Consider the following 136,757-nt stretch of genomic DNA (forward strand, 5'->3'; position numbering starts at 1 on the left):
AGGTCTAGTGCCACTTTTGCTATAGCTTAAATATTAAAAAAAAATTAAACAAAGCGTTTGAATCAATTTTAAACTAATAACGAAATTATTGCTTTAAAATTAAAAATAATAATAATAAAAACTGCGCCAGATAAGAGTAATTGAAGTAGTTGCTTTATGTAGCTCATGTACGGAAAAAATTTTTAAAAAAAATTATCCAGGTGCATCTAAAAGTGGATGAATATCCCAAGACACCTATCATCTGAAACATACATGACATCCTTATTTATCCAGCTGTTTTCGAAATTGGCATTGCTGATTATTTTTCTGTTATTTGTATATTGTCATCAGTAATAATGTATCAAGCATAATAATTTTTTATTTATTTCTGAAATTGGTAATGATGCTGCATGCAATTTCTATTTACTTATTCATTCAAATCTGATTTTGTTAAGATTTGATAATTTGTGTGAAAATTTCTTGTTTTAAACTCATACCATTGTTAATAGCTTTAAATCTAATTGTAGTATTAAAAAATTGAAACTTAAACTAAAAACTGGACAAATGAAGAAAAATTAAATTTGATTACAACAAAATAAAAATTATATTGAAAACGCAAAAGATTTCCTATCGATAACGTAATCAAACAAAATTAAAAAATACTAAGACTACTTAAAGAAACTATTAAATTTGCTAAATCAAATTAATTCATTAAGAAATTTTCTGAATGTATTGTGAAAAAGCAATGGAATTTTTTATATGATTTAACTCACTTAGGAATTGAGCACCCACAAACTTTTGTTACGTGCATATTGAAAATAGCGTTAATTAATATTTCATTTCAGTTGGATTGAAAAATAAATGTACTTACATTGACAATTTTAAACTTTTCTTATTTTATCGATTCTGTTTAATTTCACGAGACTGATATTTAGGAATTTAAGAAAATCATCTTTAAGATTAATGATAATGAATCACTTGACTATGATGATATATCTGCTAAAATAAAAATACTAGAAACTGGTTTTTAAACATCATAGTCACATTTTAGAAAGCGTCATAAATCTTTCTTTGAATAAAGGAATTTTTTCTGCCTGGTTCAAACTTTTGAACTTTATTCCAATGCATAAATTTGGTGATACCAAACTCTTTAATAACTATCGTCCTATTTCATTATTGTCTTGATTTTTTTTAAATTTTTGAATCAGTTGTAGATTCTAAAATATAAAATTTTTTTAATTCAAAGAATTTGAAATTTATTAATCAATTTAGTTTTCTGCCTGGACTAAGTGTTGAAAATGTTTTTTAGAAGTTTTCAAACTTTTAAAAGTACTGACAATAGAATTCTGAATTAAGCTAAAGTTAATATAAATGTTCCCTCTTTTTGAGAAGTATTGTAATAGTAATCACAGAAATTATGATCTTTTCTCCTTAAACTAATTTAAATGTAAATAAACAAATATAAAATTTTTCAGCATTATTAGTTTTATTTTTCAACAAGTAAATTAGCAACAATAGTTTCCGTGAACATTTATAATAAATTTTTTTTTGTATCAAAACATTTATAAATATTGTACATATCAAAGATAACTATCATCATTGATATTTTCAACAACACACAACGAGGTACAATAAATCATAGTTTTATTATTTAAAAAAAAATTTAGCTTATAATATCAATATTGTTAAATAATAGGATAGAAGGTAACAATACTTAGCAAGTTAGAAGCATAAGATTCTATAAACATTTTTATTAGCACTGCGTCTGGAATATTTTTTAATCTCTATTCAATAGTCAAGCACTAAAGGTAATTAATGTTTGAAAAATATTACAGTTTGCATTTTATAAAAAATTTTCACATATAAATATGTTTTAGACCCTGTTTACTCACTTTAGTACAAAAAAATTATAAGTCGAAAAGCTTATCAAAGAACAATTCCTATTAGCATAACTCTTTATATAGCCTTTGAAGAAAGAGCATTCTAAAATTTCTTTATTACATTTAATCAATTACTAGAAAAAGTAAAAGAATGTAAAAACAACATATCCCTCACATAATTTTCTCATTCTTTCAGGTTTTTATAAATTTCTATTTATATTTTCATTATTTTATTTTTGGACTTCCGATTTTCGGTAACTCTAATTTTGAGAGTTACTTTGAAACATTTAATATATACAATTCTCTTACGTGGCTCCCAAATTTTGGCTGTATTTCTTTTCCGCCGGTGGCAATGTTTGCTTTGTTTTGTTTACGTTACTATTTCTCTTACACGGCGACAAAAAAAGCCTCATTACAACTCCCGAATGGCAACGCTCGAAAATCGACCAATGATTGCCGCTAAAAATGTCACATGCCAAATCTAGCTGAGGTGGCTCAACATATAGTGCTTTTAAAAACGGAAACTGAAATAACCAGAGAGCATCAGCTGCGACAATCTCGTATTATTAAGATAGGCAGAAGTGCCGGCAAAGGCAGACAGCCTTTGCCGATAGATCTCTATTTTAGTATTTTGTCGAAAGCGCTTTTTTTCACGAATTTATATATTACGAATTTATTTGACGATTTTTGATTTATATCACGAATTATACTATAGCACATTTCTAATAGGTTTAACAAATTACATGTCATTTATTTGAATTCAAATTTATTTTAATGACTAAAAAGATGCAATTTTTTTTTAAAAAAAGTTTTTATATGGATTTGAATGATTGTTTTGAATTTTTAGAATTTTGTGCATTTGCTATGTACCTAAGTTAGTAGCGAGCGAAGCGAGCTTGGTTTGCGAAGCAAACCATATAAGATTGCGTAGCAATTTTCGGGAGTTGGCGAGCGTTCTTGAGCAGGGGGCGCAGCCCACTAGTTAGAGAGATTTTACATAGCGTTATGGTTTTCCTTAACTCTGCCACTATTTCAGAATTACTGCGCATGCGCGAATATTTACCTACAAATTGCTGTCACGAAGAGGGTTGAAAGTGAGGTTAGTGTTACGGTTAATGTTAGACAAAACTCTTTGCAAAATATCGCTCTTCTTGTTTCAAATGATAGATTAACCGTTTACTTTTTAACCTTTAGCCTTTTAAAACTTTCTTTACTCCCAGTAATTTTGTATATTTATAAACTCTGTTGTTACTTAACAAAAATATACAAAATAACTACTACTTAGAACAAAAGCTTTTTCAAAAAATAGATATGCTCATAGATATTCCCAAGATGGCTTTTTAAAATGGTGAAAAGTTACAATTAAAGTGAGCGAACACTTTATTTACGTCTACTTTCAGTTTATGTTTCCTATAGAGTCGAGGACATTCTTCCAATGCCTGGCAGCCGATTTTTCTCAACATCGCACTCGCAGCCACATTACTTGAAATGGTCATCATCGAAAAACCTTCGTTGCGTGGATACTCGATGATGAGTCGCCTGAGAATCACCTCGGCCACATCTGCGTCATCAGCATACAAAGGTCCAACCAGTCCCAAATTAAGACAAGTTAATTTGATTGTTCCCCATCCGATGCAAGCGCCATCTTTCATTGCTACGACAGTTTGACTGTCCTTCTCCTTACAGTTGAGTTCAACCGCGATGTCTCTTTTGTAGCCCATTAAAGAATAATCATACTCTAGCATGGATGGCAAAAAGGAATCTTGGAAAGGTAGAATCTCAACGCCTTCTGGGATGATATCGGATAAGGCTTCTGGGTTGAAAGCTACATTAAATTGAGTTTCATTTACCACGCATTTCCATTCTGTTTCCACCACAGGAAAGCCTCCTTTGTCACGGTATAGTTCGAATTTATCAGGAACAGCATTTATGCAGACATCCATAGATCCAATGTGGTCCATGCATGCACTCCACACCTACAAAAAAGAAAAAAAAAGAACAAATTAGCTTTTTTATCTTCATTAAAATTGAGACATATGATGGTCTAAAAGAAGAACAAATTTTTTTAATCTATTTTGATAATGGCGATCGAAATGGGCTACGGGTGGCATAGAGCAGAACTCTCTACCTATGGTAATACTTTACATACTTTCACAATTAGCGTGTGGGGAGTCATAGGAGAAGGAAGTAGTTTGGTTTCTGTCTTGATTTACAAGTAGAGTAAAAACTTTTAAGTTAGGAAACTATATGGAAATCAAAATTACATTGAACATAGTTCTATAAAAGAATGCATCGTAGAAATTTATAAAAATATTACTTAATATATACAATATTACGCACTTTATATAATTCATATTGTACGCACAATTATATACATTATATTCAAGTATATATGTATATAAATTAGGTTGATTAGATAGCGGGATACTCTGTTTATCATTAGACTTTCAAAGGAGGAAAAAAATATGGTTAAAAAATAACAAATTTAAGTCGTGAACAAAGCGACAAATCTTTTATGTTTCTTGTCTGTCACACATGTGCTATGATATACAATCATATTACATATGATTATATGGTGTTATTTTATGCAGTAGAAGTAATCGTGTATTAATTACTTAACCCCTTCCTTCTCTCTCCCGTGAAATTTTCGGGATGGAGTGTTCAGTAGTAACGCGCCAATAAGAATAAAATTAATTCATTTCTTTTGCCCGGAAAACATTTTATTTCTCTTTTTGAGCACTAGATGGCAGTACCAGGATATTTTGAAGATAACTGTAGATAGTTTACTTATTTTAAACTAGATGTCAGCACTAATCAAATACGTGTATTTGACAAAATGGCACTTTTACGACCGTTTTCTTTAAAATTATCCGATCGTTAAAGGATTAACAGAGATTTCATAGCATTTATTACCTTATATCCTACTCCTTTCCCACGGTATTTCTCCCGAACAGCATAGATACCCACAAATGCCAAGTCTTCATGATGAATGAGACCGGAGCACACACCGATCACTTCTCCTGAAAAAGTGATGATATCAAATTAAATGACATGCATGACAGATGCAAAATGTAACAAATTGCTCAAAACAACATACATTTAATATAACCGTATAATAATTTGGAATTCCGTTAATACTTTCTGCATTACTGAAGAGTTAAATTTACGCAACGTCAGAGAAGAATGGTTCATCAGTGTTACGTCAAAAGTATGTGTGATAAAATATAGACTGTTCCGTAATGATCAACTTTGAGGCATGTTTTTCTGAATGCTTTTCAAAAATGAATTTGAAAAGAGAAGCACATAATTTTCACTCGATGAGGAAACAGAAACGCTATAGAATCACTTGTGAGGAAACATGAATTAAAAAACACTTCAGTTTTGATTACCTGATAAAATTGAAGTTGTTTAAAAAAAATCAATGTTCAAATCTTAGTTTTCGACGGCAATCAAACGAGTTCTGATGTTTTTAGTCCTTTTATCTTCAGTGGTGATTCGTTATATTTTTAAATTGGTTTTGTTTTTTTCTTCGCTTAAATACTATTTTGCTACCCTACAATGCATATTTACTTTATTGTTGATGGCGATTCTAAAAATATAAGTTAAGAGTGGGCATTACGAAGCACTCTCAAATTTATTAAACGACAATTAATCAAATAAAAGTAATAGAAATTTTACGAACACTCGAATTAAATTAGCTTATATTTTGTGTAATAATATTTCTACCTGATAATTCTCCTGGATTTTCCAAAAGAATTTTTTTTAAATATTTAAAGCGATATTGGTTTTTATATTTAAAGCGAGCTTGCACTTTTCCATTTCATTTTTTCATTTATTAATTGAACTTAGAAGTTTATTTTAATATCACTTCACGCAAATTAATTTAACATCGACATAAATGCAGGAAAATCAAACGATATTTTGTGTACATTTGATTTTCGTAATCTGACTTTACCACCACTTGTGAAAAGAGTCAAAGAGTACATGTATGAATATTCTGTCTTGCGTTATTCTTATATTGTTTCTTAAAAGACATACATTGTTTTAAATTCTCTCATGAAGTTCCTCTTTAGAACATCTCGTAAAGTGGCAAAAAATGAAAAGATTTATGGTCATGCTGGAGAGTTGAAATTACCGCTTTTGTATTGTGTTGGAGATGCACTTCAACTTATTCATTATAAAGGCTATTTTGTCCTTCAAAAGCAACAATTGATAATCTCTTCTTGTAACACATAAAGTGAGATATATTTCTTTATTTTATCTTTAATAAGTTTTATTCATTGTGCGAGGAAGCGATTTTTTCCAGGAGTAAGTTTTATTTTATTTTTGGGGTTTACGACTGCTTATGTTCAACTCCGGAGCCTTGTAATTTTGAACCCAATCCAGAAGACAAGGGAATTCCTGTATCAAGTATTGGGATAAATTTGCCTTCGAGGACTTTTTTGATGGAACTAACCCGCATTTGTGTTACATAGAGAAAAAACCACGAAAACCTCCCACGGTTTGCCTGACAGCAGGTGACTCTAACCCATAATCCGTCTACCATTGAGGACATTTTACGTCAGCACTGTGGTCGGGGAGAGCCGGGTGCGGAATTCGTTTCGACCAGACATCGATTGGATTCGAACACGTGTTAACTCATTGGTAGGCGAGAGCTCTATCTCCTCAGCCACTAAGGCTCTCGTGATGATATTGTCTGCAAACGATGTGTATTCGTTAATATGAAGTGACTCAAACTTTTCCATCTCAAATTTGTAGCTAAAGTGACAACATTCCAGCTACCTTGCTACCATCATTTCTTTTTTCCCCTACAACATTAGGACAAGGAGTAGTGAAAAAATTGCTTTTATAACTTAATTAGTTTTTGGAGAATTCCATGACTAAGTTATAAAAAATTGAGGAATATATTTATATTGAGGCAAACTAAATTATACCAATTTTAAGAGAAATTGCTAGCATAAAGAATCACAATAGCACTCTTCAAATTATTAATAACCACTCAGAATTTTAAGAGTGATTTGTCAGACATAACTGCAACTCCAGAAAATTACAGGTTTGAAAATAACTTTTGCTTCAAGAATCAGATATGCTTGTAGTTATGTTTAGAATAACACCTATCTTCAATCATATGTATTGCGGATGAGCAAAATTATGGATATTGAAAATTTTTTACACTAACTCCATGAAAACTAATTTTCTTTTAATAGCAAATGTTCTGATAGTTTTACACGACAAAATTATTGGTACGGTTTGACAGCTTTTTTAGTACAGTTTGATAGTTGTTGGTATTTGAAGCTTTTAGAAATCTTGTCATATTTGCACTTGCAAAATTTTGATCGACCAAAATGAGTTGAGGAAGTTATAACTTCATTCTAGTTTTAATCCTTTGACGCAGATACTAAAATATAAAATCCAAAAAAGTAGTTAGAAAAAAAAATCAGTCATAATCAAATATCAACCAATAATTTATTTTTAAAATGAAAGAAATTTCAATGGTGTATAACTGTTTCTCATGGATTTAAATAACTGCAAATGAGTGTAAATTTGAAAAGTTATTGTCTGGAAGTACTTAGTATAGAAATATTTTCTTTTCAAAATGCCATATAGTGCTGGTCTCAACCGATGAAGATTTGTCTTCTTTTCATAACCAATATCAAATTTTTTGAGTACCAGGTGAACCCTGTCATTCTCTCCAAATAACAGACAAAGCCGCGATGGTTCAGGGGATAGAGCGTTCGCTTCCCTATTCTGCGAACCGGGTTTGAATCCCAGTCGATACAAATTCCGCATCCGGCTAGCCCCGACCACAGGGTCGGGAAATATCCTCAGTAGTAGACGGATCATGGGTTAGAGTCCCCTTGCCGTCAAGCTAACCGTGGGAGGTTCTCGTGTTCTTCCTCTCCATGGAACGCAAATGCGGGTTAGCTCCATCTAAAAGTCCTCCACGAAGGCAAATTTCTCCCAATATTTGATCCAGGAGTTCCCTTGTCTTCTGGATTGGGTTCAAAATTACAAGGCTACGGATGTCGAACATTAGTAGTCGTAAACCCATAAAATTGGATCGGCTGTTCAACAGCGGTTATAAAAAAAATTTGAAAAAATAATAGCAGACAAAATAAACAAACTGAAAGGAACTACGAAAGCAATTTCGGGTGCAGTATTGGTGCCCCCTAGATTATGTTGAATTTTTTTTACAGTACAGGAGATCTACTGTTTTAAAATCACTGAGAAATCTACAGTGACATAAATTGGTTTTCATTATTCCTTAAAATAGAACATCCGGGGCATTTCAGTCATTCATAACATCATAACTTAGTAAATAAACACAATGTAATTACGTAAAAAATGACATTTCCGGTTTGTTTAAACGTTTCCGTTGGACAAAAATGAGACATAATTCTCAGCAAATAATAACGAGACGCATTTACGGTGTCCTTAAGCTATATAATAATGCTGTTGTCACTTCACAAATTGGTAGTTTTAATTGCAATGACAACTAAAGCTTATTGTTCTTAAGTTATTTATTAGGTCATTATTTTTCGTTTAAAGAATATTATTACGTCGCTGACAGAAATTACGGTAAGTGCGAAGGCTGCTCTTCAACGGCTCTGTTATCTTATGAGATATAGCATTTTTTTAGATAATAATATTCTATTTTTGAAACTGCTGTATGCTTGTTACAATTTTGATTAATACGTTCGATTTTGACAATCTTTAAGGCATCCGATTGGATAAAAATCAGCTATTTTGACGAAAATTAGGATTTTTTTTTTAACCATCCATATTTAAACTCTAGTTCATTACCTTTCCAAAATCCTTTAGAATTATTATCTCCGATTTGCAGAAATGAATTTACGATTGTTTTTTCGTATGTAAATTTAGGTAAGTAAATGCACGAAAAAGTAACAAAAATGTTTTTTGTTTTGTTTCAAAATTTGATCCCTCATTTACTTAAATAAATTATAGTTTTAGAACAAATAAGATTCATTGTCAGAAAGTAATTTTAAAATTATAAATTTTTTGTTGTCAGTTTTTAGCTTACACACATTAGGAAAAAAAGTTATTCGCAGAATTCTTTGAAATGTTGAATGTATACTTAGTATAATGTAAACGACATTTTGAACAGAAAGCTAAGATCAAAGTTTAAATTTGTTATTATTTTTAGTTTCATTTCGAACATTTATTTCATTTAGAACATTAGTTTCATTTAAAACATTATCAGAAAATTTCGAATTTTTTTTTAAAAATTCGATATTAAACAATGTATTTAGATCTATTTAATTATTTCTTAAAATTTTTTTCAAGATTTTGGTTTAAAACAAAGGTAACCATTTTATAGATCTAGAAAAAAAATTTATTCTGAAATTTATGCGTTACAATTTGTAGTAGATCTGCATGCTTGACTTGAAAAATAAGGAAATTAGGAGACTTGAAAATTATATCAGTTGAAGTTCAAATTTAGCCATTTGTGAAAAATATTACGCAAATTTTTAAACTTGGCAATAAATTTATAATTTTAGGGCCCGTTCTTACCAAATATAAAATTAAAATTTTAAGTTTTGAGAAAATGAAAAATTTTGCTAATTAATTTTTTTTAATGTTTAAAAAGTTTCTCCAACTATGCATAGTTTGCACTCAGAAAAATATACAAAAATTTTGAATTTTCATAAGGGAACAATATTTTCCAGACAACATTTTGAAAAACAAATCAGTTCCAAACTGTAGTAGCAGTTGTTGCGACTTGACAATTTTTTCAAGAAATTAGCTTCAACAGAAGTTCTGGGACTGATTAGATATTAGCCAATTCCATCGTAAAACATTTATATTCATTTATAAAAATGGCATCATTTCGTAAAAAAATACGTTAAAATAACGTGACCTGACTTCGTGAAATCTTGAGAACAGTCCTCAAATTTCAGTGATTGTCTTCGAAAACTTCAAATTCTTTGAGGACAGAAAATGTCAGCAAATATTAATCTGGTACTCAAATGTCCTCGAATTTCTCGGAAAACATATAATCTTTTTTTTTCACATGCAGTAAAATATATTTCATTTTATAACCATCGTTGAAAAGTAGACCCAATTTTTTGGGTTTGCGACTACTAATGTTCAACTCCGTAGCCTTGTAATTTTGAACCCAATTTAGAAGACCAGGGAACGTCTGGATAAAGTATTGGGAGAAATTTGCCTTCGTGAAAAACCTTTGGATGGAACTAACCCGCATTTGCGTTACATGGAGAGGAAGACCACGAGAATATCCCACGGTTACCTGACAGCAAAGAAACTCTAACCCATGATCTGTCTACCACTGAGGACATTTCACGTCAGCACTGTGGTCGGTGCAAGCCGGATGCGGATTCGTATCGACCAGCCATCACTGGAATTCGAACCCGGTTTACCTCATTGGAAGGCGAATGCTCTATCCCCTGAGCCATCACGACTCAATGCAGTAAAATATTAAAAAACAAATATCGAAGGTGCGCATGTTTTTTTGTTGATAAAAATACGTATAAAAATATCGATGCGCGAAATATCGTGATCGTTTATTGAGGTCGGTGTTCAATTTCGCGACGGCTTGGAAAAGCAATAGCCAATGCATGGTCAGTATGACCGATGAGTGTCTAAAAATAATGTATTTTATTCCATAAAAATTCAGAATTCTTTCTTTCGTTAAAGTTAATTGCTACCACAATTTAAACTAAAGAAAAGAAAATCCTTATATGCAACAAACCTGCAGCTATGAAAACATAATTTTTTTTCTCACATTATTTAGCAAATACTATAACTGATATAGTGTAATTTGCTATATTGCTTATTTGCCAAATGTAACTGTAATTCGAAATTAATTATGTTGTGTAATTTTTCAAATGTTATTACCTGATTCTGTGACCGCAATGTAAAATGCTTCTGGGTCTACTTCAAACCAAGTGTAAAGTGTTTGTGTACCTTCCTGTAGTTTTGTTTCTTTCCACACTTCCAGAACCTGCGGTATGTCTTCTCTTTGCATGACACGTACGCTGTACTCTAAATCACACATTATTCCTGTTCTCGCAACTAAAAAGAAAAAAAGAAATCTGGTATAGAATCACTGGTCATTGACTTACAATCTGTATGGTTGAAGATGTACGGTATTTTCAGGAGTTAGCTCTTTGCATTCGAACGGTAGGTCTCAGGCCGCCGTTCGAAGAGGAAGATCATTGATACACAGACACCTGACCTATGATCTCAGCTCCGGCTCATTCTTCATAAATAAGATGTCGAGTAAATATTCCGGATATTGCTGGCTAACGTGCAGTTATGTTTCTCCGCATAAGTTAGAATGTTAATGAACATGACTTTAATTAAATACAACTCCGAATCGCATGATTAATTTGTTAAAGTATAATTCTTTATTGTCTACATCTTTTATTTAACCTAGATTTATTATTTGTTTATGTTATTTTATTATAAACGTGATTATTGTTGTTTAGTGTATCTAGCAATTTCATTGCACAATTTGTTTATGTTTTGCATAACTTTGTGCCTGTCTTTCTGTTAAGTAAGAAATTTACCAAATCTTTATTTGTTGTTGTTGTTGTAGTTCATTTACGTCGCACTAGAGCTGCACAATGGGTTATTGGCGACGGTCTGGAAAACATCCCTGAGGATGATCCGAAGACATGCCATCACAATTTTGATCCTCTGCAGAGGGGATGGCACCCCCACTTCGGTAGCCCGACGACCTGCGCGTGAAGTCAAGCACTTTACGGTAGCACAGTTTAACGAGGACCAATACCGCACACCCTCGGTCTCTACGCAGACTGATCCAAGTGGTCACCCACCCGCACACTGATCGCAGCCAGTGATGCTTAACTTCGGTGATCTGCTAGGAGCCGTGTCTTATCGATCAGTCCACTGCGGGACCCAAATCTTTATTTGTAAGAGAATATAAAACGTGTCACTTTAGAGAATTCATATTTGACGGGCTAGTTTTCCTCGAAATAGAATGGAAAGAACAGTTGCAATAGACAAATGCCACGTTTCAACACCCAATTAGGATCGTTACACACGCTGATGTCATTTGCTGATATCTAATTGTAACATTTTCGATATTATTCTGATAAATGTCGTAAACAGGGTATAACTGGGAAAGGTTTTAAAGAGTGGAAAAGTTTTTTTTAATTACTTTCATTTAAAGTACATTTGTAAATTAAATGAAATATATCAAGATGTAAAAGCTTCCCAACTTAATTATTTAAATTAAAATGAAATTAAAACCACTTAAACTTCCAACCGCCATGCGAAATATCTGCATCTAACAACTTTCATTCTTTCCGAGGATGAATTTTCCAAGAATTAGTAAAACAACTTCCGAAAAACAATCTTACTCAAAAATGTATTTATATTTTGACCAGGTTAGAATTCGATATCGTAAAAACTATTATGCTAATATTTGTTGTAATTATTTATATGTAGTGGGGGTTAAAATTTTGTTTTATCAGTTTTTTTGAAATTCTATTTTAGCGTTCATAGGATTAGCAATAGGAGGAAAATAGTTGTTAGCCACTTTTTTCGGAATCAATCGAAACGCACTTAGGTTGTTTTTTCAATTGTACGGCAGTGTATTAGTTAGTAAGACGCTTTTGTTGTGAACTTATAGAGCTAATTATATTATTTAAATGACAGCGAGAAGACCGGGATAACCTGGCTGGATGGTAGAGCGCTGGACTCATGTTGGTGAGAACGGGAGTTCGTATCCACCTCGCCGAAGACGCCCCGGGTGCATGTTAAGTCTGTTGGGTCACAAAGTCATCCATGTTCCTATGACAAATTATTCCTCTGGGGGGTGCTGGATTGTAGATGAATCGTTCTCTGGTTCACGTCATAATTACGATCTGTGGATGAATGAATGAATATATGAATGGGTTCGCCCCATAATTGGATGTAACGAATGGGTTTGGCAGAAGTCGAATTCTTGGTCATAGATGGCGCCACTGCAAAACAAAAATCATCGCGCCCCCAGTGCCTTAATGAACTACGACAACAGCAACAACAATAGACAGCGAAGATGTTTAGTTTAAGTTATGTTCGTGTTAATTTCTCTTAGCTTTTCTGAATTTGGAATTAACTTAGATATTATATAGATTTAATTTATCCTTTTATTTATTAGTTTATTTTGCTAATAGTGGTAAAGTTTAATTTTAAAATAGCAGCAAAGCTTAATTTTCAAATGTTAATTTAAATAAACTTTAAAAAAGTTTCACTTCTAAAAGTAAATAAATCATTCTGAAGGCAACAAAAAATTCATATCAATCAATCATTTCAGATACTAACGAGCACGACAATTAAATTATGTTTTTTACTAATAATTTCTTTTGATGTCTGCGGAAATCACGACAATTTGTGAGATCTCAGGGAGTGTACACAAGCTTTGCATAAAATAGTAATTTGTCCCAATAATGCCCAGCCTCAAATGATGGCTTATATTTTTTAATATTTTACAACTGCCGTTTAACAGACGACCAAATTTTCGGATTTACGACTACTAATGTTTAACTCCAAAGTCTTGTAATTTTGAACCCAATCCAGAAGACAAGGGAACTTCTGGATCATGTATTAGAAGAAATTTACCTTTGAGGGGGACTTTTTGATGGAACTAACTTGCATTTGCGTTACATGGAGAGGAAAACATCCAATGGGGAGCCTGACGGCAAGGGGACTCTAACCCATGATCTGTCTACCACTGACTATATTTTTCGTCAGCACTGTGATAGGTGCAAGCCGGATGCAGAATACGTATCAACCAGCGATCTCTGGGTTTGAACCCGGTTCACCTCATTGGAAAGCAAACGCTCTATCAACTGAGCCATCACGGCAAGTATTTTTATATATAGTATAGTATTTTTTATATATAGTATAGTTACCCCCCTTTTAAACAGTTATTATGAAAGTGAAACCTGAACTTAGACAAATAAAAAAAAATAAATAAATATATATTTCATAAAAAATGGAAATATTTTTGAGGAGAATTACGGTGGAATATCGACCTATAGTGACAAATTATAGTGGATTTTTTTCGCATTGTATTTCGGCCCTCATTACTCTACTGGTTGAAAGGATATTGTTTATTCTAATTTTGAATGATCCGTTTTTTAGCTAGTTGTATAAGAGAATAAATAAGTCTATAGGGATATTAAATTTTATGAAATCATTTATTAGAAATGTCACAAACACGTACAGGCAAGAAATGTTATTAGTCTGGATTAAAAAAAATAAAACTGGTAACCCAACAAATTCTTTTAGTAGTTTATTTGTTTGCGGGGTTAGATTTATTTAATTCACCACCACTTAGTTTGAAACAAAAATTATATAATCACTCTTTGAACTAACCTTGAATCAAATTTAGATAGTAATTATTGTTGTAAATATAGACTTATGCCAACTACCGCTTCTGCATTTCTCTAGCCATTATCTGCTCACTGTCATATTCCAGTCGCCCAAGGGCATAATCATAGATGAAGGAGTCAGTTGTGTGCTTCGCGGACAGGCACTCCGGATCAACACTTAGTCCAAGTCCAACATTGATTAGATATGTGATTAGACTAACAATGATTAAAGTAAAGGCAAAATAAGTCTTTCAAATTAGCATTGCTACATTTTAAGCGACAGCTTTTTATTTATTTCCATTTTGATTTTGTACGAATCCTCTTATGAATCACCCGTGCCAGCAGGGTTAAATTGAAAACCAATAAACTCAAAGCCCAGGGAAGCACCCCAAAAAGAGATGATTAGGCGATATTAAAACAAAAGATCTAATTACTACGAACATTACAAATTGACGCTATGCATTAGCGTAAATGAATATTACAAACTTAGGAAGCCTAGGCCCACTTAGGGCTGTAGAGCTATAAAAGAAGAAAAAAATGCCTTTTATCACTGCTCTGAATTTGCCAATTAGATGTTGGAATACACTGCATTTTTTTAAAATCTCTTTTTTGCTTCTTAGATCTTGAATTTATCCATTGCATATCAATTTGTTCCATGCCCGTTTTCATGAACAAAAATATTTTTTGTTAGTTTTAACTATTTTTGGAGTATAAAACTATGTAAATAATAATAATAATATAAACCTACAGAAAAAAAAACTATAGGTTAATAAAAATTTGATCATAGAAAAAATCACGCTTTTTATTTTCTCTGCTTTTTATTTTCTTGTCAGACATAGTCTCCAGAACCGTATGCATTTTCTATCTTGAGAAGATATCATAATGACTTCCTTTACCTTGATTTAGATGCAACATAGCCGTATCGGTTTTAGTGATATTTACTATAGATTCAGCCATGCAAAGTCACCCAAGAGTGCATCAATTCAATATTATACGAATAAATGTATATAAATTTTTGCTACGATAATAATTTTATTTTATTACTTAGTATATAGTAAATTAAAACGGAAGAATATTTGGTAAGTGTATATTTTTAAATTGGTAATGTTTTTAAATAAGGCAATAGAAAAGATACATCTATAATGTTTATTTTTCATTTTATTATATTATTTTTTTTAAAGTTATTTTGTAAGTTGTATTTTATTGTACAAATACAACAATACTTTTCAAAAAAAGCTGGTAAATTCATGATTAAATTTTAATATTTTGTAATATAAGTCTTCTCGATTTTAATCCAATAACAAGCAGTATTAATTAGTAAGTAGTGCTTTTAGAAACTGATTAAGATTAAAAAATTTGTCACGGATTTTAATTTTAAATTTCATTTTCTTAAATAGGGCAAAAAAATTTTGTGCGTATTTGTAGCATGCCACAGTGCAATAACAAGCGCTTCAGTTTCTTACAATAATAAAAAAATTTAGTTTAAAAATTAAATATTTTATTGCAATGCAAATTGTAATATAAATTAAATAAATATTGGTACGCAATGCAAAGTCCATCTTTCAAATATTCAAAATAATAAACATCTAATATCCAAAGAAACAAAAAAAAAATGTATTATAAATTATAAAGTTTCAATTTATATTTAAACACACCAATTTACACTCATGAAAAATCCACCCTGAAATATTAAATTTAAACTGTTCTCATCAGTTGAAAATGGCGCATAAAAGAAAAAATAAATAAATAAATACCTGTAAACCTATTCTTATGCAAGGTGATAAATTTCTCACGTGTGACTCCAAAAAATATAGCCCCGACTATTTCTGCAACTTACAACTATTTATTCCTTAGCAAGCACAATAATGCAGTTTTTGTTCGGTCCGTTTTCAGGAGAGCTCATTTGTGAAACTAAAGCACCTAGTAATAAAAATCTCTCCGCTCAACGGGATGTCAAGTGCAATAATGAGAAAAGGATATCATTTCCCTGCAGTGGATAATATATCTGATAACATTTGACTCTCTCGGAAGGAAAACCCAGGGATGCGATGTTAACTAGACTCAATGATAATCCTGCGTTGCCTAGCAACCACGCATGCCAAACGGGGAGGCGGTGGTCAAACAAGCTCTCAACTTCCTCTCTCTGGGATGCTGTTGCGTAGGTGCAGTATGTTATCCTGGGAAGAAGAAAAAAAACGTTTAATGACAGACTGATGACTAACTGAGCAAAAGCACGATTTTGAAAACATACATGACAGTTTATAATTTTTCCTAGGATGACTTTTTCCAAGTGACACAATTGGCCTTATTTTTGTTAAATTGAAATTCAATAATTACAATAGTAGAGAGAAATAATATTTTTTAGATGGTCAAAGCTCTGAAGCAAGCCTTATATATGCACACATGTTAAAATCATTTTTCTGTTATTTATGTGTATATGATTTATAATTTATTTATTGCATGCAAACTTTTACTCTTCCCTCATAGGATAATTTACCAATTTTTCCCAATTGCTAGTAAAATGTCACATTTGGCTTGATTTTTGTCTTGAATTGTAATTCAATAATAAAAATAATGAACAGAAATAATTTTTTTTTCCAGTTGGCCAGAACTCAAACACGCCATTATGTGGGTGCTTGTTTTATTGGTCTTATTTTTTCGCATATGTTAATTAATATAATTGTTTTACAATATTGAAGACATACATAACAATTTTTAATTTTTCCTAAGATGATTTTTTCTAAGTACTAAGAAAAGGTTAGAATTGACTTTATTTTTTGCATAAAATTATATTTCAGTAATTGCAGTAGTAAGTAGAAATATTACTTTTTTTAGTTGGACAGAACTTAAACAAACTAATATTATGTGTGTTTAATTTATTTGTGTTATTTACGAGAATATGCTATTTTATTCAGTTTATTGTATTACGATGAATACATGCATGCCTGACTTTTTATATTTCCTGGGAGGATTTTTTCCTAGTGGTAATGAAATGATACAATTTTATTTTATTTTACAACCGGCGTTGACCCAATTCAGAGTTTGCGACTAAAACGATTCAACTATCTAGCCTTGGAATTTTTAACCCAATCCAGAAGACAAGGGAACTCCTGGAGCAAGCATTGATGCAAATTAGCCTTCGTGGAGGACGTTTTGATGGAACTAATCCGCTTTTGCATTACATGGAGAGGAGAACTAGGGAAACTCCCCGGTTAGCCCGATGGTAAGGGGACTCTAACCAACGACCCGTCTACCACTGAAGATACTTTACGTCAGCAATGTGGTCGGTGCGAGCCCCGAGCAGAATTCGTATCAACTCCGCTGAGATTCGAACTCGGGTCATCTCATTCGGAGGCGAGTGCTTAATCACTCTATGAAGAACCATAGGTAATCTCAAAATGATACTATTGTCGTTTTTTTAATCTACAATTGTAATTTAAAAATTGGGCAGAATAATTTTCTTCAGTTGGTTAGAGCTTAAACACGCCGTTTGTTTAACTTATTTATTTATGTGTTGTGATGATCAGAGTTGTCTATTATAATAAAATGAAGAATTCGTGTCTCTCTTTCAGTCTCTTATAACACCAGAACCGTGTATGCAAAGGTCCTCAGATTTTGACTCAGTGGGTGGAAGGGGTAAATTCAGCCCCGATTCTAAAAATCGTGCAAAAATTCCAATTTGATGATTCGGGAGAGATGTTTGAAAAAATAAATTATCTCATATTATTGCAATTGCCATTGGTATAAATTTTACTGTTGACGAATCTACTCTCATTAGTTTCAGTTTTTTTCCCTCTGGAACTTAAAAGATAATGCAAAGGATGTTTGCTTTCTTGTAACTTTTTTCAGGAGAAGTACGTACCCCCTTCGCCCGATGGCAAGGGAATTCTAACCCTTTATCCATCTACCACAGAAGATATTTTAAGTCAGTATTGTGGTCGGACAATACGGGAGCAGAACTCGTATCACCCAGCCACAGCTGGGATTCGAACCGAGATCGCCTCATTTGGAGGATAATGCTTTATCCCCTGAGCCAACACGGTTTGCACTACTATCATAGTAATAAGTGCTATTTTAATGGTTACCAGACATATACCACTATAGTTATTTAATACAGGTAACATGATAATAAGTTTTTTGTGTCCCCGGAAGTGATTAGTCGTGGATGAACTACTTGATTGTAACAAATAGTGATTATTATGAGTTGGGTGCGAGCAATAGCCATGATGAATGATACTGAACATAATTAATATTTATTTTAATGGGGTGAACTTTAAAATGCTTGTTTGGATTAATTTAATTAGCATAAAGTCACCTGGAATTTCAACAAATGATAAATAAATAAATATTAATAATTATTTAATTGTTTTTTAATCGTGTCGGTACATGCTTTTCAGTTTTGGGTATGATTTCGTAGTATTGATTAATAACGATATCTCGAATATTTACTTTTACCCCTTGTGAACAACTATTTTCCTAGTTTTAAATGAAAATTTATAAATTCCAAAAATAAAAAGAAATCAAACATTTAATAGAAAAAAATATCATATATTTTTGTTATAACTATAAAATAAAATCTTATGGAGAATGTGTTAAAAATTGTTACTGCATTATAATTTAGTTACCATATCCTTTTAACAGCAAAAGATTTTTGTCATATGCTTAAAATGAAAAAAAAAAGTTATGCTTTGCTGATTTTTCTAGAATTTAATAGATTTCAATTTAGCCCATTTACGTCTAACCACGAAAAACAGTGTTTCCAACTTATATGCTTTTGGCAGAATGGAGTGGTATCCAATCAAAAGCTAAAGTTTTTGGAATTTGGGCTAATTGAGTAAGCATCACGTCGAGAAAATCTGTACAAAGTGGATTTTAATAATGGTTCAAAAGTAAACTTTTGAGCCACTCACATTTTTTTCAGTTACTGTTACAATTTGTACTGGTGCACAGACCAATGAAGTTTCTGAAGTGAAACATTTTAATGTGAGTTTGAAAATTATTAATTACGAAATAGCATAGCGATGAGAAATATCTCTTTACATTTTTGCATTATCTAAAAATGTTGCTCCACAATTAAGGATCAATGCGGTTTTTGTTATGTTGTTGTATAATAATTTTATCTTATTTTATAACCATCGTTGAACAGGAGACCCAATTTTGTGTTTACGGCTACTAATGTTCAACTCCATAGCCTTAAAATTTTGAACCCTGTCCAGAAAACTCCTGGATCAAGTTTTAGGAGAAATTTACCCTCGTGGAGGACTTTTTGGTTGGACTAGCCGGCATTACACAGAGAAGAAAACCACGAAAACCTCTCACGGTTAGCCTGACATCAAGGGGACTTTAACCCATGCTGATGACTACCACTGCTGATATTTTACGTCAGCACTGTGGTCGGTGCTATCCGTGTGCGAAATTCGGCTCACTCATTCGACCGCGACCTCGAAAAAACTATAATCGTTCACTTTGAGATTTTTAATGTACTTACTATTGTTTCCCCAGACAATCTGCGAAAAAAAGGAGAAATTTTCCAAATTTTAGACGCTTAAGTCTAAATACGAACACTTGTTTTTTATAGAAATGACATTATGGTGATAGGTATCTGGACACAAAGTTGCGACATCTTACCAATTTGCGAGCGGTGTTACAAAAAAGTCTTTGAGGATTTGTGATTAATATCGCCTCCTAATTATTCTTTGCTCTATGGTGAAAACACGCGGAACCAATCAGCATGCATATTACTAGATGCCGAATCAAATCGCTCACAAATAGTCGACGACAAATAATCATATATATTATCCAAAAAACAAATCGATAAACTCTCAAAATCTGATAAAAAACAATGGATACCCAACTAAAGTAATAAAATTTTATATAAAATCATTGAATTAATCGTATATTTTTGTGGATATATTTACTAAACATTTTCTTTGTTAATTTATATTATTTTCCCATGTGCAAATCCATTTCGGGCAAATCCGGGGTCAAAATTATCTACTAAAATAATTTTTCTTTGTTAATTTTTATAATCTTTCCATGCGCAAATCAATTTCGGGCAAATCCGTTGGTAATATTATTTACTAAAAATTTCTGTATTAATTTTTCCATGTGCAAACCCATTTCGGGCAAATCCGTGGCTGAAATTATTTGCAAAACAGGCAATTTATGTTTCTCTTTTCCATTTTATATTTTTTCTTAAATAAATATTTATTTTCTAATCTTATTTATGGTCAGCCTTTTAAATTATCCAGTATAATATTACCTTGCGCACATCCATTTCGAACCCATCCTTGGTAACTAACAAATCAATGCACAGCATAACAAATCACTTCAGCAATGCAGTAAGAACGGTACTTTAAATTCCTCCAGTTACACTCAATTTGCGCTTTTGTTTTCATATTTTGTAATCCGGCAATCTTGTTACGAAAATATTTTTAAATCCTTCTTGAAAAATTTCCCGTTTATGTAAGTACATCTGATTTCGCTACTCGCTTTATAGTTTTTGTTTTGTTTTATACTTTATTTTATTTTTTTAAAATTTTATTTTCTGTTTTTACGTGTTATTTTTACTTATTGTGTTCTATTTTATTTGTAATAATTTTTGTAAAAATGTTCCTTTGAGTGCTCCTCACACTATTGTATTGATATATTTTTCTTTGGCTATATTGATACAATATCAGAAAGCACTCTTTTTTGCGGATATAATCGTGAGGGGTGATGAAAAGAATATATATTTTACTTCCGGTTTTTTTTAAATATCATCCTTTTTTATATTTTTTATTTTTATAATCAGTTTTTTTTTCATTAGTTATTATTCCCCCCCCCCCCTTTTGCATATGTTTATAATTTTTCTTTGTTTTATCTTCTTTTTGAACTTTTTTTGAATATATATATATATATATATATATATATATATATATATATATATATATATATATATATATATATGGGTCATTCTCACGAAAATTGTCATTTTTCAGTTCATAAAATCCCAAAAAAGTAAAGTGAATAAAAAGCTCTGAAACTTTCCATATTAATAGAAATATGTAATGGCATTATAAAGAAAGTATATATCCTATAAATTATGCTTAATATTTAAATTAATTAATTTTTTAAATAATTAATTTATAATTATTAATTTACAATAATTAATAATTAATTAATTCAATAAATAAAATAATTAGTTTAATAAATCAATTTATTAATTTATTTTTCAAATTAATTAATAAGTAAATTAATTATTTTCACTATTTAAAAAGTGAGGGACTGACACTAATAGTGAGGGAATGATATTTTATTTTAATACATGTTTTTATCTAGGTTACATTTACCTAAAGTTTGAAAATGATAACATACTAAGTATATCTAATATTTATTATAATTTAGTCTTATATATTTAATAGTTTTTACAGGTTTGGGAAATAAAATTGGCTGGCACGATTGAACAAAAAAAAATTTAATAATATACTCATCTTGAATCATTCCCTCACTTCAGCGTCATTCCCTCACTTTATACACTAGTGAGGGAATGATGAATTCAATAAAATTTAAAAATAACAGTTAGGCTTTATTAATTTCTGAAGTCAATCACATACAATTATATTCATACAAGAAAGCAACATATAATTATCCACTTTCTCGATGAAGTTGTATTTTATTTTACTCTAAAAAACGACATGAGGGAATGACAAATGTAAAAAATTTTACCTGCTTTGATTCATTCAAATTTATTCCACAGCAAAGCTTCTTTAAGTTGAAGATGGAAACATACTGCAATTTTGTTCTATGATGCCAGTTGTTAACTTCTGAAGTTTTTATTAAAATATTTTTATTCTAAGATGATTGCAGGTGATAAGAACATTGTTGTGAGGGAATGACGCGAAACACTGGGGACAAAGTTTAAAATAGTGCTGTGTTAATATTTTTATCAGAAATTAAATTTAAAATTTATTTTCTGAATTCTATATTTCAATATTCTCAAATAAAAAACACAAATTTGTAAAAAAAAAAATTTTATTTCAGAAACAATTTTTTTCTTTTTTTAAATCAGCAGTGGGGACAAGTGAGGGAATGACATATTGGTATATTTTTATTACCTAAAATTAATAAAAAATAAAAATTGATAATTTTATTTTTATTCTTTTGTTAGCTTGCATTCTGAAGGACACTTTCCCTGAAATTTTTTTTTTCGTAAGTTGTAAAACAAACATAAAATATACTGGGGACATGAAAATGACTGTTTTTGTGAGAATGACCCATATATATATATATATATATATATATATATATATATATATATATATATATATATATATATATATATATACCCCCTCCAAACATACAATAAAACTACGCAATTGTATGGGATTGACTACTAAATACGCGTTTTGCTGAATCTAATAACGTAAAGTCACAGAAAAGGGCAACAAATAATAATAAATGAAAGAAAAAACAGCATTGCAATTATTTTACCTTGATTATTTGTATCATCATCATCATGATAAATTATAAGCTCAAGGAATGCGACATTCAACAGGAAGCTAAATAAGTAAAATTGTAAACAAGTTACGAAGTCCGATATTAAATTTTTCTTTATCATATTTCTAATTCAGCGATATTTAAGAAATGGAATTTTCTCATTAGTTTAGAGCAGGGTTTCTTAAGCTTTGGTTCATGGACCCCTTAGAGATCCATTGGTCATATTTTGGGGGTCCATCGACTACTCCTAATTTTTTAAACGTTTGTATCAATAATATTTAAATAATAATTTTTTTTTCTTCTAAAACGTGAAAATACATACATGTTTGAAACTAGGTGATCGAGATACCCCGAAATCAGTGCGACTGCACACCACCCTCTAATTTCCCTGCATATTTTTAACAACCTCCACTAACCGGCTTTCAGTTTGTACCATCAGTGGGAACCCCCTGATGACATCCGCTGTGCTATTTTTATCAACCTACGCACAATTGACACCTTGTCTAAATCACTAGATCTAGAACTTTTTACTAAGAAGAAAGCCCAGTTTTTGAAATCTGGAACATTAACCGAACTTGAATTTGGTATTCCACAAAAACCTCTGGTTGAGGCATCTCTCAGAGTTGCACATCGTATTGCCAAAAGCAAGAAACCGCTTACTATTGGGGAAACGTTAATGAAGCTATGTGCGCTGGAAATGGTTGAAATAGTTTGTGGACTGGAACGGAGAAAAAAACTGGAAGCTATTCCATTGTCAAATGATGTGATACATTCAAGAACAGTTGAAATTTCTTGCAATATCATGAAACAGACCATCAATGAATTGAAAGCATCACCATTTCCCTTTAGTATGCCACTGGATGAAACTACAGACGTCTCAAATTGTAGTCAACTTCTTGTTTTTGTTCGTTACGTTACATGTGTCTTGATACTATCAAAGAGGAATTCTTATTTTGTGAGTCTCTTTAGCAAACTACAAAGGCAGTTGGTGTTTTAGCAATGTTAAATGTTTTCTTTACCAAACACGATTTCGATTGGAAAGAAAAACTTCATTCACTTTGTACAGATGGAGCACCTGCGATGCTTGGCAATAAATCTCGTTTTGCCCTGTTGGTAAAAAAAAGAAAGAGTTTTATAATATTCTCGTTACTCATTGTTTCACGCATAGACATGTACTGGCTACAAAAACTCTTCCAACCAGCTTAAAAGAAGTATTATCAATAGTTATTAAAACTGTGAATTTTATTAGAAGTAGAGCTCTTAATCATCGTTTTTTCAGAACACTGTGTCAAGAAATGGACGCAGAACATGAGGTACTTCTGTACCACATGGAAATGCGCTGGCTGGAGTAGGTTTTGAAGCGAATTTTTATGTCGAAGACAGAAGTATCACTTTTTCTAGAAGAAAAAGATAACCCACTCTTCGAATATTAAAAAAAAATTAAAAAAAGATTTTACATCCACATGAGACAAAAAAGATTTTTTTAACCATATGAACAATATAAGTCTCTTAATTCAAAGGCCTGATATTACCATTATGGATGCACCTGAGAATTTACAAGCATTCTTATTGAAAATGCAGCCTTGAAAAAATAGAATTCAAAATGAGATCTATGATCTATGCAAACTTTCAAATGTTGGAAGAAATTCTTTCTGAAAATGGATCTCGGCAAGATAATTTGTTACTGAATAACTTAAAAAATGAAATCTGTGAACACCTAGAAGTACTTCAAGTTTCATTTCAAAAATATTTTAATTTGGATGAGATAAATATAAAAGATGAATTGGTGATTCGTAATCCTTTTCTTTGTGATATTGACTGTATTGATGATATGAACTTTGCCAAAGATGAGCTTATTCATCTTAGAACTTAGAAGTCCTTGCTAAAAATGGATTTCGATTCAAAAACACTCAGGAAGCAGTGGCGTATCTAGGGTATGGCAGGTATGGCTTGAGCCATGGGCGCATTATTTGAAAAAGGCGCAAAATCAACCAACACCGTCTTTCTTTTTTTCAATTTTTCAAAATATTTTGATATTTTGCTTGTTTAAAAAAATTAATTTAACATACATACAAATTTTAAAAACAATAATGCAAATTTCAAAAAAATAAATAAAACATTGAAAAGAATCATTTAGAAAACTCTCCAGAATGCAGAATAAAAACTTCCAATGATCCCATCCTCAGATAAATCTTTCTTTTTCCAGTACCACAAGGAAAAAGACAAGATAAACATCTCTTCATATCACATTACCAGGATGTAAAAGGCCAATTATCTGGGGGTGAATAGAACACCTGCAGGCATAGAGAATGGCCCTTTGGTGGTGACAGAGGGCAAAGAGATGTGAAAACCATGGGGTGTCGGTGTCCCTGTCCAGTTTAGCCCAATTATCATACCCTAAAATGCTTGTAGATCTTAAATTTTATCAGGGGTGAAAATCACTTTGAAAAGCGGCTTTCGAATTTATGGAATATATACAAATAGAACCCTTGCTGTAAATTCGCGTAAATCCTTTCAAAAAGGGAGTTTTTGCCACACATGGTGGGAATCACTGTCACAAAACATTTAAATAGTACTAAAAGCAGGAGGTGCCTCTGCCTTGCTTAAACCAATGGTAATACTCAACAATGAATAAACCCCATCTATTCTTTTTTTATGAAGAAAAAAAGACAGCCATAAGTGTAATTTAAACGAAGTATTAGGATTTTCTTAAAATCAAGGATTAAATTGTAAGTAATCATTTCTTATTTATTGAAATCATGCTCACTTTATTATTTCACGTTATATTTTGTAGCGATCGATATACTTTCTAGCAATGCCAACTGCTCCACTTTCTTTAAAATATTTTATTCAGTGGTAGTTAAAAACGAAACCATGCAGAATTTAAGATAATTCTGGTAAAATTTATAATTCTCACCTGGAACAAAATTATGTTTCACATGATTTTTTTCAATTATTTATATGTAGAAAGGGAAAATGGTTTTACATTAAATAAACAAAGAATCATACAATAAATGTAACTTTTGCACTCATTAAAAAATATTTTTCTATATGGAGCAGAGAAAGTTTGCATCTCTGTAGATTGAGAGGGGCGTTTACTACATTAGAATATTTTGTTTTTGTATAGAATTATTTTTATAAAACAAAGTAATTTAATATGCACAATGATATTTTGGTAATAAAAAGTGAACTTCGTGTAATTAAATGCTCGTTATTTTATTATTATTAAAAACAATGTCTTAATGGTAAGAAAAAACGAATGTTAAAATTTGAAATGTTGGAAACATAATTTTTCAAGTTTCCTGAAAAATTATTGCAATAAGTAAATATTTTTGTGTAAATTACGTAGCATTGGCTCAGTTAAACGTACCAACTATGGGGAAATAGATTTCTTTTCATTCATTAAAAGATAGATTTTAGGTTTAAACACTCATAAAAGTTTTATTTTTAATTGATTAATTTATTTATTGAATGAATAGATTAAGGAACAAGGATTCAGAGTATAACAGCTTTGGTTATACCTATCATTTCAATTAATGTTATTATAATGCTTTTTTAAATTTATTGTTGTGTTTTTGTCGGAGATAATAGTAACTTCGGTAAGTCATGACAACTTCTTGGAATTATTGATGGAAAGTCAGGGATTTGAAAATCTAAAATGTCGCAGATACCCTGTATATATCAAAATGAAAAGCAATCCATAGCTGAATATGTCCCAACTTTGCAACATATTTTAATTTATGTGATTCTTAAGTCAAATATGGCTGTGATAAGTGTTTTAATGGTATAGGTATTTCTCCGCACACAATTTATGCATAGAATTCGTGATAATTGGATTCGTAAACATACAATCTGATACTGCAATGTTTATTATGTTTATGCGAAGGCCATTGCTTTGGAAGCTTCTCATATACAAAGTAAAGAACTAATGCAAGAACTCTTTTAGAGAATAAAGTGACTGAAATAATATACGAGTATTATAAAAATGAAAAATTTAGATAATTACTTTCTTCAGCAATCCCATGTCCGTTTTACATGTATGGTCTTAATTAATGATAAAATATGAGATACATTTTGTAATGGTTATTAAAACATTATATATGTATATATTTTTTTTCTTCTTTCAGATATGTTATTTTGAAACGATCTGTAAAGGCTATCCATGCTCTTTTACTTCAGCACCATCTTGGAATTGGCGATGACGTATTGTAAATTAAAATGAAAAGGGAAACAGTGTTTTGAAAGCCTCTCAGCTGTTACAAACGCCATCTTGGGTAATTTTATAGACATAGAATTTTAAAATTTGTAATAAGACTTTACTTTTTCATGAGTCATTATCTTGCACTAAAATGGATCAGTTATTCCTTAAATTAATTACCCTGGTCCTTCCTGTTTTATTTTGTTTAGTTTGTATTCTAAACTCTAATACTTTTACATTTTACAGCATTGTATGTTTCAAAGGTTAGCCACTCTTAAAGTTTTGTAAAAGTTGGCGTCTTTTCTCAACTACTAGCTATCAGGGTTTGTTGATTTAAATTAGCTTGATTCAAATCATGATTTAATACATGATTTAAATCAAATGATTTTTTTTTAAATCATTGATTTTGAAAGTTAAAAAACAGTGTTTTAAATTATTGATACTTTTATTGTTTTCTTTTATTAGTTTTAAAATTTATTTAATTAATTTTAGTTATTGAAATTACTTTCTTTCTTGGTGTATGTTAAATTCCAACACATTTGAAATTACATTTTTAAAAGTCTTTTTGATTCTTGAGATTGATTGGATAGCATTAAATGTGTACAGATTAAAGTACACATTTAATGCTGTCTTAATATAGACTTGCATAGCTGTAGAAAGTAATTAATAAACATGAATTTTTAAAAAAAAATGCAAATGTTAATTAAAATTCTACCTTTTGATTGAAAAAGCATGGAATTAAAATCTACATTATATTTTATTGGATGAAAATGTCTATTTCTAAAGCTTGAGGTTATATTAGAAGGGATAAAAAGGGGGCTGATGAATTCAGATGTTTTTTCCTGATATAGTGTCATTCTTTCCTTTTAAAGTCTATTTGAAGCAGTAGAGTTATTAACTGGTATTTTTTTCCTCATAATATGTTTATAGTATCTTTGACATTATCAGATTTTCTATAAAGAAATTTTGTGAAAAAAAAATTCCAATGAGTACATATTTTTAAAAAAATTTTTTTTTAGCTTAACTTATCTATTTTGATATAAGATTAAAAATGAATATTTTAATATGAAAATGATTAAATATTTATTTACTTATTGATGAATCTATCATATTAAAAATCAAGAGAAAAAATCTCACTTTTTAAATAAAATTATGGTTTGCTAATTGAAACTTTGTTTTAATAGTTAAAGAACAGGAATCTGTGTCCAAGCCAAATTTATTACCACTTAGCGGTACCTTTACAAAATACTTCACTATATCTGAATCAGCACTGTGGTAAGCACATGTTAGATGTGGAATTCATATTGACCCAGCCGGGTTCCAATCCCTGCCGATACTGGGATTGGAACCCGGATCACCTCATCGAAAGGTGACCAAATAATTTTTAAAAATTATTCAAAGAAAAACTTTTTTCCATCTATTATATTATAAAATATAATATTTTCCATATGTTATAAACTTACTCGTAAAGGGTCGTAAGGTTCTTACTGTAAACTTACTCATATTCCATATGTTATAAACTTACTGAAAACATAAAAACTGCTCTGATTCTATACAAAAAAATTGTCAACCTAGGGATTAGCATAAACGCTGCTAGTAGTACTTGCGTTATGCTTATGTCCACTTTAGTTCATGTAATGTTTTCAATATAACTATTTGTCTTTTAATTTAAAAATATTAAAATTAACCCCAGTTCATGTCATGTCTTATTTTTTTTCCAGCTGCTACCTTCAGACTGTTTGAAGAAACTAGCTGACTAGAAAAAGCTGAAAAATTTGGTGAAGTTCTTGCCACCGCCAACGACCGGGAAGGCAGGAAGACTAAGTTTGTCTCAACTGACAGTTTTGTTTTAGAAACAATTGATTGTATTAAAGAATATAATAAATTACAGAAATTAGTATATTATTCTTTACTGTTTAATAAAAACTATATTTCATTTACAGATTTGACAACCGTAGAGAATAGATAATAAGATAACCGAATAGATATTTTGGCAACACTTTAATGGACAAAGGCTATAAGTAAATTAAATCACAGCTTATTCTGCCATGCTTACCCTTCTTTAAATCAGAAATCTGAGGAAGTGACTCCTGTTATTTTATTATGACAATATCAGTGTAAATATTGCTTTTTTTTTCTTTTTAATCAGTTTTCTTAAAATCAAACCTGATGCTTTGAAGATAAGGAATTTTGTTTTCCATACATACTATTTAAGTAAAATACAGATTATATAGTACTAAAACGTCACAGCAAAAAAGTTTATCGTTTTAAATTAAACATATTGTAATTTTAATCTACATTGTAAAATATAGATGCTGTGAAAATTATTGCACAAATCACTTAAAATATTAAAATTATTTCTCAGTATAAATGGCTGCTTGTACCCTGAAAAAGAGAAGAAATATCTTAACAAAACTATTTACTTTCTAGCTTATTTTCTAGAATATTAGTAAAATATACCTGCCTACCCAAACTTATTAGATATTAATAACTAAGCTGCAGACTTTAAAATTCTATAAGTTTTGGTAATGTCAAATAATTTAATTTTAAACAAGCTAGAATGGTTTTGTTATCAGCTTTTTCCAGGTTACAAACAGGCATGAATATTTTCAAAAGCTAATTTTTACTTTCTCAAACAACGTAATTTTGGCGATTGTCGGCATTCCACAGCATTCGTTTTTTGAATATCGTGTTGACGATGTCGGTTGACATAGTACAGCGTTTGTAAATGCAGAGAGATGTCGATCGACGTTCCCCAACGTTTTTACAATATCGTTTTGCAATATTGAATATACGTTATAAAAGGGGTCCATTTTTATATAGTATAATATTTCGCTACGATATTGTACAATGTTCAAAGCTAAGTTTTTACGATATCGTTTTTGTGAATTGTGCTACTTGGGAAAGGCGTGTGACTAAATTGTGTGACTAAATTAGCTTTTCTAAGATTGCCTGATATCTCATGTTTAGTTTGTTTATAGTTATGCTTTTAAAACATGTTATTAAATAATTAAAATTTAACATAAAAGTTTTGTACAGAATATCAAAACGGATGGAGAAATGGTATCTACTAATCCGTTGAGGATAAAGGTAACCCCAATATTTTTGTATGCGTCAATGATAATTAATTTTAGTAATAGTTAATAATTGAAGTAAAATAATAATATATGTTCTAAAAGGCAAAATAAAAGGAGAAATGCTGCCAATTCGCTTAAAAGTGCGTAAACAATCGGAGATTAATTATTGGTGTCAATGATGCTTAATCAATTTTGGTAATAAGCCCTAAATGAAATAAGAACAATCTGTAAAGAAAGTGCACTTCTTCGTTTCGGAGAGCCGCAAAAAGCCACCATAATGTTATTGACACCAATAATGCTTAATTTTAGTAGTAGGTACTACTGCGATCATGATAAATGGTGCAGTTTTAATGGGCACCAAATATATGAATATTGATGCTGATAACAACTGCCAATATTGTACATTTCACGATGCATTTTTTACAGCCCCTCGAAGATATAAGTACAGGGGAAAGTTAGCTCGTTTGTGGTAAATTTTAAATAACATAAGTTGTTTCCAGTCAAAATCAAAACTATTAAATACGTTCTTTGATTAACATAATAACGTAAAGGCACCGAGAAGGGCGACAAATAATAAATGAACAAAAAACTGAACAAAAAGCAAACAAACATTGGAATTATTTTAGCTTTATCATTTGTGTAGCTATTTGATTTCTAGTTTTGTGCCCAATTTATTTTTAAATTCTGAACGAAGATGGGGGACTCAACTAAAAAAAATAAAAAAATTTTTCTCTTTATAATAATTAAAAATACGAATTCTATCGGAAAAAAGTCTGAAGCTGAATTAATCTCATCTTTTATTGAAAATGAAGGAGAAAAAAATATTATGAGGCACCATCCTAAAGAAAGTTGTTGCTTTAATTTTTTATTTCGCAATCGCAACGCTCGAATACGCCATCTGGGGAGAAGACCGGTTTCTTGACCCCTTTCCAACTCCTCCCCTTCTCAGTTGTATAGGAATGTACTGCAAAATTTTCCCCTTTCTTAATGCTTTTCATATTTACTTGTCAAAAATATTTGTTAAAGTTTCTACAAACTATGCGCAGATAGCTCGGGGGGGGGGGGTTCAAAGTTCGCGTAAAACGGTTTCTATTTCCAATTGCTTTTAGTGTTTAAGCTGGAAAAAAGCGCACCATTAAATTTTATTATACTTGTAATGCTTTCAATATAACACGTTTTTTCAATTTATGTTCCAACGAAACAAATAAAAAATACATTCGAAAGACTCCTCAAACTGGCTGTAATACTACCCAAGATATAACAAACAGTGCTATTTTACACAAATAGCCAAATAAGAGATTACACTGAAAATATGGCAAACCTCACGCTTTATTTATGCTGTGATAGTAATTTTGCTAAATTTTTTTAGGCTCACGATCTATTAGAATTTATAAATTAAAGAAATATCTTATGAATGGTAAAATCTAGTTCAAATATAGAATACAAATCACAGTAATAAAACTTCCTGGAATACACGTATTTGCCTAGTAAGCATAACGTGTCCCGCAGTGGACTGATCGTTAAGACACAGTTCCCAGCAGATCACCGACGTCAAGCATCACTGGCTGTGGTCAGTGAGCGGGTGGGTAACCACTTGGATCAGTCTGCGTAGGGAACGAGAGTGTGCGGTATTGGTCTTCGTTAAACTGTCCTACCGTAAAGTGCGCGACTTCGCGCGCAGGTCGTCGGGCTACCGAAGCGGGGGTGCCATCCCCTCCGCAGAGGATCAAAATTGTGATGGCATGTCTTCGGATCATCCTCCGGGATGTTTCCCAGACCGTTGCCAATAGCCTATTGTGCAGCTTTTGCGCGACGTAAATTAAGAACAACAACAAGTAAGCATAACGTAAGCGGAGTGTAGTTTCTTCAAATGACGTCATGCTGAAGATATCCATTTGCTTTAGAAAGTGTAAAAAAATATGAAAGCTGTAAGCTGAATCATTATTATTTTAAAACTTACTTTAGATCTTTCATATTAGTAGAAATAGGTATTTGTAAGCGTTAAAAAGAGCGCTTTGTTGTTGTTACATCTGCTGTTTTATAATTATGAAAAAATTGTTTCTTTCTGATTCTCAATAAGTTAATATTATGGATATAAATTTTTCTGAAACTTTAAAATACAAGTGTCATTTGAATAAATTTGTTAAAGTTCAGACTGTTGATCGTATTTGCCATGAAGGATGGATGAAGGCTCTTGACCCACTAAGTGGAAACATTATTCTTGTCACTCTTAATAATGATAAATCGAAAATAACTAAGTCTACACTGATCATAAGTGAAGCCTGTGTAAGTGTAAATGTTGACGAATCAGTTCCAGGAACTTTACCTGATTTATCTCTTGGTAATAACATTTCTTTATCACCAGCAGAATTAGAAGAATTGAAAGGACGTTTGGTTACTTGGATTAAAAAGCATCGACTACCTGTAACAGAAGATGAAGATGGCTCTCTGATAGTTTGTGATTCAGTGACTATTCGTCCTCCATATCGACCCGAAAACTGCATCAGTAAAAATGTTCGCATTTTGCAAAAAACGTCAGAAATTATTGAAAGTCTGCCTGCAGAGATCGAAACTGTTGAAACTCAACTCAAAAATGCTGTAGAGGAAGTAGTTACCGCCTGATATTTTTCGGGTGCTTTTATTCGTATTTATTTGTTCTGCTTTTTTTTTTTTTAAAATTTTTCTATCATTTTCACATTTATCTGTTATTAAAAAACAAATAAATTGTAGTTGGTATTTCGAAATTTCTCTTTATTTTTCGTAATTTATTACAAAAATAAAATTTTTAAATTTTCACTATTTGCAAAAAGCTTGAAATATTAAAGTGTCCCCCCAGGAATCAAAACTGTTGAAACCCCCCAAAATGTTATAGATTAAAATTTTTTATCAGCATTTTGCTGTAAATGAGCATTTTTTAGCAGCATTTTGTTGTGGATGAACCAGGGTTGGCAATATTTTAGCAGAATTGGAAAAAACCATGGTAAATTCCGGTAAAAACCGTCCTGGCAAAAACAGGTTTTTGCCAAGTAAATTGTCAAAAAGTGGCAAAAACCTATATTTTTCAAGATGAGAGGACAAAAACACATTTTTTATACAAAATTATTCCTAAAATTGAAATATATACTATAAATATGAATAATTACAAAAAAATTAACAAAATTATTATTCCATAATTAAATTATAATGTAATAATATATCATTTTAGTAGTTTAAAACATTATTGATTGGAAAACTTGTGATTATTCTTTTTTTTCCAGTGAAACGAACTTATTTTAAATTAATATAACTCTAATTTAAAACATAAAATATCTATCAATATGTGTAGTTAATTATTGTACAAATAATAATTTTTTATAATAAATAATAATATTATGCAAATAATAATATTTATTTATTTGTAAAAAAAAACATTTATTTTAGGATTATTACATTATTATTAGGACATTATTATGCAAATAATAATATTTATTTGTAAAAAAACATTTATTTTAGGATTCTAAAATGAAAAGAGATCACAAACTTTCAATCTTTTAAAATTTATTACCATTATATTAATTATTAATATGTTAAAAATAATTTTTTCATGTAATGTATCAAAATTATTATTCCTTATGATTGATTTAAATTTGTTTCAAGTATTTTGTAATAATATTTAATCAGCAATTTAGATAATTTGGTTTTTGCCGGCAAAAACTCCAACCCTGGGATGAACATTTTTAAGTAGAGTGATGTAGTTGCTGACTGATGTAACTTGGATGTTTTTATACTGTTTAGATGTTTTTTTTTTTTACTTTATTCATCTCTTTTACTCTTGAAAACAAACAAATTATACTTGAATTTTTTTTATTTATTTTTATTATTTATTGGACAAATACAAAAAATTGTTAATGAGTTTATTAAAAATTACAATACTGAGCTGTACAACCAATGGTCAAAACTGGACCAGAAAGTTTATGACTTGGTTTCTGAACAGTTTTAGTGGTTTACAGATTTTCAGCATTGGAAAAGATAAAAGTAGTGGTATTAGCAAGTTCATTTTTTCCCCCAAATATTTTTACTGGTCGTAATTTGCTTATTCTGTTATCACTGCATAACTGAACTTGATTGTAACTTGTGTGAGTTAGTATAACTGTCAACAAAAGGGAGGTTATAACATCTAGTCTGGTAGGCATTTAAATAAGAATATATTGAAAAATAATAATTTGCTATATCACCATTTCTTACTACAAATAATTAGAAAAATTACATTATTTTTTAGCTTACTATAACTACTTTGTTATAAATGTAGTTAATTACAAAGAGAATTACTATTTTTTTAATACAATGACTGCAAACTACTATTAAAATGTTGTAACTACTTCAGTATTTTAAGAAGACAAACTTTACATGGAAACTTATTTTACACCTATATTCAATTTGGTTTTGAATAATAGATGGGCTTATATTAAACATGAGGAATTCAGAAATATTTCAGCCAAGCAGGGAGAGCCAGCCATCCTTCCAAAAATGTTTAGGGAGAGAGCTAATGCAGCACACTTTTAAAAGTTTAAATAGAGTTTTACGATTAAAAATTTTTATTAATTTGTTCGAGATCACTGGCGTTTACTTTGAATGCAGATAAATTTATCCTCACGTTTGGACATTATTCTAGGTCTCCCTGATAGTTGGTGGCTCTTATTTTGGTCAGTTTCTTTCTTCTTTTGCAAAGTTCTAACAACAGTGGTGTGGGAAACATCAGTTTTTAAGGGTAATTTGTCTACTTGAATAGCCTTCTCCATGAAGTGCAATAACTACTCCTGTTTATACACTTATATCTTGCATTGATCCATATTTCTCTGTAATAAATTATATTGAAAAATTTTAACTTTGGTTTTTAATATTTCCAAGTTATTCATGCAAAATAAGGCTGTTATAACAATATTTTAAATGTGTTATGTACATGAAATTAACTTATAATGAACTTTACAAAAGATGAAAAGTAAATTGTTTATAAACTAAAAATTAATGAATTTTTAAAATAAATTACACTTTTTTTAGAATAAGTATTTATGTGCACTTTCGTACTCAACTACAAAATAGATACAAAAGGAAAAAATAATTAACAGTTTTATAAATAATTAATAGCATTTTGTGAAGTTTGTTGATGTTCGTGTTTTATACATTACATGTTTAAGCCAGAAATATATAATTATTTTTTAAAGTTTTGAACAAGTAAGTCTAAACTTTTGACCGGTACTGTAAAACTAATTATTGACTAACCTTATTTTATTATTAACCTTACACTTGAAGTTCTTTGTATATCTGAAATCTAAGTCACTCACAAACATTTCATTTCTGGGAGGATGGCGAATTTTCCATTTGCGTATATAATGCATATCTGTCATTAATAAATTCGTTATCTGAAGAGTTATTAAAATCAGGATGGCTCCTGATTTTTTTAAGAATTGAATTCCAATCTTTAAAACTGCTTGGCACAAAATCAAGAGTATCAATTTTATTAGTCAGGTATATCTAGATTACTGGCATGGTATGAACCGTGATAGCACGAGCTTCAACAATCCAACTTTGTACAAAAAGATTCCTACTGGGTACATCAACTTTCCTAAAAAGTATAGGCACTACTCTACAATTATCACAAAACATTTTTATGAACCTCTTAAGTATGTAAGCAATTTTAGCTGACTCATATTCAGAATTGAGTGGTAGCGCTTTGCGCTCCTGTGCCACAGGTCCTGGGTACGATCCTCGGGCCGGGCAAGGTTGACTCAGCCTTTCATCCCTTCAGTGGCTCGATAAATTAGTACCAAGCATGCTTGGGAACTAAACACTGGGGATTCCGCACCCTAGAGCCCAAGGTCAAGAAAACTGAGATGGGCACAGTAGACCTTGGCCCTCTATGGGCTGTCGCGCCTCTGAGTTTAGTTTTCATATTAAGAATACTTTTACTACAGAACTGAGAAATGTATCTAGTTGTTAAATCAAGAAGGGATTGGCTAAAGAACTTGTTAAAATTACAGAATTGCTTATTGTTACAGTAATTCATGACAAAAATATCTTGGGAAGAATTATTATTTTTTTGTAGAAAGCTTTGTCATGTTGTAATAAAGAATTGCTGAGAACTCCCCTACTCTTAAAAATATAACTAGTCGTTTAAGAGGGGAATTGGGAGTGACTTGAGGAAGAGAAAGGCATATCATTTACACAGGCAAGTATAGGTATTGTTTCCTATGTATTTTTTCATGCTGATTCTCACAAGATGATCGGATCAATAGTTTAGAAGTTAAAAGGTTTTTGTACTTGCACCTATTTGTGCAGATGAAATTGTTATGTAAAAAGAAAGGCATTGTTTCCTATTTTTTCCCCTCTTAATTGAATAAGACTAAACACGAGTCAATAGATGTAATAGTTAAGAAAATAGTAGAAGTAATAGTTAGAAAAGAGTTTTTATGTATAAAAAGTATTTTTGAGATGTACTTAAATACACACTTTACATTACTGTTTAGGAACTATCTGAAAATGAAAGTTACTGTTCCTGGTGCAATTTTTTGAGTTGAACTGAATGCAAACAATTCCGGGATGATGACTAACAGTTTAGAAGTTATAAGTGTTTCATACACATGCACTTTTCACATCTTACATTTCTATGCAGACAAGTGAGGTATTGTTTCCTATGTAATTTTAATTGATTAAGACCAAACTTGAGTCGATGAGTGTCAAAATAATAATATATCATAAAAAAGTTGAAATGATTTTTGAATTGCACTTTTTATGAAAAAACTCCTTATAATTTCAAAAGTGTTATTTCTATTCAGTATAGTTTCAGGAGTTTCTAATTCAATTCAGTATAAAAACTTTTATTTGAAAATATATCTTGCATGTTCAGATAGCCCTTAGATGGAAGTAAAATTAGTATTCGAGTTATGTTAAAAATAGTACTTTTAATACATGAAAACGATTACAACTCCTGAAATATTATTTTTATTAATTCCTGTAAAGTTTCATTTGATTCAACGTGAAAAAACTCATCATAAAAAATGTCGTTTGTCTAGAAGAAATACAATTCTCCCCATCAAGTGACTCCTCATTTCCCTCAAAAAGGGAAATCGTACAGAATAGAGTAAAGGAGATTTCAGGTATCATTTATGTTTTTATTTATTATGCGAAGCCTAATTTCACTGGATTATAAGCTTAATAAATTTTTTTGCACATATTTTTAAATGTTTAGTTTTTTATATTTTTAGAGTAAAAGAAATTTATTTTAAAATAGAAAAAGAATTTATATATTTAGAACTTTAAATATTGAGTTTTAATAGCAACTGTAGAGTTCTCACCTTTTCATAACAAAAATTAAGAACCATAAAAATATAATTGGTTATCATCAAATATATCTATACCATCAGTTACAGCATTGAAAAAAAAAATTGTTCTTTAAAAAAATGACTTAATTTATATTGTGAGAAATTCTGTTTCAGGGTGCGTAGCGTTTGTAAAAAGTACTTAAAGGTGCTTTTTTGGGGATTTCGTTTTTAAAAGCTTTTAAAGGTGCATTTTTCAGCTGGTGTTTTTAAAAAGTGCTTTTTTTTCCCTTCAGTGATATCTGGTGGATCCCATGCATTTCACGAAAAATGGGGTGTTTGCTACGTAATCATTGACGCGGACTTCATGTCGTACCCACGTTATGACTTGCGCATGCACGCACACTTGAAACAGAAACCCGAGTGCTCGAATTCGGATGGAGAATATCAAATCCTTATGAAATGTTTTTCTTTTTAATTTATTTTAATTTTATTATTGTTTATTTTATTTTACTTCTAACACTTTTTTGACGTAGGGGGTACGGGTACTTTTGTTCTGAGTTCAGGGTCAAGTTGAAATCACTCGATGATGTGGGAAAGTACTGATTGTTTCGATTTACGTCTGTTTCTTTTTGGGTTGTTTTTTTTTAACGCTAAAACTGTTTATAAAAAGTTTTTGTTTTTCAATGATATCACTGATTGAATATGAATTTTTTGAGTGCTTGAAAATTTTTGTGCAGTGCTTGAAAAGTTTTTAAAAAGTGCTTATTTTTGATTCAAAGATATTGCTACGCACCCTGTGTTTAGCTTAGTTGTGCATTTAAAAAAATGCTAATGCTTTTTAAAACTTCAAAATTGCTTAAAAAGTTAATAATTTTTTGTAATTACAAATTGAAGTACCTATGGCTTTTTAGAATTTTTTTTCTTCTAAAAATACCCTTCAAGCTTAAAAAGATTTTTTTTTGCTACTTCTTTTTTTTAAAGCATTTGATTTAAGAAAGAGTGAAATGTTTTTTTCTTCTCTTTTTCATTGCAAGATATTCAGAATATTGTTGCCTAATTTTTACTCACACTTTGAAACATTTTTTTCCCTAGCTTGTTTTAAGCTCGTTTCCATCTCCCAGAATGCTCAAGTTTCTGTGCAGGGTCTTATTATAAGTGAAAGGAAGACAAAATGGATGGAATCAACTAGCAATAGTGGAAATAAAGAAATTTTAAAGGCCCTTAATTTTCAAAATTAAAATTAAGGACTATGTGAACCCTGAAACAAACTTCTTATTTTACAATGTGGGAAACCAAATGTTGAGAATAGTCTTTCCAATCCTCCCATTGAGCATATAGTTGTAAACAACTGTTAAATAATAACAAGGACATTTTCTTCAATATTTTAACTATCCAGATAATGAAGAAATGCCAGCATACTTGATTTTTCAAATTCATTTGAAAAAAGATTAGCATATGCAGTTTCAGTGGTTCCTAGTTCAACAGTCCTAGAGTTCCCTTCAAACATATATGAAGAGAATGGTGCTAACTTGGCTTGGTTATTTATAATTATGACATTATTTCAGAATGCAGCATAGACCATTGCATTTTTTCTTTTGGCTAAAGCCATAATTTAAGTAATGCTTACGTTGCCATTAGTAGGCCAAAGAAAAATCAGGACATTTTGTGGAAAGGAATACATATAGTAGACTTCTTTGAAAAAGGGCTAACACTAAATTAAAATAAAATTATAATTTACACTACTAATCAAATTTAAGAAAGGCAAATTTTATTGCAAAAGGACTATAAAATGTGCTATTTTTAATTTCAGAATTCAGTTTCCAGTATAATTTTATAAATGGGGCCACTGAACTCATTATAATTTGAGATCAATACGTAGAAAACTTTTATATTACAATTGCATTAAAGAAAAATAATAACCAGTATCAATTAGTTAATATTCTCTAATAATACGAATGCAATTTAAAGTTCGTAATCGAATTCAAGGCTATTTTAATCAAATAATTTTTTAATGGATTTCACCAAACTCAAATACACTTATCAATAATTGTGAAACTACAGAACTCCATCCTACAAGATTTGCTATTGCATTAGCTGAAAATATAAACCAACCAATAAATAAATCTAAATATATTTAAGTATTCTTATTATTTTTGAATTAAATATTACATAAAGTAATCAGGAACAATAAAAGTATTTATTTTTTTAATGCTTTACAAATTTTATTTATAACCAGTGTTACAATTTACTTCTACACTATACGTCCAAGACAATTACACAATAAATGCATTTTTTCCCATGTACACATACAAATAAAAGGCATGGACCTTATTGAGGCAGTCTAATTTTGTTACAAAACATTAAATATTTTAAACTCAACATGCATAACTATACATACAAGTTGTAGTTTCTTTCCTTCTTTTCGATTAAATAAAACATCACATTTGCAAATTTTAAAAACTATTTGCGTCAGAAGTTTTATAAATACCAGTTCAGAACTGTTTAAATATATTCATACTCCGTTTCTCAAGGTATTCGGATGTGTTTAAATTTGCCAACTTCTCAGACATACTCAACGAATAAACAGGTAACCAATAAATTCCCAAATAGCATTAAATTATTAATATTAAAATCTACACACATCAGATATTTATTTTTTTTACAGAAAGCACAGAAAAGGCATCAAAATAGGAACAATTTCAAATATTTTCAATTTAATAAATTAGTATTTTATTAAAATGCAAACTATCACTTGGGAAATCAATAGTCTCAAAAGTGTTACTATTAACAGTTCATAACGGCTTAAATATATTCACGTTCCCTCGTAGACTTACTTAAAAAAAAACAATGAATAAGAAGGGCATGAAATTCATGAATCGGTATAAATTGCTGATAATGAATAGTATATATTGAGTATTTTTTTATTATCACAAAGTATAGAAAAGGAATAAAAATAGAAACAGTTTTAAATGAAAAAATAGAAAATCTTACAATCAATAAATTATATTTTCATTAAAATGCAAACCATTACTTGATTTGTATTGTTGTGAATAAATACCATTAAACAGGATAATATCAATATATGTAACACTCAATATACGCATAAGCGTGAAAATGGAATAAAACAATTAAATATAAAATTTTTTAATCAGTTTATTTTTGATACAAGGTCAAATAAAACAATTTTAAATATATTTATGGTTAAGAAAAATTATCTTTATTTTTCAATTCATCTGAGTTTAACAATAATTAAATTATTCAATTACTATAGTACTAAAATCTAATTTTGAAGTAATTAAACATACAACTTAGCTTTTTAATAAAGAATAGTAATAATTGTGCAAAAATTTTCATTTTAAGAGCAATGGTATTAAGTAGTGGGCCATACTTTTGAAACATCTGACTTCAATTATTGTTTGACTAGAACATAATTAGTTACAAATAATATGACTAGTTCTGAAAAGTTATAAAACACACTTAATAAATGCAATTTCAAAATTGAATACTACTGTAAAAGAATTTTAATATAACAAGGTACTGAAATACATGAAAGAAAGGTAATTTTCGAACAAAAGGAGAAACAAACATTCAGAAGCAAACAAGTAACAGAAAAAGCATAATGAAACTGTTATTTTTTTTCTCATATCAACTATGTTGGTCGAGGAAGGAATCCATATTTCTCTGGCTTAATCCAGTTTGAAGTCATAGCCTCAACCATATCATCTAGAGTTGCATCGACCTTTTTCCAGTCACTGCAAAGGAAAGAGTTGAAAAGTTACAATAATTTAATTCCTGTAATTAATAACAATAAAGACTAAAACCTGAATTCTGGTTACCTAAATGCCCTTAACACAAAAAAAAAAAAAAAAAGAAAAGATCTTTAACAATACCCGATAGTAAAAACAAAAATTAAAGCAATGTTCTAATTTCATCTAAGTTTAAAATTAATGTCATGTATGTAAATATGCTAAAATAACAAATAAATAAATAAAATAAAAATAATTTTAAGATTTTTGTTATCATTATTCTAATTTTAAATGGAGATAAATGCAAACTTACCTTTCAGAAGCATTCTCAATCATTTCAGTATAGTATTTCAATTTAGGTTCAGTACCGCTGCCTCTTATGGTCATCTCACACCCATTAGTGAAGTAAAATGTGATCATTTGAACACTCTTGCTGGCTGGCAACAGCTAATTAGAAAAAAATAGATATTAATTTTTTTTTTTTTTTTACACTTGCGATTTGTTAAAAAAAAAACGTGCAGGGGATTTCTCCGTTTTTCTATTAATTTCCGCTTTTTTATAATTTTTTCACAGTTTTCCGATTTTTATTTCAATTTTATCAGATTTCCACTATAATATGAAAATAAAATCAAAATCATATAAACAAAATTTCTCATATCACTACAGAGCAAAAAAATTGCGTATTTTGTCTCATATCTCGTGTAAGAAGATTATTACCGCCAAAAATTTCATACTCAATTTCAGGGTGCGCAAAAATTTCAAATTTTGAAGAATTTGAGATGAAAGAAATTGAATGAGAATTTTGAAAATTCGAGGAGGATTTTAGATGAAATTGTCATGGCTAAAGCGTGTTGTAAAGTGAAATTTTAAAAACTACACAGAAATCCCAAACTGTTAAAAATACGATTGAATAATAAAATGTGAATAGTAATATTGTCACAAATCAAGAGCATTAAAAAGTAATTCTTCCAAAGCTTGATTCGAAATTTCCCATGTTGGATAATGTGGCATTAAAAAACCATGAAAATCAGTAGCAATAATTGACAAAAATGCAATCGTAAATCCACATGGGATTGGGGGTAAATAGTCAATAATTGAGTGCAAAATGCGTAATAGTTTGCTAAATGAAATAAAATTAATATGAAAACATTAAGATTTAAAAAACAAAAGTAAAAAAGTGATTACTAAAATACAAAATTCACTAGTCATAATATCATATTAACTATATCCGAGTTAGAAAAACCATTGGAAATTGCAGCCAAATGACAAACACCTGTTGAAAAAATGACCCATAAACGACGTGAATTTACAATAGAAACAATATGAATAGAACATGAGTGACCATGTTTTTACATGTTCACTTGTGTAAGTGACAACTTAAATTTGAAATACATGCTGTCATAATAAAATTGTATAAAAATATTAAAAAAAAAAAAAAAAAAAAAAAAAAAAAAAAAAAAAAAAACAGGTGGAAATGACTGAAAAAGTGTTTGGTAAGCAACACGGATTAACATTAGATTTGTTGTGAATAGAACATGTGAAAAACTCAAACTTCCCGATTTGTAATAACATATTAAAAATATAAGAATTTAAAAAAAGCAATGGCAAAGGCTGAAAAAAATTATAAATAACTGCCGGAAATTTAATCATCCAACAATATGGAATTATGTTGGAATCGTCATAAAAACTCAAATTCTAAATTTGAACGTCATAGTAACATCCTATTAAAAAAATGGGAAATTGAAAAACCATGTGAAAAGATCCTACAAAGATGAATCTAAGGAAAAAAAATTTCATTTAAAGATTCAGCAAAAGAAAAAATCTCATCCTTGCTTATAGTTTAAAAACAAAGTTCTGCATCTTTAATTTTAAAAATATTAAGACAGGTTTATTATAGTCATAAATCACAGAACATGTTAAGGGAAACAATTTGGATATAATAAATAAATTTAGAGGCTAAAGAATTCTCTTGAAGATCTAAAAATATCTCAATGTTAGAAACATAATCTGATGATTCCATTGAATCTATTTGAAACAAAGATATTTTTTAGAGGGTAATTTTTAAAAAGATGACTTTCATTAATTTGACAAAATTTCTTAGATTAGTTTAACCTAAATAAAGTATAAAGTGCTACATATTTTCAAACATAAGCATAGAATGTTTGGAAAACTTTTAAGAGCTAAAGAAGTAGAAAGTAGAAGTCAGCTAATTTGATCCTCAAACTTGGCTAAATTTTATGTGAACATTTCCAACCAAATTACTTTCCTGCCGGTCAAACTTAAGTGATTAATAAAAAAAAAAAAAACTCAACAAATATGTAAGCACAAAAGTTGAGATGGCTGAAAAGTTGAAAGTTATTCACTTAGAATTTTGCAATCTCTTACATATTGTTTTTTAAATTTGAATAAATTTTCTAAGTAAAAGCACTTTTTTGGCTTACATACGGATGGGATTATAATTGGAAAAAGAGTAGGCATTAAACTTAACAACTAATTCTTCTTGAATACTACCTGAACATTAAACTATTCATTCTGTTTATAATATTTTAAATGCATATGAATATAAGGTTCTGAATTCAAAACGTGCAGATTACATTAGAATAGTACTTTAATGATTCAAAAATAAATACTATAATTACTGATTTTTGGTTAGGTTGAGAACTATCATATCCTGTAGTAAGGTCTCTCACATTCTTAACTTCATACGTCATTGTTTTCGATTTCAGAGAACTTGGGTACTAAAAATATAATTTACATCTATAATACATTATAAAGAAATAAATTTTTAAATACAAAAACCCTGTCTTTTTACAACACAAAAAAGATAATGAGCAAGATAAAAAATATAAAGTATAATAAACAAAATTAGAGGAATGGAACTGATGGATATAGACTGTGACTCTGCTGAAAATTTTGATCTTGATTAGGGAACTTGCTCACTGATGTTTCTGCAGAATTGCTAACTGCAAATTACAATGCTAAAAAGTTAGTTCATACATATAGCCCACCTTACAAAGAAACTATCTGGTATCTTAACACACTGTATCTTAACACAGTTAACACTAATTCTGCCACCGCAAAGATTGCAAAAATTCTTACTAAAGACTTTAATTGCAATTTAAATGCCATCCGTCTTACAAACGGAAGATACAGTGAATCAGGGGAAGAGGCTCTTGGAGAATTACTAGAAGCACACTTCCCTGGATCTCATCCTGTAGAGAATGAAAACCTAAATATTACTACCACAACTACTTGTAGTAGGAATGACTGGGAGGCCGCCAAAATGGTGGTCTCCTATGAGAAGGTTGTATGGGCCATAAAGTCTTGTAAGCCCTACAAGTCACCAGGCATGGACAACATCATACCAATGATGTTTGTCCAGGAGGTGAATACACTGGCCCCTATTCTATGTAGGATTTTTCGATCCTGCATAGCATTTGGGTATATACCTCTCTCTTGGAGGAATACCAGGGTGATTTTCATACCAAAACCAGGTAAGGATAATTACTTTGAGGCTAAATCATTCAGACCAGTCAGCCTAACTTCCTGTCTGTTGAAAGCGATCGAAAAGCTAATTGACAGACACTTCAGAGACACTGTGCTCATAGAAAGGCTACTGTCCTCCATACAGCATGCCTATCAACCAGGCAAGTCTACAGACACCGCTCTGTATGAGCTCTCCTACCTGCTTGAGAAATCTATCACAGATAAGGAGATGGCTCTCGCGGTATTCATTGATATTGAAGGTGCGTTTGATAAAGTCCCTGTTGAAACTATCATCAATGCACTTAGGAATAGAGGCATAAACTCAATAATTACCAGATGGATAGCGAATTTGCTATCCTCTAGGTATGTTTGTTCCTCTCTATTGGGTGCAAGCATGAAAGTGCATGCAACTGCAGGATGCCCCCAGGGAGGGGTTCTGTCCCCTATCCTATGGTGTATGGTAATGGACTCCCTGTTAGTTCGGTTAAATGCTCTTGGCATTCCCTGTATCGGGTACGCTGATGACGGTGTTATTGTTGTCAGAGGCAAACATGGAAAAACTGTCTCTGATATCATGAATAATGCACTCCTAGAAGTAGCTAGATGGTGTTTTGAATCAGGCTTATCTGTCAATCCATCCAAGATAAGTTATGTAGCCTTCACACGGAAAAGGCAACTTGATCTTGGTAATGTATACTACCTGGACCATAAATTGGAACTCACGGAGAAAGTCAAGTTTCTCGGGGTTTATTTTGACTCCTAACTAAATTGGGGTCTTCAACTTGAATACTGAACCAAAAGGGCCAGAAAAATTTTCTGGTCTTGTAGAAACGCTATTGGTAGAACATGGGGACTGTCCCCCAAAATAGTCTACTGGATATACTCAATGATTATTAGTCCTATCATCACTTATGGCGCAATCGTCTGGTGGTCAAGGACTAGATTGAGATCCGCAAGGTCTAATCTTAACAGACTGCAAAGAATGGTCTGTGTAGCCCTGTCAGGCTGTCTCAGGACCACTCCTACAGCTGCTCTAGAGAGCTTACCTGGGCTTCTTCCATTGAACTTACGCATTGAAGTTGAAGCTCAGACAGGCGTAAAGCGTCTTATGTACCTTGGCCTATGGAAAGAGAATTCCAAACACTTGTCATGGGGACATCTTGTTTCACAAGTGACGGATTTATCCTCTTTTATTATGCCTAGTGATTATATGTCACTAAGATATGCTTTTCACAAGCCCTTCAAGATCCATTTTCCTACTAGAGATTAATGGTTTAATTCTCCTCAGTGGTTTAAAGGCAAATGCCTGATATGGTACACTGATGGTTCAAAGATTGGTGCCAAATCAGGAGCAGGAATTTATTGCTCCAATGATGGTACCAAACTTCACTTTCCCCTGGGAAATTATGCCACCGTTTTTCAGGCTGAGGTCTATGCCATTATCTTGTGCTGCAAGTTATGCCTAGACAAAGGATATCAAAATACGACTATCCGCATCTGTTCTGACAGTTAGGCTGCTCTCCTATCACTGTCAAGGTGTAAATTCACCTCTTTGTTAGTGTGGGAATGCTTCACGGCCCTCTGTGACCTGTCCGCTCATAACAAGGTATCCCTGCATTGGGTACCAGGACATATGGGTATCGGTGGAAATGAGCTAGCTGACGAAGCAGCACAGGCTGGCTCTAATGCAATTTTCTGGGGCCCTGAACCTGCGCTGGGAATTTCTCCCTCCTCATTTAGGGCAACCATATTCAAGCGCTACGGCAAGATCGCCCATGAGCAGTGGCGCGCTGCTGATGGTCAGAGACAAGCTAAGGAGCTGAATCGAGACTGTCCTAGTGTACGTCAAAAGGAGCTCTTAAAGCTTAATAGAAACAGTATAAGGAAGATCATAGGTCTTCTTACTGGTCACTGTATCCTCAGGAGACACCTAAACATTATGGGAATAGAATCCGATTCTCTTTGTCGGGGATGTCATCTAGAAGAAGAGACATCACGACACATACTCTGTGATTGTGAGGTCTATTCTGCTCAAAGATTTGAGCATTTAGGGCAGCATATTGTCAATGCCTGGGAACTGCAAGATGTTCCTGTAAGGTGCTTGCTGAATTTTATTTCAGCCATAGGGCTTTCATGCTAATCATGATTTTAGGGTTTGGGTACAATAGACCTCTGGTCGATGTACCCTGCTCGTCAGAGCTGCCCAACCTCTAAGTCTAATCTTAACACAGTTGGGATTTGCAAACTAGCAGTTAAGTTTAACAACGAGTTTTGAGAGTTTCAACTCAAGACCATTAAGATTTTACCCATGTATGAAAAAGAAGTTTCTGGAAACAGTTAAAAAAAAAATGTTGGTCCCAAAAATGACTTTTTTTATGCCAATGGCAACATTGAGACAAATGTAAAAATAAATAAATAAAAGAAAGAGAGAAATGAAAGAAGTGTAAAAATTGTAACTGCAATTAAAACAAATAAACAGTCGCCTTGAAAATAAGAGTTAATTTTACGAGTTTCAATTAAATTAAGGCATTAATAATTCTAATTGGAATACTAGCAAATTAGAAAATTAATATTTTTATTACTATATAATACTCTATTAAAATTTTACATAACCCATCAATATTTTAGAGTTTAGATGAAGTACAATTTATCCACTTTAAATAAAGAATATTGCCATAGTGTTAAAGGTAACTATACTTTGAAGAACTTAGTGAAAGATGTGTAATGAATGTGAAATGAGCAAAGAAACAATTTGGTCAGAGTTGTCTCAAACATTTTCTTGTTAAAGAATGAAGTAGGATTAAAGTATCATCAAGGCCGGAAACAGCAATTAATTGCTATATCAAAATCCCCACATTTCATTAAGTTGTTGCGTTCTTTTCTTTCATACTGACAAACAAATTAAAGGACGAAATAATTAATAAACTGAGAGACCTAAAAACAATGAATTTAAAGAACATAACAATATATAAAAAGCTCAAAAACTGTATTGCCAGGCATGACTGGGGTATGTAAAAATTCCTATCAACCATATATTTATCCAATTTACATGACATGTAAATATTTAATTAGAATTATCCTATAATACCATTTAAGCATATCCTCAAAATTCTATTATATTCTGAGCCCAGATATATAAATAATAAAGAAAAAAATCAGTATTTTTGTTATATTTAGTACAATTGCAATAGAAACCATAGAAAAAATATCGCAATAACCATTTGTGACACACATAGAGCATAAATTTTTTTTGAGAAGGAGTTTTTTTCAAAAAATAAAACAACTATTATCAAAGAGCATAATACATACATCACTTTTCTCGGGCACATCCTTAGCTTTACCACCTTTAAAGTTTCTCAAGTTAGCAAACATTTTGAACATATTTTCTTCTTGATAACACAAAAAGTAGGAATTTTTGCTAGTGTGGTATCCATATCTAAAGTTAGTGAAATGAAATTAGGAATTTGGAATAAATAACACTAAGATAAGTTCAAATATTGAATAATATAAAAACATAAATATGCTTGAAATCTTAATAACTAATTGAACATTTAAAATGTGAAGTTAAGTATTCTGGAATTTTGATGAAATATAAGAGCAAAATGTACAAATTCATTTAAATAATGCTTGTCGTAAAATAAATAAAAAAATAAATTATTAACTTTTTAAAAAAAGCAAATTTTGTTACAGTTCAATAATTTTTCAAAGTATTACATTCTCTAATAAATATGTAATTTTTGGTAGCTACGTATAGTTACCGATTTTCTTTTTTGTCATCAGTAAATCTTTTATTAATTTGCTAAGCATTACGAGTTTTAGTTTTCTAATTAATTTAAAATTGTTAACATTTAACTGAAGAACTAAATAAAATGCTGCTTAAGAATTCAAAGTAAAGTTATAATATTAAATTACAATAAATAAAACATTCAGTAATATGATACAAGCTTACTCTAAATATATATCCCGCAATAAATGATGTAAAGTTTTCTGTTCTTTATAAGCAACTGTGGCCATTTTAGACAAATGCATCGCAGCTTGAATTCCATCTTTATCCATCACATGAGATCCACACATATAACCTTAATAAAACGTGATAATCATGCAAATTAATCAAAACAAATTATAACACTGTACTTTAGTACAGTTATATCGGACACTGTGTTTTAATTGTCTCTAAACAGACTAAAAGTCCCTGATTATACACAAAAAATATATTTTAAAACACTTTAAAAAAATATAACAAGAATAAATTTAACAGCTGTTATGTGAAAAGATTCAGGTAAATAACAGTAAAGAGATATAATGGACAGCAGACAACGCCGATAACAACAAAGACATTTTATTTCAATTTGCTGTTATAAATAACATAATTAAGTAACTGTGAGAGTAACCTTAAGAAACATTTGTTGTCAGTTAGCATAAATATCTATCATAAAATACTGTTTTTTTTAAACACTGAAGACTAAAATTCCTGATTTTTATAGTGCAATATTTTTGATAACTGTTAAATTAGCCTTTTCTTTAAAGAAAAATATAAAATTTTTTGCGTGACTTTATAATTTTAATAAATATAAATGCATTAATAAGGCAAAAGAAAAGAAAAAAAAACACTTCCAGAAGATATCAATTTATTGATAGAGCATCAGAAAATTTCTTTGAAAATTTGTAGCAAATGTTTTGTAAATAATATTGAAGGTAAGTATCTCAAAGTAATTCCTATTCTGAGATTTTTAAGAGTATTTTAATAAATTTCTCTGATTTTTCCAAATTTATAAAATATTCCCTTTCTTTAGCCACCTTGCATTCATTCATATGATAAAGTAAGCAGGGTTAAAATACAAACCACAATAAATTAAATAAACCATAATACATACCAATAGCTTCTTCAAATGCTAATACAAAATGCTTATTCTGTTTCATCATTTCATCAGCACGATTTGCCATCCATTTAAAACCAGTCAAAGTTTCCTGAAAAATTGCACATTGGGAGACAAGTGTCAATGATGTTAATCAAAAATTGTTAAAATCACATCTGAATAATTTAACATTAAGATTTTTTTATTAATTAGGCTTATGCGAATTCTGAAGAATATGTATGATAGGTCAATTTTCTCTTAGATTATTCAATGGAAAAAAATTATATAGAGTAGAAAATTTTATGCTAACTTATCCAGAAACTTTATGTTTGGACTGTAAAACAGAATGACTATGACACATTGCAGAAATTTGCAAATTGAAAAATAACTGATTATCATAAAATTTTTGAGGTACATTTAATTTATTTTGCAACATTCTAAGAAATCTGAAAAATTAGTAACATTTTCAAAACATGAATTATATTGTTTTTAAATCAAAACATAAGTTTTATGTAACGTTTTAAACTGTTTTTAAAATATTGGTGATACTTTCTGTAACAATCAGTATTTGAGGCTTATTGTATTGATTTTTATTATTAATATCAAGTAAAATTAGGAATCAAGTAAAATTAAGAGTTAAATACAGTCAAACATGATAAAGAAGATAAGAATAAAGTTCCTCTCTAGATAGATGGCAATGCATTAACTAAATTGTCAGTGAGAAAAGAATGTCACATTAGAGAAAATATGTAACAACATCATGTAGTTGTAAGCCTGAAAGTTTAACATTAAGCTGGATTCAAATGCTTGTTACTTACAACAAAAAGAAATCCTTCCTTTTCAGAAATACTTCTTAAAATTTTTGACGATACAGCACTGGAAATCATAAAACAGGATTCTAAACAAACAAAGAAAATAATGTTTTATCAACAGATTATGCACAAAATGTTTTTTACAGACGTAATCTGTTATATAAAGTTTGATTAAGAAAGATATGAAAATAATAACAATAGAAGTTTTAAAGGCAATATTTTTAATGATGAAAAGAACTTGTGAGTTGATAACATTATAAGAACATAACTAAGCTTAAGACCTATTGTAGTCAGTCATGCCTTCAGTTTTTAATCAATATGGTGAAGAATAAAAATAAATAATTAAAAAAAATTATGAAAAAAACTTTTCTATTAGTCTGCATGAAAAAGTAAGAAATAAATATTCTGTGCAAAGTTTATACATTCTAAGTCAATTTTTCAGGCATTATGCTCATTTTATAAAAAGTTAAACTTAAAATGTGTTACAAGATTTTTGTATAAACTTTTTAAAGAATTCAAATAAAAAGTCAGTGGTTTATTTGGTGCTATTATTGTAATTTGAAAACCATTGACTTTTTATTTGAATTCTTTAAAAATTTTATAAGAACAACAACACATTTTAAGATAAACTTTATATTATATGAATATACCTTAAAAATTAGCCAAGATTATATAACCTCAATTTTTATAAGTTACAAGCAATATTTTATTTAAAACTTGTTTAAGACTTTGTTTTTCAAATTATTTTCATTTCTTATTATTTTGTCTTAGGATTCATCAAGTCTTTGAAAAAAATTGCACTTTATTTTTTTTTACCACTAACATGTTTTAAAAGCATAACTATAAGCAAAATAAACATGTGGTTTCAAATAACTTTAGAAATGCTAATTTGGTGAGATAGCCCTGATCCACATTCTATTCCCATTGATGACTGAACTTTCAAAAATATAATTAAGCATCAAGAAACGTCCAATAAAATCTCTAACACAATTGTTTACAATTTTATTTATAACAATGGCTAATGTTGAACTAATGTAAAAAAAAAATAAATATTTTTCACACATGTCTCCCTAACGGAATGTTTTAAGTTTTTAAACAATTTTTTAGATCATGGGCTAAAATTGCAACTCTTAGTTGATGCTTAAATTTCAAAATTTTGGTACCAATGGTCATGTAGCATTCAAAATATTCTTACAAAGACACACAAAATACCGAGAACACAAAAGAAGAGTTGAAAAATAAATATATTAAGTAAACACTAACATGCATGTATTTTGTCACCAAACTAATGAAATGAGTGTTGACAATAAAGAATTTAAATATCAAACACAAGTGAGGTGTCATATGCATGAACACCATCTATTACGCCCTTTCAACTTTAAGCTCAACCTATTCATTTAGCTTTTTTAATGTTAAGCAACAAAATGCTTAAACGAGCTGAGCTCCATGTAGAAATAAAAGGATAAAAGCAAACAGTTTATGTAAAAAAAAAAAAACTGTTCTATATTTTTGTTTTAATCATGTTTATTAATTTATGCAAGTTACATAATAATTTAGAGTTGGATTTCAATTTATGTATGTTAAAATAAAAACTTCAAACTTTTGCGGTTCCAAACTCTGAAATTTGTAATTGCGTATTCAGAAAAATTTTATTAATTATTTGTTTCCAGCATAACTTCTTCCAAGTAACATTTAAAGAACTGAATTCTAATCGTAATACACTTATAATATACATAAACGCTATTATATACATAATATAATTACTTGTTTCCAGTACGACTTCCTCCAAGTAACATTGGAAGTATATAATTTTAATCATAATATTAATAGATTGAATGAAATGTTTAAAAAACAGGGATACGTCATAGGATATAACATCATACAATATATACATTAAAGGATACATCATAAGATATAAACATTACATATTTTTAGATCTTTATTTTTTAAAATGGTACCAACATACACACCAACCAAGATTAAGATACTACAGTGAATTCGCGATAACTCGAATCTGATAGGACTGACGAAAAACTTCGACATATCGGAAGTTCGACTTACCGTTAGTTTCGGTTTTGGACTTTCAAAATATTGTCGGATTATTTAATTAATGCTTATTAATTACAAACTTTCTAAATGTTTACAATATTTAAGATCATTTTTCTGACAAACCATTTACGATAAGACTGTTTGAAGCACTTTATGATACCCTGGTCCATCGGCTGCAACTTTACTGCTGTGTTTGGCGGGAGAAACTGCAAATTTACTGCTTTCAAATTAGGTAGATCACTATGCGCTGTACATTTATCCATAAAGAGTATCACTTTTCTTTTTTTAGCGAAGAATTTCCGATCCAATTTTCTTACATAGTCTTCAAATAAAACTGATGTCATCCAAAACTTTTTGTTAGACTTGTAATCCAAGGGATATGTTTTTGCATTCTTGAAATATCGGTGATTTCGGTATTTTCCGATAACAAGTAAGGGCAATTTTTCTGTCCCAGACGCATTTCCTCCAACTAGGACAGTCAAACGTTCCTTGCTCATTTTACCCCCTGAGCAGTTTTCATCCTTAAATATCATAGTCTTATTTGGAAGACATTTAAAAAATAAACTGATTTCATCAATATTGAAAACATCATTTTAACTGTATCCTTGAAGTAAATTTGGTAACGTTTAATTTAACCACTGTTCACACACTTCAAGAGCGACAGCTTTAGTTTCTCCATGAAGAGAGCGAATGACATTGTGAGTGTGTGTTGCAAAGGAAGGGGCAAGATATCAGCTCGTAAGTTTTTTTTCTTGCTTTAAAAGATTAAAAAAAAATCGAGTTAAAGGAAGTAAAATTCGAGTAATCGAGAATAATTAACATGAAATCGAAGATAAACGGGTCGGGACCTCATAAAAAATTGAGTTATAGTAATATTCGAGTTATCATACTTCGAGTTATAGCGAATTGACTGTATAAGGCACAGACAACTAATGAAGTAATATATAAAGGGAGAGAGACATAAAAATACTGACCAGGATTTTTTTTAAGATCACTAGGATAATTTTTCCACAACCAGGAACCAAGCAATGCTCCTACTTGATTTCCACTGAAAGTATGCCACTCACCACTAAAACAAAATTAATTGAATCAACATATAGTCAAACAATGTTAAATGGAAAAACACTTAACATAAATTTTAGTTAAAAGGAAAAAAAGGTTTTTCCCTCATATTATCTTGGAAAACAATACCTAATAATTGCATAATTTATTAGAAATATAAAAACTAACTTCTTCCCTTTAAGACAAAGTAAATATTGCACCTCATGAAAACAAACTTCTCATTTCGACTTTTGCAGCAACTTTTCAGGTAGAAATAATTTTTTTTTAAAGTGCAGAAATGAGGATAGCACATTTGTCGTTGGGACTGAGATAAAGGATCATTCTTTGTTCACAAAAATCTGCTATTGGTGAGATCATGTGAGGAAGCATGGATCCTTGAGGATGAGGTAGGTCGTGCCAATCTGGGGTGAGAGGGATTTCATGTTTTCCAAGATGATGGAGAAATTATTTTTTAATTGTCATGCTTTAACGAGGGTTTCATTGGCTGCTAGCACATTTTTGATTCTAGAATGCTGTGATAGAAGCTTAAAAAACAGGAATTTCCTTTGAAGATTATATTCAAATTAATGACTCTGGTTTTTGACTTCACAATCCATTACATTCTGGCTGTTTTTAACTTGAAAGGGATATAAACTGGAGGCAGATGTAGAAGTTAAAATGCCTTTTGTGTCTTTCAATGAGCCAACAGTTGCTTTAAAATCTGCTCAGTGGTTCCTACTTCAGCAAAAAATTACCAATTGCATTGAAAAAGTAGATTCTATTGGAAATAAATCTGGGATACAAAACATCTAAGAAAAGTCTATTAAATATTTTTTTTGCAAGTCTAACTTAAAGAGATAAATATATTTTCAAACTTTAATTCTCCTGAGTCATTTATTTTGCATAAGAATATTATAATATATAGACAATCATTATGTGTATATCTGTCTGAGCATAGGCTTATGTGTTTGTAGGGCTAATTAAGAATGTATCTTTTTGCATAAAAATACTGATCAACTTAATATAACCATAAAACTTTCATCTACGCACATTATTTAAACTTTTTGAAAATTTTAGTTATTTGTTGTTTAAAATAAGCCTAAATGGGTTTTGTTGTTTTGACAATTAATGCCAATTTAGGTTAATACAAATTAGGTTAATACCTTTCGATTAACAAGGTTCGAAAACATAAAAGTTTGCTGTATATAAAACATACATAATGAATGCACATTTTATAAATTTATGACAAGTGAGGGGGAAAAAGAAAAAGTCAATAAATATAGCGTGGGCATGCTTCTAAAAAAAAAAAAAAAAAAATTATGCATATTCAGGAAGAAATTTTTTGAAATGTATAGGAAAGAAAATTTTTTTGTTGGCCTTTTAAGAACACATCTTAAAAGGTTTCGTTATAAAGTGGTATGTCAGATAGGAAAAAGTATGCAAAAAGAGATGAAAATAAATACATCTAACCAATATATACAAAAAAACAAAAGGAATTTGAAAAAATAGATTTTTTAATTTCTAGAAATAAATATATCAATGAAATAAAATTTAAAAGAAGGAATACAATTGTAGTGTAAATGACTCTTTCAAATATGAGCAGAAATGCACAATACAATAATTACATATAATACATTATGACATTTTTAAGTGGTTAACATCAGATAAATAGAATATATGCAATGCAAAGAAATTGGTGATTTAAGAAAGAAATCATAAATAATGATAACATTAAAAACCTTAATATAATCCATTTGAGCTCTAAATAACAGTGGGGAAAATTTTTTAAATTATTTTTTGTTGCATAAGATTTTTTAATAGAATTTGAAGATTTTCTCGTAATGTTGATTTCAAATCTGCAAGCAATTTCTCTAAAAAGTATTTTTTTTTAAAGTAACAGTCTTATCTTCAAGATCTTATGTATAACAGGGGGCCAGGCAAATATTGCGACTAACTTTAAGGGGAGTTAGGGCACATCAGCAGGACTAAAATTGCATAGGAATTCATGCCCTGAAATGTCGCACTGCTTAGAGCGCTTCGCTATTTTGAACCAGTTGTTCATGTGCTTCTTAGCAGGTCATAATAGGAAAGCGCTCAGGTACGTTATTGCAAGGCATGGGTTTCAATACAGTTTTAATTCTGATAATGTGCTCTAACTCTTTTAAAAGCTAGTCTTAACATTTGCACCATACCCTTATATATACATTTTTTAAATTTGAACAATTCGACAAAATTTTGACAAAAAATATCATTTTAAAAATAATCTATAGCTTCAGGAGCAAAACTAATTTCATATTTGAAATCGCTAATATCAAGTAACACATGGATCAATAAGTCCCGAGACTAACAATGTAAACAACATTTTTTTTGCAAAATTTTTTTTTTATTCATCAACATAATCACCTTTTAGGGTGATACAATCGTTCCAACGCTTTTCCAATTTTTCAATACCATGTTTATAAAAAAATTATCTTTCGCTTCAAAATAAGCTTCAGTTTCAGCGATGACCTCCTCATTTGAGCCAAATCTTTTTCCCTGGAGCACTTTTTTAAGATCAGCAAAAAGCCAGTAGTCACTGGGGGCTAAATCTGGCGAGTATGGGGGGTAGGGAAGCAGATCAAAGCCCAATTCGTTAAATTTTGCCATTGTTTTCATCGGCTTGTGGCAGGGTGCATTGTCTTGGTGAAAAAGGATTTTTTTTCTCTGCATGTGCGGTCGTTTTTTTGCGATTTCCTCCTTCAAACGCACCAGCAAGTCAATATAATAATCACTGTTGATCGATTTACCTTTTTCGAGGTAGTCAATGAAAATCACGCCATGCGTATCCCAAAAAACTGACGCCATGACTTTGCCAGCTGACTGCTGCGTTTTCGGACGCTTCGGACGGCTTTCGCCAGCTGTGCGCCACTCAGATGACTGCCGCTTCGACTCTGGAGTGTAGTGATGTAACCATGTTTCGTCCATGGTCACGTAACGACGAAAGAAATCTTTTTTGTAGCGAGTAAATAGCGATAAACAGCTTTCTGAATCATCGACTCGTTGCTGTTTTTGTTCCATCGAAAGCAATCGCGGCACCCACTTGGAAAAAACCTTTTTCATGAAGGATAGTAAATACACTTCCATATGATATCTGTGTCATCTCAGCAATCTCACGGAGCTTCACTTTACGATCTTTCATTATAATTTTTGTCACTTCACTCACATTTTCCGGTGTAACGGCTTCCACAGGTCTACCCGAGCGTTCCGCGTCATTTGTGTCGGTACGATCACGTTTAAACTCGGCAAACCACCGACAAATCGTTGCTTTTGATGGACAAGAGTCCGGGTAAAATTTGTCAATCCATTGTTTCGCTTGCACGGTGTTTTTACCCATTAAAAAACAATGTTTTATCAGAACACGAAACTCTGTTTTTTCCATTTTTTAAACAAACTACAAAACGACTTTACTCCAACCTCGATAACTCAGCTGTTTCTGGTCCGATCGACTTAAAATTTTGACACGTTTCAAGCAAAGGTAAGTACTCTAGAAAGACCTGGTTACTGGTTTACTACGAGCACCATCTCTGGGTTAGTCTCGGAACTTATTGATCCATGTGTTATTTGTATGAATGCAACAAAAATTTTGTTCCCCATTGTAGTTAAAGTATAAAATATATAAAAGAGCTTGTAGCTGAAATAATACAAATTAGTGAGACAATTCTTAAATATTTTCGGATTTGTCAACAAATAGCATAATTGCAACAAAAATTTTGTTCCCTTATATAATTAAAGTATAAAATATATAGAAGAACTTGTTGCTGAAATAATGCAAATTGGTGAGACAATTCTCCTTTAAATATTTTCGATTTTGTCAACAAATAGCACATAGGTATACTCACTCCACTTTTTTTTCAGCAACTGCCAGACGATCAGCATCAGGATCATTAGCTACAATCAGCTGACTGTTGTATCTATCAGCAGTTTGAATGGATAAATCCTAATCAAGAAAATAACAAAAGCAATCATTTTATACAAATCTATTTTGGTTTATCAAACAATTCAATATTATTTTTAAAGGTTCTAAGATTACTAAACACACTATCGCACAGTTTTGGGGCTATATGCAAAGTGTACCCAGGTTTTACAATTTATTCAGTTATTCAGAAAAAAGCCTGAGAAAATATTTTGTCGGCCTAAGGTCCTGAGATTGGACACAAATGCACGAGAATTAGCAGGACTGAAAGAGCTAAAGTATGTCGCTTCACTTAGAATGTACTGTCCAAGATTACACTTGCTAATGTCCTGTCTGACTAAAATTTTCAACTGAAATTAACTGTTCTGGAAAGGGTTAAAGTAGATTAATGGCGGTAAAGTTTTTTAAAACATACATAAAATTTAAAAAACATGAAACAAATTTGTATTCATGTAAATTTATCTATATGTTTTAGCCACCAGAAAGGGATAGTATATATCAGTGTTTCCCAAACTTATGACTTTTGTGTACCCTTTCTAAATTTTTCGTAACGCTGTGTATCACTAATAAAACACTGAATATTTTTTACAATAAAAATTTTTCACAAAAGATAAAAATCACAACTGGCTGTTGACACCACTAATTATTAACTGTTAACTCGTCAAAAAATAGCCAATAGAAAAATATGTAATCGTAAATTTAAATGGCTAGCTTTGTTTTTTAATAAAAAATTTTGAAATTTTCGTTTGATGCAAGATATTTCGCATAAGAATGTGTATCCCAGCTAAACTGTTCCCCTACCCCTGGGGGTACGCATACCACACTTTGGGAAACACTGGTATATATAAATATATAACAGAAAAAAATACCAGGAAATTTAAACTAACCATGCAATTTCCTTCTTCCGGATTCGGAAAATAGACAGTTGGGAAATCAGGATCAGGTACCATTTGTTCCTCAACAGCTACATAATCATCAAAATGCACCTTTTGAAAAGCCTTCTTCATGTAAGTGTGCGAAACGCCATGTAGAGCTGTGAATGTTATTTTTAAAGGAGGATCTAGCCCATCACTAAAGAAAATAATAAACGTAGTGATGTATTTACAACTCCATCAAGATAAATATCAAAAACAGCATAAAACGCTTGAGAATGTTAAACATTTAATACATCAGAAATACATGTTGTTGTTGTTACTAATGCCACTTGCCAAACGCGCAAGCCTGCTTGGTGAAACCGAGCAAATTTAAGGCAGAGTGTGCATTTCTTGCTTTTCAGTGGCACCATCTATGGCCAAGAATTCAACTTCTGCCACACCCGTTTATAGGGCGGACCCATTCATACATCCACAGATCCTAATTTTGATCTGAATCAGAAAATGATTGATCTCCAATCCAGTAATTCCAGAGGTATTGACTTGTTATGGGAACATGGAGGACTTTTGCGACTCGATAGATTTAATGTGCATCAGTCACTTTACTACACGGGGAGTCTCTGGCCGGCGGGGTTCGAGCCCACGAACTCTCGGACATGGGCCCAGCGCCCCACCGACCAGGTCATGTTATCAAAAATAATTTTGATTGTAAAACTTCTGTGGTATTATAGACAAAATAGATAATATATTAAAGTCTTAAGAAAATTTTAGTGAACTAGTAAAATAAGAGAGTTAGTAATATTAGTAACTTTTACATTTAAATTTGACATTTTAGTTACTTTTTAACATAAATCATGAATTGATCTCTACAAACTAATAAGGAGGTTTTACACATCACTTGAGGCTTGAACAATGGAAAACTATTATAAACAGATAACTTAATTCAAACAATTTTGAAGTTAAAACAATCATTAATTTGTTTTTTGCAAATCCAATTAGGCATTATAATAATTTTTTTTTACCAGTTTATAGTAACTTACAAGTTTTTTTAAAAACATTTTAATCATTAAAATTAAGAATTGTTTATAACAAAACTGTATATGCTAAACCGCATATATATAATTTTTTGACAATCAATATCATAGTCAAAATTATGCTAACCTTTTGTTTGTAAATTTAGTAATTAAAATAAAAATAAGTATACAAAACATTGGCAATTACAGAAGCTTTATGCTTCACGTATATTAAAAAATTATACGCAACACACATAAGTGGTAATTCTATAATATACTATTCTTATGTGTATTCATTTTAATAACTTTGCAGCAAAATACTGCATAAATAAAAATGTTAATAATAAATTATTTATTTTAAGTATAATTACTTGGACATGCACAAATTTTATTTCAGTAATCTATATAGTAATGTGTTATATATTTTCATTTAATTGTTTGAAAAGTTCATTAAAAAACATTATAAACACATAAAAATGAGCTTACTTTGATCCCTTAAATGACTCAACATTCATATCTCTGTAGTACATGCATTGAATTTCAGGTAAAGGATCAAAGCACAATGGTGATGTCCATACTAAAGAGGTACGACTAGAAAGTGACCAAGGTTTCAAGTTTTTCAATATACTGGCTTCAATGTTTTTATCAATAGGAGACAATATCTGAAATATATTTTGAAAATTAAGCAGCAATACAAAACAAATGAATGAAACATATTTGCATAAACAATATAATTTAATGAAATAGCTTACCTGTGCACTATTTTTCCAGTATACCTGGAAATTAAAAAAAAATATCATAGTCAAATCTAATATTAAATCTAAATAAAAATTTTATAAATAAATAAATATTATTAACTATAATAACAAACAGTATACTAATTTTCGGTAAACTTAAAAAGCAACCATTCCAGTAAGTTTGTATGCAGATTTTTTTTAAAGCCTTCCCATAGCTTCATTAAGTTTTTAAATGTCTGAAAATTAAATCTATCAGAAAGAATAAGTAAAATTTCTATAATAATAATAAATATAATAAGTGAACTTTTTATAAACTTTTAAAGAAATCCTATAGAGAAAGTTTGCATTTCTTTAAACATTTAAAAACCTTTATTTATAAAGTTTTAATTCTTTTATTTAACAAATGTAATGAGTTCACAGAAGGGATAAAAGATTATTAAATAATTGTATTTAAATGACAGGTTCATCTTTTTTGGTCGAATATTTATAAAATGTACAAAAAAAAAAAAAAAAAAAAAAACTGTGCTAGTAGCCTACATATTGGTATTGCATTTAACATTTAAATGATGTCATTGTTTTCCCCCTGTTTTTTCTTTTAAAACACATTTGTTTTCTTTTGATAAAAAAATTTGATCAGGAATCGGTGTAAATTTGTAATTGGATCTCATTCAGTGATAAAAGCCAACAAAAGACTGATATCCTTTGTATTACATCAACATTTAAATGTCAGTGTTTACACAGTGTTACTGTTTTTTGAGCACATGTGCATTTTTTAAATAAATATTTTTATCAGAGATAATAATATTTGTTGATGGAAAATTTCTTTTTTTACGAAGTTTTTGAGGCTCACAGCAAGTCAATTATGATCAAATGAAGTTTTTGAGCATGAATGTGTGCCAAGAATGACACAAATAGTAAATTTATTGACAAGGTAATGGGAGGTATCAAAATCTTCTCAGTTAGTGATATCATCATAAGAAAAGAGTTTTTAAGATAAAAGTAAAATTCAAAAAAGAAATATATAATGAGCAAAAAATATTAACAGAGAATCTTTTGAGATCTAGTAGATGCATTTAGTTTAAAAGAAAAGAATAAGGAAATAAATCAAAGCATAAAGTTAATCCTTAAGCTTTCAAGTGATAAAAGATAAGAAAACAGATATATAAGTGAAAAAATTTCTAAAAGAAAAAAAATTACAACATTCCTTTTGTTTATCCTAGCATAAGATTTATACTGCATAAATTAAAAGCTATTGTATTTTCCATTTCCTGACAGTAATAAAAAATAAAGTGCAGAAAAAAAAATCCAGGCAATAAATTTTTTAAAAAGTAGATAAAAGAAGGAACAGTTACGAAAAAGTTATTATGTAAAAATACTGTTAAAACTAAAATTACCAAGCAATTTTTCTTTCAGTAAAAACATAATTTAAATTTAAAATTTTTAAAGGAAACAATAATACAATTTTATTGAAGTTCTATAAAATGCTCTAAAAGAATATATATATATATGTGTGTGTTTGCTGCTTTTGAGACATTAATAAAATATTAGAAAGCACTCCTTTCTGTGGATATAATCGTGTGAGCTGATGAAGAGATATCTTTTTTTCCCTGGATTTTTATTGATTTTTTTTTATAATAACTTTCTTTTCTCATTATTCTGTATTTTTTTCCAAATGCATACACAACTGCAGAAAAAATATATACAACTATTAGTTAAAGAGGATAGAAAATTTATCGCAAATGGAAATAATTTAGACATAATGGAACATTATTTTATAGGATATATTTTAAACATGACCGTGGGCAATAGAAAGCAGTTGAAGAAAATAAATCATAAGGTTAAATTTATCATTTAATTAAAATAACTTTTAACCTTATATCCATTGTCATCTTTCGGATTATGAGATGCAGTCACCATCACACCAGCAAGACAGCCAAGTTTCTTTACAGCGTAAGGAACAAATGGTGTTGGAACAATAGAATCATACAAGTAGACCTTTATCCTTTTTAAAATGAATGCTACCGCAGCAAGCTCAGCAAATCTGAAAGTAAATTATATTCCTTGTATTGATTATCAAATTAGAAGCACTTTAATATTTTTGTCAATAACTATAATTCAAAGCTTTTAAATTTAAAAAGTAATTGACTTTGTCCTTTTTTGTTGTTTTGGGTGCATACAGAGATCAGAAGAAGAAATCCAAGTAGTATCCAAGGAGGCCAAAATTTTAAGAACTAATCAAAAATTTAAAATCTCTGTGTAAAAGACAACTAGACAGTTTCTATTTTAAAATTAAGAAGCAGTTATTATAAAGAACTTGCAAAAATGTATATTTTGAATTAGATATATTTTTCTAGCCCTTTTTAAATAAATGTAGACTTTATCAAACTTCATCAAGAAAAATAAAGTTATCACTTTCACACATAAATATATTTTACAGTTTCGAATATTTTAACAAATCTTGTTAAAGTGCATAGTACAGGTGTTAAAGGTTAACATAAAAATCTAATAATTGTATATTTTTAAATTTGAATACACAAGAAAAGGCATTTTACACACAAAAAAAAAAAATCACAGTAAATCATTAAATAAGTTAACTTGTAACATGCAAAATTAAAATTATTTGCTGTTATTTTTTTCTTCCAACTCTTGCAATTAAATTTTTTTTCTTTTAAAGTTTTTCTTGAACTATTAGACTTTGACAGCTAAGTCATATCATTTCGTTAACCTGCTTGAACAGCAAATTCACCAGCGGACTTAGTAAGTTTATCTATGCAACGCAATAATCTAAGGAGTTTCTAAGGACTAATTTGGAAATCTAAGTAGTTCCAAGTACTCCTTAGAGGCATTTTTTATTTCCAAGGAGCATCAGGAGTCTGAATGAACCCTGAAAGTTTTTATGCTCTAGAAGCCACAAGAGCACTTTCATAACTTCATTTATTCTTAGTGCCCAAAACAACTGTTTAAACATCGTTTACTAAACTTGTCTTCACATTTTCAATGTTTTCAAATGTTCAATAGCAAAGACATTATATCAAGTAAAATGATTGAATTATAAAATAAAAATAGATTAAGAATCGAGCAGTAACAAATTCTTATACTCTTCAAAATATCAACAATTTTAGATTCCAATTCAGGAAAGGAAATTTATAAGCAGAAGGAATATTATTGTGTAAGGAATTAAGGTTTAGAAATATTGCTCAGTTAATACATAATTGTATAACTATTTATTCTATTATACAAAATAATGATATATTATATAACATAGTATAATGGAATATTACAAAATGATTTGATTTAATTTTATTATCAATATTATTATATCAATATTATTTTCAAATTACATTTGAACTAAACAGAAACACAGCAATTTAAAAATTCTTGTTCCTCATTCGATCAAAAGCTTATTTATAAAATATACAAATAGTATGCTGCCTTCAAGTTATCATGTTATCTACATAAATTATAAAACATCATGAAAACTGAAATATAGCTCTAAATGTAACCAACCTAAATAAACAAGTAACAGAGTTCAAGTAACAGAGAAAAAAAGCTAAGTTTATTGTCACTATTGTATTGTATTAGTTTTAACACCTTTTCTTTCAAACCAAGGTATAACTCAGTTTGTTTTAGCTTTACTTTGCCAGCATAAGAAAAGAAATGTTATCAGCTTTGTAAAAAGCATTGATAATGAAATATTGTCTACATTGGTTTTCAGCTGTTTGAGAAAAATGTGAAAAAATTTCATCAAAATTTTAGCATGGAAAAAAAATTGTAATAAAATTTTACAATAGTTTTTTTTTTTTTTTTTTTGTCATGAACTGAAATTTAAAATATCTAATATCCTTTTTGAACAAAAAAAAAAAAAAAACTTTTTTATGAATGAAAAAAACAAACAAACTAGAAGTCATAATTTAAACTAAACAACAGTTTAAAAATAAGAATGAAATAGAATAAATAAACTGATGCATGGTACCTACGACTATTGTGGCGGCTATCATAACCAATTACTACTCCTTTAAAACTCTTATCACTGTCTTGACTATCAATATATGAAGCCAAACCTTGAGATGTCTGTATTATAACTAAATCATTCATAGCATTGTAGCCTGGACCCATCTTTCCTCGCAAACCTGAAAACAATAGCAAGTAATTTCGACTTTATCAGGAACAGGCACTATTCAGTGTTCGAGGGCTATAAAAAATCTCCAAACTATTATTGATGTTAGTGATGCTTATTACGTATAGTAATATGTATTACTGGCCTATTGTAGCAATAGGTACTAATAAATACAGTTCCATTAGATAAATAAGCATTACTTAACAATTTTTATGACTCCTGGGGTGCTCAAACAAGGATAACAGGGGGGGGGGGAGTTACTATAACCATGCCAGTAATTTTAAAATTGTAAATTAGATTTCAGCAATATTTTGGATTTTTCCATTATTGGGGAGGAGAGAAAATTGTCCCCATCACCTTTAATAGGGATAGGCTCCCCTGATTTCAGAAATAGTATCATTTTTCTTTTAAGTTCAATAAAAATGTAAATGACTATTTTGTTAACAGATTATAGATAAAAATAGGATTAGTGAACTATTCTTATTTGATGAGTCTGAATAATATTTTCAGCTAGACTGAATGGGTCTCACTTAAATACATTTAACACACAGAGAGATTCTTACGAATGATTCAGTGAGCATGATAATATAAGCATGTTATACATGTTATATAAGCAGGGGTCTGTCTAGGTTTTTCTGAGCGGTACCTATTTTGTGATAATTTAGACATAATTTGTGAAAAATTAAAAATTATATTAAAAAATCAACACAAAAATATGGTAAAAATACGGATTTATCGTTTCTTAAGGGATACAAAAATAAGATTTTAACAAAAAGTATTTTGTGAAACTACCGTTCTTCCTAAAGTTGAATTTGTGAAGGTACCGCTAAACGGTAGTAAATTCGGCCGCCTGGACAGACCCCTGATAAGTATATTCTCAGAGCAAAGAATGCAAAATCTGTATACCTCATTATTCAAAAAAATATTTGACCATCATTAAAATACAGAATTATATTTCAAATAATAAGTTTAATAAATGCAGTGTTTTATATAGTAAAATATGGTGATAAATGAAATATCTGAAATTTGCATTAAAGGACCTAAACTAAATTAAACTTAGTGGCACGACAGCCCGAGAGGGCCATGGCCTACTGTGCCTATCTCAGTTTTCTTGACCTTGGGCTCTGGGGTGCAGGAGCAGATGCTCCGGTCAGGTGGTCCGCGGAACCACCAGTGTTTAGTTCCCAAGCATACTTGGTACTCATTTATCGACTCACTGAAGGGATGAAAGGCTGAGTTAACCTTGCCCGAGGATCGAACCAGGGACATGTGGCACGACAGCGCAAAGCGCTACCGCTCAGCCACCGGGCGTCAAGAACCTAAACTATTTAGATCAGATTTTCTAAACTGTGATTGCACCACTCCAAATATTGAGGGTCAATAAAAATCTGTTAAAAAAGAAAAAAAATGTTAAGTGAAAGAAAGTATGTTTTGTATTTGATTTAATAACTTACTGTCTGCACAAATTAATAAACATATTTAAGCTTAAAAACATATGTACCTCAAACCAGTAAAAACCGATCATCAGATCAAAAGTTAGATAATGGTGTTTGCTTTTTATTTTTGATCACAATACATTATAAGATAAAAATAGAAGGATAGACCACAGAAAGACACATTACCTGCTGTACCAAATGCAAGGCGTTTCATCATTATTTTTTCTAATTCAGCGTAACGACCTTGCAACACCATATCTTCCACTCGCTTTGCAGTAGCTAAACCCTACATTATAAAAAATGATCAAGAACATTACATTTTTCAATGAGAAATAAAAAAATGACTAAAGAGTTTATTTCAATTAAGACTTATTTAAAGTTTTTTGACTTAATTTGTTGACAATATTTTTCATAGTTTTAACTATGAGTAAGTACTAATTCTATTATACTTAATCACACTGAAAATATTGCATCACTCAGATATCTCAAAATTAAAGTGCAACCACAATTATGGATGCTCAAAATTTCAGTTAAATTTTGTTTTGTTAATGACAATTTAAACAAAATAATTACAGTTGTCAGGGATAGCTTAAATGTCTAAACTATTAGAAGACCTACTCCAAAATCTCTTTATCACTACAAAGTTTTTTTAAGGCTGTCAATCTGAAACAATTTTTAAAAAAATTAGCGCAAAAAGATATGGTAATCTAAAAACGAAATAAATAACACCAACCTTGTACAAAAACTCCTTTTAATGGCTGGGTGACAAAAAAAAAAAAAAATTATTTGCAGAGACTTTTGCTTTTGTTTGTCTATCAAATTGGTAGCCAAACCTCAAAGTAGATAAATAATACACTACCCTCAAAATTACATATTTTTGGAAAAACCAAAACCACTCTAATGTTTATCATATTGAAAATTCTGAAATTTAAAAACTTTACAACAACTCAAATTCTAATAAATGCCCTTTTTCATGTTAAACTTTGTAATGTAAGTGTCATCACAACATAGATTTTCTATGACGTTCCCATATCAGTGATTGGTCAAGGCGACTAAAATCACTTAAGTGCCATTTATAATTAAATAATCAATTGAAATTAATATAAACATCTGAGACATTATTATAATGAATATAATTCACTTGAAGGTGGCGAAGGCTATACCCAACTTTATGTTTCTTTTAATGGGCACTCTTCTGTAACCTTTCCATACATAATCTTCACAAATATAGTTAATCAGACTTAGACATCAAAAAACTTAACAGAATCAGAGCTCTATTATAGTGGTATGCTACACTATTATAGTTCAACTTTAAGTTTAATCAATATCTTGATCAAACTCCAGAGGTTTGTGACATAAACCAATCGAAATCAATTTAAATAGCATTATTCATTTATAATAAGTAAATAAATAGCAAATTCTAAGAGGATTGATTGTTTATAATTATAAGAACTACACTTATTTAGGCTTTTCTAGTGTTGATTATGTTTATTATTAAAAAATAGACTAAAGAATGTGGTATTATTACTTTAACAAACATTATCTTAAAATCAAAGTAAAATCAATTGGAGTAGCATAATTATTTTTACAATAAATCTCAACATAAATATTGCAAAATTTTATTTAAATTCCAACTCTATTGCAGCACATAATTAAACTTAAGGCAGATTTTTTTTTGAAAAAGCCACAAAAAGAAGTACAACAAATTTTTAACAAAATATTCAACTTTGAAAATTACAATAAAGACAAAAATATGCTTTTTCTAAAATATGAAAGTTGGTAATATTTCCCAAAATCAAATTTTTAGTTTATAACAGAAAAATTTTAGTTTTTAGAGACATGATATATTCAATAACATAATAAAACTATAAACGTAATAAAACAATATTTCACAGAAAGAATGGCTATTTTTTATATTTTTGCTATAATTTTAGATAAGAGAGATCAATTGAAACTGTAAGATGTCAGCTTGTTGGTAAATAAATATTTTAACATTCTTCTAGGTTACAAAAAATTACAGTAGATTTTTAAATTCATAATAAATGCTTTCATTACAACTATTTTAACAAGACTATTTTAACATAATTCTGTAGATTCAATGAAAATAAATAGTCAATTATGACATTGAAATCACTTAACAAACGGAATGTCTCACATTTATTTTATAATATATTTTTTTAGTACGATCAACCTAGAGTGAACACTTAGTTCATTTTGTCAAAATTTATTTAAACATTGAGAAATCGAATGCTTTTGTACTACGTATAAATTATACAACACAACAATTAATAAGCTATTCTAAATAAAAGTTTTTAAATGCAAGATCTTATCATAAAACCAATAATACAAAGTACTAAAACTTGTATGAATTTTAAGAATTGCACTGTATTATAGTAAACATTAACTTGGTGAAATTATTTAAATAAATAAAAGTAGATCTAAGTCATTAAATAAGATGATACAAAAAATGCAAATTTGAAAAAGAGTCGTCCCTGAAGTTTATATTTAATGACAAACAAAATGTCTCAAAAAGTAAATAAACAAAAATATCTAGTACTTACCCTAGCATAATCTAAGTATTCCCTTATTTTTTCATCTAATTCTTTATTACCAGAATTAATCATTGACATTTTAAAAGGTTTTTTTTTTCACACTTTAAAGCAAAACTACTTAAGTATCGGCTAATTCGATTTGCTAACTTTTGAAGGATTATTATACTAGTTCCAATATACTTAATTATTGTTTCTTTTTTTAAAAAAATAAGAAAACGTTCCACTTGAAGTAGTAGTTACGAACGTTGTAAAGTGACACTTGAGTTGCTGCGAGATAAAAGAATTAAGCGAACCCAGGATTTTCAAGGCCCAGCTGATTGCGGCGCCCTTCAAGAATAAATCTCGTCTCGCCAGGGTTTTTATCTTAATGAATTATCCTTATCTTTTTTTTTTAAGAGAAAGAATTAAGGTGCTGAAAAATTCAACGATTACTAAACTAAGATTTACGAAATTCAGTCGGAGATCCAGATGGGGGGGGGGGGTGATTGTTTGCTTCCCTGAGTTATTAGTTTCATTTCAAAGCCAGCTTTCCACCTCCGCAGAGGATCAAAATTGTGATGGCATGTCTTCGGATCATCCTCCGGGATGTTTCCCAGACCGTCGCCAATAGCCCATTGTGCAGCTCTAGTGCGACGTAAATTAACAACAACAACAATCAAAGCCAGCTTTGATTTTTTTTATTAATATTATTTGCTATTGTAAAATACAGCAGTCTTTTCTACAAGATAAACACAAAAGCACTTTAAATCTGCTATTGTGAGAACAGCGTTAAAAATTTGTTGCACCTTTACGTCAAAAAAATATTTGTTGCTGTTATTTATTTAAGTCGCACTAGAGCTGCACTATGGACCAGCGGTGACTGTCTGGAAAGCATCCCTGAGGAGGATTCGCTTCGGCAACCCGACGACCTGCAAGCGAGGTAGAGCACTTTGGTAGAACAGTTTAACGAGGACCGGTCCCGCAGTGGACTGATCGTTAAGACACGATTCCCAGCAGATCACCGAAGTCAAGCATCACTGGCTGCGGTCAGTGTGCGGATGGGTGACCACTTGGATCAGTCTGCGTAGGGACCGAGGGTGTGCGGTATTGGTCCTCGTTAAACTGTGGTACCGTAAAGTGATCGACATCGCGCAGGTCGTCGGGCTACCGAAGCGGGGGTGCCATCCCCTCCACAGAGGATCAAAATTGTGATGGCATGTCTTCTGATCATCCTCCGGGATGTTTCCCAGACCGTCGCCAATAGCCCATTGTGCAGTTCTAGTGCGACGCAAATTAACAACAACAATTAACAAGGACCGATACCGCTAACCACCATCGATCCCTTCGCAGGCTGATCAAAGCTGTCAGTCACCCGCACACAAATCACAGTCAGCGATGCTTGACTCCGGTGATCTAATGGAAACCATGCCTTAGAGATCTGTCCTCTGTGATCAGTCCAATACTGTCTTGCTTGTTTGATGGTTTTCTGACCCATAAATCTATACAGAAAAGATTCTCATTGTAAAATACGCAACTAATTTTATTGAATGCCAAACGAGTGGTCTTTCAGCCGCACATTTTTCTTTCCATCTTTATAGTAAAACTTTTACTTTGAGAACTTTAACCATGAAAAAAAATATATAATAATATTTTTTTAAATATTTTATAACCGTCGTTGAACAGCCGACCCAATTTTTCGGCTTACGACTAATAGAGTTCATCTCCGTAGCCTTGTAATTTTTAACCCAATCCAGAAGACAAGGAGACACCTGAATCAAGTATCGGAAGAAATTTGTCTTCGTGGAAGACTTTTTTATGCAACTTACCCACATTTGCGTTACATGAAGAGGAAGACCACTAGAACTTCGCACGGTTAGCCTGACAGCAAAGGTACTCTAACCCATGACCGTGTACCATTGAGGACAATTCACGTCAGCACTGTGGTCGGTGCGAACCGGATGCAGGTTTCGTATCAACCAGCCACCTCTGGGATTCGAATCTGGTTCACTTCATTGGAAGGCGAAAGCTCTATCCCCTGAGCCATCGCAGCCCAATATATAATAATAAATAACTTATAAGTATATTTTTAAAGCAAACTATACTTTAAAAAAAGGAGAAAATAAATAATTTACAAAACAATTCGTTCATCGCCCTCCTTACCTATAATGATTACCCGTCCCATTCGCCGGCACTGCACTCATCACTCAAAATTTTCATCACTTTCAGACAATTTATGTCTTCATATTTTAACTAAATCCCTGTGTTTGATGTTAATACATAAGGTTCAAATGCTAACAGAATTTATCACGCACGTATTGGGAATAGAAAACCAGCATTTTTCGAAATTTTGACCATTTTCCGACTAGTTAGAATGTCCAAATTTTAAATGGAGCTTAAGGCTGTATTCGAATAAAACTTTCAACCCTTCACTGAGTCACATGCAAATTTTCTTTTCTCGTCATATTATTGACAAATAATATAGTCAAACAATATTTCCAACCACTGTTCTACTGAGTGATTGAATTTGCTCTAAGGCTCTGTACTGGATGATAACATAGGTTTCCCCTTTCTTGATCGCTACAATCAGAATTTTTATACATTATGGCCAAAAGTAATTTATCGTTAATCCAAATTACTGTTTTTTATGATAAGTTCAAAATTAAACTGAAATTATGCGTTGCATAACAATAGCAGTTTCAATATTTTCCTGACCTTTCGAATCTTTTCCCTTCCTATTAAAGCATATTTTTTCATCCATTTGTATCGCCAAATAATACAATTTATTGTCTATCGAAATGCTGACTACTTACTGACTAATGTAATAGAGCTCAAAAAGAGCTAAATTTGTGCCTGAGCCTAAAAGGTACTAGATTCTGATGTGAAGAATTACATTTTATCGCCTATAGTAATTAATAATAATTGAACAGACCTTAAAAGATAAACGTAAGGTTCATCATCACCTTTAAACTAAACTTCTATCAAGAAAGAAATTTTTCTTGCTTCTTTCACGAAGTATTATTTCTGAAATGTGAACGCTGAATAAATGGATATTGTCATTATAATAAACAAAAAACCTACTAATTTAATGTAAACGTATAAATTAGGAGAATGACGATAATTACGACTGTAAGAATTTTATATTTGATGTTATTGACTTGAATTTCAGAAAATGTTACAATTTCCAAAAAGTAACAAGATGTCTTTAGAAAATGTATCTTAAAACCTTTGGTAGTTTAAACAATGATTAAAAATGTGTGTGTCATACGTTTGGAAAATATCAGCCTAAATATAATTACAGTAGATAAAAGATAAAACTCTGGGTAAACGAGATACAAAAAGTTTTTTACTTTCATTATCTGGAATATTTTTATCTGAAATTCAATGTCACTGCTTCTGAGATTTATTGGCCTGTGACGAAAGTTGTAATCAAAAGGAGAAATTTTAAAAATGCATAAGTTATGAAGTTTAATATAAATTCAGTCACTCATTAAATTATTTATTTATTTTATTTATTTAGAATTTTAAAAAAGGAGCCAAAGTATTTCTAAGGTCTTCCTCGAAATGATAAACTACTTAATTTATATTTTAATATTATTTTTCATATCAATCTGTATTTTGATAATATTAAAAAATGGATCGAAAATAAATATTAGGAGAAAACATTTTTAAATAAGGGATTTATAGACGTTTCTGCAAATAAAATATTAAAAGCAAAGAATTTTGAAAAAATAAATAAATAAATTGTACTTAAAAATTCTTTAAATGTTAATTGCGAATTAAACGTATGAGTTTGTATTTAATTTCATATTTAGATTTTTCGGCGTGCTCAGGTATGGTAAACCCCAAGTTGGCGACTTAAAGCCCATCCGGCTTCAGATCGATGAGTACCAGCTTGTCTGGGAAGTAAAGGAGGCATGTACGCAATGATGACCACATTGCCTCAATTATATAATTGGCCACGAAAATTTGGAGTTTTAACCTCCATGTCTCCCCTGGCCCATAATGGGCTGCTGCAGGTATGCTTTACTTTTTAATTAGGTAAGGAAAAAAGAACATGCTAATAAAATTAAGGAACACCTGAGTTAAAAGGTAAAATTTTCATTTATTAGCACTCTTCTGTACCCGTTTTAACTTTAGAGTACATTTATAATACTAGTATATGTATAATTAAGAATCGTTCAAAATTAAATAAAAATAATATGCACATTAGGATTCAGTAATTGATATAAGTGAGAAAAACAAACACGTTTCTAAACTCAAAGATGAATTAAAATTATCAAACACCAGTTTATTTCTAAAGTAACATAGCTGCACATTTATCTTTTGTTTCATTCACAAGTAACCTGATTTTAGATTATTTTAATACCTCCTTTGTTTTTATTTGGTGCAGATATTTTTCATCTTGAGATTAAGAATAATTATTCTTAATGGCATAAATAGTGAAATTACTCTTACTGACATAAAGAAAGAAATTATTCTTATTGACATTCAGAATAAATTTTAAAAGTTTGAGCTCTTATTTTTCTTTTTAATAATATTTTGCGGTTTCACACGCGTTTATCATTTCATTTTATTTTTTACAAGGAATATTTAAAAAAAAAAACGTATTAAGGGTAGTCATTACGATATATCTTGTTCATATATTAATTTCAGTCATCATTAACAAGAAAGAAAGTATTTTGGAGATAGTTTTCGACAAAAGAATAAGTAAAACAAAACAGATAAAAAATAAGCAAATAAAGTTTGTATATAAATTTTAAAACATTTATAGGAAAGACATGAATGATCTTGAGATCGAAACGAAATTTCTATAAAACTTTCACTAGTTCAATAATTATTATTTAAATATTTATTTGCGGTTTCTAATGTGTTTTTCTTTTCACTTTATTTCTTACCAGAATTTAAAAGAAAAACTTGAAGGGGGGTCATTACGATACATCTTGTGCAAATGTTAACCTCAGTCATCAATGTGAAAAAAAAAGAAAAAAAAAAGAAAGAAAATATAGAGGTAATTTTCGATAAAAAAAATAAATAAGAAAAAAAGTTATTTTTAATGCATAGATATTTTTAAAAAACTTTAGAGGCATGACATGAATAATAACGAGATCGAAACAAAATTTCGATAAAACTTATATTATTTTAACATAATGCATACTTTTGTAATTTAAAATTTTGTGATAGTTCACAAGGAATTCCATTAGTTTCTTATGTATTTGAGCTATTAAAAGCAACTGGCATATTGGTGTAAACACTTAGTAATAATATTAAAAAAAAAAGTTGAATCCTCAATTGCAGCAACGAAGATACATAAATTGCTTGATTTTCACCACTTGATGGCAGCATGAAACATTTGCATATAACTCAATTAATACCTAAACATTTAATTTTTGATAGTTAAATAAACTACTTAACAAACATAAAGATTTAACCCCTTGGGGACGGAGAAAAGCATTCGTACAAAATCAGAATCAAGTTGTAATTAAATAAAAAACGGTAACTTAAATGTAGTCGTTGCTAATTTGACAGACTTACTTTGCTTTTACTTTAATTATAGTTGGTTTAATCATATATATAATCAATGTTAATTCAAAGTATAACTAGTTTTATTTTGAACAAAGTAATGGTGAATTAAATAAATCAAACAATTATAACTCCGCTCACAAATAAACTGCTAAAGAATTACTTTGATTACCAGTTTTATCTTTTTACCCTGATTGATACGGTTTTATACTGGCACGTATTTGTGACAGACGGCACGACAGGGTTAATGCACTCCGCATAAGTAATCTGGCAACTTAAGTCCGCATTACTGACAATTCTTCTGGATTTTCTGTTAAGATTTTATTTTTACTATAATTCTGGTAACCACTTCCACGCTTTCAAACTCGATTCTTGTTTTAATAAATCTGATTTAACCCTTTCGCGCCGACTGCCACAAATACGTGACAGCAAAAAACCGTATCAATCAGGGTGAAAAGATAAAACTGGTAATCAAAGTATTTCTTTAGCAGTTTATTTGTGGGCGGAGTTATAATTGTTTGATTTATTTAATTCACCATTACTTTGTTCAAAATAAAACTATTTAGTTATACTTTGAATTAACAGTGATTATAAATATTATTAATCTAACAATAATTAAAATAAAAGCAAAGTAAGTCTGTCAAATTAGTAACGACTACATTTAAGTTACCGTTTTTTATTCAATTGCAACTTGACTCTGATTTTGTACGAATGCTTTTCAGAATCACCCGTCCCCAAGGGGTTAAAGTGATTTTAACGACCGTTACATTTAAATAATTAAATACATAACATACATAATACATAACATACATACATTTTAACATACATATTGAAGATCTACTATCCATCGTTAAGTGGCTTAAATATAATTGAAAAGTCTGCTTACATAACTGCCAACTCTTCCGGATTTTCCGGAAGATTTTATTTTCATATTTAAAGTGGTAGCAATACTCATGTTATTCCTATTAACTTTTTGAATTATAATGATAATTATAAATGAATTTGACCACCACATATAAATAATTACAATAAATATATAAAAGCATAATAATTCTTCCACAAGCGAATTTCAACGGGATCAAAATTTAAATATATTTTTTAGTCAGATTGTTTTTCGTTCACTGTTTTACAACCACTCTGAAAATCTATATTCGAAACGAGTGAAAGTTGGCAGGTATGTGCTTATATAATGTCAATTCACATTTCCCTTTTCTACCACTGGATAAAATCTTCTTTGAAGAGCGTAAAAGTTGGCAGATATATAAATGGGATGTTGGCCGCTTTACGGCCACGGGAGCGCAGTCTACTTGTTACATAAGACCTAATTATCATTCAATTACAGTTTCAAGGGTTGGTAAAATTAAACAACTTAAACCTAACCTAGATTTTTATTTCGTTACCTCATTCGGCCAAGGCTGAAAGCCCTTATATAGCAAGACGAAAAAAAGCAAAAACTGGTACGAAAGACATTTCATTTTAGAATTTTTTCGAGAAAAATAAAATATCTGTAACTATCAAAGATTTATTCTATAGTTTTAAGATATAAGTAAAACTGCTTCTTTTCCAAGATAAAGAAGGTATTGTTGAATAGTTTTAAAGAAAATTAAGTAAACTCCTGTCGAAAACTAGCAATAAAAATGGTTTTACTACCAGCCTTTCCTCTTTTCCGTCTCGCTTTCACCCCTGCTTTCGGCTTTGCCGGAAGCTAGGACATCCGTGCTTACCAATATATGTGGAAAAGGTGATGCGAGATTCCTAAGGATCTTAATATCAAAAAGTGGTAGCAATGAAAAGATGAACCTAATATATATGCGAACACCACTATATGTTTTTTCTTCTTCAAGTAAATATATGTGCCTAAATGTTTTGCCCTGACAGACCTCTGAATGCTAAAAAGGTATCTTGAAAACAATAATTCATATAAGCTTTAACGTAAATATGCTGCCACTATAAAATTTTTAAAGCCCGTGGAATTGATAATACAATTAATTCACTTCAACAGGGATGCCAACTGCTCCGATTTCTGCAAAAGTTTAATAAAGGGCCGGGATCCCCCCCACTACATATAAATAATTCATAAGTCCTTACGAAGCGCAACGAAGTTTTTCTTCGGTGGCATGACAGTTTAGGGAAGATCCTAGTCTTTTCAGGAATTTTCGTGCAGGTCACTCTTTATTGGGTTCCTAGCTCTTATTTTAGTAGGTTTGACCAAAAATAATTTGTGAGCTGATCGTTTTGTGTTCACTTTAACAAAGTCGCTGGTGCACTTAATTCTTTGGTTTATTATTTGTTTGCTGACGTCAGGCTGTTAAAAAGCACGACACAGTTCTCGGTTTGAGAGTCTCTGTCAAAGCCATCAATTCGTGTTTGGTAGTGCCTACTCTTTTAAAAGTCGGTGAGTCCCATCATCCCGCATCAGCGAAACCCACGTAAGTGGAGAGAAATGTTGTATTTAGAAGAGTAATTTTTATTCATTTTAGTTGACAATTTAGCTTTGCATCGTTATCATAATATGATGAACAAGAAGATTCCCTTTCGGGGCTTGATCTTTGATGTCAATTTTATATAGGTATAGGCATGACATAGCCTCTCAGGGTGAACCTCTATAAACGTTGGAAAAAAAAATGAATTTCTATTAGTTCCAGTTTTTAAAACTGTACCACTTTACAAAAATGTTTGCAGAAAGCGGAGCAGTTGGCATTTCAGAATTGAATACTTGCAAGTAATCTAATTGCGTCTAATGTCATGATTATGTTTAATTACGTGGTTGTGCATAGCGTGTTGTGTCAAGACTGATTTGCTGAAAAAGCTGTGTCATGCGTGGCCACGCATGGCACCGCTTACAAATATCCAATTAGACAATTGTTATTTCTGCATACGCGAAGCGACCCTTTTCCTTCCATCATAAATTTCAGGAACATTTGTGGTAAAAATATTAGTTATCTGTATTCTAATGGTGTATCTGAGATGAAAAAAAATACACGTGATCAAGGCAATAGACAGATTCAAATTTGCGAGAAATACAAGTTATGTACAAAGATAAATTATATACAATTATTCGGTATACTCGCAGAATTTCTTATAAAAAGAAAAGCAAAAATTAGCCTAGTCCAAAAGGTTTAGTCCAATGACTAGTCCATTGAGAAACGAATTCAAAATAAAAGGTTTAAGCAGTAATCAGTCAGGTTCATTCAAAGGTTTTAGTATAGGATTTCAGAATAAGTACATAATCTCTTATTTGGAGAACAAGTTGAAGGGAAATATAACAAGCTTGTTTGAGAAACAGGTTAAAAATAATCATTATTTACAGTATATACTTAACGAATGATATTAATTTTAGAAACAAGTTAATAATAATTATTTACAATATAATGTCCTATTTATAAGTGTGAAAGATCGGCATAAATTACTAAAGGCCTTTCGCCTTTCCATAAGGAATTAGAAATCATGTATCATTTTTCATCATGATTTAAATCAAAGAATAAAAACAGTGAATTAGCATAAAGTTTTTGAAATGATTTTATTTTATTTTAAACCGTCGTTGAACAGCCGACCCAAATTTGGGTTTACGACTAATAGAGTTCATCTCCGTAGCCTTGTAATTTTGAACCCAATCCAGAAGACAAGGTGGAAACTCTTGGATCAAGTATCGGGAGAAATTTGCCTTCGTGGAGGACATTTTTGATGGAACTAACCCGCATTTGCGTTACATGGAGAGGAAGCCCACGAGAACTTCCCATGGTTAGCTTGACGGCGAAAGTACTCTAACCTATGATCCGTCTACCACTGAGGACAATTCACGTCACATTTACGTAATAAAAAATATTGTTTAGAAAACACAAAGATCATTATAAACTAATAATCAGTAATTATAAAACATACAAAATACAATATATAAGATAATCTTTTAATTACTCTTTAAAATTCAATCCTTCATAATTGAACAAAGTTCATTAGCTATTTCCTTATAACCATTTTTTAAGCTGACTTGTAGCAATGTGAGGTTTTGTCCATTTCTGGCGTTTACAATAGCTAATTTTTCCTTCTCTAGCAATTTCTTCAATTTAGAAATCATTTTAGTGTCACCAGTTGAAGCATCAGTAAAAAACCCAGAGACAAGTTGCAGAAAACTAGTTATTTCTTTTATATCAGTATGGTCCTGAGGAATTTTACCTACATTGTTTTTTTCATCATATACAACCCCGTATTTCAATAAAGTTAATACAGTTTCCAAATTCGCAGCTGCATGCAACGCAGTATTACCACCATTATGAGTTTTTGCATTTATAAATTTATGAAAACTTCGAAAGTGTTTTTCTTTTGCAGTAGTCAATAACACTTCAATAATATCTGTAAAACCTTTCAATGATGCAATATGAACTACAGTGTTCCCTTTATTAGTTACGTGCATTGTGTCATGTCCACAGTGCAATAAATGTTTCACAAAAAATATTTCACCTTTACTCACAGCATAATGAAGCGGCGTTCTACCTTCAGAATCAACAATTAAAGGACTAGCCATTTCAATGGGAAATTCTTCTGAATATAAAGCACGATATTTGTCCTTTTCATTCACACACTGGTTGATGGTTTCAGTTTCAGTATTGGATGAGCATATGTTTCCAGAGTTCTTCCCTTCTAAATCGACGTTTTCGTGTTGAAACAAGTCTCTAGTTAGAAAATGTTTTGATAATGAAGCAGAGTTACTGTTATTTTTACCCACAAGCGAGTTAATGACGTCAGGTTCAATGGACAGACATTCCATTTTTGTCGAGTTTCCATCTTCAGAATCAACGCCAACAAATTGAAAGGTATCTTTTGCCAGGAACTCACTTGATAATAACGTGTGTGGTTTGTATTTATTATCCAGTTTGTTTAAAAGAAACATACCTTGAAAACCATCCATTTCAAATAGATATTTTATTGAATCTAATATTGATTCAGTTTCTAAAACTAACGGATGATTAGCTCCAAGTACTGTTTTGAACTTCTCAATGTTTTCTTTTAAAATTTCATAAGCTTCAATATGTCTTCCTTCACGTAGTAAAAGACTTGCTATTTGGAATTCAGTGTATATTGTATCGATATGATTATGGCCTAACGCTACTTTTTGTAAACGGAGAACTTCTTGAAAACCTTTCAAGGCTTCTTCAGATTTATTTTGAAACCCTAATACCTGATTTAAGTTACGAAATGTTCTTAAAGTATCGGAATGAAATGGCCCTAAAATTTCTTTCCTCAAATTATAAACAACTTTGTAAATCCGAATAGCTTCGTCGTAATTTTTCAAACAAGTTAAAGTCTGTCCAATGTTATTTTGAGAAGCTAAAGTTATAGGTTGCCTAAAACCATATAATTTTAAGCATTCTCGAAAAACAGATTTGTTGATATTCAAAGCTTCTTCATGCCTATCAAGGTCATTCAAAACTAATGCCATGTGCATTGCAGTTTGCAAAGTATCTGAATTGTTTAATCCAAGAATTTCCTTTTGTTTTTTATGAACATTCTCGAAAATATCTATAGCTTCTAAATTCCGCCCAAGTCTATGGAGTATAAGAGCGATAGAAGAAAGTGATTTGTGAGTATATTTATTGTTCTTTCCCAGCATATCTTCTCTTTTATTTAATATTTCTTTACAAATACTTAGAGCTTCCTTGTATCTTTGCTGTTTATACAATATCCAAGCGACACTCTCTTCAGTTTCTAAAGTATCCGGATTTTCAGAACCTAAAATTTTTCTCTTCTTTTCAAGTAAATTTGTTTGCAAATTCAAAGCTATATCATACTGTTCTTTAGAAGCGAAGTAGTCGGATAAACTACTAAGGTTTTCAGTGTCGTAAAAAAATATACGTTTTAGCTGCTCTACCCTAGGAGAGTCTTTGCGAATGGCACAAGTCATCAAAGTTTCTTTTTCTCTATTTTTTGCATTCATAATTGCTTTTAGAACATGTGGATCAAGAAACTTCTGAGGAGTTCTTAAAATTTTTTTGCTCGAATTTAAAATATTTTTAAAGGACTTATCGATCAGTTTTAATACATCATTGATTTGTTTGTTTTGAGATAGATCCAAAGGAGTTTTGTTATCAATTGATATAGGATTGTATGTAGCACCATATTCTAATAACAATATTACTATGTCAATATTATTAAACTTCGAAGCATAATGAAGAGGAGTATAATCTTTTTCACCAATTGAATTTGGATTCCCATTGTTTTCCAGGAGCAGTTTAGATATTTCTACATAACCTTTCCTTGCAGCATAGTGCAATGGTGAAGCATTTACGAACTCCTTCGCATTAACGCAAACTCCTCTTTCAATAAGAAGTTTTACTCTTGATATGTCATTTATTTTAACAGATTGAAAGAGATCCTTAAGTAATAGCAAATGTGATTTCATTGCTTCATTCCTAACAAAGCTTAATGGTGAATAATTATCAAAATTAACACAATTATAAAATGCTCCATTTTCTAATAGGAGTTTGAGCATTTCCTCAGAACCAAACATTGAGGCTAAATGAATAGGACGTGTTTCATTATCATCTGGTTCGTTGCAATCAATTCCTTTAGCAATCAAATATTTAGCAATTTTCAGTTGATCTGCTTGAGAAGCATCATGAAGAAGTGTCCTGTTTGAATATCTACGTTCTTTCAAGCTCATTCCAACGCACTCGATAAAGTATTGCAAAATATTTAAATGTCCTTTCTGAACAGCAATGTGAATTGGTTTCCGCTGCAGAGAATCCAGAGATGTAATGGAAGCACCGGATTCAATTAAATACTTAACCATGTCTAAGTGACCGAATTCTGTAGCAATATGCAACAAAGTGTAATTATTAGTACATGAAACATTTGAAATTGCATCTGTTTTCGTGCACAGAAATTTTACAACATTTAAACAATTGTGTGCGACAGCCATTTCAATTGGTTTTCTAGCTTTCGCATCTAATTTATGGGGATCAGCTCCGTTATCTAACAATGTTTCTACGATTTTGGTCCGATCATGAACTGCTGCCGTATGTAAAGGGGTAAAAAAATCATCTTTTTTTAATGGTTTGTTTGCCTTAGCTCCATGTTCTAGCAGAATAGTCACAATATCGACATGACCAGCAACAATAGCGAAATACAAAGACTCATTTAACTCTTTAGAGAAGTCTGTCCCAAATGATTTTAGTTTAGCAAGAAGACTTGAAACTATTTGCTTGTTCCCTATTGTACAAGCTTTCTGAAGGGGCGAAATATCATGGTCTTTAAATTGTTTCGTAACATCAAGGTCTTTTTCTCGTAGAAGAATTTCCAATATTTCAGAGGACCAATTCTTAAGTGCTTTAACTAATGGTCTACCAGCATTTACGTCGGCACCATTTTTTACCAACAAGCGACAGATTTCCACGCATTTGTTTCCTGAAGCTAAACTTAATGCAGTACTGCCATCCAAAGAGGTAAGATTTAAAGAGCATTTTCCACTCATGAGAAGGGACTGAGCTATTTCAAGATGATTTCCCAGCACAACATAATGCAAAGGTGTATATCCAAAATTGTCATAGCTATTTATATTTATCATTCTGTGAATTAAATATTTTACAACTTCATTATTTCCGGAAAAGCAAGCTAAATGTAAGGGTGTCTGACCAAGTTCATTCTTTTTTTCAAAGTCAGCTCCTTTACCTACAAGTCTTACAAACATCTCTAATATAACGGAATTAGATATAGACACCTCATAAAGATCAGAAATATCTGCTTTATGCATTTCCATCACTTTTGTTATTTCAGAAGAAGCAGCAGCACACTTGTGCAATAACGTTTGCTTCTTGTTTACATTAAAAAAAATGTCAGCCCCAGCCATTAGCAGTTGTTTGAAAGAAACAAGATTACCGACTTGAATAGCAAGACTTAGAGGGGTTACACCATCAATATTTTGTGCATTAATTTCAGCTCCACATTCTATTAAACGGGCAGTAATATCAGTGAAAAAATTAACAATACTAACATGAAGAGGAGTGAATCCCTGCGAGTTTTTAGCATTAATGGGAGCTTTATTTATAATCAAAAAATTAATGACATCTAAATTAGTACCATAAGATGCAGCATATTCCAAAGCAGATGGACTCTGTTTTGAAATGTGTTTGATACTAGCGCCAAAGCTAACTAATGTTTGTAATATATTTACACTTTGAATGGCGATTGCATAATGCACTGATGAAAATCCAGCACAATTTAAAGCGTTTACATTTGCCCCTTTTTCCAGCAGGTATCTTACTACCGAAGCATGTCCCTTCTCAGCAGCATGATGTAGAGGTGTCATTTCTTGTAGACCCGAATATTCTACATCAGCACCATTCGAAATTAAGAATTTAACTACTTCTAAGTGTCCAAAGAAGGCGGATAAGTGTAAAGGAGTTGCACCTCTGTCTGTCAATGCATTAACGTTTGCTCCTTTTCGAATAAAATATTCAACTAACTGCAGAAAACCGCTCTCAGCAGCGTAATGTAACAATGTAAATCCACCTACATGTTGCAGTGAATCAATATTTTTAACATTTTTAAGAAATAGTGAAATTATCTCTAACCTGTTGTTGCTAGCAGCTCGATACAGAGGTGTTAAGAAGAAAAAATCTTTAAAATTGGCTTTCGCATGATGGTTCAGTAAAGTGCTTACAATTTCTACTGAACCACTTTCTGCTGCATAATGAAGGGGAGTTTTCAACTGATCACAGCGTTCATCAACTGATAAACCTAATTCTATGATGATATAATCAACCAGTTCTTTGTTACTGGAAGCAGCAGCAGTGTGAAGAATACTTCTGTTATTAAAGTCTTTAGCTTTGTAGTCCATTCCATTATCAATTAAGAACTTTAGAGTATCAAGATTAGATGATTTTGTGGCAAAATGTAAAGAGGTTGTCAAAAAATTGTCTCGTCCAAATATATCAGCTCCTTTCCTCATCCAACATTTGATATTTTCCAAGGATTCATTGGATAGGGATAAAAATAAACTTCTCTGAATTGTTATGCGAGATATGTTCTTGAAATGAAAACGTGCGTTTGACTTAACACCAGATACTTTGATCATTGAATTTTTGCCAATTTTATGGAAATTAAATTTAGTAAGTTTCAGTGCAAATAAAAATATTGACTGATCAGGATTCAATAATATGTCAGCTAAATTATTTCTATGAGCAAGATGATTTCTCAAACTTTTCCCAACTAATAAAGAATATTCATTATTCAGAGGCAAATTATTGTTGATCAAAAAATGTTCTGTATTTTCTAAACTTGATAAAATTGATAGTATAAGCATTTCGATTTCTGATTGAAGAGTTAGATCACTTTTGTACTCCAGAAAAGCTTCGAGATTATTTTTAGATAAGTTATGGAATTTTACTAATTCTCTTAAAGCATCCATGTCATTTAAAAGTAAGTCTTGATAGTAAGTGGTTGTGTAATTTTCAGTATTAGTTTGTTCCGGAATGGGCCTAGATTTTCTTTTATTAAAGCTTTCTTTTAGTTCCTGAAGATACTTTATATAACGCCCCTGCATTATTGTTAAGAAAAATATTTTGTGAAACAACTGATATAAACCTGGTTTATCTAATTTGTGTTGAATAATTTTTAATAGTTCCATCATTAAAGGTCCAATTTGTTTTAATTTTTCTGATTTCTTTTGGTTTTTGAAGGAGCTTAAAGTAGTTTCAATTTTCCACTTTACTGTAGAAATGTTGGAATCATTCAAATAAAAATTAAAAGAATGCGCAACGTTTAACAACATTACGTATTTGGCATAGTCAAAATGGGAATTTTGCGGAAGTTTCTTCTCATTCCTTATAATTTTATCGATTTTGTCAAAAATACAATTTTCAAGTTGTGTCTTTTCCGGAATATTATTTTTTAACTCGCATACAAGTGTTTCCAGTTCAGTTATGTTATCATTGCTTGAAAAAGCGTCGGGCGTAAATAAATATTTACGTAAGTTTAAAGCTTGAAGCATTTCAAAAGTTTCTTTCAGCCTTTCAACATTTTCACAATCGCATATTTTCCGCAGCAAAATTTTGACAGTCTTGACCTTTATTTTATGTAAAACTGTTGTTATTCCCCGTTCTAGGTTCTTTATATCGCTCTGAACACATGCATAAAACTCAGTTCCATAACTTTGTTCCATCTCTTTGCACTTAGATAACGGGAAACCATGTGAAAATGAGTTACGCAGATGAATTAAAATTTTGTTAGTTTTTTCAGGCAAAAAAGACATCAAATAATCACTAGTCGCTGAAGATAAGTTTGGAGATTCAAAGGTATTTTTTAAGTTTTCTCCCATCATCTGTAATGCTCTGACTATTACTGTTTTTCCTTTCTTTTCTTGTGGATTAACTTTAACCGCTATGCCGACATACTTTTTAATTACATTGAGGGACTCACAATCTCGAATTAAAGCAAAGTTTTTATACAGTTCTTCAAAATAAGGCTTATTTTCAATGATACTTCTAACGACATCATCACGTTTGGCTCTCGGAAGTTTATTTAAGTATTTCAATCTGGTATCGGTAATTGTTTCTGTTTCATTAACTAAGCAGTCCAAAAAATAACTGAGGTATGTTAACACATCATTCCGTGTTACAAAGCAGTTGACATAATTTCCTTGATGAGTCAGATATCGAATATAAGATATTAAGTGATATTCCATTTCTTCCCAAGGTATTCTGCCATATGTTGATTTCAAGCATTTCTTTAACAGAAATATGTTTAAAGCTATAAGTTTTGATAAAACAATTATTGGCTCAACATATGAATAATTTTCACACTCTGTCTTCAATCTTTGATAATACTCTAAAAGCAGTGATATCCTTTTCTTATACTCTGCATGAGAGGTTTCAGTGACATCGCCGAAACCGTTACTTTTGAAATAGAAGTCTAATAGAACATTGTGAATAAACATCTGCATTTCAATGGATATGTTCACATTTTTCAATTTAAGTTCATTGTAATTTTCGGATAGAAGTTGGCACAGTTCTTCGGGACGTGATGCAAAATAATCTCCTGGCCAATTCTTTATTAAAATTTCAAGAAGTAGCTTATCGCCGGAGCGTATGGTATAATAGAAAGCATTGTGGCATTCTTCATCTTCGTCAGTTGTTGAAGGGAATGTTCTTCCAAATTGAAAAAATAAATCACTGATAAGAGTGCATGCTTTACCCAGTATATACTGTAAAATTTCTTTTTGGTTATATTTGCAGGCCATAATTATGATATTGGAATGTTTGAGAGGATTATCATCACTGTAGTTAAAATAATCCATAACTTCAGTAGGCTGGCTGTTACGATTCAACATAAGCAGCAGATAAAGCAATCTCTTAAACTCAATCTGATTGCTTGTTTTTATAGCATCTCTAAGATTTTTGAGAATTGACAAGTAAATGCTGCAGCGACTAATTTCATTGGATTGTTTAAATTTCTCTACAGTTTTTTTCTCTGATTTTGCTGACAACTTTAATAATTCTTGAACTAGAAAATTATTATCTTGACTTCTTTCATCCATCTTAATCAAACAATTCAGTAAAAAACGGCAGTCATTTAAAATATGTGATCAATTCGGAAAATTTCAGTATATTTTCTCAAAAACGTCTCGGAGTTAAAAGTTTCATGTTGACAGAATGTTAACTATGTGTCTAGAATGTGCAGTGTTTCCCGATGCTAATGGATTTCAAATTGGTGTAGCATTCCTACAAAATGAAAAAGGTATTTTTAATATATGGAAATGAAAAAATGATATTTAAACAATAAATAAAATCGTCACTTCAAAAAAATTTTTTTTCCAACCTCGACAGTTTTGTTGCTAATATAATTTTCTAAAGATACGATTGATATCAATTTTCGATAAAATAATGGCCATGGATTTGATTCCAAGGAAGATTTTAACCATTTAAATTCATGAAGGGGTGAAAAGTTTTTAAAAATAAAACAATGAGGGGAGATTTTGTTGGGATTTGTCTCCTCCAATGGGAAAAAAAAATCTTAATTTTTCTTCCTGTGATTCGCGTTCATTACATTTAAATCTTTTTATTTAGCTTCACAAACTTCTTTAAGTAATATAAATGTACGGGTAAAACTTTTGCGATTAGCATGTGACAAAGAAAAGTCTAAATGCTCTCTTTTAAAATGGAAGCACATTTCTTTGCTTCTTCGAAATGTTCAATTAAGTGGTAGAGAGTAAAAAATTAAATATCATAAAACGTTAATTAAATAAGCTGACATATTGAAAGACTCACCACGTGATAGCTGTAACAAAGCAGCATTTTATACAAAAATTATGAATTATTTATGCTAAGTGGTGAAAAAAATTAATTTGAATTGAATTTACTGAACCAAGAATCATTCATAAAAACATTAAGTTCGCTACTACCAGAAAAATATTGTCTACAAAGCGAGGCAAGTTGGCATTTCTGGTACAGTGAATATTCAACACAGAGATTGTATTCACCTGGAAAAAATTAAAAACTGGTAACTATTTTCTTAAGAAGATACTGAAAATTTCTTAAAATTTCCTTCCACCTTTCGAATTAAAATTTCATATACTTAAGCTTTGGATTTTCATATTATATTTACTTAGAGAAAATAAAATATTCAGGTGGCAACAAATATAATAACATAAAAAAATGTATATTAATATTACCACCACTTTTAGTTTCTTCCAGGTGCATCTGAATCTTGTTCTAAACTTTCATACGCGTAGTTCAGAATTTCCCCAAAGGGTGAAGATAAAATAGCAATTATTTCAACGGTTAAATTTCTTCTCAGGGGTTAAAGGAGTAAAATAATTTCTAAAACATGAACGTTTGAAGCAAAGGGGAGCAGACTTGTAGGGGCTTACGAGGCTTTGAACTATTATGTCTGTTGTAAAATAATTTGTATAGTGGTAGACAATTAAAAATCCAATGTTTCAAAAAAAAATTTGCGTAATTTTGCCAACATTTTAGAAGGTTTACCACTAAAGTGCTGAGTTGTAGTGTTGCAGTTGGTTGAAAAAGGGTAATCGAAACCCATTGTATTGAAACGTTTCCGGTCACTCGGACAGATGCGTTTCCATAATTGGGTTTGCAACTCAGTAACAGAATGAATTGGAACTAAGCCAACCTTAGTGCTGCGTCCCGTTGAGAAAAGTCTTCCGGAAAACGGAGAGCTTTGTGGCTCTTACTCAAAATGGGTAGCGAACCTGAGAAGCATTAAACCATGGCTTATGAAATTTTCAGAGACTGAGGTCAGCAAAACTCGACGCTTTCTTTAAACCAGAAACGTCATTTTTTACGGTAATGCATGATACATGATGTATTGCAGTAATGTAAGACGTATGATTACAGTAATGAATGCCAATTTTTTGTATAACAGTAATGTATAACGCAGCGCGATCAACTTGACTCGGCTGTCTCGAGCTCCTCAAGAAACTTTCCAGTCCAAATTTTTCCGAGTCCTGTCTTTGCGTATTATTCTCAATACAACCTTCAGAGTATCACAATCGATCTTAGAGTATTACAAATCCCATTCCATTCCTCTGAATCTGGGAGAGCCACAATCAAAATGGATCTAGCAGCATCATCAACCCAATGCATCTCGCAGTCTCCCAAAGGATATCAGAGCATCGCTATTTCAATAGAGTTCAAAACATCCCGATACATTTTAGAGCATTACCATGGATCAGGATTTCACAGCAACGTCATGTTACACCCCAATGTAGCAGCGCTGGGATTGTGTAATGAGTCAGAATGCTCGAGCTCCACAAGCGTCTCATCACCTTGACATTGATTTTTTAAAAAAAATCAGCAGTTTCAGTCAGTTAGAAATAAATTTCGTCATCTAGGACCCATTACATCGTATAAAATTACGAATTTTTCTGCAAAATTTCAATTGTAATGTTAAACAATGACAACTTCGCATGTCACAAAAACCACCACATGCAAATTTTTTTTGCTCGACCAAATTCCCCAGCCGACTGAAAATCAAAAAACCAACCGGAAGTGGACGGTGTTTAAAGTATCAAATGGGGGTAGCATACTGTGCTCACCATGACACGGCTTTAACGTAAAATATCGTCAGTTTACAGTCAAATGACAATAAATTCAACCATCTAGGAGCCATTACAATGTGTAAAATTTTAATTTTGAGCAGAATTTCAAATGTAATGTTAAACAATAACAATTTGACGTGTCACAAAAAACCTTGACACCGAAAATTTTCTGCTAGACCAAATTCCCCAGCCGACTGAAAATTGATGTTGTAGTTAATTTACGTCGCACTAGAGCTGCACGATGGGCTATTGGCGACGGTTTGGGAAACACCCCTGAGGATGATCCGAAGACATGACATCACAATTATGATCCTCTGCAGAGGGGATGGCACCCCCGCTTCGGTAGCCCGACGACCTGCACGCGAAGTCGAGCACTTTACGGTAGAACAGTTAAACGAGGACCAATATCGCACACCCTCGGTCCCTACGCAGATTGATCCAAGTGGTCACCCACCCGCCCACTGATCGTAGCCAGTGATGCTTGACTTCGGTGATCTGCTGGGAACCGTGTCTTAACCAGGGTTGGGGTTTTGGACGTCCTAAACTGGTTTTGGACAGGACACGTGGGTTTTACTGTCTTAAACTGGGTAAAACAGTCCTAAACTGGGTAAAACTGTCCTAAACTGGGTTAAACTGTCTTAAATTGTCCAAAACCTTGAACTTTGGTAAAAGGTAAAAATTCTATAGGTATAACCATTGTACACATAATTATTACATGTATCAATAAATATTTGATATTTTTTATACAATTTACTATAACTTATTAAAAGAAAATAACATAACATAATAGGAAAAGGTTTATATTTTTTGAAGCTCCACAATTCATTGAACAACAAAAGTGAATAACTAATCCTTTAAATATAAATATGCTTTTAATACTGATGAATAATATTTTTGCATAAGAATAAATATGGCAATATTAAAAAATAATAATTTTTCTTAAAAAAAAAACTAAATTTGTTCAAAAATTAACCTTTAATTTTTTACAATATTTTTTTAAAAAAATGTTATAATTTCTGCATTACAGGATGATAAAAAAGAAATCTATTTTTAAAAAAAATGTTTTTAAATATAAATATATTAGTTTAAATTGAAAATACAAAATAACTGAAAAATGTATTAACAGTTTTGAAGGGCATAACATCAGTTTCAGTTACTGACACTGGTGATGTATCACCACTATGCTGAAAGAATTGAACATGAATGAAATAAAAGTATTATTGAATAGTACTATAGATAAATAAACCTGTTTATGACGAACCAAGCACTTAGTCCCTAATATTTTAACCTGTATAGCAAGGCCAAACTTCAGTTATGTACTATTGAATGAGAGGACCAATTGAACTTGATTACTGATTAATCTTCCTTTGTTTAAATTGAAGAGTCAAACAATATTAATAAAACATACTTTTAAAAACAAATATTCTCCAGTATATTTAATTATCAATACGTTATTAGTTCTATGTTTATTTTACCTCTTAAATATTATTCAGATAAAATTGCGACATAATTTGAGTAAAAGGGTTTTGGACAGTTTTGGACAAAGGGGTTTTGGACAGGACGGTTTAAACCGTGGATTAATCCATTCTGTCCTAAACCTTGCCAACCCAGGTCTTAACGATCAGTCCACAGCGGGACAACTGAAAATTGAAAAATTGCTCTTATGAAAGCATCATACACACTTCTTTTCAGATCAATTTTTGGAAAAATATATATAAATAAAACAAGTGAAATTGCTCCGTTGATATAAAAGAAAAAAAACCTGTGTTTGCAAGCTCAAGATGCTTTATATCTGCGAGCAACACAACGGTTTCAGAGCATCACAAATCTCAAGCTACTGAATTACTGGATTGGCTCTACTGGATTTCAAACCAACGCTTTTCCAATCGTTTTAAAGTATCCCAATGGATTTTATAGCAACACTGTCCTCATGGATTCGGAACAAATGAACAAGGACCCAGTTTTCTGCAAAGAAACGAAACGTGTTGACATGGCAGTTCATAGACCATTGTTCTGGAAGTTAGCCTCGGTACAATAAAATCCTGATCATCAACAAAGTCATCGAACAAGATTTTTGGAGGAAAAATATTTTTGTAGGATGCATTCATACCGTTTACTTCAAGGATATTTAAACTTACGGCCTCCGTTGCGTGTTTCTTCCAGTCTATCATTTCTTGTTCTAGAGCTGAAATTTCACATTTCAGTGTTTTATTCTCGTATTGTATTGGGATTGTCTGATTCTTCGAATCTCTCATTTCTTGTTTAAGTGTTTTAATTTCTGCATTGAGTTTAAGCATCTCTTAACCTTGTTTCTGGGTCACGTGCTCTAAAATGCCCATTTGAAATACTTGTTGTTTATTCAAACTGTAGTATACATTCTTTGACGTAAAGAATTTCTTATTTGAATCTGGTATTTCATAGCCTCTACTTGATTGAAGAAGTTGGTTCAACATTCATTTGTTTGACAAGCATATCGTCCTCAAACCAAAACACTTTCTGATCTCCAGCAGGATGATTTTCATAATCCCATCTCAAATAAATGAGACATTCTTGAATATCCATGGTATCGAGCATGTTCGAATGATATTTTTTCATGCGGGACGACCAGTATTACTTCAATTTTCCAATCTATTACATCTTCAAGGGTCTGTCCAGACATTTTGCGAAAGGTCTGTTTTTCGTGAAATTGTGAAAAAATTACTCACATTCTTTCAACCAGGGGATTTATGAATTTGTGCAAGTAGGGTCTGTTATTACAAAAAAACTTTTTCAAGGAGTTTTTAAATTGTAAAATCATACAAGATTATGCTCAACACTGTAAAATTATAATTAAAAAATTAAATTTTCAAAAATAAAAAACAATTGCTGCTTCTAAATTAGAGATGCAACATACAAATATTTGGTATTTAGCCTATACTGCTGAACGCAGAATATTCATTTCGGACGAATAATGGAAGAATCGTCTGCCGAAGACAAAACTTAATTCGTTTACATCCATCTTTCTTGTTTTCTGCCCTGGGAAGGGTTTATTCGATTAACAAAACAATAATGAAGATAAACAAATTCGTGAAAGGTCCGATTAAAAGAAAAATCATTTTGTGAAGGGTCCGTTTTTAAGTTAAAATATTTTGTGAAGGGTCCGTTTTTATGAAAAGATATTTTGTGAAGGGTCCGTTAACGGACCCAACTTTCTTCTAAACAGACCCCTGATCTTTATTGCGATTTTTTTGATTTACTGATTCCATTAAACCTTTGGGCCATAAACTTGCCATGGAAATGACTGAATGATCATGTAACGAGCGATTGATATAAAAATGACCACCTCGCCCAACACTCGGCTTCCTTGATCCAGAACATTGTGATTTCTCAATGGATACCTAGTGAATGGCATTTGCCAAATGTATAGCTGTCTTAAGCACGAGACACTTTGACCGTGTTTCAAGATTACAGATAGGCTATTATCTCTTTATTAAACACGGGTAACGAACCAGTGTTTCTCAATTCTCGAAAATCACCCGAGCAGTCATCATAAAATCCAATCGGGCAAAACAATTTTCGTTGTAGATGTCATCAGCTGTTGAGTTTAAAAATTTGTACCTTCCGCAAAAACTGCTTTCAGTCTTTTCATTGAAATCATGTTTGGATTGGGAATGAGTCTTTTGATACTCGTCCAATAAAAAATTTTCATCCCAAAATCGACAATTTTATCCTTCCAATATCTGTATGACCAATACAATTTCCTTTCCAAAGGTGCTTTCTGTCTCATCTTCATGAGAACACAGAAAGTGCAATATATTTAACAAACCCCGTGCATCTCAGCAAAATATATTTAAGAGTAACTCTATTCAAATGGACTTTTCGCGTATCATAATCCCAATGGATCTTGGAAAAGTACAATGGTTCTTAGAATAATGTAAACAACAATAGCTGCCAAAGCAGCGCTGTGGCGCATCCAAGGGATTCCGAAGCCGTCCAAAATCTTTTTGCACTGTGTAGAACACTGCTTGAAAATAATATGAGAATATGATCATGTTGGGTGATTATGAACTTGTCTCGTCAAGCTCTACATGTATATGATATAATCTTAAAAGAGGGTCCGGGTGACCCCCATGGCGAATTTCATTTTTGAAGAAAATCATGTCATGTGAAAATTATGTCTACACACGCGTCTTGATGAAAGGATCAAAAATATGAAAAGTATTTTTTATCTTGAGTCATAATCTTTTTCGGCTGATTACGGTATTTAATCATAGCAATGCACTGAGCTGCTCTAGAATGCTCTGCACAGCGTTTGGATTGCAAAGTGATTTTGGATGGCTCTGGAATCCATTGAATGCTCTACAACTCTGCTCTAACAACTATTGCTATTTATATTGTTCTAAAGACCATTGTACTTTTCCAAGATCCATTGGGATGGTGATAAGCTAAAAATACATTTGAATAGAGTTACTCTGAAATATATTTTACCGAGATGCACGGGGTTTGTTGAACATATTGCATTTTTTGTGTACTCGTGAAGATGAGACAGAAAGCTCGTGAAGATGAACAGAAGGAAATTGTATTGGTCCTACAGCTATTGAAAGGATTGTCAATTTTGCGATGAAAATTCGTCATTGGACGAATATCGAAAGACTCATTACTAATCCAAACATTGTATAAACAAATGGACTGAATGCATTTTTTGCGGAAGATACAAATTTTGAAATTCAACAGCTGATGCAGGGTTTCCGCTACGGTAGCTTTTTTCGCAAAATGCGAAAAGACCCCTCAAAAATGCTAAAATTCAACAAAGCATTTTCGCATTTTTGCTAAAGGATTTTACTAAATTCCATTTAGAAAAAAGCTTCCGCGAAAAACCATGACGCTAACATCCATGAAAAAAACTTGATCAAACAAGAAGGAGAAAAAATCTAAATATCTTTCGCAAGAAGAACCATGATGCTAGCGTTCACGAAAAAAACGTGATCAAACGAGATGAAGCATAGCGATCAACAAAAATGGCTAGAATATATGAGTTTCACCGAGAAGAAAAGAAAAATAGAGAGAATGCTTACCTGGTAAAGTTTCAGGACATAATAAAAAGAATTCACTCTTATTTTGAATGCTCCCCTGCAAATACCAGGCGATTGAAGAATGTTTAAGATATCCTTGAACAAAAATCAAGGAAATTCATAAAGTTATCAACAACTCGGTGGTTGTCTTTGGGGAATTCAGTTACAGCTCTGGATTGCAACTGGCAAGCTCTTGTTAGTGTTTTAATGGAAGACAAACGTCCTGTTGCTCAAGGGTTGTTAAAAAATATAACTACTTTTTGTTTTTAGCAACCACTGCCATCATGAATGATATCATGTTCAACATTAATAAATTAAGCCTCATATTTCAAAAATCTAATTTAAATTTTGAATATGTTCAATCAAGTGTGAAGGCTTGTATTTCAAGTTTAGAAGAAATAAAAAATGGCACCAGCACTCATTATATGAGTTTTTTAGATGATGTGCCTAAGAAGGAAAGTGAAAAATTTGAGTTTCAGGGCCATATAATTTTAGATGGACTGAAACAGAGGGAAAGATTCCGTAATTTGATGCACAATTTTTTAAACTGTATCATTGAAAATATTACTGATAGATTGGGAGATTTGGATAAAATCGAAATGTTCAATATATTTATACCTAGCAGGATGCCCCATAGTTTGGAAGAATTACAGCATTATGGTGTAAAGGAAATCCGTTGCATTTTCAATTTGTTTTCGGAATCTCCCAGAAAAGATTTTCAGTTTACAGAAACTGAATTACTTTGTGAATGGGGATTATTTAAACACATCTTAATGCAACGATGTAAAAACATGTCATTTAATGAATTACTTTTATTTTTATATGCCAATGATGTGTCTGAACAGTACCCATTAATAACTTCTGTTATAGAGTATTGTGCAACAATACCAATGCACACTGTTGACTGTGAAAGGGGCTTTAGCTGCCTTAATTTGATTAAAACTAATATTCGAAACAGGTTGTTAATCAACCATGTAAACAATTTGTTAATGATTAATATTGAGGGCCCTGAAAGTGCATTTAACTTTCAAGAAGCATTTGTAAAATGGGCAAACATGAAAGAAAGGAAGATTGTTAATTATAAACCAAAATGTTTTGATAAATAATAAATGTGTTTTTTTTTTTGTTATAGGTATTCTTTTTGATATTCTTGTACATTAAGCTATTCTTTGTCAGATAACTTACAGTACTTGTTTGATATAAAGTAATTTTATAAGCCTGATGGCATTTTAGCATTTTGCTAAAACTTTTTTTCAGATTTTAGCTTTTTTGCTAATGAATTTTTAGACTCAGCTTAAACCCTGAGCTGATGACCTCCAAAAAGAAAAATGTTTTGCCCAGTTTCGAAAGCAAAATAAATAAAAAAACATAAAGAAACAATGTTTAAGACACACTGACAACAACACAATTGCTTGAACCAGTGCTGTATATAGAATCAATCCTCGCCCTTCCGAAAGTTATGCTCATGAATTATGTCCATGTGTTCATTTTGAACCTTCATCACTTTATCGCCAACTCTATCATCTAGATAATGTGGAAGATTTGAAACAGATTGGATTTTATGACGACGACCCGGGTGATTTTCGAGAATTGAAAGACACTGGTTCGTTACCTGTGTTTAAGGAAGGCAGTGGTTTGAGTCGAGAGGCTTCTGCCTTGTTCCGAATGTTCTTTTCCAACACATGGAAATTTTATCATGTGTTTGTTCGATCTTATGCCTTTTCCAGTTTTAAAATGAAAATGTCAGTGTTTGATACCAGTCAACTGGTGGTCTCATCCTTTTAATGCTAGTGCGATGGTTGCACGTCTAATAAGACGAATGCAATGACTTCTTATAAACTACATCGTCATATGATACTGGCTGTTGGTGGCCGAGCCGTCTATCTTTAAGCTTGAAATTCGGTCAAAGTGTCACATGCTTCAGAGAGGTATTACAAAGGACAGAGAAAGCTTAAGACAGCTATACATTTCACAAATACCATTTACTACGAATCCAGTGAAAAATCACAATGTTCTAGGTCAAAGAAGCCGGATGTTGGGCGATATGGACATTTTTATATCAATCGCCTGTTACATGATCATTCAGTCATTTCCGTGGCCAGTTTATGGCCCAAAGGTTTAATGGAATGGGTAAACCAAAACAATCGCTATAAAGCTGTAACAAATTGGAAAATTGAAGTGTACTGGTTGTCATACATGAGAAAATATCGTTCGAACAGGCTCGATACGATAGATATTCAAGAATGTCCCATTTATTTGAGTTGGAATTATGAACCTCATCCTGCTGGAGATCAGAAAGTGTTTTGGTTAGAGGACGATATCATGCTCGTCAGACAAATGAATGTTGAACCAACCTTCTTGAAGCAAGTAGAGGCTATGAAATACCAGATTCGAATGAGAAATTCTTTGCGTCATAGAATGAAGAATGCATACAACAGTTTGAATAAGCAACAAGTCCTTCAAATGGGTATCTTACCTTACAGCACGTGACCCAGAAACAAGGCGGAGATGCTTAAACTCAATGCAGAAATTGAAACACTGAAGCAAGAAACGACAGATTTGAAGAAATCTGTCGTTTCTTGCTTCGTATCTACAACACAATACGAAAATGAAATACTGAAACGCAAAATTTCGGCTCTGGGACAAGAAATGACAGACTTGAAGAAACACGCAACAGGAGTCGCTAGATTTAACATCCGAGTGCTAAACGGTATGAATGTATCCTAGGGTCCATTTGTAGCCACGCAAAATCCAAAGTATCATGTCAGCAAATTGTTTCCTCCAAAAATCTTGTTAGAAGCCTTCGATGATCAGGATGTTTTAGAATCGAGGCTAGCTTCCAGAACAGTGGTCTATTAACTGCCATATCAACACATTTCGTTTCCTTGCAAAAGATGCTTGTTTCTAGGTGCTTGTTTATTTGTTCCAAATCCACGAGGACAGTGTTGCTACAAAATCTATTGGATACTTTGAACCCATTGGAAAAGCGTTAAACCGAAATCCAGTAGAGTGCTGCGTGAGATTTGCGATGCTCTGAGACCCACTGTGTTGCTCTGGAATCCATTGCGTTACCCTGAAACCCATTGGGATACTCAGATTTAGAGATCCTTGAGCTTAAAAATATATATTCTTTTCTTTCATATTTACCATTAAATGGTGCAATTTCACCTGTTTCATACGTTTTTTCTAATCTATTTTTTTCAAAAATTGATGTGAAAAGAAGTGTGCAAGAGAAGAGTAAAAGGTTAATTCACAGACGCCCAAAATAGCCTATTTATCTTCAAAAATGAATATTTTCACTGGTCACGGGGGTCTAATGGCCCCAGGTAAAAATGCTTTTCATAAACATAGTACTCGCAATGAGTCGCGTTTGCAAACAAGACAGACTTTTCTGCAAAAATGAATTTCACCATGGAGGTCACCAGATCCTCTTTTAAGATTATATCTTATTCATGTAGAGCTCGACGAGACACATTCACAGACACCCAACATGACCATATTTTCAAGCAGTGTTCTCAACAGTATGGCTCCGCCAAGAATTGCTCCGGAGGAGTACTTGCAGTTAGATAGTGGATAAGTAACCACGCATGAGGAGAGGGGGGGGAGGTAAAGAGAAAGCGAATGATGCTCACCCGCTTCTTGAACTGTTTTGCGTTGCTTGAATTTTTTTTAAATCGTAGTTTACTATTTTAATTGCTATTTTTTCTACTAATTGATCGTTTCATGTAGTTGTTTTTGAGAAATAAGTATGTTTTTTTAAAAACTATTATTTGTTATTATTTTCTCATTACCACCCATGTGTTTGGTTAAATACCTAAAACCTAATTATTTTCTTTATAATGCTAATTATTTGTTAAATATACGACTCACGTTGATTTTCTGTTTATATTCAGAATCTTAATATTTATTTAATAGTGTTGTGGAGTTTACTATTCTAAGGGAAACGTTTAATTTCAATAGACGTTAATAAAAGTATCCACTTCAAAATTGAAACCCGAAAATAATATTAATTTGTAACCGATACCAATTGCTCAGCATTAAGAAAATTTCTCGAAATTTTTTTTTTCTATTTTCAAACAATTAAATGCAGCAAAGTATTATAAGTGAATGTACGAGATTAAATTATTAATAATAGAAGCAATTTCCTAAAGTTCCTTTAAACAATATTATATTAGGTGCTTGTCCAATTTGGTGAAGCAAGTAGATGTAGTCATTTTATTTTTTCTAATAAAATGATTATAAAAAAAGGGATGGATTATCAGTCTTTTTTCCTTCCAATTTTTATTATAAGCTTTATCCTCTGTGTCGCCAAAGTTAATAAGTGCCTTAATTTTGTGTTTTTTAAGATTTTGTTTCAATATTGTACATATCAGGGGTAATTGTGAGCCCAACTCAAAAATCCTGTAAATTTCTTGATTAAAATCATTAATGACGGATTTCAAAAAATTAATGTCTTAATAAATTTAAATCATTGATATTTTCAAAACATAAAATTCTAAATAAATTATAGGCAGCATAGTTTAAATGAATAATTATGTGTAAGTTCACTTTTATCTCTAATCGCATTTATTATTCTAGCAGAAAAAATATTTACAAATGAAAGAGATGCCAAGCATAAATTCTAGTTCTAATATTTTTAAATAAAATATGCAAGAATTTTCATAGATAAATGTGATCGATGATTTCTTGAAACTTTTGAACCTTGGATTTCCGGATCGCAGTGAGCGAAAAATCCAGATTTTTTTCTGGAGCACAATCATCTCTGACATATTAGATGTTTTATTTTCAGTTAGTCTAACAAATATGATATCTGAGCCATACTGCGTCCTGTTTCTCAATGTGATTTGAAAGTGTCTTGAAAAGATTTAGGCTAAACACATTAATATGTAGTGTGGTTTGTGTTGCAAAATTCAATCACAATATATATTAAAGAGATTTTGGCTGTCATGTTCTACTCTCACTGTTCGTATAAAGGTTCTTGTGAAAAGCGTCTCTTATTTTCCCTTGAAGATGTTGGATATTTATATTTAGTTTTGTCTGTTCAAATTCTTCTCTGCAAGTGTATTGTCCTTTAAAGGGTTCGTGATTTTTTTGATTAAAAAAAAAAAAAAAAAAAAAATTTCAGATTTTTTTAAATTCAAATACACTGTAAAAACTTTGACTGAAAAACACTTTATAAATGTTTAATCAAAATTAAATTAATATTGAAACTATATTATACGAATATTTTAGAAGCTCCAACTGCCTAAAATACATAACTTGTTATAATACATAGCTTTGAATGCATAGCAACAGCAACCATTTTGAAACAAATGCATGATTGAAATTTAAAGACTAGATGAAACAGAGAATTTAAAGAATACTTTAACTATTAAATGATCAGAACAAAGTTATAACAAAATTTCAATTTCCAAACCATAATTTTAATTTAAAATTGTGATTTCTTTTTTTTTTTTCTCTTGATTTTTAAAATGACAAAATAAATATAACAGATTTTGCTTACAAATGTAGTAATTCATCAATAAATAAATAAATATTTAGTCTATACATTTTTATATTAAAATATTCATTTTTAATCCTATATCAAAATAGATAAGTTAAGCTAAAAAAAAATTTTTTTTAAAAAAATCTATGCACACATTTAAATTTTTTTCCACAAAATTTCTTTATAAAAAATCTGATAATGTCAAAGATACTGTAAACATATTATGAGAAAAAAATACTTATATGTTTACTTCAATCTGCACTTTAAATCTCAAGAATCAAAAGATTTTTAAAATGCAATTTCAAATGTGTTGGAATTTAACACATACCATGAAAGAAAGTAATTTCGCTAGCTAAAATTAATTAATGCAGCAATTTATTTAAAATAAATTTTAAAACTAAGAAAAGAAATAATATAAGTATCTATAACTTAAAACACTGTTTTTTAATATTTTAAATCAATATATATAAAAATCAGTTGATTTAAATCAATGATTTTTTTAAAAAAAAAATCATTTGAGTTAAATCAACAAACTTTGGTCCTTTAGACTACTCATTTTAAATTATTTGGTAATTTTTCTTCCTTCATTGAAATACAATTGAATTTATTTTAAAAATGAAGGAAAATGTTTTAATAATAATTCTCGGCCATAGATGGCGCCACTAAAAACAAGCATAAGTCGGCAACACCATGTATTAATAATAAAAAGTAGTTTAATTCTAACTACATTATAATATTGAGTAATGTAACAGCACTTTAGTATTTCAAGTTTAGTTTCTCAATGACAATTATGTGGTGATCTTGGTTTAAGTATTGTTATTGATTATTCTCAACTTTTTATAACCATAAATTTCATTTGAGTATTCATATTTAGTGATTTTTTGTACTTCACTGTTAGCAGGTTCCAAGTAGTAATCTATTGAACGCAAAACAAAATTGATATTTTTAAAAGAAAAAAAAAAAAAACAATAGCTGAATTTTCTATGTTTGAGAAAAGGAATAGTACAAATTTTAGTGAATGCATTTTTCTGAAAGAATCCTACACTTTTTTACAAAATCTTTCAAAGTTATTAGGGAAGTTAAATTATTTTAATTTTATGCATTTCCCAATAAACAAAATTCATAAACACTTAAATTCTTAATTTTTTATCATAAATTCATTTAAATCATAAAAATAATTCATTCATTTAAATTCTTGACTTTTTTATATTAACAATAAAATAGTGTACATTATATTTATTCTCAATGTGATTCATAGTAGTTCTATAAGGACTTAAGGCTGGCATGATTTAAATTGTTCGTATTTTTTTAATTTTAAATCTTCTAAATAACTACATGAAATTTTTAAGAAAAGAAATAAGCAACAATAAAGGCATTTCCCAACTAAATAATGAATATGGGATGTATTTAAATAATAAATCAAAATAGACTAAGAGTTAAGAAACTTTAATAATTCTCCATTTGCTGTATGTAAAATATGTCGACATTAAACAGATTTTAAAATACTGCATTTATTTTCTGTTACTTTTGCTTTTAAAGCTTATTAAATATATAGTTGTTGTATGTAAAATTGGTAGAAAAACTTGTTCATCTCAGAGTAACTTAAAGTAATTTTTTCAGAATTTAGTTGATAAATTTCATTCCAGATAAAAGTCGTGAATTTAACTATTTTGGTTGCTCCTTTTCAAATACTATTAAATAATTTATAACACATTTGATCAGATTATTTCATATAAAAGTCTAAAAAAAAATTTGCATTTAAATAAATAAAAATAAACAAATTCATTCCCTCTAACCTTGCTTTCTTTTTATTCTATTTGATATAGACACTGTATATCCTACTACACTACTCTGTATATCCTACCACACTGTATATATACAGACACTGTATTTCTTTTTTGATACAGACACTGTATATAAAAATAGTTCCAGGACTATTTCTCATTGTCTTATATCTAGTTTTGCCCTGTGTAATATATTCACATCCTGAAGCTTTGTAGTTCCAAGATGCATGAAAATTGAATAGCAATCATAGTTTCTATTTCACGTCAAAAATTTTTTAAAAATTTGTTTTAAATTTCTGATTAGTAAATAAACATAGGCCATTGTTTGTAAAAACACTAAATACAATTGTAGTTATAAAGATAGAAAAATATTTTCAAAGTATATCCTATGCATTAAAAATATTGATAAATATTTTTCTTAATGTATTATTTGCAAGTAATTTCTATGGATACTGTTGGTGACTAATAATGATTCAAAAAATGTGTGTTTACAACAAACTGAAGATTACTAGTTATCATCATCTAGGATATAATTTTTAGGGAGATTTGTTTTTCTGCTGTTTAAGTGAGCAACATTAAATGGAAAAGTTTTAAAAGAAAAAAAAAAAAACATTTTATCAATGCAGAAAAGTGAAATAGTTTTCATCTTACAATTTTAACTAATAAATTTAAGAAAAAAAGTCTAGTAACTATCAATTTTGTACTAATTAAGCGAATGAAATTTTGTTTGATAAGCTGTTTGAAATAGTACAAATAAGTCAAAGTTGTTTTATTTTTTTATTTATTAGTTTTCTAACTTAGTAAGGAGTCTCATATTTTACTTAAGCTACTATTTCATTTAATGGTTAATTTTTGTTTTGCCTCACTAGTAACATCATTGGTTGGAAAAACATTTCATTAGTTACTTGCAACTTCTTTGAAATATTTTGACAACTACTTTTGAAATGTAGTCCTTACTTCTACTTTTAGGAGACGAAATTAGCTCTAGAACTTAATATTCCCCCATATTTAAAATGGTTGTAAAAAGAAGAATGAGTTATTTAAATTTAAATCTATGTGAGCCAGTTCGTTATTCTAAAACAAATTTTCGCTAATTTCTTTTAACCTTCCACTTTTTCACCTTTCGAGAGCACATTTTCAATTCAAGAAATTCTACGAAATTATCAAATATTTAAATGAAATAATATTTCAAAAATTTGTTAAGTGTTTAATACTTTTTTAGTTCTACAAAAATAAAGTACATCTAAACAAAGTGAATTGATATAGCCTTTTATTGTATCATCTATCTTTAAAGAGTGTTCTTTTGTATTTGAAGGTGTGATTTAAGTTAGGGATGCCCAACCTGCGGCCCGCCAACCCTCAATGTGCGACCCATAGCAGCAACCTAAACAAAATGAAGAAAAAAAAAGGAATTTTTTAATACCATATCAGATAAACTTCTATTTCATTATAAAAAATAACTTAAGTTTAAAGTCTGTTTGGTGCCTTTGCGATTGCAGTTTGCGTGACAGATCATAACATAGAAATATCTCCTTATAATTACTGTTTTTACTCCTTATAATAATATTTACTTTATAATTAGTAATATCAAAAATATCTCCTTATAATTACTTTTATTTACAGTAACAAAGTTTAAGACAGTTTTCCAAGACATCTCTAAAGATGACTTCACATAATATGATGATTGACAAGACATGATTCGAATGCAAAACAATTAAACAATGACAAAATCTTAAGGAATAGCAAAATTATAAATTCAGATATAGTTTACTTCTTTAAAATATGTTGCTAAATAAATTTGGCTTAGATTTTTTTGTTGTGTAGGAGTATAATGCAAATGTTCACTATTGTAATAATAAGACTTATTTATTATAATAAAAGTTTTAAAGATATTAAATTACTAATATAAAACTCAAATCTGTATGAAATACATTTTTCATATTAAAATACTTTTTCCAAGAGTCATTCGGGGGAGATTTCCGTATTGTGAACTGTGGCAAAATTATCGCCAAGTCTTGGCAACTTCCGGGCAGTGGCCCACGAGAAGCTTAAAAAAACAACACAGAAAGGGTAACTCGTAGCCACCCCCGGGCAAACATTTACATGTTTTTTTTTATTTTTAAATTTGCAAGTTTAGAATCTATTTGGCACCATGGCGACTCTAAATGTATGAATTTAAAGATAGTTAATTTTGATGTAAATAAAGCGTATTTTCTCTTCTCACTAATAGATTGTGAGGAACCAAATATGAAAAAGATTTAAAAAATACGAAGACTAACTTTTATTTATACAAAGAGAAGTACTTTTAAATAAATTGAATGCTAATGAAAATATGAATTATGCACAAACAAACCAGAAGCAATAATTTATTTATGAATATGAAAAAACTCATACTTTATTGTTAGTAACAAAAAATAAATTGTACAGGATTACCTTACAAAACCTTGGCTATAGTAAGAACGTAAAAAAAATACGTAATAAATAATTTAGCTAGTCAATTAATAATATTTGAAATAAACTACAATTTATCTAATTAAAATAAGTACTATTAAATTCTACATGTTAACACCTGATATTTGCTTACAATTTAGTTCAGCTTGTTGCCATTTGGTTAAAGATATATTAAGCTGGTTGCAAATAAATTATCTTCATGTCCTAATCTCTCTTCGCGATAGCAGCGAACTATAGGGGGCGTTGTATGAGACGAATACCTGCGATTTCTATATGAACAGTCATTCAGTTTCTCTGGAGATGTCTTTAATGTAGCGTGTAGCATTGAAACGCTCCTTCTTTATTGTGGCTAATTAAATTTAAAAAAGAAAAAATTTTGATATTCTTCCTTATACAAACGAAAACAAAATGGTATATCTCTTTTTTAGGGAAGGAACATCCGGAACACATCGGAAAAATATTTGTACATTAACAGAAAAAAATATGTATATTCTTGTTGTTGCTAAATCCCATCTGGTCTGACAGGGTCAGACCAGATCAATAAATCCGTTGACATCTAGAAAGTCCGAAACCAAAAGGGGAGAGGAGTGGATGTCGTTCCATTCTAGCCCTAAACAGTTCAAGATGTGCTCAGGTGATGCCTGGTTTTGTTGGCATTTAGGGCAAAGAGGAAAGATCTTTTGATTAGAACTTTTGATGTATATTCTTATAAGAGTTAAAACCTAATGCTCGAGAAATAGTTTTACTAAATTTAATGATATAATATGAAAGGCCTATTTAAACTTTACATTCCATAGTTTTAAGAATCATATTACTTCAAAAATTAAAATGAACAAAAAGTATCAATAAGCCTCATAATTTTATGAAATTTAATTTTGTAAAAAACGTTTTTTGAAAGCAATTTTTATCAAAAAATCAAGTTTTAATAAAAGTCATTATTTACAGATTAAAAAACGTTAAATAAAGAATGCTGACGAAACAAAATCAAAAAAACAATTCTTTCTTGTCGCCATTTTTTAGTGCTACGAAAATTCGTCTTTGTGATTTGCCAAAAACAAAACAAGATGCAATTTTATTTTTTCAGGAGCGAAATATTTTACCGAAAAAATGAAAATGTACCAATTCCCACGACATGAAACTTTATCTTAGTAAACGTACGTTTTGGAAATGTTATTTCATTTGGAATCTTATTTGTCAGAGTTCAAATGGCGATATGATTGTTTTGAATCCATGCTAAACTCTCTATCGGCCTATTTTCCACCGAAATCCCATTGACTACTTTGATTTTAAATAAAGTGTTTTATTTTATGATTTGTCGCAAACATTTTAAGCGTAATTTTAGATTGGCAGCACTTAAAAACCGCCAAATCTGTAGTGGCGGTGGCGTTAGTACGTAAGTACCGAATTTTTATTCCATACTTTTCTGAATTATATATTACTTCAAACATTAGAATATACAAGAAGTATACATAAACACATAATGTTATACCATTTAATTTTTCAAAAAAAAATATTTTGACAGCAATTTTTATCAAAAAATTATTAACTAAAAAATGTAAAATAAAGAATTCTTAGGAAAAAAAAACGATTTTAAGAATACTTTATATTGAAATAAAAACTTTTATCTTGTTTCTTTTTTTATTCTTATAGTTCCTAAACAGGCGTAAAAAAACTATCATCAAATAAGAAAAAAAAAGTATTTAAAAGTAATTTTTTTATTATAAAAATCATAACACTCACCTGTTTTATAAATCCGCAGAATTCCAAATGAAATGTTCTTCGTTTGAAAATTTTATTTTCAAATAATATATGCATAGATTATCTCTTCATTACTTTTAGATAACATACCACATATCAAAATTTTATAATTGTAAGATCTCGATATGAATTTGAATATGTAGCTTAAAAGTAGAACAGCTGAATTCTAGTTGAAATTATTCTTTCAAAACTAAAAAATGCTTACCAAGAAAACGATAAAAAATTATTAATAATCAGCACAAATAAAACTATTTTAAGTAGTTCGGATGATTCTTTATTGTTGTTTTCCGAATTATATAGATACGGAAATATATACTATTCTATAAAGAAGAAGAAGAATATTCTATAACTATTACAGTTCTGTAAGTTCTGAATTCACTTTATTCTTTGGAATGACGAAAGCAATGTTGACTTCACTTTAATTTGTAATGAATTGAAGACGGAAAAAATTATTTTACCGTAATATGCACATGTGTAACAGCAAGTGATCATGTATTCCGAAATCATGTCTGAAATTGTTCTTCAAATGCTTGACGTGTTCTGCTTCAATGTTTGGCATGTTCTGGTTAGTTTTTTCAAGAAGTTTTGTCTTTTCCTTAGGGAAATTTTGCTTCTTATTTGCTAAGAAAATGGCGTCCGTCATGGCCAATGGTTATGATGGAATTAATGTCCGATATTTTCAGTCTCCCGCTAGACGGCGTACTCGAGCGTTGCGATCGCGAATTTATTTAAGGCTGTTGCTTAGTTGCCCAACTTCTTAATAAATAGACCCACTTGATTGGTTGATAATTCTACCGTTTTCATTTTTATTGTTTAATCGTTTTCTTTGGTTTACTTGATTGGCATTTTTAGCATTTATTTGTTGAATTTTTCAATTGCGTATGCTCGAGTGGATAATTTATTCGCACCGATCGTAGTACGTTGTAGATAAAGATTATAGACAGTTGTATCCCCTTCTTTTGTTGTGGACTCCGAGTTTCACTAATTTCTAGGGAATTTCGATGTTTTTTTGAAAAAAATGAGCATAATAAACATTTTTAAAAAATATTAACGGTTGATTTTTATGTAGAATATAGTTTTAAAAGACTATTAAGCAAGTTTCAGATAAATTGTGATAAAAAAAAATGATATATGAAAAATAAAATGATGATTTTGATGGGTTAGAAAGTGAGTTATGTCTCTCTTTATAGATGTTGTTTATTATGATTCATATAAGAAATAGTTGTTGATTTTTTACTTTAGATGTTATGTCACCTGCTTCATAAACAGAGCAAAATAATGACCAAATGTTTTTTTATTGTACGTTAAAGTTACTTTGTTTTTGTTGATAAACTTCTGGGTAGTATATATGCTACCCAGAAGTTTCCCAGTCGAAGCTATAGCTTTGAATGTTAGGTATTTCCTGATATTTATACAAATACACATTGCCATTAAGGTACTTTGTATAATAAAAGTAAAATTCTTTTATTTCATGTGTTTATACCAAACTTTTTGAAATGATTAACACAAGTTTTTATAGTATATTCTTGTAAAAAAAATATTTTTATTGCTGAGTGCACTCTTTCCTTTAAGATAATGTTTGTTATGATTCATATTAAAAATTCTTGATTTTTTACTTTAAATATTAATTAAGTATGATGCCTGTTTCATAAATGGAGCAACATCCCACACAGCCACAAATGTATCAAGAAGATCATCCATCCAATCAAGAAGATCATCCATCAAATTAAAAAAAGAATTTGGCCGTATGGGCTATTACTGATAATGTGCCTCAATCTACGATCACTAATTTGTTAAATGTTTTAAAGAAATATCTTTGTTGTTCAAACTTGCCTTTAGATGCCCGTGCACTACTTCAAACACATCGATGTGTAAGAGTAGAAAATATATCTAATCCCAAGTATAGCACCTAATATTAGCTAACATCAGAAAATAGGTAAAATCTAACGTTATCTTGCACAATTTGAAATATTAGAAAAATACAAGAGGTCGCTGTTTGCTCTGCATTATATAATACTAGATTGCATGCAAACTAATATTATCTAGAGTTCGTCTTAATATTATTTTGCATTAGTTTTAATGCTATATATTATTTGATTTTGAATTTTCTGATATTATTTTGCGTTTCTTTTTATTTTTTGGAGTAAGCAAGAGGAAGATTTGAACGGTAGTAGAATAATTCGGACATATAATTTTACTTAATTTTCTGTATTGCTGTGAAGCAGTAAAACATAGAACAATAGTTTTATGCATTATTTACTTAGCAATACCGAAATATTAAATAAAATTATTTTAGCGACCTCTGCTACTATCCATTTTCTTCCCTCTTACTCCAAAGTATGTCTTATGTTCAGCTGATTTTTTTGAATATTTCAAATTTATTTAAGAAACAATACTATATCACAACTTTTATTTATATTTTTTTCTTTTCTTCATGCAATGGGTTTTCTGACAAATTTTATATCATTAATAATTTTCAAATCTTTAATTTTAAAGTGTACTCTTAATTTTTTTTTAAAAAAAATGAGCTTATTTTATCAAAATCTCAATCTCAATATAAACGCGTATATAATCTCAATATATATTATAAACGCGTTTAGGGTGGTCATTGCGATACATCTTGTTCAAATATTAATTTCAGTCATCATCAATAACAAGAAAGAAAGTATATGAGAAATAATTTTCGATAAAAAATAAACAGAAAAGAAAAGTTATTTTTAATGTATGTAATTTTTTGAAACATTTCGAAGAGAGACATGAATGACCTTGAGTTCGAAACCCAATTTCTATAAAGCTTTCATTATTTCAAGAATTGTTACTTAAATATTGTGTTTTCTAATGTGTTTATCGTTTCAGGATTTCCTTAGGAAAAAAAAACATTAAGGGAGATCATTTTGATACATCTCATGCAAAGGTTAAATATTAATGACAAAAAAGTAAGTTCGGAGGTAATTTTGTATAAAAAAATAAATATGAAAAAAAGGTATTTTTAATGCATATATATTTTTTAAATATTTTTAGAGGCATGACAATGTCGAGATCGGAACAAAATTTCTAATAAAACTTATATTATTTTTATATAATTTACACTTTTTGTAATTTAAAATTTTGTGTTCCGTAGTTCACAAGGAAGTCCATTATTTTCTTATGTATTTGAGCCACAAAAAGCAACTGGCATATTGATGTAAACACTTTATAACAATATAAGGGAAAAAAAGTAGAATCCTTAATTGCAGCAATGAAGAAACATAGGATGCCTGATTTTCACCGCTTGATGGCAGCATGAAACATTTGCATGTGATATTTTTTTTTCTTCTTCTTTTAATATTTGAAGTAGTAAACATTTAATTAACACATAAACATTTGATTTTTTATATTTAAATAAACTACTTAATTTAAATAAACTACTTAAAACGAACACTAAGATTTAATTCACTCCACATAAGTAATTTGGCAATTTAAGGCTAACGCATTTCTGCCAACTGTTCTGGATTTTATTCTTGTTTTACTTTATTTTGTTCTTACTATAATTCTGGTTACCACTTTCATGCATTCAAACTCGATTTTTGTTTCAATAAATCTGATTTAAAGTGATTTTAACGACCGTTACTTTCAAATAATTTTAGCATATACATATTGAAGATACATACATATTGAAGATTTACTATTCATCGTTAAGTGGCTTAAATATAATAAAAAACTTAATTTCTATTAGCATCAGTTTTTAAAGCTGTACCACGTTATAAAAATATTTGTAGAAAACGGAGTAGTTGGGGCATCCCTGTAATTGGATACTTGCAGCTAATCTAATTGTGTCCAATGTCATGGTTCTGTCTAATTACGTGGTTGTGCGTAGCGTGTTAATGTTTAGGATTGGGTTTATAATCACGTTGAGTCAGATTTTAAATAAGATTTATTTGGATACCTACAAGCGACGTAACGTATGCGTGTCAAGCCTGATTGGCTGACCCACCCATGACACCGCTTACAAATATCCAATTAGACAACTGTTATTCCTGCAAACGAGAAGGGACTCTTTTCCTTCCATCATAAATTTCAGGAACATTTGAGGTAAAAACATTAGGTATCTATATTCTAATGATTTAGCTGAGAGGAAAAAAAGCACGTGATCAAAGCACTAGATATATTTAAGTTTGCAAGAAATGTAAGTTATGTACAAAGAAAAATTATATAGAAATGTTCGGTCTACTCGTCTGAGAGAGTATGATACATAAATTAGAAATTCGTATAAACAGAAAAGCAAAATTAGCCTAGTCCAAAAGGTTTAGTCAAGTTGAGTAGTATAGATTTGCATTGAGTAACAAATTTGAAATAAAAAGTTTCAGCAGTAGTCTGTCCGGTTTATTTAAAGGTCTTAGCAGAAGATTTTAGAAGAAGTACATAGTCTCTTATTTGGAGAACAAGTTGAAGGGAAATTTACCAATATAACAAACATGTTTGAGAAACAGGTTAGAAATAATCATTATTTACAGTACATACTTAACGAATAATATCAATTTTAAAAAGAAGTTAATAATAAATATTTACAATATAATCCTATTTACAAGTGTGAAAGATCGGCATAAATTACTAAAGGCCTTTCGCCTTTCCATAAGGAATTAGAAATCATGTATTATTTTTCATCATGATTTAAATCAAAGAATAAAAGGAGTGAATTAGCATAAAGTTTTTTATATGATTTTATTTTATTTTAAACCGTCGTTGAACAGTCGACCAAAATTTGGGTTTACGACCAATAGTGTTCAACTCCGTAGCCTTGTAATTTTGAACCCAATCCAGAAGACAGGGAGGAAACTCTTGGAGCAAGTATTGGGAGATATTTACCTTCGTGGAGGACATTTTTGATGGAACTAACCCGCATTTGCGTTACATGGAGAGGAAGCCCACGACAACTTCCCAGGTTAGCTTGACGGCGAAAGTACTCTAACCCATGATCCGTCTACCACTGAGGACAATTCACGTCAGCACTGTGGTCGGCGCAAGCCGGATGCAGGACTCGTATCAACCAGCGTACGTTGGGATTAGGACTGGGCTATATAAGAAATTTTACATCGTGATGCATTGTCAGTTTTGATCGCGATATAGTATTTTTGAAATTCATTTATTTGTAAGGCGCAGAAAGTCGGATTTCTATCAAAACTTCATACTCAGATTGATTTAAATCAATTTATGAATTTGATGTATATGTTTTGCTTAAGAAAGATATTAATGTTATATTTTCTAAAAATGATCGCGCAAATAACGAATGATTTCTTAGTTTAAAAATAAATAATACGAATATAAATAAAATTGAAATTTATCACTATATTTACCTAACAATATAGAAAGAAAATTTAAAAAATAAGTTCGTTAAAAATTAATTGAATGCTTAAAACAAAGTGTTAAATAAATTAAATAAGAAAAAAAAACACTTTTGAAACACCACTATTTTTTATCATTATTATTTTGCATAAATAGTAAAGTTAAATTGAATAATTACCGAATTCTGAACGAAAAAACTAAGTAAGGTTTAATTTCTTAAAAATAAAAACAAAAGAATTATGATATTCGATAATATATTCAACTGACAATATTGAAAGAAAATTAAAAAACACGATTATACTCTTTAATAAAACGAAGTGCTAAATGACTTTAAAAAAAGAAGTCGCAATCGCAAACATTACTCATTTTTTTGAATAAACAAAGTTGATTGACTTATGTCCAAATCCAAAAGAGGAAAAATAAGTTTTGTTATAATTTTACTTATAAAAATGAAAACAACTAAAGATTTATAAATTTAAAATCAGTAATAAAAACCTATTAAATTATTATTTTATCCAAAAAGTTTTCAATAAATTAAAATAAAGTAAAAAATAGCCTAACAAATTTAATTACTTTTTAATTTAATTCTTTATAGGCACCTTAAATTAGATTTCCGTTTGTAATAAATTCAATAATGTAAAATAATACTTAAATATATGATATCAAAATTAATTTTCACATTTAAAAATAAATAAGAAAGTTTTGTTTAAAAAAAAATTTACCTAATTAATTAAGAAACACTTCTTTACTTATTCTTTTCAATAATAGATTACGTTCAGAACGGTGATCACAAAGTCAGTCCCACTGAAAATAATCTGCAAGAAACGATATCAAGTAGCGACAAAGAGGAAAAAAAAACCAAGAGGTGCGGAGACGAACATGCGAGATCACGATATATGTTCTCAAAACTGATTCTGATTCTACCGCTCATCAATCAAGGCCGTTTCAATATAACGATACGTACATCGTCTTCCCCAGCGCGAGTTGGCATCGGAAAGTAAGAGATCCTTGCGTCTCTTGTATCGATATATCGTATATAGCTATATCGTTCGTCTTCTTTACTTGACGGCTTAAATCAGATTTCTGATGCATCACCTGGAACGAAAGTTGCTGTATCGATTTATAGCCCAGTCCTAGTTGGGATTCGAACTTGGTTCACTTAATTGGAAGGCGAAAGCTCTATCCCCTGAGCTATCGCTGCTCAGTATATAATAAAAAATAACCTATAAGTATATACTTAAAGCAAACTATACTTTAAAAAAGCAGGAAATAAATAATTTACAAAACAATTCGTTTTGTGCTCTACTTACCACTTGAATTTGAAATGAGCTAAATATTAATTTTAAAAATAGCGGTACATAAAAACATATATTTTATTTCACTGTTTTGATTTTACTACGTATATTTTACTCATTTTATTATAAAGTCGCAAGATCATCTGGGCAAAACGTTCACGTAATAAAAAATATTGTTTAGAAAACACAAATGTCATTATAAACTAATAATCAATAATTATAAAACATGACATGATACAATAAGATAATCTTTTAATTGCTCTTTAAAATTTAATCCTTCATAATTGAACAAAGTTCATTAGCTATTTCCTTATAACCATTTCTTAAGCTGACCTGTAGCAATGTATGGTTTTGTCCATTTCTTGCGTTTACAATAGCTGTTTTTTCTTTCTTTAGAAATTTCTTGAACTTCGAAATCATTTTAGTGTCACCAGTTGAAACATCCGTAAAAAACGCAGAGACAAGTTTCAAAAAACTAGCTATTTCTTTTATATCAGTATGGTCTAGAGGAATTTTACCTGCTTTGTTTTTTTCATCATATACAACACCGTATTTCAATAAAGTTAATACAGTTTCCAAATTCGCAGCTGCATACAACGCAGTATTACCACCATTATGAGTTTTTGCATTTATAAATTTACGAAAATTTCGAAAGTGTTTTTCTTTTGCTGTAGTCAATAACAGTTCAATAATATCTGTAAAACCTTTCAATGATGCAATGTGAACTACAGTGTTCCCTTTATTAGTTACGTGCATTGTGTCATATCCACAATGCAATAAATATTTCACAAAAAATATTTCACCTTTACTCACAGCATAATGAAGTGGCGTTCTGCCTTCAGAATCAACAATTAAAGGAATTGCCACTTCAATGGGAAATTCTTCTGAATATGAAGCACGATATTTGTCCTTTTCATTCACACACTGGTTGATGGTTTCAGTTTCAGTATTGGATGAGCATATGTTTCCAGAGTTCTTCCCTTCTAAATCGACGTTTTCATGTTGAAACAAGTCTCTAGTTAGAAAATGTTTTGATAATGCAGCAGAGTTACTGTTATTTTTACCCACAGGCGGCGAGTTAGTGACGTTAGAGTCAATGGACAAACATTCCATTTTTGTCGAGTTTCCACCTTCAGAATCAACGTCAACAAATTGAAAGGTATCTTTTGCCAGGAACTTACTTGATAATAACGTGCGTGGTTTGTATTTATTATCCAGTTTGTTTAGGATAAACATACCTTGAAAGCCATCCATTTCAAGTCGAGATTTTATTAAATCTAATATTGATTCATTTTCTAAAACTAACTGATGATTAGCTCCAAGTACTGGTTTGAGCTTCTCAATGTTTTCTTTTAAAATTTCATAAGCTTCAACAAACCTTCCTTCATATAGTAAAAATCTTGCTATTTGGGATTCTGTGTATAAAGTATCGATATGTTTATGGCCTAACACTTTTTTTTGTAAACGAAGAACTTCTTGTAAACCTTTCAAGGCTTCTTCAGATTTATTTTGCATCCATAATACCTGATTTAAGTTACGAAATGTTCTTAAAGTATCAGAATGAAATGGCCCTAGAATTTCTTTCCTCGAATAGTAAACAAATTTATAAATCCCAATAGCTTCGTCGTATTTTTTCAAACAAGTTAAAGTCAGTCCAATGTTATTTTGAGAAGTTAAAGTTACGCGATGCCTGCAACCGTATAATTTTAAGTATTTCTGAAAAGCAGTTCTGTTGATATTCAAAGCTTCTTCATGCCTATCAAGGTCATTCAATACTAATGCCATGTGCATTGCAGTTTGCAAAGTATCCAAATTGTGCAATCCAAGATTTTCCTTTTGTTTTTTATGAACATTTTCGAAAATATCTATAGCTTCTAAATTCCGTCCAAGTCTATGAAGTATACGAGCGATGGAAAAAAGTGATTTGAGTGTATATTTATTGTTCTTTCCTAGCATATCCTCCTTTTTATTTAATATTTTCTTATAAATATCTAGCGCTTCCTCGTATCTTTGCTGCTTATACATTATCACCGCGACACTCTCTTCAGTTTCTAAAGTATCCGGATTTTCTGGACCCAAAAATTTTCTCTTCTTTTCAAGCAAACATGTTAGCAAATTCAAAGCTATATCATATTGTTCTTTAGCAACAAAGCATTCGGATAAACTACTAAGGTTTTCAGTGTCATCAAAAAAGATATGTTTTAACTGCTCTACCCTGGGAAAGTCTTTGCGAATAGCACAAGTCATCAAAGTTTCCTTTTCTCTATTTTTTGCATTCATAATTGCTTTTAGGACATGCTGATAACGAAACTTTTGTAGATTTCCTAAAAATTGTTTGCTCGAATTTAAAATATTTTTAAAAGACATATCGATCAGTTTTAATACATCACTAATATGCTTGTTTTGAGATAGATCTAAAGGAGTTTTGTTATCAATTGATATAGGATTGTATGTAGCACCATATTCTAATAACAATATTACTATTTCAATATTATTAAATTTCGAAGCATAATGAAGAGGAGTATAATCTTTTTTACCAATTGAATTTGGATTCCCATTGTGTTCCAAGAGCAGTTTAGATATCTCTACATAACCTTTCCTTGCAGCATAGTGCAATGGTGAAGCATTTACGAACTCCTTCGCATTAACGCAAACTCCTCTTTCAATAAGATGTTTTACTCTTGATATGTCATTTATTTTAACAGATTGAAAGAGATCCTTAAGTAATAGCAAATGTGATTCCATTGCTTCATTCCTAACAAAGCTTAATGGTGAATAATTGTAATAATTAACGCAATTATAGAATGCTCCATTTTCTAATAGGAGTTGGAGCATTTCCTCAGAACCGAACGTCGAGGCTAAATGAATAGGCCGTATTTCATTATCATCTGGATCGTTGCAATCAATTCCTTTAGCAATCAAATATTTAGCAATTTTCAGTTGATCTGCTTGAGAAGCATCATGAAGAAGTGTCCTGTTTGAATATCTACGTTCAGTCAAGCTCATCCCAACGCTCTCGGTAAAGTATTGCAAAATATGTAAATGTCCTTTCTGAACAGCAATGTGAATTGGCTTCCGCTGCAGAGAATCCAGAGATGTAATGGAAGCACCTTTTTCAATTAAATACTTAACCATGTCTAAGTGACCGAATTCTGTAGCAATATGTAACAAAGTGTAATTATTAATATCTGAAACATTTGAAAATGCATCTGTTTTCGTGCAGAGAAATTTTACAACATTTAAACAATTGTGTGCGACAGCCATTTCAATTGGTTTCCTAGCTTTCGCATCCAATTTATTCGGATCAGCTCCGTTATCCAACAATGTTACTACGATTTTGGTTTGATCTTGAACTGCTGCCATATGTAAAGGGGTAAAAAAACCACCTGTTTCTAATGGTTTGTTTGCCTCAGCTCCATGTTCTAGCAAAATAGTAACAATATCGACATTTCCAGCAAAAATGGCGAAATACAAAGACTGATTCAGCTCTTTAAAAAAGTCCATCCCTAATGATTTTTGTGTAGCTAGAAGACTTGAAACCATTTGCTTGTTTCCTATTGCACAAGCTCCATGAAGGGGCAAAATATGGTCTTTAAATTGTTTCATAACATCAAGGTTTTTTTCCCGTAGAAGAATTTCCTATATTTCAGAGGACCAATTCTTAAGTGTTTTAACTAATGGTCTACCAGCATTTACGTCGGCACCATTTTTTACCAACAAACGACAGATTTCCACGCATTTGTCTCCTGAAGCTAAACTTAATGCTGTATTACCATCCAAAGAGGTTAGATTTAAAGAGCATTTTCCACTCATAAGAAGGGACTGAGCTACTTCAAGATGATTTCCCAGCACAGCATAATGCAAAGGTGTATATCCAAAATTGTCATAGCTATTTATATTTATCATTTTGTGAATTAAATATTTTACAACTTCATTATTTCCGGAAAAGCAAGCTAAATGCATGGGTGTCTGATCATGTTCATTCTTTTTTTCAAAGTCAGCTCCTTCACCTACAAGTCTTACGAACATCTCTAATATAACGGAATTAGATATAGACACCTCATAAAGATCAGGAATATCTGCTTTAAGCATTTCCATTACTGATGTTATTTCAGAAGATGTAGTAGCACACTTGTGCAATAATGTTTGGTTATTGATTTCATTTAAAAAAATGTCAGCCCCAGCCTTTAGCAGTTGATTGAAAGAAACAAAATTACCAACTTGAATAGCAAGACTTAGAGGGGTTACACCATCAATATTTTGTGCATTAATTTCAGCTCCACATTCTATTAAGCGGGCAGTAATATCAATGTTAAAATTAGCAATACTAACATGAAGAGGAGTGAATCCCTGTGAGTTTTTAGCATTAATGGGAGCTTTATTTATAATCAAAAAATTAATGACATCTAAACTAGTACCATAAGATGCAGCATATTCCAACGCAGATGGACTCTGTTTTGAATTGTGTTCGATATTAGCGCCAAAGTTAACTAATATCTGCATTATGTTTACACTTTGAATGGCGATTGCATAATGCACTGATGAAAATCCAGCACAATTTAAAGCGTTTACATTTGCCCCTTTTTCCAAGAGGTATCTTACAACCGAAGCATGTCCCTTCTCAGCCGCATGATGTAGAGGCGTCATTTCTTCCAGATCCGAATAATCTACAACAGCCCCATTCGAAATTAAGAATTTAACTACTTCTAAGTGTCCAAAGAAGGCGGATAAGTGTAAAGGAGTTACACCTCTGTCTGTTAATGCATTAACGTTTGCTCCTTTTTGAATAAAATATTCAACTAACTCCAGAAAACCTCTCTCAGCAGCGTAATGTAACAATGTAAATCCACCCACATGTAGCAGTGAATCAATATTCTTAACATTTTTAAGAAATATTGAAATTATCTCCAACCTGTTGTTGCGAGCAGCTCGATACAGAGGCGTGAGGGAAAAAAAATCTTTAAAATTGTCTTTCGCATGATGGTTCAGTAAAGTGCTTACAATTTCTACTGAACCACTTTCTGCTGCGTAATGAAGGGGAGTTTTCAACTGCTCACAGCGTTCATCAACTGATAAACCTAATTTCATAATGATATAATCAACCATTTCTTTGTTACTGGTAGCAGCAGCAGTGTGAAGAATACTTCTGTTACTAAAGTCTTTAACTGTGTAGTCCATTCCATTATCAATTAAGAACTTTAGAGTATCAAGATTAGATGATTTTGCGGCAAAATGTAAAGAGGTTGTCAAAAAATTGTCTCGACCAAATATATCAGCTCCTTTCCTCATCCAACATTTGGCATTGCCCAAGGATTCATTGGATAGGGATAAAAATAAACTTCTCTGAATTGTTATGCGAGTTATGTTCTTGAAATGAAAACGTGCGTTTGACTTAACACCAGATATTTTGATCATTGAGTTTTTGCCAATTTTATGGATATTAAATTCATTAAGTTTCAGCGCAAATAAAAATATTGAATGATCAGGATTCATTAATAAATCAGCTAAATTATTTCGATGAGCAAGATAATTTCTCAAACTTTTCCCAACCAATAAAGAATATTCATTGTTCAGTGGCAAATTATTATTGATCAAAAAATGTTCTGTATTTTCTAAACTTGATAAAATTGATAGTATAAGCATTTCTATTTCAGTTTGAAGAGTTGGATCACTTTTGTACTCCAGAAAAGCTTCGAGATTATTTTTAGATAAGTTATGCAATTTAACTAATTCTCTTAAAGCATCCATGTCATTTAGAAGTAAATCTTGATAGCAAGTGGTTGTGTGGTTTTCTGTATTAGTTGGTTCTGGAATGGGCCTAGATTTTCTTTTATTAAAGCTTTCTTTTAGTTCCTGAAGATACTTTATATCACGTCCCTGCATTATGGTTAAGAGAAATATTTTGTGAAACAACTGAAATAAACCTGGTTTATCTAACTTGTGTTGAATAATTTTTAAAAGTTCCATCACTAAAGGTCCCATTTGTTTTAATTTTTCTGATTTCTTTTGGTTTTTGAAGGAGCTTAAAGTGGTTTCAATTCTCCACTTTGCAGAAGAAATGTTGGAATCATTCAAACAAAAATTAAAAGAATGTGCAACGTGTAACAACATTACGTATTTGCAATAATCAGAATGAGAATTTTGCGGATGTTTCTTCTCATTTCTTATAATTTTATCGATTTTGTCAAAAATACAATTTTCAAGTTGTGTCCTTTCCGGAATATTATTTTTTAACTCGCATACAAGTTTTTCCAGTTCAGTTATGTTATCATTGTTTGAAAAAGCGTCGAACGTATATAAATCTTTATATAAGTTTGAAGCTCGAAGCATTTCAAAAGTTTCTTCTAGCCTTTCAACATTTTCACAATCGCATATTTTCCGTAGCAAAATTTTGACAGTCTTGACCTTTATTTTATGTAAAACTGTTGTTATTCCCCGTTCTAGGTTTTTAATATCACTCTGAACGCACGCATAAAACTCAGCTCCATAAGTTTGTTCCATGTCTTTGCACTTAGACAAAGGAAAACCATGCGAAAACGAGTTACGTAAATAAATTAAAATTCTGTTAGTTTTTTCCGGCAAAAAAGACATCAAATAATCACTAGTTGCTGAAGATAAATTCGGAGATTCAAAGGTATTTTTTAAGTTTTCTCCCATCATCTGTAATGCTCTTACGATTACTGTTTTTCCTTTCTTTTCTCGTGGATTAACTTTAACCGCTATGTCGACGTACTTTTTAATTACACTGAGGGACTCACAATCTCGAATTAAAGCAAAGTTTTTATACAGTTCTTCAAAATGTGGATGATTTTTAATGATACTTCTAACGACATCATCACGTTTGGTTTTCGGAAGTTTATTTAAGTCTTCCAATCAGGTTTCGGTCATTGTTTCTGTTTCCTTAATTAAGCAGTCCAGGAAATAACCGAGGTATGTTAACACATCATTCCTTGTGACAAAGCAGTTGACATAATTTCCTTGATGAGTCAGATATCGAATATAAGATATTAAGTGATATTCCATTTCTTCCCAAGGTATTCTGCCATAAGTTGATTTCAAGCATTTCTTTAACAGAAATATGTTTAAAGCTATAAGTTTTGATAAAACAATTATTGGCTCAACATACGAATAATTTTCACACTCTGTCTTCAATCTTTGATAATACTCTAAAAGCAGTGATATCCTTTTCTTATACTCTGCATGAGAGGTTTCAGTGACATAGCAGAAACCGTTACTTTTTAAATAGAAGTCTAATAGAACATTGTGAATAAACATCTGCATTTCAATGGATATGTTCACATTTTTCAATTTAAGTTCATTGTAATTTTCGGATAGAAGTTGGCACAGCTCTTCGAGACGTGATGCAAAATAATCTTCTGGCCAATTCTTTATTAAAATTTCAAGAAGTAGCTTATCGCCGGAGCGTATGGTATAATAGAAAGCATTGTGGCATTCTTCATCTTCGTCAGTTGTTGAAGGGAATGTTCTTCCAAATTGAAAAAATAAATCACTGATAAGAGTGCATGCTTTACCCAGTACATATTGTAAAATTTCTTTTTGGTTATATTTGCAAGCCATAATTATGATATTGGAATGTTTGAAAGGATTATCATCAGCGTAGTTAAAATAAACCATAACTTCAGTAGGCTGGCTGTTACGATTTAACATAAGCAGCAGATAAAGCAATCTCTTAAACTCGATTTGATTACCTGTTTTTATAGCATCTCTAAGATTTTTGAGAATTGACAAGTAAATGCTGCAGCGACTAATTTCATTGGATTGCTTAAATTTCTCCACAGTTTTTTCCTCCGATTTTGTTGACAACTTTAATAATTCTTGAACTCGAAAACTATTATCTTGAATTCTTTCATCCATCTTATTCAAACAACTCAGTAAAGAACGTCAGTCATTTTAAATAAGTGATCAATTCTGAAAATTTAGTATATTTGCTTAAAAACGTCTCGTTTCGTGTCGACAGAATGTCATCAACTATGTGTTTAGAATGAGCAGTGTTTCCCAATGTTAATGGATTTCATATTGTTGTAACATTCCTACAAAATAAAAAAAGATATTTTTAACGTATACAAATTAAACAAAATCATATTTAAGCAACAAATAGAATTGTCACTTTAAAAAATATTTTTTTTCAAACTCTTATAAATTTTTTGCTAATTTTAAGTAGCATGACTTTCTAAATATATGATTGATATCAATTTTTGATAAATTAATAACCATGGATTTGATTCGAAGGAAGATTTAACCATTAAAATTCATGAAGGATTGAAAAGTTTTTAAAAATAAAACAAAGAGGGGAGATTTTGTTGGGATTTATAGAAAAAAAATAGATTTCAATAAAAAAAAATTTTTAAGTAAGTTTTTTCTTTCTGTGATTCGCGTTCTTTACAGTTAAGTCCTACAGACTTAAGTCTTCTTATTTACCTTCAGAAACTTCTTTAAGTAATATAAAGATTTAGGTAAAATTTTTGCTATTAGCATGCGACAGTTCACCGGGATGGTAATTTATTTGTTTTTTTCGAAATATTTAATTAAATGGTAGAGAGTTAAAAATTAAGTCTTGTAGAATATTAATTAAGCTGACATTTTGAAAGGCTCGCCCAGTGTTAGCTGTAGCAAAGCAGCATTTTATACAAAACTTTGATTTATTTATGCATAGTGGTGAAAAAAATAAATTTGAATTGAATTTACTGAACCGAGAATAATTTATAAAAACATAAAGTTTACTACTAGTAGAAAAATATTGTTTGAGGCAAGTCAGCATCTCTGGTGCAGTGAATCTGCAACAGAGTTTGTATTCACCTGGAAAAAATTAAAAATTGGTAACAGTTTTGTAATAAAGGTGCTGAAAATTTCTTAAAGTTAGCATCCACTTTTCGAATTAAAATTTAATATACTCAAGCTTTGGATTTTCATATACATATTATATTTATTCATAGAAATTAAAATATTCTGGCAGCAACAAATATAATAATATAAACAAATTGTATATTAATATTACCACCATTTTTTAATTTTTTTCCGGGTGCATGTGAATCCTGTTCTAAATTTTCATACGCGTTGTTCAGAATTTAATTGAGGGGTGAAGGGGAATTAATAATTATTTCAAATGTTAAATTTCTTCTCATGGGTTGAATTATTACAACAAATACTAACAAATAACAACAAATAACTATTACTACAAAATACCATCTGTTTCAAAATACTAGCCTGTGACAAAATACCATCTGTTCCAAAATACTAGGGTGTGACAATATACTGCCTGTTCCAAAATACTAGCCTGTGACAAAATATCGGCTGTTCCAAAATACTAGCCTGTGACAAAATATCGACTGTTCCAAAATGCTAGGCTGTGACAAAATATCGCCTGTTCCAAAATACTAGCCTGTGACAAAATACTGCCTGTTCCGAAATACTAGGCTGTGACAAAATATCGCCTGTTCCAAAATACTAAACTGTGATAAAATAACAGGCTGTTTCGATATAACGTGTGTTGGCTTCTAATGTTGTTGAATTAACATTAATAAAGTCTTCATAGAAAACAAAAACAATATTTATTATACACTCGTAACTTACTACATTCACGTACATATCGTATCAATGTTCTACAAAATAATAATGTTCACATCACAAAATCGAAACTGAAACTAAAACATAACCGCTGTTGCCATTCTTCATTTTTACAATATATATGCGTTTACGGTGGCCAAGCAATAAATTTTGGCAAGATAATTGAATGACAATTTTTGCCTAGTATTTTGGAACAGGCCTTTGGAAATAACTTGTTATTTTTATAACAGGTACGATTAAATAGCAGGTGAAAAATACCTGTTCCAGAAAATATTAGTCATCTCTAGAACATGAACATTTGAATGGGGTGGGAGTCTTAAAGGGAATTACTAGACTTCGAGCCATTATGTCTGTTGCAAAATAATTTGTATAGTGGTAGACAATGAAAAATCTAAGCTTTCAAAAAATTTTTTTGTGTAATTTTGGCAACATTTTTAAAAGGCTCACTGCAAAAGTGCGGAAGTTGAGGAAGAGGATCTCTGCTACTCTCTTTTATACTCTGTGCTTTGACAGAAAATTTTAGACGAGTTGTATTCAGGGATTGGTTGAGTTGATGATGATGAAAAGGTGAAATAACAGGATGATCTCGAAAGAGGAACTTTTTCAATGTTTACAGTCATTCTAAAAAATATACCTGAGTACCGTGACCCCTTCAAAACAAAAAAAGAAAAAGAAACTCACAAACTCAAAATGACCCGTTTCACGGACTGTTTCATACGTCAAAAATTCCCACTGCACTCAAATGACGCACATCCACACGACCCATGGCATCGCGTCAGCTGGAGTAAATCAAAAACATTGAATAATGGCATTTTTTGTACTTTTAGCTAACACAACTCGCTTTAATTTGCTCTTGAAAAGTGGTCAAAACAAAATGATTCAATGTTGACAAGCACAAGTGTTTTAAAGAAATGGGACAGGACCCCGATTAAGGGGAACCCGTCTCATTTTTTGTTTCACTTTTTGGTGAGGGATTCAGATCAATTGCCAGCACATCGAACAGGTGTTTTTCAGTGTTTCCCATTACAAAAATTGGAGCTGGTTGAAAAAGGGTAATCAAAACCCACTGTATTGAAGCGTTTCCGGTCACTCGGGCAGAAATTAGTTTCCGTAATTGGGTTAGCAACACAGTAACGGGACGAATTGAAACTATGTCAACTCTAGTGTCGCGTCTTCGGTAGAGAGGCTTCTGCCTTGTTCCGAAAGTTCTTTTCCCACGCATGGATATTTCATCAGGTGTTTGTTCGATCTTATGCCTTTTCCAGTTTTAATGGAATGGAAGTTAATGAAATGGAATTTAATGAAAGGTTTAATGGAATGGGTCAAGCAAAAATATCGCAATAAAGGTGTAATAGATTGGAAAATTGAAGTGTACTGGTCGTTCCACATGAAAAAATATCGTTTGAACATGCTTGATACATTGTAAATTCAAGAATGTGCCATTTATTTGTGATGGGATTACGAATCTCATCCTGCTGGAGATCAGAAAGTGTTTGGGTTAGAGCTCGATATCATGCTTGTCGGAAAATTAATGTTGAATCAACCTTCTTGAATCAAGTAGATTCTGCGTAATACCAGATTCGAATTTGAAATTCTTTGCGTCAAAGAATAAAGAATGTATACTACACTTTGAATAAACAAAAATTCCTTCAAATGGGAATTTTAGAACACGTGGCCCAGAAACAAACAGGGAGTGGAGATGCTTAAACTTAATGCAGAAATTGAAACAAACCATTACCTCTGGGTGTACTGAATTGGAGATTGATCCTTCTTTGGTTCAGATCAGTATCACGATCCGTGGATGAATGAATGGATGTATGACTGGGTTCAAAATTTAAAATGGGTTGCGACGTGTGTGTGTGACTGGTGTCGTATTCTTGGTCATATGTGGGACCACTGAAAAATAAGAAACGCACCATGCCTTAAAATTCGCTTGGTTTCACCAAGCAGGCTTGCTGGTATTTTCAAGTGGTATTAGAAACAACACAACAACAACAGTTTGGATGGTGTTGAAAGCATTTTAGAGTTTTGTTATGACCCTGAAGATTTTTTTAGATGTCATTTGCAAACGCAAGAATTCGAACTCCAAGGAGAAGGTTCTTTTGAATGCCCTTAAGATAAAACGTAAATAGAAGTAGGTAGAGGACACTGCCTTGCGGGAGTCTCTGGGTTTGTCGAAAATTAAATTTTTAATACCGATTCCAACCAAACAAGACAACTTCCCCAATTAGGGACTTAAATTCCACTGTCAGACTCCACTATCTTTTCCAACTTGAGAAATGATGATCTATCTCTAAGAAATAAGTTTAATCAAGAGATTATTTAAATAAAACAATTATCGATTACAATTCACAAACATATTCTCAAAAAATAAACTTTAGACCGTTGACAGAAGGGTCAAGAATAACACTTAAATCTTGCTTTCAAAGTCTAAACTTTCTGTGCCGACCTGATCTGTACCTGAACTGCCGACGGTCTATATGCTACTGTAGCGGAGTTAACAAGATTTATCCAAATCAGCTGGAACAAAGAGGCGTTTCATATAGGCTTTTAATTCTTTTAAATGTAGTGTCGTCGAAAATAATTTTAAATAAAATTTGCTAAACAAAGAATCCTCCACTTAAACATAAACTTAGCTATCTCTAGAAGAAGTTTTTACCGAAAAACGTAGAAGATTGGCAGCTTTGGATTTATCCCCTTTCAATGTAAATTAAAATTAAAAATGATCGATTCTATAATTTTTCAAAACTTTTTTTTTGCATACTCTAGATTCCAGCCTTGCTTTTTTTTTTATCCTTAACCCAATTGTAAGTATACTTAGACTCAATTTTATCTAAAAATAAGGGACGAAGGAGATTTTTGAAAGATTTATAGAACTAAGGCTTTTTGATCTTCTAAGGCTTCGATCTCCTTCGAGTTATTGCTTCAATCAACATCCGTTTCTAGCAAAACTGAAAATAGCTATTATTATTGTTTGAGGGTATTTAGGAGAGGGAAAGTGGAAAAGTGTACTTAAAATTTGAATTTGAAGTAACTACGTTAAAGAAATGCGAATATCATTTCTAAGGATTTTTTTAATAGAATTTATGAGTTTCGCGTTTGTGTATTAGTACTTTTGGAGTATCTAGCCCTTCAGAAGAAATTTAACAATTATAATAAGTTATTGTCCTATTTAGTGTTATTCGGAAGCTCTTCTGAGAAAGTTAGGAAGAATCATAACATGAGGGCTTCTAGGCGTTTTAATTTAACCCTTTTGAAGGCCGTGGTAAGTATACTTACCACCATGCTTTACCACTTTTAATTTAGGTTTCCATTTTTCAATAACTTTAGCTTTCTTGAAGTGAGTTTGAATAAAATTGGTAACCATTTGTCCCTTTTAAAAAACGTATAAAAGTTATAAAATACATAATTCCTTTTGAAGTTTGCAGCATTTAAGAAATTTATTTCATAAATAAAGAAAAATGAAAGTCAGTAAGTTCCTAATAGGTCATGTTAATATATTTACCACCAAAAAAATGGCATTTTTATAAACTGAATGAGTTTTTTTAATATATCAATTACTGTTCTTAAAACAATTTCAATTCCAAAAATACTTTAATTTACCTTTACTAGAAATCAGTAGGAATGGAAAAAGGATCATATTTGAATTCAGGATCTCATATATTTAAAAAAAAATTACATTAATGCTGTCAATGTTTTTTTTCTTCTATGCAGGGTAGTGTATGATTATCTAATACTGATAAAAGTCCAAATATAATGTAAAAATAAACCTAAACAAATAAAAACTCTTGAAGAATTATTAACCAAGTAAATTTCATATAAATTAAAAAGAAACATTAATTTTCTATTTAAAACTGTCTCATGGAGATCTTCACTGTCTGAACTTTTCCAAAATAGAAATCTTTAAAATTGTTCGAAAGACAGATAAACTGTTATTAAAACAGTTAAAAGCCTTAACACCCATACAGGTAGTGATTTTGTTATGCCTTGAATTTTAGTAATAATTTCAAATAAGTCCTGCAGCGATTAAATCACAAAAACCAGAAACCACCGTAAATACCGTAAATATGATTTCAGCAAAGCCATCAGAAGTATTAAAATTACTTTCATCTCTGCCGTGAGATGCAATAGAAAACTCTTCCCGATATATATAAATATATATATATATATATATATACAATAGCATTCCTCTTTCTAAACTAAAAGATGTCCTTTTGAATTATTACTATGATTTTAAAAATATCCTTTGTTGCGATTTTGATTATTGGGAAATTCTGATTAATTTTTGTCTTTTTAATAATTATCTTTACAATGGAAGGGATATTTTTCTTCAACTTGATGGAATACCACAAGAATCTAATTATTCATCTCTCTTAGCTAACTTATTTTTGTATTATCATGAAAAAAATTATACTCTTAGTATTAAATTTGTTTTTAGATATATTGATGACTTAATTATCTTAAATTTTCAAGATTATACTATTTTATTAAATGACATTTACCCCGAGGAATTAATCTTGCTTCGTAATCATGATAATAATATTAATTTCAAATTTTTGGATTAGGGTATTATAAAAGAAGAAAATATCTGCTTTGCTGATTTATATGATAAAAGAAATGATTTCAATTTTAATATAAATAAATTATTTACATGGAATTCTAATGTTTCTAGGAGCATCTAAAATTTCTTTGTTAATTTGTATAATTTTTCCATGTGCAAATCCATAATTTTAGAAAGTAAATATTTATTTAAGAAAAAAATATATAATAAAAAAGAGACAGAAATATGAATTGCCTGTTTTGTTCATAATTTTAGTCACGGATTTGCCCGAAATGGATTTGCACATGGAAAAATTATACAAATTAACAAAGAAATTTTTTAGTAAACAATTTTGGCCGCGGATTTACCCGAAATGGATTTGCACATGGGAAATTATACAAATTAACAAAGAAAGTTTTTTGTAAATGTATCTACAATAATATACGATGAACTCAATGATTTTATATAGAATTTTATTACTTTAGTTGGGTATCTCCATTGTTTTTTATCAGATTTTGAAAGAGTTTATCGATTTGTTTTTTGGATAAATAAATATTACTACATATTCTTTTAATTCTATTCATTTCATTAAAAGTGGTATTTCAATAGATGCTCCTAGAAACATTAGAATTCCATGTAAATAATTTATTTATATTAAAATTGAAATCATTTCTTTTATCATATAAATCAGCAAAGCAGATATTTTCTTCTTTTATAATACCCTAATCCAAAAATTTGAAATTAATATTATTATCATGATTGCGAAGCAAGATTAATTCCTCGGGGAAAATGTCATTTAATAAAATAGTATAATCTTGAAAATTAAAGATAATTAAGTCATCAATATATCTAAAAACAAATTTAATACTAAGAGTATAATTTTTTTCATGATAATACAAAAATAAGTTAGCTAAGAGAGATGAATAATTAGATTCTTGTGGTATTCCATCAAGTTGAAGAAAAATATCCCTTCCATTGTAAAGATAATTATTAAAAAGACAAAAATTAATCAGAATTTCCCAATAATCAAAATCGCAACAAAGGATATTTTTAAAATCATAGTAATAATTCAAAAGGACATCTTTTAGTTTAGAAAGAGGAATGCTATTGTATATATATATATATATATATATATATATATATATATATATATATATATATATATATATATATATATATATATATATATATATATATATATATATATATATATATATATATATATATATATATATTTATATATATATATATATACAATAGCATTCCTCTTTCTAAACTAAAAGATATATATATATATATATATATATATATATATATATATATATATATATATATATATATATATATATATATATATATATATATATATATATATATATATATATATATACAACTAACGCATAAGCATTTGAAAAAAAAAAGAATATAGTATTTAAGTTGACCTAATCTAATCTAAATATAATAACTGGAGTTTAAAAAGCTGAACGCAAGATTACTTAAATCGTAAATGCAATGCTTCATTCTTAGTAACTACTAAATTTTTCTTTTACAAGACTGAATAATTAAAGGCAAGGTCTAATATTTTAAATATACTCACGGCATACAAAATAGAAAGCTGGAGAAAATAACCACAAAGAGCTGAATTCTAATTTGAAAAATAAAGTTTAGTATTTGATTGAAAAATTGAGATAATATTATTCGTCTTTTTTAACGTCAAAGGGAAATTCACCTGTCACGTATGAGAAATTGAAATAATCTCTTTATAGATAAACGACATAGAAATGAACCGTTACTGATAACTCTTATATCATTGCATCGTTAAGAGATACATTGATTTCATACTAGACTTGGGACAAAGAAGGTAATAATTAATTCATTAATATTGATCGATTGATTTAAATTATGATACTACGTCAATTCACATAACGGAACTCTACCAATTAGTGCTACCAGAGAAACTGACATAAATTATAGAGTATGAATTAACCTTTTCAAGACGGACGAGTCATAAATGTATTCGTAGTGTGTCGATAATCAGAGTAAAAAAAGATAAAACTGGTAGCTAAACTATTTTTATAGCAGTTTATTTGTGGGCGGGATAATAATAGTTTGCTTTATTTAATTCACCACTACGTAGTTCGAATTAAAAGTTACATAATTACACTATTAACACACTAGGATGTGTTAGATTTAAAGCGAAAGCAAATATAAGGCTGTCAAATTTGCTATGCCCAAACATAAGCTACCACTTTTTATTTTTTACTATTCTGATTTCGCACGAAACGTTTCTGACCAACGCCTCCCATAATTAAAAGACTCCACACGGTTTTTCATAGGTAGTCCGATCAGATCACTGTGAAGGATATCCACTTACTGAACGAGTCATTTAATACAGAATATAGTTGAAATAAGAAAGTGGTGGTAAATATATGACTAAAAAGTTGTTTTATTTATGAATATTACTGGTTTGCCTTATTCACTTGTCAACCACTACAGATTCAATTCTCAAATATGTATGATAAATTTCTCTCAATTACTTTTATAAAAGGTTATGGGTACATGCGCACAACTAGTTCACTTTTTAAACAGTTTGCGCGGACTACTTGTAAAAGACCGTGTGGAGGCTTCTTGATGTAGGAGATGAAGTTCTGACTCGCCCATCCCGAAAAGGTTAAAGTTTAAAAATTGTTATTATTTTTATTTAAAAAAGTGGTTTTGTTTCCTCAAAAACCATATACAGGGATGCTACAGTCGACTAAAAATGCAAGAAGGGATTGAAACTCCATTCATTTTTATTTATTTAATCTATTTAATAATATAAATAGTCTTTCATTCAATTGTAGTTACAACAAGGAGTTACTTTGCATTACATTTTCTTTCTTTAGAAAATTGAAAGAAATATGCTAGAAAAGCTTGCTACCTTTATTCGATTTTTGCTTTTTATAAATAAAAAGCCTTTTTTCAGATTTAGTCACGCCATCCCTGCCAGAATTATAATGCATTTGATTAAAGGAATCGAAAACTGGATTCATGATTATTTCTCTCAAAACATTTTTCTTTGAGAACAAGATGACTCCAACTCGGGATATTATTAAGAGCAGCGACAAAATTTTCATCAGGCTGTTGGAAATATCGAAGATTTCAATTTTTACTTTACTCTTGAAATTAACTCCTTGGGGACGGTTGATTCATAAAAGCATTCGTACAAAATCAGAATCAGGATGTAAATAAATAAAAAACGGTAGCTTAAATGTAGGAGTTGCTAATCTGACAGACTTACTTTGCTTTTACTTTAATTATTGTTAGTTTAATCATATATATAATCAATGTTAGTTTAAAGTATAAATAAATAATTTTATTTTGAACTAAAGTAATGGTGAATTAAATAAATCAAACAATTATAACCCCACCCACAAATAAACTGCTAAAAAAATACTTTGGTTACCAGTTTTATCTTTTTACGCTGATTGATAGGGTTTTATGCTGGACGTAGTTGTGACAGTCGGCGCGAAAGGGTTAAAACAACAGTTTTCTCTTTTAAACTTAGAAATTAAGTTATTTCTTCCTTTCACTTTTCAAATAAAGCTTGGTTGATATAAATTAGCAAAAAACAATTAGTTTCTTCAATCATGCTTTACCTTATTTTAATATTCCCACTGTTGTAACTCCCCTGAATAAAGCACGAGACTTTTGCTGAGGTGGGGAGATGTTACTCATCTACATTAAGGATTAAGTAAAAAGATTAGACAGTTTCTTGAATCCCAACTTTCCGATTTTAACGAGTGATTTTTCTTATATATTCAAAGCGATCATAAATTTTGTTCTTTACCATTTTACATTTCATTTAACAAATTTGACTTACAATAACTTTAATTTACAACAGCACAGTATATGCAAGCAATTTAAACCAAGATATAAGACCTGACAATCATACAGTTGAGTACTTGCCATTCGAGAGGAAAGAGAAGTGATTATACCTAACAATGTGATTTCAATCAGATTTATTTGGATGAGCCACATTTTTGTCAAATGAAAAATGCATAACTGCCAACTTGTGCGGTCGTTGAGAAATAATTTTCTTAGTACTACTAGCATTAGAGTTTTGGTGTAAGTTTAAAGGAGGTTTAAAGTTTCAAAAAATTCCTTTAAACTATCACAACGAATCAATAATTTAAAAAATTATGTAGATAAGATAAGATATATTTGTTGACTAACTGTGCTTATAGCTGACGGATTAACTTAGTTTTTAGAAAAATTTTCCAAACTTAATTGTTGTTTTACTACCACTTGGCAAGTAGTACTTGGCAATGACCGTACAAGGTGGCAAATATTAAAGTGTTTGTGATCTAGTTTTTTAAAAAGTTACTCCAACGTTGCATTATGTGGACTCATGAACATTGTCAACGATAAAGAATTATTTATCGGCTTTGATAAATTTTGTCTTGGTGAAAAAATCCCGTCAAATTGGTAATTTTCGAAAATTTCAATATCTTTTAAAATATTTAAATTATTTGTCCGTTCCAAAGCTCAGATAAAGTTTAAAATTAGAGTTTTGCCTTAATTGAAAGGCGCTTATACTGTGCTTTTTTTCTTGGTTTACTTTACTTCCGTAATTTCCCAGACCGCATTTTCAGCCTTCTGGGTTGCTTTTACTGACGGTTAAGTTTCTCGGTTTGGGAGGGTTGATTTTTTAAGGATACGTATCCAGTACTGTAGTTGGGGGAGGGGGGGAACCCATCACTTTGCAGTTACGAAGAGAAATATATGTTTGATATCCAAATTGACATCTAATGTAAGTGGATTTTTACTTTCACTTATTTATTTTATTTTATTAATTTATTATTATTATTTTCTTTTTTTTTTGGTAAAAGCTGGTAATGTAGGCTGACATTTTTCAAAGGACGGTACATCAGATTTATATCAATTGTTGAATTTAGAATTTGAAATTTTTTTAAAAAATTATTTTACCTCTATGTGGCGGTTACGAATTTCATTCACTCTTCTCAATTACGAAAAAAAATGTAGAATTGGAGACACTAGACAATGGCTATTAGTTTAAAAAAAAAAGGTCTTGTGAATACCAGGCCAGTTTAAACCGGTCCATGCCCCTAAATTTTAAGGAAACGACAGTGTAGGAAATACCGGACAATTGTAAGTCGGGAAGTGGTCCTTAACCTCAAAAAACATCAGCGTAAGGAAAAGTAAGCAATGGTCTTAATCCTTAAAAATTCCAGTGTAGAGAATTCCAGGTCAATGCAAAGCGAACAATGGTCCTTAATCTTAAAAAAAAAAAAAAATCAAAAAAAAAAAAATCAGTGCAAGAAATTCAGTTTTTGTGTAAGCCGGTCAATGGACCCCAGATTCCTGCGGGTAATCATCGCATTCAAGCAGATTATCATAAAGACTAACCACATTTTTTGGTTAACATAATAATAAATGCACATAAATCAGATTGCTCAGTTTAAATGTATCCAGCATTCCGTACACCGGTATTTTTTAAGGTTAAAGTCGGTATTCCATATACCAGCAGTATTTCTCATTAAAAAAAAAATACTTTCACAAATTGAGAAAACGAAAACAAATTTTGTCTGCTGCCCTTTTTCGTAAAAAATGCCTTTCCCAATCTGCAAAGAAAAAAAAAATTTTTTTTTTAAGAAGGCAGCTTAAAATTGTAGGACTGGTATAAAAGTTCAACTTCAAGCTGTAGTTTCTTCGACTAATCACAGCTTTTCTTGTTTTTGAAGAAAACTGGACGCCGATAGGATTAGTTGAACAACTGACTTTTAATTTGACAGTTTATCTGCTCCCTTATCTGCTCCGTTAACTTTACTATCTTAGTTTATCTGACGTAGCGAATATAAATAATCAAATATTAAAGAACGGGTAATAAGAACTTTTTTTTTATTAAACAGAACATAAAAAATCAAACATCACTGAAGTTATTTTTAAAATCATTAAAAAAAGTAATAATTGTTAACAATTTAATGCACTCAAACGTCTCTCTCGAACGACTTCATATAGGTTTTGAACTATTTTTAGGATCGGGGACTGACATTACTTTTTTAGGGCTACCAACTTTCTACGATTTATGGAAAAATTTCTTCCAGCGGAAGCAAATGATTTGTTTTTAATGCAAGATTTCTTCTTTAGTAGGCTTGATTAAAAATTATTTTCTACGCCACTACACAGAAATTATTCAAAAGTTAATATGAAAAACCACTTTGCTTCAGTTCATCTGCGGTGGAACTTTTAAATTGCTCGTAAAATTAACCAAAATAACCGTTTGTTTTTGACTGACAACCCTCCATTTTCCAAAACGCATAGTAGTTTGCAGCCCTGCCTCTTTCACCCGCTGTCCAAATTTCAGGGCTTTTGCTCAAATAGTTCTGGAGTTGAGAGAGACCATCATCTCCTACATCAAAAAGCCTCCAAACGGTTTCTTATAAGTAGTCTGCGCAGACTATTTAAAATGTGAACCAGTTGTGAGCATGATCCCAAAATCTATTTAAAAAGTAATTGAGAGAAATTTATCATAGATATTTGAGAATTGAATCTCTAGTGGTTGACAAGTGAAAGAGACAAACCAATCATATTCATAAATTAAACAAATTTTTAGACATATATTTACCGCAACTTTCTTTATTTTTATTATATTTTATATTAAATTTCTCTTTCGAAATTGGTCTATGGTCAGAGTAGTCTGATCGGACTATCTATTAGAAACTGTGTGGAGGCCAACAGTTGTTGGAGAGTATTCGGAACCAAAAAAAGTCAACTGTTGATCCCTGTATTTTACCTCTTAAATTTTTAAACAGTGCAAATAAAAATGATTTGTTACAATCATTTATTTTGCAACTTTAAGGCTGTTTTTCAAAGTCTCCGTTGACGTATGAAATGAGGCTTCTCCTTTTGAGATTAATATGCTATTTTCATAAATGCTGTGAGTTCGCAACAGTTACTCATGACAGGACTGTTAAATCAAGTTTAACATATCTAAAGCCAGCGTTGTTTATGCTTATTCTGAAAACGGCGTAAAACAGCAATATGGAAAAAATTCAGTTTTGTGAAAATGAAAAGAGTTTGCTGTTTAATTTTTCAATATTTAAAAACTTACTCCAATGTGGTGTTATCTGGGCTCATAAAAATGTGAGAAAACTGAATATAAGGCAGTGATTTTGGTAATTTTCATACCGGTGGAAAAATGTCGCCAAATTGGCGATTTTTGAAAAAAGTTCAATAATTTTTTAAATTTTATAAGTTATTCATCCTTTCTAAAGCCAGGATATTTCCTAACAGAAAGATGATATACATAGTTTAAAACCATAACTTTGCTTCTCGTGTTAGTTACTATTGTAGTTTTTTTATTTTGCTTGGAGTCAGATGTTTCGAAAAAACTATAGTAAAGCTGGTTAAGTTTGGTTAAGCTACAAACTCCAAAATTAGAAATATTTAAAACCAATTAAACTTATGAAATTTTTTTATGACTTTTGAGCATAACCAATTCACTATCTGACCTTTAATATATCTGTTTAAATTATTTATCAGCAATAAAAGGTGAAATTCTTTAAATTTTTCAGGAATTTATTTAAACTTCAATAAGCTAAATTTTTTACCATTAGGATAATTATTTTCTGAAACGATAGAAATTCCTTAGTAGTAGGAAAGTATGGATTAATTGATAAGAAAGTGGACTGCATAGTGCATATTTCTGATAATGTAGTCTTATAATAGATTTAATAATATTTCTAATTATTATTAGAGTAAATAAAATCACAAATATTTTATTTCATTTTAGGAACAAAGGACTAAAATTTTTACAAAACATCTTTAATTAAATGTGCAGATTTTCAAAAAGTAAGAACATATTGCATATTAAATAATCCATTTCTATTTTTCAAACCTTGACAAACGAATTAACTTCCCTATTATGACAATATTTCACTTTCATATCTTGATAAAACTATCAGCAAATAATGCATTAAATAGTAATTTAATATTTTATTTCTCTTACAATCACAGCTGTTTCCTCTAGAGCAGTGTTTCCCAAAGTGTGGTACGCGCACCCCCAGGGCTACGGGAACAGTTTAGAGGGGATACGCTTTCTTATGCGAAATATCTTGCAACAAACGAAAATTTCAAAAAGTTTTATTTAAAAACAAAGCTGGCCATGAAAATTTACGATTCCGTATTTTTCTATAGGCTATTTTTTGTAGAGTTAACAGTTAATAATTAGTGGTGTCAACATCCAGTTGTGATTTTTAACTTCAGTGCAATTTTTTTATAGTAAAAAATATATTCATTTTTTTATTAGTGGTACACAGCATTACGAAAAATTTAGAAAGGGAACACAAAAGTCATAAGTTTGGGAAACACTGCTCCTGAGCTTCAAATTGCTTCTCTTTGTGGGGAGATTTTCTCTAGTGGTAACAAAATGAATGTTATTTTTAATGTTTGGTTCTCGGTTTCGTTAAGAAAATGATTTTGCCCCCAACGACGTAAAAATTATTCAATTATAGGTGCACATTAACTGTAACTTATTTCCAGAGTTTTAGTGAAGAGTCTGTTAAAGTTTTTTTTTCATAAAAAACCGAAATTTACCAATCTTCCACTTAGTCAAATCCAGCAAGCGAGGTAGTTACCATTCATGTAGTACTTCTGCTTTAATCCTTCAATATCTTAAGAAGGAGTAAAATAACAATTAAGAAATTAAGATTAATTGAATTGAAAAAACAAACAAAACAACAACCACATCTGTTTCTCGTAAAAAAAGAAGTAAATAATTGTCAATAATATCAGAATAACGGAAATTTTAATTATTGTAGTTTATAGTGTACTTTTCATTTATTTATGGGGTGCCTTTCCATTTCTCCGGCGTAAGTAATTAAGCTATTTTATCTATTTATTTATCACTAAATCATTTAAAAATAAAAGAGTAAAAATAAAACAGTTGGATTTACTTGTAAGCAGTAAGTTTGCTTTGACGATTTTATGGCACAGGCAGGCGAAATAGAAAAGTACCATTTACTGTAACACATGCATTTGGAGGCTTCTGTAGGGGAGAGTGGGGTCAATTGTAACAGGGTACGATTGTAACAGAGCAAATATTTCGAGTGTCGGGTTCTAGATTTGGTTCCTAGGTGGCGCACAAGGTGTATTTAATAAATCTACATGTACACCTCTGCTGGCAACCATTTTTATGTACTTTTGAAAGATTTACATCACAAAAGATATTTTCACGCTACGTAAGTACTTTTTTTGGAATTAGAATATTATATTGTAACAAAGTAATTTTGTTTAAACAAATAAAAATTATTAACCGAATATGTAAGCGGACACCTTAATTAAAATTTCAAAATGAAAATATTAGTTTTGTTAATTAACTGGCATTATTTTTAACAAATGAAGCTGAAATGGCGTCTTGGGGACGATTGTAACAATAAGTAAAGGGACGATTGTAACAGCTGAAAACAAATAATCTTATGCTTACAAGCCATTACTTAACTCTTTAAGAACCACCAATAGTTTCCTACATCATTTATATTATGTTGCATGTGCATTATTTTATTTGTCACCTTTCACGGCATAAATTGAAATTTTTAACCCCTTGAAGTTAAAAGTTTAACCCTTTAGGTCTTTGCTCATTATTATTTTTACTCCTAAAATATCACAACTATTTTGATCAATAAAAAAATATATCACAACTATGATAATATGTATAATTAACTATGTTTTAGTTGAATTTATGAACTGTTACAATTGACCCCGTAAGTGGGGACAATTGTAACAAGTGCACGACTGTCAAAAATTGTTAATAACTAATATAATAACATTTAAAATAAGGTATTTATTTTTTTTCTAGTAGAGGATAGTCTACTTTACTTGTATGTCAATTAATACTAATAATATAATGGATTTTTTGTTAGTTAAAAATAGTTAAGTAAAAAATGTTACAATTGACCCCACTCTCCTCTACTCATCACAAAATGCAGAATATAATTGCACGTGAAGTCGAAGAATATATGGCACAGGTTCGGACATCACAAAGTCAAGATTTAAATGAAGTGGGAATCGGATCGATGCCTCCATGCTATGGAGGATCTGTGTCAGGCGTAGTAAAATAAGAATTTACAGAATTTTTCTGAATTGATGAAAATTTGTAATTTAGAAATTTGATCATATATAAAATAATAACTTTAGTTTTAAAAGAAAACATACTACCACTTTTAAACACTACAAATACTCCATTATGAAAGTTTAGTTAAGAAAACGATTAAGAAATCTGATTTAAAATGCTCTATAACCACTACATATGATTTAATTAATTGGCACATTAAACACATTTAAACACATTTTAAAGCAGAACAGCCAAATTTCGACACTTTTTGGGAAAATTTCTTCTACTGGTAGCTGAATTCATGTTTTAATCAAGGCTATAAACTACTACGCTTCTTGATAAGTATTTTGATGAGTGGTAGGTAATTTAAAACTAAAGCTTTTAGAATTTTTGATAGTTTTGCAAAGCGCTAAAAGCTGCTCTACGAGACAGATGGGTTGGGTTATCACCTCCTACATCAAGAAGCCTCCACACTGTCTTTCATAAGTAGTCCGCGCAGACGATTCAAAAAGTGAACCAGTTGTGCGCATGAACCCAAAACCTTTTATAAAAGTAATTGAGAGAAATGTATCTTATATATTTGAGAATTGAATCTGTAGTGGTTGACATGTGAATAAGGCAAACCAGTAATATACATAAATAAAATTAATTTTTAGTCATATATTTGCCACCACTCACTTATTTTAACTATATTTTTTATTAAATGACTCGTTCGATAAGTGGATTTCCTTCACACTGGTCTGATCGCACTACCTGTAAAAAACCGTGTGGAGGCTTTCGGTTATAGGAGGCGTTGGTTGAATTGAGTTGAAGATGATGATGAGGATCTGTGTTGTTCACGAGAAAGATGGAATAAAGTGGGTTTCATATAAACTTTTGAAGCATTTATAATGTTGTAGTGGGGGAAATAACTTTAAATAAAATATACAAAATAGAGAATATTCATCGGTAAAACATTCTACCTATCACCATTTAGAACATAAACGTAGAATAACCACTAGAATAAAAATAATCACTAGAAAAATATTTTCCCAAAAACGTAGAAAGTTGTCAGCCCTGTTTTAATGCACGATTCGTTGTTTAGTAAATTTAATTTAAAGTTATTGTCAACAACCATTACATCTAACTGATACAAATGATCATATGAAATATCACTTTATTCCAGGCGTCACACTGTAAGGCTTTTGAAACATTGGCGAAGATATCAAGAATTCTGGAAGCTTTATTCTGTCCTTTTACAATATATATAGCAGTCTTATAGAATTTTTGTCAGTCATTCGATAATGTTTTTAAATATTGGAAAAATTAAAAAAAAATCTGCTTATATTTCCTAGTTCAAATGTAATTTAAGTAGCACAAGAAAAAAACCTCTCTCAAAAAGCCCAAAATCTGGCAGCTTTGGTACAAATAATCCCTGAAAAATATTTAAAGAGTTTGTTCGAAAAGAAATGTCACTGAAAAACATTTATCGATGAAATTGGTACAACGTTTGAAAGCTTTTAAAAATAGGTTCCTCCTTCACCGATAAATCTCTTCCAGTGCTATTTTTAGGCATCAAAGGCGTCATGGGCCTTTTTCAAAATGTTCTCTAGAGCCTTAGTACAAGCCTCTTAGGCTTGTCAATCCCTTCGGAGCAATGTTTTTTCACGGATTTTCAAAAATGTCTTGTTCTACAGGTAAAATTTGTGCGACCATTATTAATGACCAGAAATACTTATTTTGAATATGGGAAGAGTTTCCAATGCAAATTTGCGAAGTTTTACTCAAAACTTAATAGCAATTTGCAAGAGAGATGAAAACGAGTTTTCCCAAATTGTGTTTTTATTGCTGTCTGGAGGATCAGAGGCGAATGAGCGTCCAAACATGCTAAAGCTAA

General features: G+C 30.6%; 5 protein-coding genes across 5 annotated transcripts; 1 reads left to right on the plus strand and 4 right to left on the minus strand.

Annotated features, from left to right (window-relative positions):
• Positions 1-1,446: 1,446 nt before the first annotated feature.
• Positions 1,447-16,368, minus strand: LOC107445221 (uncharacterized). Its single transcript, XM_016059569.4, has 4 exons — positions 15,979-16,368; positions 10,737-10,913; positions 4,773-4,879; positions 1,447-3,835 (listed from the first exon to the last, which is right to left on the minus strand). The coding sequence occupies exons 2-4, from the start codon at positions 10,894-10,896 to the stop codon at positions 3,200-3,202; spliced, it is 903 nt and encodes a 300-aa protein (XP_015915055.3). The 5' UTR covers positions 10,897-10,913; positions 15,979-16,368; the 3' UTR covers positions 1,447-3,199.
• A 15,580-nt stretch (positions 16,369-31,948) lies between these two features.
• Positions 31,949-32,721, plus strand: LOC107445218 (gem-associated protein 6). Its single transcript, XM_016059566.4, has one exon. It carries the CDS (start codon positions 32,066-32,068, stop codon positions 32,597-32,599), a length of 534 nt encoding a protein of 177 aa, XP_015915052.2. The 5' UTR covers positions 31,949-32,065; the 3' UTR covers positions 32,600-32,721.
• A 6,729-nt stretch (positions 32,722-39,450) lies between these two features.
• Pgm2a (phosphoglucomutase 2) lies at positions 39,451-68,425 on the minus strand. The gene is made up of 16 exons (XM_016059567.4): positions 67,954-68,425; positions 65,579-65,678; positions 63,813-63,969; positions 61,712-61,880; positions 59,855-59,878; positions 59,589-59,764; positions 58,105-58,288; positions 57,144-57,241; positions 53,199-53,293; positions 50,182-50,261; positions 49,382-49,475; positions 48,457-48,586; positions 47,817-47,943; positions 43,661-43,759; positions 41,335-41,468; positions 39,451-41,027 (listed from the first exon to the last, which is right to left on the minus strand). Exons 1-16 carry the CDS (start codon positions 68,020-68,022, stop codon positions 40,925-40,927), a joined length of 1,839 nt encoding a protein of 612 aa, XP_015915053.2. The 5' UTR covers positions 68,023-68,425; the 3' UTR covers positions 39,451-40,924.
• Positions 68,426-77,329: 8,904 nt separating this feature from the next.
• LOC147809530 (uncharacterized) lies at positions 77,330-114,383 on the minus strand. Its single transcript, XM_087162863.1, has 3 exons — positions 110,924-114,383; positions 92,551-92,643; positions 77,330-85,023 (listed from the first exon to the last, which is right to left on the minus strand). Exons 1-3 carry the CDS (start codon positions 114,246-114,248, stop codon positions 77,369-77,371), a joined length of 11,073 nt encoding a protein of 3,690 aa, XP_087018989.1. The 5' UTR covers positions 114,249-114,383; the 3' UTR covers positions 77,330-77,368.
• Positions 114,282-117,302, minus strand: LOC147809531 (uncharacterized). The gene has a single exon (XM_087164324.1). The coding sequence runs from the start codon at positions 117,300-117,302 to the stop codon at positions 114,282-114,284; it is 3,021 nt and encodes a 1,006-aa protein (XP_087020450.1).
• Between the last annotated feature and the right edge of the window lie 19,455 nt (positions 117,303-136,757).

This window comes from Parasteatoda tepidariorum, chromosome 5 (assembly GCF_982258835.1).
Source record: "Parasteatoda tepidariorum strain Cologne lab strain chromosome 5, Ptep-v5.0, whole genome shotgun sequence".
In the NCBI taxonomy this organism is placed as follows: Eukaryota; Metazoa; Arthropoda; class Arachnida; order Araneae; family Theridiidae; genus Parasteatoda; species Parasteatoda tepidariorum.

Bases quoted from the DNA above. Each gene is read 5' to 3' on its own strand.
- LOC147809531 (XM_087164324.1), bottom strand. From the start codon at position 117,302: ATGATGGGAGAAAACTTAAAAAATACCTTTGAATCTCCGAATTTATCT.
- LOC107445221 (XM_016059569.4), bottom strand. From the start codon at position 10,896: ATGTGTGATTTAGAGTACAGCGTACGTGTCATGCAAAGAGAAGACATA. The intron at 4,880-10,736 runs GTAATAACATTT...TCACTTTTTCAG, and splicing joins CATTGCGGTCACAGAATCAG to GAGAAGTGATCGGTGTGTGC. The intron at 3,836-4,772 runs GTAATAAATGCT...TCTTTTTTGTAG, and splicing joins GGAAAGGAGTAGGATATAAG to GTGTGGAGTGCATGCATGGA.
- LOC107445218 (XM_016059566.4), top strand. From the start codon at position 32,066: ATGGATATAAATTTTTCTGAAACTTTAAAATACAAGTGTCATTTGAAT.
- Pgm2a (XM_016059567.4), bottom strand. From the start codon at position 68,022: ATGTCAATGATTAATTCTGGTAATAAAGAATTAGATGAAAAAATAAGG. The intron at 61,881-63,812 runs GTACCATGCATC...ATTTACTTTCAG, and splicing joins AGCCGCCACAATAGTCGTAG to ATTTGCTGAGCTTGCTGCGG. The intron at 58,289-59,588 runs GTAAGCTCATTT...TATTTTCTTTAG, and splicing joins GAGTCATTTAAGGGATCAAA to TGATGGGCTAGATCCTCCTT.
- LOC147809530 (XM_087162863.1), bottom strand. From the start codon at position 114,248: ATGAAACAATTTAAAGACCATATTTTGCCCCTTCATGGAGCTTGTGCA. The intron at 92,644-110,923 runs TGAAGGATTAAA...TTTTTGTTCAAG, and splicing joins TAATGAACTTTGTTCAATTA to GATATCTTAAACATTCTTCA. The intron at 85,024-92,550 runs GTAAGCATTCTC...ATTTTCCGAATT, and splicing joins ATGTCCTGAAACTTTACCAG to GATCACATATTTTAAATGAC.